The 117,400-nt window shown below is 41.1% G+C and overlaps 5 protein-coding genes across 8 annotated transcripts; 3 read left to right on the plus strand and 2 right to left on the minus strand.

Moving 5' to 3' along the window:
* Positions 1 to 5,562: 5,562 nt before the first annotated feature.
* LOC115365438 (leucine-rich repeat transmembrane neuronal protein 4) lies at positions 5,563 to 43,993 on the minus strand. Its single transcript, XM_030060459.1, has 3 exons — positions 43,963 to 43,993; positions 41,884 to 43,424; positions 5,563 to 5,781 (listed from the first exon to the last, which is right to left on the minus strand). The coding sequence occupies exons 1-3, from the start codon at positions 43,991 to 43,993 to the stop codon at positions 5,563 to 5,565; spliced, it is 1,791 nt and encodes a 596-aa protein (XP_029916319.1).
* A 7,854-nt stretch (positions 43,994 to 51,847) lies between these two features.
* lrrtm4l2 (leucine rich repeat transmembrane neuronal 4 like 2) lies at positions 51,848 to 54,301 on the plus strand. The gene is made up of 2 exons (XM_030060462.1): positions 51,848 to 52,048; positions 52,522 to 54,301. The coding sequence occupies exons 1-2, from the start codon at positions 51,994 to 51,996 to the stop codon at positions 54,141 to 54,143; spliced, it is 1,677 nt and encodes a 558-aa protein (XP_029916322.1). The 5' UTR covers positions 51,848 to 51,993; the 3' UTR covers positions 54,144 to 54,301.
* Positions 54,302 to 67,903: 13,602 nt separating this feature from the next.
* vsig8b (V-set and immunoglobulin domain containing 8b) lies at positions 67,904 to 72,870 on the plus strand. Of its 2 annotated transcripts, XM_030060472.1 has the most exons (9): positions 67,904 to 68,081; positions 68,681 to 68,851; positions 69,218 to 69,297; positions 70,434 to 70,594; positions 70,770 to 70,968; positions 71,261 to 71,413; positions 71,535 to 71,657; positions 71,906 to 72,044; positions 72,130 to 72,870. In XM_030060472.1, the coding sequence occupies exons 3-9, from the start codon at positions 69,225 to 69,227 to the stop codon at positions 72,371 to 72,373; spliced, it is 1,092 nt and encodes a 363-aa protein (XP_029916332.1). In that variant the 5' UTR covers positions 67,904 to 68,081; positions 68,681 to 68,851; positions 69,218 to 69,224; the 3' UTR covers positions 72,374 to 72,870. The 2 variants fall into 2 exon arrangements, with proteins under 2 accessions (XP_029916332.1, XP_029916330.1); XM_030060470.1 differs by lacking the exon at positions 68,681 to 68,851.
* Positions 72,871 to 75,862: 2,992 nt separating this feature from the next.
* tas2r202 (taste receptor, type 2, member 202) lies at positions 75,863 to 77,672 on the plus strand. Its single transcript, XM_030059235.1, has 2 exons — positions 75,863 to 75,867; positions 76,676 to 77,672. The coding sequence occupies exons 1-2, from the start codon at positions 75,863 to 75,865 to the stop codon at positions 77,670 to 77,672; spliced, it is 1,002 nt and encodes a 333-aa protein (XP_029915095.1).
* A 3,512-nt stretch (positions 77,673 to 81,184) lies between these two features.
* dock5 (dedicator of cytokinesis 5) lies at positions 81,185 to 110,577 on the minus strand. Of its 3 annotated transcripts, none has more exons than XM_030060441.1 (51): positions 110,419 to 110,577; positions 103,203 to 103,286; positions 102,927 to 102,967; positions 102,781 to 102,836; positions 102,432 to 102,528; positions 102,118 to 102,266; positions 101,840 to 101,975; positions 101,575 to 101,732; positions 100,523 to 100,604; positions 99,674 to 99,803; positions 98,870 to 98,942; positions 97,465 to 97,607; positions 97,187 to 97,312; positions 96,947 to 97,071; positions 96,570 to 96,668; positions 96,256 to 96,328; positions 96,036 to 96,139; positions 95,609 to 95,789; positions 95,179 to 95,276; positions 94,971 to 95,060; positions 94,702 to 94,802; positions 94,406 to 94,540; positions 94,201 to 94,312; positions 92,527 to 92,597; positions 92,199 to 92,305; positions 91,869 to 92,005; positions 91,650 to 91,745; positions 91,310 to 91,408; positions 90,024 to 90,194; positions 89,811 to 89,911; positions 89,652 to 89,710; positions 89,242 to 89,396; positions 89,043 to 89,128; positions 88,486 to 88,642; positions 88,297 to 88,337; positions 88,124 to 88,214; positions 87,856 to 87,975; positions 87,395 to 87,484; positions 86,682 to 86,786; positions 86,246 to 86,387; positions 86,011 to 86,092; positions 85,813 to 85,897; positions 85,548 to 85,634; positions 85,235 to 85,411; positions 84,312 to 84,395; positions 84,086 to 84,223; positions 83,683 to 83,855; positions 83,299 to 83,413; positions 81,981 to 82,131; positions 81,641 to 81,759; positions 81,185 to 81,512 (listed from the first exon to the last, which is right to left on the minus strand). In XM_030060441.1, exons 1-51 carry the CDS (start codon positions 110,459 to 110,461, stop codon positions 81,399 to 81,401), a joined length of 5,589 nt encoding a protein of 1,862 aa, XP_029916301.1. In that variant the 5' UTR covers positions 110,462 to 110,577; the 3' UTR covers positions 81,185 to 81,398. The 3 variants fall into 3 exon arrangements, with proteins under 3 accessions (XP_029916301.1, XP_029916299.1, XP_029916300.1); XM_030060439.1 differs by having other exon boundaries at positions 83,299 to 83,446; XM_030060440.1 differs by having other exon boundaries at positions 83,299 to 83,443; positions 110,419 to 110,461.
* Between the last annotated feature and the right edge of the window lie 6,823 nt (positions 110,578 to 117,400).

The raw sequence follows: 117,400 nt of genomic DNA on the forward strand, positions 1-117,400 counted from the left end.
AGACAGAACAGATTACCGGATTATATAAAGCATTTAGGAAAATCTATGTGTACCCTCCCATCAAATTGCTACAGTATATAATAGCCCGCTGGCAGATAGTTTGCAATTAGAAAAATGGTTGTTTATGCCAGTTGGCAAACATAGGATTTACCCACTTCACAAAAACCCTTGTTTGAATCAACTTTGTGCCACACAAACAGGGTCACTGGGAACATTAAAAAGTGAGCATGCCTGTGAGCTTGAAAGCTATCATCAAAGTAGCAGATTGCCTTGTGATTAGAGAGACAGTTTAGAAATATACTAGCAGGACCAGTGTCATACTGGGCCTGCAAAATGGTAAAGGTAATCCGAAAGTGTGGGCACAGCAGCAGCATAACTCCCCAGGGAAATCAAGAACTTTCACAGCTGCCCGGCCTGCCAGTAGAAGCCACACAACTCCAAAATGACAGAACAAAGTGCAAGGAGACAAAGACAGAGAGAAACCTGAGGTCCACCTTGTATCGAAATACTTCAAATACAGCACTGTGAGGGTGGTGAGACAAAGCCGCATGGTTCCCGAATAAATACAATCGCCTGAAGTGCAGCTGAATATGAAAGCGTGTTTCACTTTCCCACTGCAGGTTTGAGTTGAATCGTACTTCTGTTTGAGTTTTAAAGTGTAAATATCCCCACTCGTTTTGTGTTATGCCAACTGCTCTGCACCCGGGCAGAGAGGAATATAGGTTAGACTACGCCGAGAGCGAAAACATCTGGCCCTATTTTATTGCATTTCAGCTGGTTTGAGTAAACAAGTGTGCCGAGTTATTTGAATCACATTCAGGGTGTAAGCAAAGGAGGAGAGATGGAACATAACAAAGTGCAGTTACTCAAGTACCTTTCTTGAATATTTCCATTCAGACTTTATGCTTTTTCTACATTTCAGAGGGAAGTATTGTGCCTCTTAGTGCACAACATGTATCTGATGGTAGTAGTTACTAGTTAAATGCAAGATTAAATGCAAAACATGCATCAAGAGCTCCAACAGCAAAATACTTCTTGCATGCATCAATAATTTAACACCGTGAATGGAACCATTTTTCACAATATTTCACAGTACTTTTAGTTTTCATACTTTTCATATACTCCTGATACCTCTGTACACTTCAGTACGATTTTCAATACAGAACTTGTGCTTTTCATGGAGTATTTTTTTGCTTTATGGCAATGCTGTTTTTACTTAAATACAGGATTTTAGCACTTTGTTTACCACTGCAAACAGTGCCTAAACTTAAGGAGCCACTGGCAGAGAGCCAGGGCATGCTGAGGGGGCCCTATATCAATACTCTGAAAAGTCAAAGTTGACGTTGTTTAATGGTGCATTCCATTAAAGGCAGAGGTTAGAAACTCCAACTCCCTACTCAGAAAAATACAGTGAAACAAACCTTCATGCTGAAAACTCTGGAGAGAAGCTCGGGTAGGCTTTCTCAAGATACACTGGTGAAATGTAAAGTTCATTTTTAGGATGTTAATAATCCTCAAAATATACTATAGTACAATTTTCAGCATTGCATAGTCTTAAACATAAAACAACAGCTGTGTGCTCAACAGTTTATCCTCTAAAGCTGATGGGCCTGACCATGAGCCTAGACGCCATGCCTTTTTGAGTGCTTTGTTTGTTGTTGTTTTTTTGGTGGTTAAAATCAGGGACAGTGTATGTTAATTAACCGTTTGATTGTAAAGGAGCCTAAATGGCTCGCTGTCATCATATGTCCCTGGCCAGATGTTTAAAGGCATGATACCATATCATTCAAAGCTGAGATTTCCAGCAGTAATTAAATGTTAGTATTATGGGCTTGGACCGTCACTGATGTTTTGCTGGTGTTCATCCCAGTGATTCAGTAGTGGCTCACTGGTCATTTAGCTTGTTTGTACTGTGAATAATATGCTCATGCTTAATGCTTTCGCGGAACCTAATCTAATCTCACAAGTCAGTTTCTCTCTGAGCTAAGAGACCGCGCTGAACGTTGTCCAAGGTACTGGATTGTGCACTGATGTTGTAGGTCACACATTTACTATGTAATCACATTTGTTTTTCATTGCTACTTGTACTGATTTTCCCACTATGGGCTATAACCAAAGGCCTGAGCTACAGAGAGAGAGGGTGTCCAGGGGGTTGTGTGAAATGTGTGTGCATGTGTATGTGTGTCAGCCCTACTATGCAATGCATTTTAGAGGATGGGTGCCAAAGCTCTGCCTTTGTCATAATCGTTACCCATTTGCAAGACATGGACAAGTCTGTACAAAGAGAAAATAGTCTGATTCTTACAATTATTGTCAGTGATGGCAAAAATGTGCTGGCACTGGGGCCCATTGGTAATTGTTGCACTTCATTCCAAAGCAACTTAGTGCTGCTAGTGCAAGCATGCAATCTTGACTTTTAAAATTCGTCTGCTCCTTAGTTTACTGTGCTTTTATGAGTCTTGTGAATGAAGAGAGCTCTTTTGATGAAGTCCCGAATCTTGGTGAAGTGAGACCACTGAATGAAATCAATGGAAGAAAATGAAGAATGAGCAGGTTTTAAGCCCACATGATATAAAGTGGTATATTGGCTCCCTTTGACAGCCCTGAGGAGCAAGTAAATAACTTCCCTCTGCTTTCCAAGAAAGTGCCAGCAGAGTGTCAGTAGGACCTTGTATCTTGTCCAAACTGATAACATGTCAACTGAATAACAAACCAAAAAACATCTCTTGCCATTACCTTGACACTTTCCATTCCTCAAAATTAGGTCTAAGGTAGAATCTGAGATAAATAAAAGTCAGTCAACCCAAACCTGAAAAGGAGCATAAAGCTTGTTATTCTTGGCTGTGCGGGATTAACCAGTGTCTTGGCAAGACTGGAGAAGATCCTTCTGCGCTGTAAATCAAAGTTATTGTCACTTGTGATTCCTGACTTGGATGTGTATGCATAAAATCATGAACCGTGACCCCAAAATTGTTTACTTCCTGCTATTGAGACTATTTTACTTGATTATGTATTACAGGGGGCCCAGGGGATGAATAAATTCATTATTTTACATGAAGTGAGCATTTTTCACAAAGATTAGAAGCTTTAAAATGTATTTCTCTATTAGAAATGTATTTCCGAAATGATCTTGTGACCTCTTAAAATCTTCTACAACAACAACAACTCCTTTGCTTTGGATAAACTCCAGAATGAAAAACTCTTGTACTTATGTCTCGTTTACATGAGTCACAAAGTTGATCTGAGATGTGCTATGAATCATCATTATTTTTCTAGTCTGTGTGTAAAGTTATAGAGAGAGAGAACTGTGCCAGAACTGGTGTTTAATGGAGGCATCATGACTGCTCAGCCTGCTGGTGCCAGTGCATACAGCTTAAGTCTGAATCCCACCAATCCTTCGCTGATACATCTGTCACTGCTCCCAGTCCTACTTCTCTCAACGAACACTGTTCATAATAAAACACTTTGAATGCACTACACAATCTATCAGTGGCATTAAACTGTGCATGTGTGCACTTATAAATCCCCCCAGCAGCATATATCTGTCACTGAGTTCATTGTCATAACCAGATATGACTTTGACACACATTCTAATCTTACAGATGAACACAAGGCGAAGCATTTACAAAATGCGTGTTATTCATGAATCACTGGAAATCTGATCGATTAAAACTGTGCAGTTGTACACAATGCTTATTTCACTGGAAAAGAAGATTTCAAATGACTGATTCCAAAGACTTGAAAATATTCCGTTTATAACTCAGGCAGGACTGGATATGGACACAATTTTGACAATGATGTTGAAAACTATTGTAGTCAACCCTGAACCAGACGAGATTCAAAATGGGGAGAAAAAAGTGATTACAAGGGAAAGAATACTTCTACAAAAGTAAAAACATAAAAGATCAAATATATAATAAATATGATACCACTCTCCAATGACAACTGAAGTTGTCATTTCACATATTCAAAAGCATCTCGTTCAAACACCAAATCAATATTGCAAAAGGCCAGTCAGCAATGTACAAATTCCCAACTCACAAGCGTCCCAATTATGCCACAGTTAGTTCAGTGAGACTGCACCGTTTTCATTGCACATTATTTGTTTGTGAAGTACAGGTAGCAGGTAGTTGTCTATTAATATCCAGTGCCTTAACAGGATATTGTTTTGTACGCTAATATGCAGTGTCATTTTTTTTTTTCCTTTTCAGGAGGCAACATAAAAGGTACAAGCCTACGAGCCACATTCAGAGAGGCTGGTGTACTGTACTGGGCTGGGTAACGGTCACACACAGTCACACAAGAAGAAAACAGCAAGTGGAAGTTGACAGGTCTTGATTACTTGAGAGAATATCGGACACACTTCGTTATTACAAAGTCTGTTGTCTTCAGCACTGTGCTCTTCAGTCTCAACCACCCGTGCGGTCGCTTAACAACAGCAGACAGTTGTTTGGGCTGACATCTCCGATTCTTGATGAATGACATTGTGAGTATAGGTCATTTACCATAGTTTATTTATCATGTACTATAATGTAACATCGTCTAAAAAGTACACACAGGTAAATATATGAGTGCGACTGAAGTGCACAATCAGATTATTGGTTGTCGAACACATTTGAACAAAAAGTATCATTACAAGAGAGATTAATATTCATGATGAAAAGTAAACATGTGAACAGAACAAACCAATCAGATGCACCAAGCTCTGTGATTGTGTTGTTGTTGTTTTTTTTTTTTTTTTTAACAAAAATCTATGTTCACTTCTCAGCTCAGTTAAATGAATTCTGATGCGACAAACATCACAAATCATTAAGTAAACCAAAGAAATCCCCCTTGTAAATTATATGTACTGCTGGCAAAACATGTGGGCTGTACATTTTACATGACAATAACTCTGTCTGTTGTACTCTGACTCGCTTCTCTCATCTTGGGTAATTTAATTTGAGTGGCTCATTTCTTGAGATGAAAACGTTACAGGGACGTGAGGAAGAGAAAGACCTCTGACTGACAGCATGATCAGACAAAGCAGCAGAAAACCTTTAAGCTTGGTTGATCTTTAATTTGTTCTGCTATTCCATTGCTCATCATGCTGTTTCCCTGCTCTGTTTATAGCATTCTGCTTGTAATTACGGTTGCCTGATGCAGCAGAGGTGCCCGAACGACAAGAAGTCGAGGTAATGCATTCAAAAAGATTAACAAATCATCACATTAGTATCCTTATTACTCCTCTAGAGGCGTCGCGGAACATGGAAAGTCATACTATCGTTCGACCTCTTCTGCTAAATGAGGACGTCGGGGGTCAGGTAGGCCACGGGCTCGCCAATCAGTTCCGCCACACCCCTTCATTTCCACCGAGAAATATTTCCATCAGCGTGACCCCTGGCTCAGGATACTATGCAGTGGATCAATTGTCTCCTTTTAATCCTTTACTTGGTTATCCAGGCTTAGTCCCCGTTCACCACAGACTTGTGTTTCATTAGAAGGGTTCCCTTTGTCTCTGCGGCAGGCATAGGTTCAGTGAAGGAGACAGAGGTGCTTCTCAATCCTCACAGTGTGCACAGCTCACTGGTGGAGGGAGTGGGTCTGGGAGCAAGGCAGTACAGGCTCGGAGGGGAGGGCAGCCATAAGGCTCGTGTTGTGCCCGGCTGGCCTCAGACCTCCCAGGGCCTGAGTGGGGGGCTCCATGCCCACATTCAGGTGCAGTGACAGGTGGGCATGGCAGTAGTCCAACACCGACTGCTCATACCTGTACAACGTCAGAGCACTCAGCTGCTGTGGTATCTGGAGGATAAAGAGACAGAAATAGAGAAGCAGAGGTAAGTCTGTAAGTCAGTCCAAAAGGTCCAGCTTGCCCATTCAAACATTCCATCCACTTTTCATAAAATGAGAAACGGCTTTCATTTACTGCATGCAGTGGTGGCACAGCACTGTCTAATGCGGCTTTGGCCGATGATACAGTGCAAGCCCCAAGACCTGAAAACTGTGGTGCTCAAACACCACTTCCAGCTGGAGTGATTTATATGCCAGATGAAAGCCTTAAGCAAGAGTGCATACATATTTTCTGCCCTCTTTTAAATGGAGTCAAGGCTCCATTTAGTAGAGAGTGCTTATTACATTACAAGCACTTTGCTGATTCAAAGACCCCTCTCAGTTTTACGTGCTACTGTGGTCTGAATAATGTCAATTAAATGGGATGAAACCACATTTTGCCCTGTGCAATAGTGATACTAATATTGCAATGTTTGTTAATGCTTGATCACAAAACATGAATATGCTCATGCAACTTAAAATGCATAAAACAGCACTCATAAAGCAACAGTTGTACATATCAGATTTTAGTGCAGGACACATGCAGGTGGAAAACTCTTAGTTTTCTTATTGACCTTCAGATAGAGAGTGAATATTCTTGGAATCATTTTCATTGACTTTATGAATCTAATTATAGTAAACAAATTCAATTCATGTTCAGTGATACTCTGTTCAACTTGATTGCAGCATGCTAAATGAAAAACTACTAGAACTAATTAGAATTGTAATTCCATCTAAAACTGCTCTCTGCTTTCAGTGCATGTGATTCAAAGCGCTTCTGTATAAAGCCACACATGTCTATAATGTGGCGTGCAGGTACAATATCTATTATTAAATATGCTGTCTTGGATTATTTTATTGGATTGCAATAGGATTTACTCTGAGCTGATGCAGCAAAGGGCTTTAGATAGGTTTTCCCTGAATTTGCTCAGGTCAAATTTCACAGCGCTGCTGCCATTCAGACTTTTGAATTTAAGATCACGGCTTACAAAAGGTCATGTTTTACAGTCTAGTTGAGTTTGTTCACCGCTTTAATAGAAAGCTTAGTTGCAGACGCTCTTTTGTGTAATTCAGCTGAGGAACTTCACACACTATTTTAGAGGACTTAATACAATATGCATGAAGCAACAATGCCCTGAATGCAAAATGATTTAAGTGGGAGGTCTGTATCTGGGAGTTCTCAGCAGAAATTGTCAAGGGAAAGGCTTTGTTCAGTTTTCTCTTTTTGCTGGAATGGAAAGAGTCAAACATACAGGAGGAAATGTAAATAAACATATGGCACTGAGTCAGTGTTCGACAGAGCCCTCCCTGTATGCGTGACAGCAGCTGGCAGAGTGGTACTACATGGCTTAAAAAGCACTAAAAATGTTTTGTCAATTCTTTCAACTTCTTGTGTTTAACCTCTATTTTCCCTGAAACCTTTCTGAAATCAAAATAATAAAACACAAAACAGCCTGGATTCTACGATAAGGAAATCCAGAAAGTAAAAAAAGGAGGCAATATTAACTCATAATAAGTTTCTCTAATGAGGTTCAGCAATGCAAAGCTTTAAAGCTTTCTAATTTGTTGTCTCAGGTTATTTCTACTCTGTTTCAAACCTCCAGCCTACTCAGCAGCACTGTGCAGACTGCTCAAGACTCAAACCTCCTCAAACCTCTCAAAGAACCTGACTCATTTTCTTAGAGTAGGTGCTCCATCTGTGAATGTCATCTGATACCTGGACCTCACGAACCAAAATGTCCTCATTTTATTATCATGCCCTGCCTGTAGCCTATGCATGTACATGACTGCTTTTTCTACTTTCTTTTTCCTTTTTTTTTTGCTTTTAATTTGTATGCAGTGTAGACGTTTGTGCAGAGATTTTCCGGACTCAACATAGTGAAAACACTTTATCCAAGTGACGCACATATCCTTAACATATTCCGTGGAGATGAGAGAGGTCCCAGATTATGGCAATGTCAAATCATTTTTTCTGCTCCCTCAGTAAAATGTACTGTCAAGTGTTGATACCTCAGCTTGGGCATGGGGCTGTAACATTTGACATCTCTAAGCCACACTGTGCTACAGCCTTGTTTCCAGACTAGCATGGATGCATATATATTTTCTAGTGTGCTGTACCAATCAAAGAATGCGTGCGCACACACACACACACACACACACACACACACACACACACATAATCCCTCCAGCAACTATGGCCAAACCACAATCACATGTTGACCTTTTTCGATTTGCAGTGCCACCTTCTCAAACCCTTCAGTCAGTTGCTGGCTTTTTCAATGCTTTTCTTGAACTATCACCTATCTTACATAAAGCGCAGCCTCAGCTTTCAGTTTGCAAAGTCACACTCATATTTTCTTTTCATCAGAGCCACTTACCATGAAATAAACTATAATTTCTCTTTCATGGCGTCTTTAATTTTAAGGAAGGCCCTCCCCAGGTTTTGAAATGACGGCCATGGGAGGCAGCAGCAGCCTATTCTCTCTCTGATATTGTAAAGTCAGAATGAAACAGGAGCACTTGAGCCCCTCTGACTTGCTCCACATCAGGCCTCAAAGATCATGCTTCAAGAAGATTCGCACAACTCATTAAAATGGATGCTCTGCAGATACTGAGAACTTAGAGGTGAACACTCACACGACTATGCCATTAACGCTTTGGGCACTACTCAGTTAAAATGGGCTTTAGTGAGCAAGTGCATAGGAGCTGCTTGTGAAACAGCAAGTAGTGGAGATCAGGATCCTCTCAACAGGCTAATGTGCTTGCTACATACTTGGGATGCATTGAGATTGATCTTTATTGAATTCTATCCTCTTTCTCTCCTGATTTTTTGTCTATCTCCATCACATGCCATCCAAAAAAAGAAGAAATGGCTGACCAGAATAGCCAGAATAATGCTAAAATTATACCTTGATATCAACCAAGGCGGGTTTTCCACCGCATGGTAACACTCAACTCTACCCTGCTCTACCTGCTTTTGGTGGCAGATACTTTGTTGCATTTAGTTCATCACTGTAAATAGTGCCCCCTCAGTGTAGCTAGTCATCATGGCGATGCTACGTGAATCTGCCGCAATGTCGTCTTCAATGCAACACACAGGACTGGAAGTGAATAAAAAAATTTGGTGCAGCTATAGTGATTTGGCTCTTTAAAAATGGCGGGTCGTACATCGATGACGAGGTGACGCAGTGATGATTTTGTGATGATTCTCTCTGACCGATCAGTGGTCTGCAGTGTTTTCACAGCATGTTTCAGTATCGGCTCAGCTCTCTTGCAACCTCAACAAAGGTGACACCAAAAAAAGTATGAAGTACTCTCTATGAGTTTTGCCTGATGGAGTAGAGTCAAGCCGAGAATCAAGCTGTACCATGTGATGGAAAAGCGGTTCAAGTTGTATTTTGGGTGACCATAACATCAAAGCTTCAATCCTTACAACAACCATGTGTCCTGACTAAATGTTTTTGGGCGGGACGCTGAACACCTTTCTGTGAGCTGATTATAAGTCACTCAAGCTCAATGACTAAAATATAAAATGCAAACATAAGTATCTAATCTTTACAGTCACTAACTCCATGCCAACTCTCTTTGGGATCTCCATGCAGCGAAGGGTGAATAATTTGAGATAGACGGGATTTATGTTGTCTCAACTCACAGGGTAACAAAACATATTACTGCACTTTAAATGCACTCTGGTCACACCGAGCAGATAGCGGCCTTTTCCTCTGGTCCCTCGTGAGCAGGACTGAGTTCAGACTTCCCCGTTTCTGCGTCAGTTTTGAAAGTAGAATCAGTTTCATGCCTTAGCAGAGAGGAAAAGAATAAAAGCCTTTTTGGCTAACCGAACGGAGCGAGCATCCAGGTCTAATCAGGAATATTGGGGAAATGCTGGCTGTTATGGTTGGAGCTCGTACAGAGGTGAGTCACTGGCTAGCATGAGCTGGACAGCGGCCAGCAGAGCTGCTTTAGGGCTAGATGCTGCAACCGGTAGGATTTGCTTCAGGCATAATCAACATCTCCCATCCCCTTCCATGACTGAGGACGTCTTCTCCGATCTAGATCTGAGTTACACAGAAGGATAAATTTAAAATTAATTCAAAGCTCTTGATTACAATAGCTGACTATGAATAGACTTGTTTCCTCTTGACAATTGTAAGTCATTATTCAGTGACTCATTGGCTCCGGGCCAGGGTAATAAAATGGGCATCTGGCTTCAACTCTTGTCTTCACTTTATGTTAATTGCTTAAACTATGGCTGAGCCTGTTTACCCTCAAGGAAATTCAAAGGGAAGGAAAACTCTAGTTGAATACATGTCCTGCACATGGAAGGTTTTTTTTTTTTATCTGTTTATACTAAATCTTTATTGAAGATGCTGTGTATTCATATGATATATTTAAACCTGAGGTGTCAATGTTGTGGCAGTGCGATTACATCACCTTTCAGATTTGATATGCATTTAGACCTTTACTATCTGCATCCCCTTCTTAGCTAGGATGAATCATCTTCTATGATAAACCCCTTGAGTGTAAAGCGTTAAGAAATACATCTCTTTCCAGATCTAGCCTCTTCAGAATATTTTAAATGGATCTTGAGATTATTATTTTCTGTCTTCTAGCGCCTATCTACAGATATAGGAATCGTAAATAAATAAAAAGTCCTTCAGCCCTTTAGTTTAGTTTAGTTTACTTTGGCTTAGTTGTTTCTACTGAGGTAAATCACCCCAGATAAAATACAGAAAGAGGAGACACAAAACCCTGTGATGCACAAAAACAATTCAACTTTAAAAAACAACAACAAAAGAATGAGAAATAACAAAGCAAGATGATGAGCAAATTTACAGTTGAAGCGGATAACAAAGAAAAAACTAGAGAGATACTGTACATCAAGGGGGAAATTATAATAACAGCAAATTGCATGACTGACAGGCTGAGGAAATGCATTGTATATTTTATATTTCTGATGCAGAATGAAAATCATAAGAGAAGTGCGAGTACGGTACCTTGAGACACACACTTCCCAGTTTGCCTCCAGCAAAACAAGCCTGTCAGCTTAGTCTGCCTTCAGCAAAACATAACCGGTGGAATCCTGACCCCAGGTGATATGGCGCATTAGCCACTGCTGCTTCCTTTTAATGGCCAGCTCTGCCCCAAAATGCAGTGCATTGAATAAAACTATGCTGTGAAACACACCCACCACTGAGTCTTTTCAGAATGGCAGCACTTTATGCAGCAAAAAGCCTGAAAAGTTCTCACATTACCGGTGGAATCAATGCAATATGGTGGCTATTTTAAAAAGAAGAGATCTGAATTTAGGTGTTGACCTAATATCAGAATTGTTTTGGTATTACATAAAACTACTTCAATACCATATTGAGGGTTTTATAACTAAATGCAAAGTTCGTCCACATGAGCTCTCTGCGAACACACTCCGGTGCACTTCACAGCAGATGCCGAGGAGGACAGTGATAGAAACCCTCACGACACAGCACACCGCCATTAATTCTATTTCCCAAGCTATTAGCTTTTGATTGCTTATGAAAGCATTCGCTTAAGTTGCTCCCCTTTGCTCTGCTTTGAATGTGGGTCAAGCTGCAACTAAATGATTCCCAATTAGGTGACAGACAGCTGCACCATGCCAGCATGCTTCAGACTGGCACGGGAGGCATGAGCTCTCATTGGCATATTAACAACATCCTCCGCCCGAGCTGTGCTGCTGCTCTCTGTCAGCTGGATAATTCACTCAGTGGTCAACACTGCAGCGAGAGAGCACAGACAAGCCTCTATTATCATTGCTGTCTATTAGGCTACACACCCATGGATGCTGAATGGCATGCTAATGGCCACAAGGCCCTTTTCCTGATCACTGCTTTGCACGGATAAATTGAAAAAGGCCTCGAGGCAACGCACCACAGGTGAAACTGGCAATTTTGTCTGAACTGGCCAGTTTTGTTTTATCATCGTGTTTTGTTTCTGTAACAACCATAGTTTTCAATAACTGCAGAAAAGAATAATAAGGGTCCCCGATGCACCTGAATAGAGTTTTCCACAGAGGTGCTTCTGCGTTTCCAGAGAAGATTAATAAAGCAACTATAGTAAACACATTAATTTCACACCAGATTCATGCACAAATTTAGTGTCTTTCTGCAACTCATAGTGACGGTGTTATGAGCCATAAATCATAAAATGGCCACCTTTTATATTGTCTAGCTTTAATAAAATAGATGCAAATTTACAGAAACATTTGATTTTGTGTTATATTGCCCATGCATGAAAATATTGGTAAAAATAGTAAATTTTTATGACACAGTTTTTTGTAGCAACTTCATCATTGCCATTCCAACTGACAAAAAACGGCTTTGACTAATTTACTAATTTGTGCATTTCAAGAAAATATTATACAATTTCTATATGAAATAGCAATATAAATGTAATACAAAGTGTTTGTATTTGTGAGTATATATATTTGTGAATATATATCAATATGTATCTATATATTTATATCTATAACTCAATATTTTTGGAAAACAATGAACATGTGGTCTGACAAACTTAATGGCATAACTCTTACACATATTTGACATGTTTTCTGTGGGAATTCAATTTTAGCCATTTTGTATTGTAAATGGTGATCATTATGGATGTTGGAAATGCGTGTGACAAAGTTAGGATGCACCAGGACACACAATGTGCCGTTCCAAAAACAAAACATACAGTAATATTCAATAAATCATATTAGAGACACTGAAGATGAGACAGCAGACTATCTAACACCCTCCCGTTGGGGTTTTGGAGCAATTAGGGGGAAAAAACAGCGACATCCATTGCAGCGGAAAGTTGTACATCGTAATATTGCGTGTGCTAGAAATCCAGAAAGATGATCTTTTGCCGACTTAAATATTCCCCATGTAATTACATTTCTATTTGAAAAGCGTTTCACATTTGTCAAAATAACCATAATCCTTCAGATGTGGGGATTTATCTCCCCCTAATGCTGCTCATCCCATTTTCTGCTCATCAGTGTTGGCAATGCATGCCGAGATTTACTGTTATTTACTGGATGGACGCTTTGAGTCACTACAGACTCTTTTCTGATGTATCTAGATATAAGTAACCTGAATCTGGATGCCAAGATAGATAGATGCTCCATGAATTAATCTATGTGCGGTGGACACCATGGAGTAGGACAAGACGTGTGCTACTGTATGTTTCACTCTGTGTTTCTCTGCTTCACAACACCCACACACACCCCTGAGCACGCGTGTGCGCACACGCACACACCTACACACACACATACACGTACATGCCGCTTGTCAAAACACCCATTAAATGCCTCAATCCAGGAAAAAAATGATGATTATGCCACTCCTGAGGTCACAGTTGTTTACTTGGAACAGCGATGGTATCATAGTGCAACATTTTTGAAATGCATTTATTTTAAATTTCACAGTTAAAATAAATATATATGGAACAATCACGCTGCGCATCTTTTGAAGAATCCAGTTTCTGAATGATGGTCTAACTCTTTAACACACACACTGTGCCCAGGTCTAAACAAACTGCAGGCTTTGATGCAACTCCAACAATCTTTATGACAAGACAAATAAATCTACAGCATAGGCAAATTTTTCATTTGGACAGAGACCTACAGTAATCCAATTTGATAGTGCGCCAGATGCTGTGCCGCGCTGCCCACAGAGTATGCAACATGTTAAAACTCAGGACTCTTGTATGTACAAATGCCACAAAGCATTTTGTGTGCGATTTCATTTGGATTCTGGCTACATGGCTCGACCTACAGATAGATCCAAGGGAAAATACTCAAAGAATTCACATTTTACTCTTATGGTTATTAGGACTACGCAGCAACTCTCTTCCAAAACAGAATCCAGAGGAACTAACGCTTGACCAACTAGCTTACCCGCTGACAATCATTCATTGTCATCACTCATCATTATTTTGCAGCCAAATCACCAGGATATGTGGTCCATCTCAAAATCCTCAGAAAATCAGCAGGAATTCCCCAATTTGCCCTCTCCATCCTTTTCAAAATTTTGTCTCTCTTGTTTGTGGCTAGTAATGAAACGCCAGAAGGCAGATAAAATAAACATGATGTAAATATACTCCATTGAAAAAGTAAACATATTTACGTATTTAGAGGGGAATTGAAATAATTTGCCTTGTAGAAAAAGCAGATGAAGAAAAAAAAGAAACAGAATTGCGTCACTAAATGTTTCTTGGAGCTTTTATTTTCCCCCCTCTCACCAGAAATAAAAGACATTCCAAAACAGAGAGACGATGTCAGATACGCTGATAGGAAGACGAAAAACGAGTTCAATTCAAGAGGGACAGACTGTTTCATTCTCTAATGTATTTATTGAGTTTTATCAGCCTTGCTTTGTCTAGATGAGATATTAGGCTAATGTCGCAAATCACAGATAATTTCGTAAGCGCAAAGAGATATGAAAAGAGCAGACTGACAGACTCGTGTTTAATGGGTATGGTAATCACACAATCACTTCAGTTTGGATTGCATGCTTATCGATCGTGCAGCTGACTGTATTGTTGCCGCCTCAGAAGTCAGGCGATATTTTTGCTTGATAGGAAGAGTTTGTGCACGTGGTGTCTGGAGTTGGTGTGTGCTTTTTCCTTTCATGTAAAGAAATCTCAAGTCTGTGCACACACACACACACACACACACACACACTAAAATCCACGTGCTCCAGGACAACAGAGAAATGGTAATTTTTAAGGGGGAGACAGGGAAAGCTGACGATCTGACGCTTGAAAAAACTTTAGGTTATTCCTCTAATCCACCCAAAAACAGGCTGTCAGGAGCCCAAAATGTGGGGCAACAAGAGCACCAGTGTGGTAATTGATGTATAACTGAGCAGCGCTGTGGAGATGTTTTTTTGTACTACCAGTCATCACTTTAATATCTTTGTGATACATTATTGACCACATCTAACTCAAATTTAATTGCTTTAATTCAGCGTGGTGCTATTAAAACACCGCAGTGAGCGCTCCCCGACAGACTTCGGAGCGAAGGCAGAACCCAAAAGCCGAAAACCCTCTCGCATGCATAAGCCCAACTTTCAGAGTTTTCAATGCAAGACTAGAAAAATAATTAAACCATCTCATACAAATGTCACAGTCGAAGGTGCAGGATGTTGTCATGCCAATCCACCATAGTACAGGCCTTTCCCTCCTGTCCAGTTTCCATGGTGATGAGTCTAAAGAATGGGCTGTATGTCTAACTCTTAATGCTGAGGAAGATTCTGTGTGTGTGTGTGTGTGTGTGTGTGTGTGTGCCATATGATGGTTTGTGTACTCTGACATTATGTGAATATCCCCGTTGCTTTCTTGCGCTGACAGGAACTCTTAAGGATACTGCCCTGAAAGCAAACAGGAACACACAAACTGGATTTTTCTCTCTCTCCCCCCTCATCACTGGTTAAAGAGCCAACATATCTACAAGAAAACAATTGGTTGCATGACATATCCAAGACAATGAACCGCAGGGGGGGAAGGAAAAAAAAAAACAACAACAACAAATCAGATTTGGTTTATCCCTGTTTCATTCGTCTGTTTCCTTCAAAAGAGGCCAGAGGATGGCCATCTGTTTAAGCGCTACAGTCTGAAACAGCCTCTGAACTTGAGCAGACTTGTCCAATATTGATGTGGCTGAAAATGTGAGGCGACAAGAGATGAACTGCAGCCAGCTGTTGGCCTCCTGTGATATTACCGCAGAGGAATGGTGTGTTCAAGGAGGATCTGGGTGATATACGGGGGCCGGGGCCTGCTGGAGATTCATCTGCAGTGATGAGATGTGAATATTGCAGCCAGATAATGTACAGCACGAGTGTAGCGCTATGAGGCAAGCGCTGTCATACAATAGCCACGACACAGAGCTGTACATTACCCTGTCGCACTTCCCCTTCCTGTCAAAAAAAAAAAGGGACTGATGTTGCCTTAACAGCTGCTGAAACTCAATGTAGCCTCTTCAAGAAATTCAAGAATTATATTGTATTATATTTATTTATCTATTTATTCATTTTAGAGGTTATTTTCGGGGCATTATTGATTTATTAGACAGTCACAGCGAGGGAGAGACAGGAAGGACGGGGCAGGGAGAGGGGACATGCAGCAAGGAGTCTGAGATTTGAACGCCGGTTGCTGCAGCATAACCTCAGTATTACATGGTACACACTCTACACAGCGAGCCACCAGGGTGACCACATATTTAATTATTTTAAAAAAATATTATTATTCTATTATTTTGGTACTAAGTGCTCATTCGAGTGAGGTTTCTGCACTGCACTTCCTAGAGATCACCTGTCAATCAAACACAATGTCCAGTACTTCGATTTTCTGCTGATCAAGTTTGAGTTTCTCTTTTCTAGGTCTGTCACCGCTCATGCTTAACTACGCACTATTTCCTCTATTGATTCCAAACTAACTGGAAAACTAAAACACATTTAAAGGATTTTTCCAAGAAAAGAGCTACGAGACACCCAGGCATAAAATCTTGACGTCATGAAATGGCTACTAACCCTGTCCATTTTTCCCATTGTTTGTATTTCCAGTGGCAGGACTTCATGTTAACCAAATAAACAATGAATATATGAACAAAACGGAGTGCCTAGGTCATTGTGCTTGTGATAAAAAAGTAAAGAGGAGAAAAAAAATGAGAGCCTTGTGTTTTTTCTTTCAGAACTGACAGACTTGGAAGGCTTATAGATCCCTCACTAGACACAGACAAAAGCATCGAGACGGCACCATATGTGTTGCCTAGAAACATACTGTGGACAGGTTTAATCACTACTGCGTTAGAGAGCAGCAAGAAAACAGCAAAATGTACATTCATTTATGAACAACTGCAAAATGTTCCTGTGAAGAACAAGTGCAGTGCCAAGCATTTTGGAGCGGAATAAAAAATGTAGGGTTGTGCAGAGGATTTGTGCCAAGGTGTGGCCAACAGGTAGGCCGGTACTCTTCTGTTCCCAGCACTGGATCTGAGAAAAGAACATTATGTTTACTGCTGAGAAATCTTTCCCATGGCCCTGCATGCATAACTCCTCTCTCTGGCTCTCCTTCTCTCCGCATTCCTTCCTTGGTCTAACTAGCACTTTCTGCAGCCACATCAGTTTGATGGTCCACTTTATTAAGACGAATGAATCTCATCCGTGTGACGCCTCCCCTCGTTCTGACTGCAGAATATTCCTCGTGTGTGCGGCGGAGGTGCCCAGCTGTCACCGCGGTTAGCTTGACAGGATCTCCCCGGAGGTCACCTTGGGGATCTAAGTTCACAGTCACAGTGCAAACGTTTTGTTGCCCTGACAAAACTGCCGCAGCATGACTCAGTTACAATGTCTTTCTGTTCGACGGGGCGAGGTGTACCCGCTAGGATGTACAGTAATAAATCACGTAAGATAAACAAGTGCAGAGGAAGGAGAGGAACGGGAGGGGGTCAGCAACCTCGATGTCTTCTCAACAGCAAACCCGTCTGAACTCGCTGATATGATGAGAGATGTGGAAAAAAGAGGGCGAGGGATATCAGCGGGGCTTGTGGATGTCCTGAGTTGATATATGAAGGGCATCTGCCTTTTGGGTGAAAGCACAACCTTACATCTGTTCTTTGAGCCCTGTACCGGGCAGTAAATGTAATTGATTACAAGATCCAGCGGTTCAGTTTGACCTCTGTTTGATTATTTAGCAGCTCTCACAACGGGGAATAAACAACACAAGCAGATTAAGGGAGGACCATTAATCTCCTATGTTCAGCAATCACATTAACGCAGAAACTTTCACTGACTATGCTCCTCTGCTCTGATATCCTTACCCTTATTTTTAACACGGAAAAAATGTATTATTCTCACGTAATGACAAAACAATGTTTAACTCGGCAGTTTCTACCCTGTATTCATGTTTCATCAACTACACGATTACTTGTTCTAGTCTCTGAAACTGAAATAAACAGAACCGATGGGTTCAAAATAAACGAATGCTACCTAACTCCAGGTAACTATTCATGTATCAAATAACAAGAAGGTCTTCTTTAGTACTAACAGAGCGATATATGTCCTCTCAAACAACAAAGGAACCGGCGTAATGATCCTGAGCTGAGATAAAGGAGACGAGCGAATACCCTTTTGAAACAAAACCAAAAAGTGGGCTGTTTTTCTTTTGCTGAACTTGGAGCTTTTTTCCCCCTGTTTCTCTCTGTCCCCGCTGTCAGACACAGCTGACATTAGTATTCTGATACTGCCTCCTTCAAGCAGTGTTCGGTGCCAGCCACTTAATTTGTCATTTATTGCTCCATGACAACTGAAGTAATTGAACCTCTTGCCCATGGAAGATCTCTGCCAGCCTTGTGGCCGTTTTCCCTCATTGTGGGAGAGATACAGCTACAGGACCTTGGTGCAAATAAGGGCGCAGATCTCATTTTATGGGGCAATGAGATGGTTAGTATGTACCCTGGCCACGAGGGCCTGTGAGATGTTTATTGCACGCCTCAGAACCCCAGTGAAGGCTAACTGGACTTCAGATAAAGAGAGGAAATTGGAGAGTATAAATAGCTGCGAAAAATGAAGGAGCAATGACAGAAGAGGGGAGGGGGAAAAAGAGAGAATAACAGCTCTTGCGACTCTTGCTCATGAAATCATCGGTTGAGAGGAATTATTCCGAGAAGTCGTGTCACAGACAATTACGATGGAAAGTAATCACCTCACCACAAACTTTGGATAATATGTGTGTTTATCTCAATCATCATGCAACAGGAAATTAAAGTGATTGCGCATCAGACCAAGATAGGATTAATTAATGGTCAGTCTTTTATCTTATTGATTGGTGTTTTTTCTCACAGGGTATTGAGAAGTCAGTTTTGGGATTACTCGCTGAAATCTCAACGAATCTTTCATTTTGAATGTTAAAGGTGCACTGTCTAAAATAAATGGACTCAAGACAAAAAAAAAAAATTAAAAAAATAACAGAATAAGGAAATGTAATGGTTATGGCTACTGTCATCATCACAGAGCACCCTTTTAGACTCAATGGACAAAAAAAAAAAAAAAAAAAAAAAAAAAAAAAGCACCAAATTCGATACTTGAGTCAAGGCTGCATGATTACCACAACAACCCAAATTGCAGATAAATTCCCTTGATATTGTAATTATCATTATGATTTCCATGAGCTCATGTGAATGCCTGTGATTGGCCGGCGCTTGGTTCACTTACAACATTCATTTGCGTCTGAGAGCACAACAACCTGATTTTGACACAGTGGGCGTCTTGAATGGAACGTATGAATCATTGTTTATCATATGTGTCGCTGTGGCTGTAATTGTACTCTTGATTAATTCCCAATTAATTGTGCAGCCCCCAGAGTTGACATTGTCAGCAGCTCCCACTAATACAGTAAATTACTTTTTTCATGACCCTAAATCCCTAAAATTGAGCATAATGCACCTTTCTAACCTTTTCACACTCCTTTCTTCTACCGTTATTGCACATACATTAAATATACAGTATATCCATGCTTTCAAGACAATAAATGTTTTTTGTAAATTGTGTAGTGTTGCTTATAAAATTTCCAAAAATCTGTGGATCTGTTTGGGTCTGAAAAGTAGTATCAAATCATTATCTGTTTCAGCAGGAACCTAATTTTACTCAAGATTCTCAGTGTTTTTGACCGAGACATTCTCACTGTTTCACACCAATCTTTGAATTTTCTTTCCATCAAGGAGAGTGTTTAAACAAGATCTTTACATTCTTTTAATTGAATTAGTCCCCATTTAGCTTAGGAGTCACTGTTTGACCATGTTCTCATAGCCTGAGTCTGCAGTGCAGCCACTAAATCCATTTTATTTTAAATTGTACACAGTCTGGTCTGCACAAGGCTAATTAGGTTCTTCTTACTTCAACATCATTCTGACCGTTGCCCTAATTAATGTTTCTGCACTCATTAGTTCTAGCAAGGAAGAGTTTGAGGGAATACAAAATGAAAGAAATGTCAGAAAAATGTGCAGGAGCTCTTTTACATGGGGAGAATTCATTTCAAAAACACAGAGTAATGATCAAAAACCCATCGAGTCCAAAAACATGTCTGTGCTGTACATTACTTCCACCGGATGAACTTAATTCCTTTTTGTGTATTATGTGGCTTCTTAGAACATCATCAAGTAATATTTCCTGAAATATTCCCAGACAGGAAACTATGTGATTTAATAAATAAAAATGGCCTCTAAAGCTCAACTACTGTGATATTACACTGATGACACACATGTACTACTGGGGGGAAAACGAGTGTATTGATTTGATCAAGCCTGTAATCGGCTCAATTTGGAACCAGTTCTGGAAAATAAGGGCGCCTCTGAAACAGCCACACTTGAGGGAGGTAGGCGTGATTGCAGAGGACACCCAATGCAAAGAATACTGCTCTCACCACCCCATCATTTGGTCAAAGTCTTTAAATGACCCAGGCGATACTCACACCTAGAGCGCTCAATTTTAGATGAGGATCTCTGGTGGCAACATTTACGCCACACCATTTTGCATTAAAACAGATAATAGATAATAAGAGGTCTGCGTTTCTGAACATCTCCCGGTGGTAGAATCAAGAGCTGGTAGAGTATTCCTCATTTACACACCAGACACGTTCATTTTTTTGACTGTGTGACTGCTAACTTGAATTTTTTTCCTCACATTTATATTTCAGGCAATTAGCTTATCTCAAGTGATAATTAATGAGTAGAGCAGAGCAAACTTCGATTCTTAGATCATCAACATCACAAGGAACTGGTGCAGCGGTCAAGTCCCACGAGGCTGGCGATAAACGGTCCAAATATTTCTGGTCGGTGTTGTTTGAAAACAACTTTTTGATTCGTCCTGCCAAGAGCCAGGGAGCTAAAAAACATGCCTGCCAAGAATATTTACTGGCCAAAACAGTAAACATACTTTTTTCCCTGGAAATGTTTCACTTTACCTGTCACAATGTCAGGCTTACTAGCCAGCATTAGCAGTGTCTGGCAAAATGCATGCAATATTTGCAATATTACATAAAATAGTAGTAAAAATTGAATTTATTTGTTTATTGGGGGAGTGTGAGGTGTCCTTAGTTGCAATGTGAATATTTGTAGTTTTGCATTGGGTTAGGTTTCTTGAGAAAAATTGACCCGTCACTGTCATGTTAGTGGTCAAAAAGGGCCTGCACAACTGTTTACATTCCCTGAATATCATGCATTTGGATATCACAGATAGTTTGGCAAATGAAGACGATGTGATAATGTTGAGATGTTTCCAGCCTCCTTGTGGCGGCATTCAACAACCTCACAAGGGCAAACCAATTAAAGGGGCAGAGATACCAGTTTATTCACCCACAGCAGCCCCGGCAAACATAGTGCAATACAGCCACAAGGCATTTGAGTAAGGAGCACAACTCACTTTTTCTTGACAAAGCCTTACAGTCTCCACGCTTTGCAGCTTGCCGTCTCACCAATGCTGTACTTGAGGTTTAATATTTTCAGCGCCCTCTGACGAGCAGAGAGACCGACACTGCATGGAAATTACCAACACCTGTCATTATAGAGTTGTTAGCCTGGAAATTGTTCAAAGCGACAACATCATTTCAGTGTCAGTGTCTATAAAACTATAAATGTCCAAGCCTCTATATGTCCACAGTATTATGGTGGCTAATCAGCACTCAGTGTTGACAAGGACTCAAGGATGAAACTGCATGACTGATTTATGGCACTTGCTGCCAACAACCTTGTCATCCTCTTGCCACTTCGCCCACAGTCACTTCATCTACCTAGTTATGGTTAACTAAAAAAAAAAAGATGAAATAAACTGTGGCTCTCAGTGCCTTTTATACTTCTGTTGCCACTAGATATCAGGTCATTATGACTAATGTTTTCTTTTTCTGCTGTTAATGTACAGAGCGATGTTTAACCACTCCAGCACACTCCACGGTACTGCATTAACTGGCTAACACGGAAGTATATGAGGCTAAATGGCAGCACTAGCAAGGACATCTTTGTGAAAAACGTGGATGGTTGGATATTGAACATCTTGCTTACATAAGTCCAACGTAGGCTTTACATCAAAATTTTGCTACAGAGGCACAACTTTATGATGATGATGTTGGGCGGGGTGTCGGACAAACAAATTCCTGGTGGAGTTTTTGGTTGGAATGAAAACCTGCAGCCTCTTGGCCCTCGATGGCTCATGGTTCAACAGCCCTGATGTAGGGGTAAGTAAAGTAATGTGTTCATCATGTTTAACATCAGGTAGACGCAGGGCTGATAAGGGGTGTGCTGTCTGGGAGGTGTTCCTCTTTGTTTTTCGACCAGCAGCTGCAGCAGTCATGTGTCAGCTGACAGCGCTGACACCGGCTGCGCTCTTAAAGGTCAGCACAACCGCAGGTTTAAACTTAAATAAATCTGAACTTTAGCATGCTGTATACGTCTAGTGCAAGGGCCAGAAAGACAGGAGTGGGACTTTGATGCTGTCCTACACACCAGCTGGTGCAGTGGGGATGGATGAGTAAGAGAGTGAGTGAGTGATACATCTAGTGCAGGACTCGAGCCAATCTGTCTCCATTCAAAACGGCGGCCAAGATGTGCAAAAAAAAAAAAAAAAAAAAAAAAAAAAGCATTTCTGTGCAACAACGTGAATGTCCTACATCTAAATCTCCACGGGGCCCGAGTCTATCTATGAGAGAGAATGTTACCACTTGTTTTTAAGATTTTTTTTGGCCTATCAGCTTTATTGGACAGTGACAGAAGAGAGAGAGAGAGAGAGATAGAGAGAGAGAGAGAGAGAGAGAGAGAGAGAGAGCAACCAGGACGCCCCAGAATAATACCACATTTGACCACTAGGGAGTAAAGGGGCATTTTTAAGTTCACATGTCTGTATGGTCCAAAAATGGATAAACTAGCTCAATGTTGGTGTTAACATTGCCCTACACCAAGGGTTTTCAATCAGTGGACCGCAGCCACCTTTTGGTCGGTGAAGACCTTGCAGGTGGTCCCGAATGAAGGTTAATTACTGAAAGCAATTTAAAAAAAAAAAAGAAAGAAAGAAAGAAAGAAAAACAGATTTTCATTTATTACTTCTTCTTTGTGAATGATCAAATCCATCCAAATATATGCACTTTTGAAAAGTCAAGCATGGTGATGATTACAAATAGCACCCATATGGTCCTTGGTAGCCTGCACTCTGCAAATGTTGGCATGTGTCATTAACGTACTGTGTTTCCCTGGCCGCCAGAAACATAAACACCATCCAAAAGTATGACTGCAGCTCGCCGACCAGCATCTACAAACAGTTAATTGATTATGCCGACGAAAAGGCCTTTTTGCAAGTGTCAGTGAAAAGCAAGCAGTCCCCAGGGCGCTTCTTAGTCAGGATGGTGGTCCCTGGGTCACAATCAGTTGAAAATCCCTGGCCTGAGCCGATGTTAATTGCTGAGAAAATAATCCCAATAGTTTTGAAGCAATCGGTATTTAAAACACAGGGCAGAGTGCGAGAGTTTGTGAAGGCTAATGTAGTTAGTTTAAGGCTTAGGTTTTTGTTGTTTGTTAACGGCTGGTTCTCAGTTGGGAGTGATTAGACTGCCTGTGCATTACAGGATTTTAACACATAGCCTCCAGCCAGTCAGAAACCAGCATTCACCCAGAACACTGTATATTTGTGATTAATAGACAAGGAAGAACAATGCTTTCAAGCTTCCTCATGTATGAACACTTATGCAGATCAGATTTGATTCCCTTTCGGAGCATTTTTTTTTTTTTTTTTTTTTTTTTTTATATTGATGATACACAGCTCTGCACACATGATTGTTCTCAGTATGTGAGTGATAAAGTCAAGCCTGCCTGTCAACAAGGACTTTACGGCATTAAAAATCAGACATTTCTCTGTCAATCAATGCCAGGGTATCTGACATCTTTTTGAATGGCTGTCTGTACTCCAAAAGCAATTCTATAAGCTTCAAGGCTTACTCCTGTCTCATGAGTCATTAGCGATCCTCCTCTCATCTCAGGCTTTACTAATTTGGCATGTCTGTACAACCTTGATATCAATCATGTAAGAAAGACTAATTAGCCCCGTAGTCTTGGCTCTCGCTGAGCTATAATCGGCAAAGGTGAGCGGAGTACACCCGCTTGTGTACGGAGACGTGGGACCATCTCATCCTTACCCAGGTCACATTTCACAGGATTCAAGTTTAAGAAATGTCTCAAGTGTGTTCTGATGAAGGTGGAGTGTGGTTTAAACGGAAAAGACACAAATCCCTCAGATTCTTGGCTGTTTTTCCCCCCCTTGTCATCAATATGCCGGTGCTAGTGACGACATCTATAAACATCACACTTGTGGCTGTGCAATGATCTCTCTGTAATAATGAAAGCAGATAATTTGCTATTTATTGCTATACTGAACATCTTTATCTCAACGTGAACATCTTTATCCCTGCTCAGTTAACTCAGGCTCTTACCTGTGCCTTGCCTCTTTTAAAAACACCCGGATTAGATCCTCCTGTTTTGAGTCATTTTTGTTGGCTTGCTATGCTCTCCTTGTCACTTAAGTTGTTCATGAATGTGGTTTCCTCTCAGCTGTTTTTTTAATGAATAATAATAACTGTGAGAAATTTCCAAAACTGCTTCTGTTAATTAATGACGGAGCACTCAGGTAACACCCGAAAGCTGTGCAGAAACAAGAGCAACACAAAATGAAGGCAAATTCAAGATAAGGTTAAACCAGGAAAACAAAAGACGGAAAACACAGTAGAGAGAAAACAGAAGGATGCTGAGAGATAAAGACGCTAAAAGTGATAAAAGAAAAGCAGGCGGAACAAAACAAAACAAAAAAAAAGGAAATGTTAGTTAATAATCACAGCTACAAGAATAAAAGCCATAAAAAATAAATAGATAAATAAAATAAAAAGACGACATTATGTAAAGGCAAGTCAGTAAGAGAAGTGATTTGAATCACTCTGCTGTTATTGATGCTTTTTATGTTATACAGGCGATGCTGAGGTTTCCTTGACTGCCTCATGCTGGCTGGTGCCACAGGCGCCGTTCTCCAGTGGGTGGTTTTGTTTTTTTCTCAGGCGAAGACACAGGGGACATGTCTTCTGCACATCTTGCGTCTGGCGTTTTCCAACATGCGATTTAAGGTCTTTTATTGTTCTGTAGCTATTTGCTCCTCTTGGGTCACATTATTCACAAACACAATATCCTTCTATATCTGTAGGCGGATGACACACAGTTATACAACCCCATCACAAGTAAAAACTAGTTTAGCGCCGGTTTCAGGCTCGCCACCTGTTTTGTCTGTGAAGCTGACCGGTGCAAGAGCTTGAAATATCAAACCAAAGTGTATAAACGGCATGGTAAAAATTCCCAAGCGGTCAAGCTAAGCTGATGACAACATCACAGAAATGACGGAAATTAAGAGCACCGCGGGCAGCCTGCCTATAAATTAGTTATTTTAAAAAAGTCATTGAAATAGTCCAAAGCAAAAAAAAAAAAAAAAAAAAAAAAAAAAAAGTAAATCACAAACCAAATAAAAGATGAAACACTGACAATTTCTCTCTGCTTCTCTGTTTTTCTTAAGCACACACACACACACACACACACACACACACACACACACACACTGGAGGAGGGCATGCACCATGACAGTTGGTGCAAGTATCAAAAGATAATTCCCTTCAGAAAGACAGACGGACAGAAAGAAAGAAAGAAAGAAAGAGAGAGAGAGAGAGAGAGAGAGAGAGAGAGAGAGAGAGAGAGAGAGAGAGAGAGAGAGAGAAAAGTCAGAGTCACATTATCACAGATTATATGAAAGACAAAGAGGCTTCTTTCATTCAAGCGCATTTTCATATTGAACTTTCCACGACTCAACTCACATAACTTTTACATTTTTTAGAGGGTGCAGGTGCTCAGGTTTATGTGCTGAGAGGCAGGTGCTTAGATGGTCATAAAGCCACAGACAAGCCATGCTGGCTTTGACTTGGCCTACTAAGTGATGTTATTTTACTCTACTTTAAGTGTTTTACTCCGGGGCTTGTTGTCGTTTTAGCTATATATTATTCTATATTGTTTCATCCAGCAGAGTTTTACTTTATGACTAGGCTGCGGTCAGAGCAAGGTGCTGCAGACTGATGGGGAGGCAATCGTGAGATTCTGTCATTCTTTCTCTACTTTATTAAATGCAGTTGCAGGTTTTGTGTCCTTAATTTCCCTTGTTTTCAATTTAATTTCATTCAGTATATAAATAAATAAATAAATAAATGAAATCAATAAATAAATGAAATCTTTAAAAAATAATAATAATAATAAGTCTGTGGAGAATGTGACCGTCACTCTCTACCATCAACATAGCAGCCACCATTAAAGTCTGCAGATAAGCTCCTCAGTCACCTCTCTGGGGAAATCATTGGCAAACGATGGAATTTCTGCCCTCCTTTCCACCACAAATATGACCATAAATGGTACAACATGACGGATGTGATTGCTAAGCAACTGACAAAAGCAAATCTGAGTCTCAAGCGCTTATCAAACAGCAGTCAGTCAATTTTGGAGACTGGGAAAGTGACTGAAAGTGAATGAATATCTGAAGGGAATGTCAGTACTGGAAAATCAGCCGTATCACCAGAGAAAACTGCCTCACTGTAAATGTCCAGACTTTTCTATGGCTTAGTTACAACAAATGTGAGATTGCTGTATCTGGCCCCCCCATTTCCATTAATCAGCTGCAGTCCTTGGTAGCCTATCAGCTAATGTTAGCTGCTATAGAAACCTGGCACTGCTTTCCGATCCAGATCTCCACCTTGACGATGAAGTTGAAAACACTCCACGGTCCAATTTCCTCCAGCTGAGTCAGAACTCTTTGTCCTGTGCACAGCAGAGCGCAGGACGCCATGGCAAGCCGTCTAACTGAAGAGAAGAGACACATTAGCCCTATTTTAGCCTCACTACACTGGCAGTAAATCTCACAACTGATTTCAAGATTTTATTTGATCACTTTCAAGGCTTGTATTGGAGCAGCAACCAGCTACATCTGTGACCTTTAATTCCCCATGAGCCAAATTGCAGCCTGACATTCTCAGCCAGTCACTTTTACTCATTCCAAAATTCAGGCTGCAAACAAAGGATGATCAGCTCTTTTTAATGAGGTCTTGGACAACAGCGGCTGTGGACAGCTGCTTGCATTTCCAAGTACAACTTGGATCACCTTCACAATAAACTAATGCTAACTGCTGGTATCTGTATTTAGTGACAGCAAAGGGCTCCATAAAGGCCAATGCCGGTTGGTCAGGCTGTTCCTCATTTAGATCATGTGACCTGAGGCCAGGTAGGTTTCACTCTCTTTTGTGAGACTGTTAGGTTTCTTTCTTTTTAATAAGGAGAAGTCTTCACAATAGCATCATGTTTCCCTACTGTGGCTGTCCATCATGGGAAAGATAAATTTTCTCAGTTTTATCAAATTAAGCGTAGCCTGCTTGCATCAAGGTGCCCCTTTCATGATCAAAGTGACAAACAGCAGTCGCAGAGAGAGCGAAAGCCAGACAGACACTTTGCTGCCTGTAGACCTTCTATTTCTGTTTCATATTTTATTTTGTATTCATTCAGTAGCGTCGCTGCTGAAAATACACTCCTGAGCTCATGCTCTCATTGTGCAGAAAAAGCTTCAGTGGAAACACTGTTTGCTCAATAGTATAACAGAGAATAACTAACTATGGCTTTTCTCTCAGTAAAAATACAGTACAGATGTTGCTGTAATATAATAGATAAATATTGGTTTAAATATAATATATCAATGGTGGCATAAATAATCTGCAGTTTGCCGACTCACTCCTTTGCTGTGACAGTCCATACAGCCGCTTCGGCCTCTTACAGACAGCTAGCTGAGCTGTACGTCTTGTTGACTGAGAAATAATCAGTTCACTACTGATACATTTGATCGATTTTATGTTAATCTCAGCCTGCTAGTAATCATAGTGTCTGGTCAGCTGAGCATCACTGTCTTGTTAACACAGTCTTCTCATTTGTACACTATAGTAAATGTATCTACTAGATCAAGTTCAAGTTTATTCAAAGCCCTGACTCAGCGTTTACAGTCTCCAAGGGCTTTACAAGGCTGCAGTTGGTAGAAAACACAAAGCTAACACTAGTCATGGCCAGTCGCCTAATGTTTGTATTGACACTGGATGCTTTGTTAAATTAGTTTGCCCTTGCAGCCATTCTCTCTGCACCTTTACCTGCACTTTATGCTGTGCATTAATGTACAAAGACGGCGAGACCCAACATAATTTTCAAGGCGATTGATAAGGATGTTGTGGTTTATGGTATCAAAGGCTGCACTAAAATCAAGCAATATAAGCACAGAAACATTGTTGTCATCAGCATAAACCCTCAAATCATTTATAATTTCCTTAAGAGCAGTTCCAGTGCTATGTTTTTGTCATAAATATTGTAGAAACTGATTGATGTGTAAAGACTGCTTTAATTTATTTAATTTTTTTTTTTTTAAGAATTTTTGCTTAAAAAGTCAGATTTGTCGGGTCAGGAAAGGTGCCTGTACACAGTGAAAGGCTCTGTAATTGGAGAGGCTGTCTATGATTTCCTTGCAGAAGACAGTAGGGATAGGTTTTAAAGAGCATGTGGCTGTTTTATGAGCAACAAGTCTCTTCAGTTCTGCATCATCCAACATGCTGAAAATTTCTGTAGTATCCCTTTGCATCATGTGCAGGATTTGACATCCCAGTGTGTGATATATCCCCTCTGATTTTTCATTTTTATTTTATTTTATTTATTTATTTTTTTGATCAAAGACCCGGGCAAAATCCTCCCACTTAGATGGCAATGCTCAGAGGAGTAGATCTGGTGGGGCTGGGGGATTAAGCAGTCTGTCAATAACACAAGAGTATCCTGGGATTGTTTACATTGTCACTGATTATTCGTGAGAAGTAGGATTGTCTTGCTTCCTGGAAGGCCTTATTGTAGGAGAAAATATATCCCCTCATAATAACACATTGAATATTTTGCCTGCTTCTCCGCCACTTGTGTTTGGCTACACAACACTCTCTCTTTCGACGGGTGTATTCATCTTTCCAGGGTGTCAATTTAGCATTGGATCTTTCCTTGATTTTTTTCTGGGGCCGATCTCAGATTAAAGTTGAACGTATCAACCTTTTCGTGGATGCTAAAAGGTTCATTGAGCAGACAATTACATTGATCACCCAGGAAAGTGTTGGGAAAGGCTGCTGTTGAAGAGTTATTGAAAGATTATTTAACAGTGGTGTTAAAAAAATAAGCGGCTATGATCAGAGAATTCAGATAGCAATTTCAGCATCTTGATTTATGGCTATGTTAAGGCCATAAAAGATCACCGGTTCAAGAGTATGCCTTTTAATGTGTGTGGGTACAGTAGCATGCTGTGATAAGTCAAAGGAAAACAGCAATTGCACTGAATTCCTGTTTGGTGTCTGCTGTTGTGTCGACATGAAAGTCCAAAGCTATAAGAATATGGTCATAAGTTTGCAAAAGAGATTGAAGGCAATTCAGTTCAGAGCTGAAGGTTGTATTATCTGGTGGGTGATAAATGTCCAGCAGCAGAATTGCCATCTTGCAAGTGGTTTCAAGATATTAAAATGCAGTAAATTTTCCAAGGCCCCATATTTTTGCAACTTCTCTTTTTAGCACAGACAAAACTTAGCCCACCTCCTTTCTTTCCTTCCCTGATTGAATAAAAATGACGGTACTTCAAAGGACATGTTCCTACCCATGGTTCGGTTATGAAAACACAAAATCAAGATTGTTCTCAGAGATAATAACATTGACAAAAAAATGACTTATTAGCAAGTGCTCTGACGTTTAGAAGTGCCTTGTTAAAACTGTCTTTGTCTGACCGTTCTGACTGCCAGCCTGCAGGGACGGCAATTAAATTTTCTTTGTGGCATTTGGCCAGCGCAGATTTGCATGCAGTCGACAAAAATGTGGCTCCGCATTTATTGGTGTTAATTTGTTGAGGAGGCCTGCAAGAAGTTGCAAGCACCTGGCCTCAAGGGGGCGCTTGTGTCCCTGACTAGAGGTGATTGGTGTTTGGTCCAGACATGTAACTGAAGGTCATCAGTGTGTGGGAGTGTTAAAAACAGTATAAAGTATATTTTCAGTTAAAACGCATGCCACTAGGCTGATGGTTTGAATGCCATCTTTCTGGAAGAAGGATGGGCGATTGCAGAAAAGATTAAAATTGTCAATTATATATATAGAAAGAGAGTGACAGGTTTTTTGTAAGTGGTTATTGTTGCTCTTAATGAAATCCTAGATGAGCCATCAAAACCGGCTGTTAGAAGCTTTTCCGTAAATATAACCAGCAGTAGCATACAGTAAACAAGGGGCGAAATTTATGAGGCTTTTAAATCTCTCCATTCAGCATCTCTGCAAAACATTAATGGGACATGTTGAGTGGGAGTCAGCTAGTCATTTTGCCAACATACAAGCGAGGTGCTGCTGGCTGTTGTCTTGGGCTTCGAGTGTCTGTGTGCAGTAATTGTCGTTGCCTTCAAAAAAGTCAGCCAGTTTGAGCTGCCTTAGTCGGAAATTGCTGAGAAATGGTACAAATGATGGGGGATTGATTCATCATTTTCAACTCAAGGAAACTGTTGCACAATAAAAGAAAATGCCTTTTTTTCCTCACTTTCTAAATTGAAGTACCTGGCACAGTATCCATACACCACTCTATGTGTGTGTGTGTGTATTTGCGTGCACTTTCTCAGTTCTAAAACAAGCTGTAAACAGAACTCAAAGTATGCACAACTACAGCAGAATGTGTGAGTCTCTCTCTCTGACTTGTGGGATGTTGTGATGCATATTCAACTAAACGCTGCAGCACATAACGATTCTTATCAGTAGCCTTGTTTTCTGTTCGCTTGAGACATCTCAATGCATGGGGCCTCTTCCTTGACAACTTCAAGTGTGGTATGGCACTGAGATGTCAGCCCAAGTTAGAGCAAAAAGAGATGCGTTACACAGTACAGTGCTATAATCCTGCTATAGTGCTTTCACAGACTAACGGTGGTTGGCAAAACATACCACTAAAAATGCAGAGTCTGTGGGCAATAAAATGTTCTGCAGGTATAACAGCTTCCATCATACCCATTGATTCCATTTTTTTTTCTTCCCAAGCCTGCAATGTGAAGAGGGCTGTATAAAATACTGTGCACTTGGTTTATGGTCTACAAGTGGTCAGTTGTGATTGATGAGCACAGCACAAAGCCAGCTTTGGGTCAAAAGAAAAGCTCTTTTGCAAATATACATTCCCACAAAAAACATTTGAAAAATCTATTGCTGTGGAAGATGTTGTCTGTACAGCACAGTTGATTTACTGCAGAAAGACAAATACATATATTTTGACAGGTTGGTAAGTAAACTACCTCTGGAGCCATATAATCACATGACCTGTGCTCAGTGCCAGCACAGAGAGCCCGTTCCCTTCCGCTCCATGGAAATGGCAGTCAACTGGGTTTCCAAGATTTGCCAAAACCAGGCAGGTTTTCATAATGTCAAACATGCATGCATGGGCTGGGCGATCAATACAAAGTCCTGATCTCCAATTGACGAAATGCCTCTCTTCTTGGCTCCGAGGATAATCTCACCACTGATTTATCTGTGGCAAGAGCGATTTGCAGAACGTGCAATATCGACCTCTCCCCACTTTGTTCCAATTTTCCTCCACTTCTCGTGTGTTTGCATCTCCAGATGTTTGAGCAAGAGAAAAATCACACAGGAAACACATGAACTTTACATTAATGAGGTGTGGTAAAGCAATGGCATTTGCAGTAGTTGACAAAACACCTTAAAATGTGTGCAGCAACTGCAGCACATGGAGATTACTAACTGAGGAATTTCAGAATTGATAAGATCTCTCAGCTCTTCTCAGCTCTTCTGTCGGACGTTTATCTCACCTTATTTCATTCGTTATATTATAAACAGCAACACTGAACATCTTGATGACAAAAATAAAAATAGTTGAAGAGAGATATTTGTTTATCTTGCTCATTCTTTTCATGTTATATAGAGCTGAGGAAACAGGGCATCTGTCAGTGGGATCAAAAACCGCAGAAAAACACAAAGTGGAGGGGAAAAAAAAGGTTGAAGACAGTTGCTGAATTCTGTCTGAATCTTCATCGTATATTATCTGAACCACAAAGTGTATTGTGCAAATCCTGTGCACTGTAAATTTCAGAAAAGCCACATTAATCACATTTTAGTGAAGCCCGAACTCTGTTGTGTCTCCGGTGTCATGCTGTTATTGTTTTCTGTCAGTGGTCAAATTCACTATCATGTTGCCAAGCACTGTGGGTGAAATTTGATTTACAGTTAATATTTTCCTGATGCCTCCTCAATCAAATTCGGAAAGCATTTTAAATTCTAAGTACTGGAACACCCCACTGATCAGAACGTATTACACGCCTTTCAGATAGGGCAAGTAAAAATATTCTGCAGAAACAAAGGGCTGACCCATTTGTTCGATATGAAAGGGATGCCTTGGCACTGGGAGCAGAAATGCAGGGGTGATTTCCTCCTCTGCCTCCACCTGTGCACAATACATGTCACAACAGATTATACACCAAGGAATATCCAAACATCTCTACAGCACACACTGCCATATTCCCACAGACATGATGTGTGACTGTGACAACATTTCATTCCTTGAGTCAATTTGCTCAGATTGCCAGGGAAGCCATGTGGAATGACAAAGATTTTTTTTTTTTTTCTTTTTTAACTATTTCGATTTAAATTAAAAGTTTGTCACTTTGGAGAAGTGAGGCTGTTTCCTGTCAAATCTATCCCCTTTTCTTTTTAAGGGATTTAAGAGCTTGGTACAAAGTACACAATGGATTTTTTTAGTGAAACTTTAGCTGAGCTGAACGAGTATGAATCCAAATCTACACACATCTTATAACATGGGTGCATGTTGAACATGTTTAACCCTGCAGTTTAACACCATTTAAGTGCAAACAAAAATTAACCAAATATAAATCATTCTAGTGCCACTGAAGCAGTAAGTTGTAAATTTTGTAAGATATGTTAGGTTGTTATATTTTATTAGTAGCACACAGAATGGCACAGAGATTTGGGTTATAATGATATGCCATGCCCATGCTTTTGGCTAATCACAGCCAGACTTCATTTAGATAACAGAGCTTGCCCCTTGAACACACGCACCAAATTCAGAAATATTTGGTTGACCAGATTGTGACGGGGGGCTGCACCTTTTGGGATTTGTGGTTCTCCCTATCAGCTGATTTAAAATTGAATAGTCCAGTATACACTTATAGTACACTTTTGTAAATCTGTTCCACATTTGATGAGACAAAATGAGGTTTAGAGATGGGCCACAAATGCTAACAATTTCATTGGTTAAGAAATGGCAAATGGAAAAATATATGCCGTAAATCTACAATTTTTGCATCTTCATCTTCTGACATTGTGTACGCATCCCAGTGGCAACAGGTCTTTGAGAAGCCTCCTGTAAGAACTGTTTTTTCACAGATTTAAAAACTGCAGAAAAGTAAAGTCAGAACTTTTTTTAATAAGTTTAGAAAGACCATACCACGAACACACCCCATTTCTGCACAAAAAAGTATTTAGGCACAACTTAATCCATTTTTCTCGCCTCTGTCTCAGTTTTCACATCCCTCTCCACCAAACCCCCTTTTTTTCCTCTTCTCTCCATTGTTGAAAACAGGAGTTCAGTCTTATGAAATCACCAGAAGTGACGGCTCTCCCACTCATAGTCTCTACTCCCTCGGTTCCTCCTGTTTTCCAGCCTCCGGTCTACATCAGTCAGTCATCACACTCATCCACCCATCTGCTCTCGACCCTTTTCCTTCCCTCATGGCGTTAGCTTTCCTGCTCCATGCTTTCATCCCCTAACTCTCAACCTCTCACCCCTCGACCCTCATCCCCTCATCCCCTGCACCCTCAATACATCATCTCAGTTCTCCATCATAGAATAAACCATTTCAAATTTGTATCCTATTGTTAGTCGATCTAGTATTGTGGACCTTGATGGTCCAAGAGGCAAATTTGTCAAAGCATAACTGAATGTGTGTGCAAAGTCTCATGTCTCTATAGGCACAAGGCTCAAATGTGTTTTCACTCTTTTGACTGTCTTGAACTTAAATGTATGTTGCTTAAAAGTTATTAGTGAGTTGATCAAATGTTACTTTGTCATTGCCGATTGTTCTGGTCCTCCTTAAGTAAAAATCAGATGAGTAATAACTTTAAGGAACCCTGCTCTAGGATAAATGGTTGCAGAGTTTGACCTTTTGAAATTTTTACTGCTTGACCAAATGGTTACAGCACCACCGTCTAATGCTGTCACAATTTCTTTGTCATTCATTTTTACAAGTATAGTTGTACAATTTAAAGTTTGCATGGAGTTGATATCTTCAAGTACATAAGTCTAAAGTTTTGGGTGGAAGGGTAAATAAAGAAAAAGAGGAACAACACAGGTATGCTAGCTTTCAGCAATTTCACCATTTTTATAAATGTGGAAGTATAGATCAGAGAGGCTCAGCTGCAGTGATGCCTACAGGTACCACTGGTCCAAAAGGAACTTCTGTCACAGGAACAGCTCAGGTTACACTTATTTTGAGGGCAATCTCACCCCACGCATTGAGTTGCCTCAGAGGTGTTTCATACTAACCTATCCTCCCAGCAGGTAAAACAAAGAGGAGAAGTTTGAAAAAGATGCCGCATCTTTCTCCTTTTGTACTGACTGACTCACCAGTCCTTACCATCACACAGCAGCAAAAACACAGACTGAGAACTTATACAGCGATGAAGAGGTTTCAGTTTCTTGGGATATCACAATATGATTCTTGGGGCAAAATTTAATATTATATTAAAATTCTTCACACAAGAGAAACAGAAACGAAGCAGCCGCCTTAGTCACAGGTAACTGTGCCTAGTTCCGCTGCAGAGGCGGTGTACATTTCAGTGAAATTAACAGGCCATCAACTTGATACAGCATGTAGTAACATGCCAAATCAACATTTCATTGTTTTTAGCATTGCTCTCAATGGCTTTTGCGGTGAATGAATGTGACACAGTAGACAGAGCTACAGTATCTCAGTCAAATTAACTTAATAACCATAATTAAATGAATCATAATAAAATGAACAACTAAGTAGGCACTAATTGCTTCGAGCTGAGTTGAAAAATTAATATGGCTGCTGTGACCATAAAACAGCACAAAATGTTATGCCTGTTTTTTTTTTTTTTTTTTTTTTTTTCACAAGTTTCATTATTTGTTCTGTCTGTACTGCCTGAGTTTCCGTGAAGTGGGGGATAAGCATCTGTCAAACCCTATTAAGGCAGAATTATCACTGATTATGCATGTGAGCTTTAACTGAAAGTACTAGAAACTACTATAAACTGAGGGTGATCTATCTCTGAAAGGCTCCAGTTCAGACTGAAGACGTAATGACAAAATCCACCATCAGATACACTGAAACTGTTGTTTGCCATCAATCATTTTTGATATCTTTTCTTGGCATATCCACTTCCCCCACTCCTTTAGTCTATTTCTACTTCAGTGCAGGGAGGTAAATTATGGAAAAGCCTACCACTTGTTGGATATGCCCTACATATGCTCAACTAAAACCAAACAGTGATCACGTTTAGCCACACATATGCATAATGTACTGTGTACTTATATATTTGTATTTGCATATTGTTTCTTATATTGCATGTTTTTGTGTTACCTGCCTAGGGACTATGGATGTAAATTAGCATTCTTGCTAACATCAACATGTTTACAGCTTGCATTCTATACTGATGTTAATTAATGTGCTCTGTCCCTATCAAATAAATAATCAAATTAAAAAATACTTCAGTTAGTGATTTCCTACGGTTCTCAGAGTGCTTTTCAATAACCCCTGCAGGATGGCCATGCATTTGTTGAGTGAGTTCTGCATGTAGGTGGAGAGAGTGATAAGAACTGGGATAGCAAAAGAACAGTAAGAGAAGAGAGACTGAACATTTTTAGGTGAGGAAAAAAATAAATCATTGCAACACATCCATGTGAAGATGTCATTATCATCATTATTATTCATTCATTCATTCATTATTATTGTGAATTCTCTCTATTTGGATTCTGCCTCTAGGACTTTGTTGCAGTGGCACCTGCAATCCACAGGTGTGCAGCTTCTCCCATTATACAGAGGCGAAAAAAAAAAGCAAGCAAGAGTCACTGTCACTGTCTTGTGGTTGCATTGCACTCTGATTTACTGAGGTTACTGGCGGTGAAAACAGAGGGATCGCTCTGCCTCTGCAATGATGGATTTCTGCCTGTATGCTTGTTGAACTTCGATGCAAAATGGAGAGTCCAGATAGTCGTTCTTGGTCTTTGGTTCTTCAGAAGTGACACCAAAACCTGACATTTTACTATTGATGTTTTAGATAGCTGAGAATGTTTCTGCTTATAAACTCCATTGAAGCCGCACAGGAAATTTCTAAGCGTGACGTCAGGTTGTCTGCATTTGGCCGGTTATCCAAGGGAATAAGTTAAATACACCAGCAAACAACAAAATGGGCCCAGAAATAGAGGGCACATCTCCAATATCTTTCTTCAGCAGAGTTGAGTGTCTTTCCTCGAAGCTGTGTGCATAAATTGCTTAGATAACACTGGAAATAGACAGTTTAAGGTCTTTGTGTTACACTTGGGTGCTGTAAGGGTTCCTTAACTGTTATTTTGGGATGCTGCCTCCAAAATATTGAAATCAACCAATTGTGTTGCCTTCCTGACTGGAGAGCAGGGTTTTTTTCCCCCCCAGCAGATAGCTCTTGGAGAATGAGCCGTTGATTGCATGTGCCCCTTTAAAAAGCACCTGGCTGTAAACAATAATGATAATAAAAGATTTTCTTTTACGCTTTTGTTACCACCGGATTTTATCTTCAATGACCTGCCACTATTATTTGTTTGAACTGCATTAGCTAGTGTATCTAATCACAGTTTGTAGAAATTGGTTCATTTTATACGCACTGTAAATATCTAGTGTACATCTAACCCAGAGTGAAACTCAGTGTTTTCTGTGCTGAAGCCTGGAGGGTGAACATAATATTGGATGGCTTACTACGGCTGAGACATGCATCATTTGGAAGCACACTAAGAATAATACAATTAAAAAGTATCAATTGAACTGAAGAAAACCATACTGAGATTAATTATCATGAAGCAACCACTGCCATATTCATACGCAGGAGACATCTCAGGCTACGGGCCTAGAACTGCACAGAACTTTTGTGTGCTTCTAATCATAATGTTGCTAAGTTCGTTAGATTTATTCCACCTCCTCTCGAGAGCAGATGTTGCACCTCTAAAAAGAACTTCTGTCAGAAGTCTGAATCATAAACATCTCAGGACACATTTATTTTGGGAGGAAATCACATGCACACACACACACACACACACACACACACACACACACACACACACACACACACACACACACACACACACACAGCAGCCTGAGAGGTGTTAAATACCAAAGATACACAGGTCTGAGTTGTGAACATAGCTTTGTGCGTGGTAACGACAACTCAACTGCATGTGTTTAACTCAAATCACAGCCTCCAGGGGAAACGCTGGGAACTATATGAGTTCAGCAATGTCCTGTATTTTTCACAGGAACATTGAATTTGTTTGGCCAAATTATATGAGTGACCCTGAAAGTGCAACTTTCAAGCCTCGACTGATTCAGAAATGACAACTCTAGGTAAGTTCATCTCTCGGGAGCAAAAACAGAACTGTTCGCCGAATAACACTGGACCTGTTCTTTTGATGAGCAATGTATTTGGCTCCAAAGCGGTACACAAATTAAGTAAGGACGTGCGTGGCAAAAGGATCTCACAATCAAAGAGAGAAATTTCTAAAACTGTTTAGATAAGTTACCTTGGAACAGGTCCCCGGTGTAGCATAGCACCTTGAGCTAGTGTGGTGTGGCTGATTGTGCACACAAGTCTATTGAAGAGGGTTTTAAATTACCACTTAAAAATGGCAAGTCATACCTATCAACATCAGAAAAATGATGCAAAGCTTAACACTAGAAACAGAACAGGCAGATGTAACATTTCCTCACTTCTGCAATTCCTTTAAAATGTTACAGCAGCAGCCAATTTACTTTACAGACAGTGGCTTCCTGCTTTAATGCTGCATGAGTTTTACTCAAGTGGACCTGTTTTTACAATATAACCTGTTATAATAAAAATAAACTACTGCTGCTTTCTAATTGCCTTCTTCTCCAAGGATCGTGGGTCCCCTCGCTTTTGCTCGCGCTGAATAACTTGTGTTAATTTTTCTCATTAAGTGGTGGCTGCGGACAAAATTGGTGTGTGATTGTGTTACATAAGAAAAATGGAAGGTGCGAAGAGCAAGGCCACCAAAGGAAAGAAAAAGAAAACAAGTACAAATACCAATATATATGTATTTATATGTATTTATTTATTTTATTTTTTGCGTCTAAAATCGTTAATGTCTCCAGTGAGTCTCGATAAGCTGCAGCAAGCCAAATCCATCAACAAACATGAAAGCTCCCTAACTGGAAAACTCACTTGGCAAAGGTCTTTCAGTCTTCTCCTCAAGCTTGTGACTCGGTTACATAGCTAACACAACTCAACTCAACACAACACAAAGAAAAAAAAAAAAAAGAAAACAGCAAAACATAAATGCCAGTTATGTCGCTTGCTAATCATTATTTCCCAAGGAAGCAATAAACACAGAAACAGATGATATTCACTTTAAATGATCGGCCATGCGTTCTGCCCATTTATTTATGTGCTTGCAGAGATGAAGCGAGTGCCGTCTACTTGGCTAGTGAGGCGGCATTTTTTGCTTGTTGATCTTTACATTTTGGTTTTTGACATTTTTAAGGCCGGGCTTGTACTATAGTGGCCAGGAGTTATACAAATGTTTGCTGAATAAAATGAGCCCACAGCTGCAATATTGGTCCAAGGCAAATACTTATAAGGGCCATTAGTTTTTAATATAGCCAGGGTGGTAGCTTGGATTCCCACATGTGTGAAATGTATGAAAAGATGAAAACAGCTTGATTCAGGCCAAAGTGCTCCTTAATCTTTCAGCTTAGTGACAAATGAGTCGACCCTCTGCTCTATAGTCTATATTGCACGAGGCTTTTGCATGTCAGCCGGCGATGCCAGTGGTTGCAGATCTCTCTCGTTTCCTCTGGCCCTCTCACAGCACAACTTTAATTTTCTATGTGCAGGATCGCCTCACCTTGTTAATGCCGGCAAATTGTAGCCAAGTACAAGAACCGCCTTTGGCTGCGATGGTGGGATTTTTCATTTTGATATTTTCTCAAGTAACTTTTGCAGGGCTGTTCCGTGGGTGGACAGCAGCTACTGCAGCTGTTGTACAAGTAGAGAAATGGATGGCACACAATTTTTTTGGCATAATGTGCCACAGAGCAAAGCCCAAGGAAGACCATGGAGCTGCACAGTTCAAAGTGTTCATCAGAAATTTGCATTCGATGGGTTTAGCTCGCAGTTTCCAGCCCAAGTAGCCGAGCTGTGCCTGGAGGAGATCAATAGAAACAATGTGACTCCAAGTCCGCCGGGCTGCGCATGTGCAAAAGATAACAGGCCTCACTTGCAAGGCTCATTCTCCTGATTGAAAATGAAGCTAATAGCTTAAGTGCTTGCTATCTTGTACAGCTAAAATAGTGTCCTGGAGGCTCGCTGGGTTAGGACGTACACTCTGCAACGTGCCTCTGACATTGTGAGTTTGAACCTCTGGAGCAGCCCTTTTCAGATATGCCATCTTGCTCACTTTCATCTTCCTTGACACCCTGCACTGTGTGCTATCCAATAAAACTGAAATGCCTTCACATATATCAGAGAGGAATGTGCTAAACTGCCGGTATTGTGATGAAAATAGCCCTAGACAACATCATCGCACATCATGGGCTTTTTGTACTGCAACATACTGAATTTTGATGCATTTAGTTCCATGCCTGATATAAATGTGGTTGAATAATGCAGCAGTTTGTAACAGTTTGAAAGGGTAAATGCACCAATTTTTTTTAACCTAAATATATTTTAAACTGGTAGTAGTTTACAAACTCTTAAAATTGTTTATTCTATAAAGATGTGCCTCCCGATGTACTTTGCATTTGTAGTTTGCATTGCAGGGTTTGGCACCAAATGTAACACACACACACACACACACACACACGCACGCACACACACATGAAAAAAAAAAAAAATTCCTATTACATTTTTAACAGCTCAGGCTGCTCCCTGAGCTGTAGAGGGCAAGGAATAACAAAGCTGAGGGAAGTCTCGGCTCCTTACCTCTGATGGGCTATTAGTTATTCTAGCTAGCAGAAGCCCCATTAGGTCTGCCATTTAATGCTCCCACGCCACATTCTCACACGAAAGCTACAAGATTGATAAGGCAACTGTCTCACCTCAAGCTTCCCTTGTATTTGAGAAATGCTCTGCCACAGATATTGTGACAAAGAGCTGATTTAGCAACCTGTGTACTTCATATTATCTGACATTACTGAAAACAATGAAACGTATTTGCGCTCGCCCCCTCCAGTGGCTTCAGCAGAGAGCAAAACAAGAGGGGAAGTGGTGCTACACTGCATTCCAGCACAGTGGCTGCCACTGTCTTAAAATATATTTTACAAAATGATTTATAAGGTCTGTGTGGAATATAGGAAATGAGCTGAGTGTCAGTGGGAGATAAAACTTCTTCTCTGAGCCGTGCTGACAGGTACAATGGAGGAGAAAGATGTCTCCTGCACTCCTCGGCATGTCTGGTTAGTCCGACAAAAGGAGCCCAGAGACAATAAAGGTGCAGCAGAGACTCAGTGACACTACGTCTCTCCCATCACAGCATGTACTGTTAATCACACTTTACCATACTGCCAAATGAAAAAAGCTGCTGGACAGGGGAAGACAGATGTATAGCATTAGGGAAAAAGGAGTACACAGGCAAAAAGTGCCTAATTAAGCATGAGCAAATTGATTAGTCTTTCTGTCAGGACTTTCTGTCTCAATCCCTTTGTGCCGTACAGTAGCTGAGAGGCAGTCATGTAAAGGAGTTTAGCCTCAGGATGAGAATATAAATTTGCAGACTTGAGACTGGGAATTTCAGTTTGCATAAGATTTGCTCTATATTTCTGAAATTAGGCAAAATAACATACTGCAGTTTGAACACACTGTTGCATATTGCAATAGTAGTATACAAAGGCATAACAGAAATCAAGGCCAAATGCATAATTTAGCTTTTATTCGGCTCCGGGCCTTTATGACGTTATTCAGCCTGCGCTGACTGTTTGTACCTTGTAAATTAAACTAATGAATAAAACCTTAAGTAATCTATGGCTAGAGGCAGAAAGAGAGAGGGAGACATATATGATAAGCTGGAAAGATTGCAAATAATTACATATTTAATATAGCAGCAAAACAAATATCAAGTCTCATATGACTCACATATTTGCCACAAATAAAGCACTGCTGTTGTAGCAAACACACAGGATAGGAGAGGACCACCTGCACAGTGACTTGATCCAATACATTTTTATCATTCCACTCTGGACAGCAAGCCATTTGTGAATAAGTAACTGCCTGACTGAAAATATATGGATCCATCAATGAGATCGCTTATGTCAGGAATGAAGGATGGGCATACTTTGCCTTACTTTATATATGATGTTATATCTGATGTAAGTTTTGCACTTTATCTTTGTGACTGCAACCCAGAAAGATGAGATACTGCTGCAGTTTCAGCTAATGGAAATCGTATCAATACCTATATAACTTCAGAGCCACGTGATTTAGGACAGCCGGTGGGTAATCAAACGGAATTGAACAAACGCAGCACATTGCAATACAAGTCACCATGCACTGACCTTTACCTCCTAATCCCAAGACAGACAAGACCACAGGAGAAAAGAACATGTTTCTCTGCATATTTTTTTAGAAAATTTACCTCTCGTGCCTCGCAGTGGAAATGGATTTTTGGAGGGCAACGGTCATACCTCGCATTCTCTGGAGCCTGAGATGGTGTATGTGTAGGGTCCTGTCCCATTAACCAGCACATCCATAGTCTCTGAGTGTGTAGGCTTGTAGTCCACATAGTACTCTTGCAGTGGTGAATTGAGGGAGCGCTCAGTCTCCCGCGCCTTTTTCTGGCGCTTTTTCACCATGGAGCGCTGCTGTAGCTGTTTGATGCTGCTGGGATATCGCTTCCATGAGACGTAGATAACCAGCAGAATTATAGCCACAGATAAAAGGAGGGCCACGCTGCCGGCTATGATCTTGTGGAAGGACACATACTCAGTGTCTGGCAAAGGGATTGTGGGGGAGACCTCAGAGGGAGAGGGGGAGGCCGTCCTGTTCCAGATCAGCTTCTTATCCACGACAGACTGTGTGGGAAGAGGCTGCAGCTTTGGCTGAGATGGGGAAGTGAGGGCGGATGTGGTTGAGGAAACAGGGGTAGGTGTTGCCGTACAGATATTAAGACTCTCCACCACATCATTTACTTTCTCACCTTGTGCCTCCTTAGGGCCCGCACAAATCATAGTGGACTCCTTGTTACCTTTAAATGCCCTCAGCCAGGCCACCAGAGGACATATGCTGGGGTTACAGTACCACACATTTCCAGCCAGACTGATGGTGGTGAGTGAGATCCAAGCTTCCAGTGTCTGCTGGGAAATATTGCTGAGTTTGTTGGAGTCCAGGTTGAGAGTCTGCAGATTGGGCAGGCATTGGAATGTACTCACATCCAGCACTTGGAGTTCATTACCTGAGATATCCAGCTTTTGCAAGGATGTCCACATCCACGGTAGGCCCTGGGTTATAGATTTGATACGGTTCCACTGCAAATAGAGTGCTCTCAGGTTAGTCAGCCGGGGAAAGTGAGCAAAATTTATCTTGGAAAACTGGTTGTGCTCCAAATGAAGCTCAATGAGCTTAAGGAGTCCGGCGAAGGCATTACGTGTGAGGCTCCGTAGCCTGTTATAGCCAATATCAAGAAATTCCAGATTGCGACAGTCCAGAAAAACTCGCATCGGGACAGTTTTTAAGGAATTTGACCTCAAGTGTAGACTGAGCAGTTTCCGTAGACCCTGGAATTGGCTTGGCTGCAGAACCTGCAGTTTATTGTAGGACAGGTCAAGATTGCGCAAATTTGGGACATCGTGGAATGTGTTGTTTTTTAGCTGTGTGATCTTGTTGGAGCTGAGAATCAGTTCTTTGAGCCTCCGTATCCCATGGAAAGCTTGTCCATCCACCGCATTGATGTAGTTGTGGTCAAGATACAGCCACACCAGTTGACTCAAGCCTGAAAACTGACGGGCTCTGAGGTTCACCAGGCTGTTGTAACGCAGGGAGAGGCCCTGCGTTCCTACAGACACATTGCCTGGCACGTCACGGAAGGCATTGGATTCACAGTATATTATTTTCCCATCACATCTACAGCTCTGGGGGCAGGGACGTTCACGGATGGCGCTTGGAGCAGCAACCAGCCAGGCAGGCACCAATACTGTGAATACAAGCCATTTGAAAAGCACAGGAAGTCCTGCAGATACACAGAAAAGTGATAGAGTAATGAAAGAGGAAAGAGGACAGACCAAACATATCCAGCATCTACAGAATAGAATAGAATAGAAAAGAATAGAATAGAATAGGATAGATAATTAAATCAGAGATCCACATGTAATAATCCTTACTATAAGGTTATTGCATTTGTTAATAAGGGGAGGGGGGTTATTTGCGGACTAGGCAGCCTACTTAATTTGCATTCCTGTGTTCATTGCAACTCTGTTCAGGCTGAACACACATTTACATCCATTATCACTGTCAAACGCCTTTTCTTGGGACATGGGAGCAGTGATTGATCACCAAATGCATCACGCATGATCTGTCAAATAGTTGGTGAGAGCAAAATCCTTGCCAGATCCTACAGCCTGCAGTCATCATTCATAAGCGATGGAAAAAAAAAAAAAAAAAAAATCAGCAGCACTGGCTTTGAATGAATTGTAATTAGACAAATGACAAGGACTTTGTGCAAAAAAAATAACACAGGCTAAGAGTCCTATAGAACAGTGTGTACATACCCATATTTGCGCGGTGTCGGCTCCTCCTCATGTTTAGGGCTCTCTGTTGCATCCGTCCCAGGTCCACATGTTAGACGCACCAGGCGTTTAGTCCAAATAGTTGGACACGTCCCCAGGACGCCGAGCTACGCACTTTGCGCCGTAGCCAGAGCCGCTTTGCGCACAGCCGCACACCTGTCGGAGATGTTAGCAGCTCCAGAAGGTGTGAACCAACCTCTGTCTGTAGTTTCCTACGTTACCGAACAACATGAGCGTGATTATGCATAATTCTGGCTGCGATCCAAGAATAGCCCTTGGGTAGACGCACTCAAGCTTTAAGCTTGATGGGAATCATTTACCCCTTGTTTAGCTGTCTGTAAGATAGATTTAAAAGACGCATCGGGAGTCCCCAATTGTTGAATTTCACTGGTATAAAATCTATTAGAAATCGATGAAGTAAAATAAATTTGAGATGTGTAATTGTCGTCCGAAATGCGTCAAGTTTAATGGATCCCGAGTCAAATGTGGACAGGAGAGGGACTGGGCGCAGTCTGCTATGGATTAGACCCGCTGACCGTGGCATCTAGAATAGGATCGGGTTGTCTTATAGCAACAGGAATGATGTTGGTGTAGGATTATACTGAGCTCGCTGCTGCTCGTTTAAAGACTTGAGATGCCCTCTCCTGGTCAATGAACGACTCCCTCCAAATCTCACCATTACTGACTTCTTTGTTGCAGAGCATTATGAGCTGGCATAATAATTAACGCTATTTCTATAATGGATGCACACTGAGTCAGGCTGGTCAATAATATAAAGACAGGTTCCAAACAGCAGGGAACAAATGGGCTGCATGCCATAGTTGTCTGTAAGTTACCACTTTCCCCCCATATGGTCCTACTTGTCATTATGAAACAAAGTTGAAAAGCTCAGTGGAGGAAATTATTTTTTGTCCTCATCTCTTTGCTGCACACTGACACAAAAATGCGTAGTGTACACAAAAGGATGTTCTCAAGGCCTCATAATGGGACTTTGAGTCACGGTCAAACTCATCACTTCTAATGGGTCCCTCAGCCCTTGCACTTAATGAGCGGAGTAATTACTGTTAATGGACATTAATGAACATTTGAGACAATATTGCAGTTGGTTTGTACAGGAAAATGGGTGGAAACAAAAAGTATAAAGTGAAGCATCTTGCACATCAGTTATAGTGAGTGCTTAAATTCCCTTTGTGAGCATCAGTCTGGTAACTGGAGGCCACCACCCCCACACCATCTTTGCTAGAGTTTTATCATGTGGCAATGGGGAACTGTCAAATACAATGCTTTCTACACTGTTCACAGTGTGTACCCTGTAAAGTTGGTGCTCCACACTGAAAGCTACAGGTGACCCTAACCTGAAAAAAGCAGCTGGATGAACTGTAGGTTTATGTGGGGGGCTCTATCATGCATGTCAACATTGGAACAGTTGGATGAGTGAAGGTGCATAACTACAATATATTCAATATATCACAATCACTGCAACTATGACACAGAGAATCAGTGCAAATAGACAGCCGTGACTGTGCAAACATGACTGGCATGTGTCCTGTGCTGTGTTTGTGTTTCCTTCTGTCTTTGTTTCTCCACTTTGCTCTGACTCACTGGTGACTAGTTACATGTGAGCTGTTTTTTTTTTTTTTTTTTTTTTTTTTTTTGTCAAGTCTTCTGACGTAGTGCCTCAATTTCATCTGTCTGAGGTTGGTGAGGAAAGCTGTATTTCACACTAATGACCCAGCTGAACAGTTTGTCCCCTTCACCCCATTTCTCCTCTCACTTCATCCACAGGTCAAGGAACTGGTCAATTTGATGTGTGAACTGTCAAAAAACGAATGATCTGCGGATACAAATTCTAAGAGTTTCATGAGGAGAAATATGATACCTATTAGGAATTCATAGTACACTGCTGTAGTGCCATCATCCCGTGTTAAGTTTCATTTAATTCCCTGTGGTCTGTGCATCAATTCTGACTTATGTTGTTGAACAAATCTGACATGACCCACTTTTGCATTTCATCCAGCTTTGGGTATTTGCTATAACCGGCATATGCAGGGAATGCAGAAATACAGTGGATCAATAATTCAGTTTCACAGGTTAGTATATTTATAGTCAGAAAATGTTATATATTCAACACTGGAAGCAATATCACCACCTTACTCCTCGCAACAGTCCCAACTTGCAAGTTTTCCTGCTTTATGTGTGTTACTTTGACGTGTGTTACGTCTGAATTTGACTGATTGTCAAAACAATAAGCTTCAAATAAAATAAGGACTTGTGTTTCTTCTGCCCTAAATCAGATTTTGTGACCCCAGGGATCCAATTAATGGGGCTCCAGTGGGTCTTCAAGTGAAATAAAGAACAGTTAAATTTTATTAGCAGCACATTTACAACACAAAAGTCCAATGAGACAACAGAAAAATATGGAGGAATTATATTCTTAGCAGAAGTTTCACACCTCCACTGTTATCTCCCTACCTAAAGTATAAATTCATAACTAAATCATACCCAACAAAATGTTACCAAATTGACATCAGTGCATTTTCACATCTATGTTGGAGCTGTTGACACAAAAATATGGGAACCGATGCTTTACACAACACCAAAGGTACAGTATACTGTCACCATATGCACTCACCTCACTTTGCAAACAACTCAGCCCCCAAATTGTGTCCTATGAAAGTTTAATGACTGTCTGTGAGTGACTGAGCCCTGAATAATACAGCAAGGGAGGGACCTGCTTTTTTGCAGCATAATAAATCCTACTGTAACAGAGTGCAAAAATGTAGGTGGCATATAATTAAGAAAAGAAAAGAAGAGAAAAAACTAAAGCAGTTTCTGCTTACTTGACAGTTTATCTGACCCCAACTTTCAACTTAAATTATTCAGTGAATTCTACAACCATAATATCCAAACATTGGGTAAATATTTGTAGGAGGAAGGTCCTGTCCAAATGCGCGGGGTACTTTATCCCTTGATGCTGCAGTTTTGTCCATATATTTGAACATTATATACATTTAGTTGATTTCTTACCTTTTAAAATCTGTTTTTCTCTAAAATTTCCCCTTAAGTAGCTTCAAAGTTAGAAAAAAAGACCTGTTTTTTCCATATTGTACAAGAATGTTACATACATATTTTGTATCTGCTGCCTGAAACGCTTCACTGAAACTACATTATATTGACTGAAATATTCAAACCCAAGGCGTCTTGTGCATCATTTTATGCACATTTCCAGGTAGGCCAGCAGGACATATTTGGTATTTTTGGACACCTTGGGATCTCCACTATAATTTAAAATAAAGTTCTTTGGGTTTGAACAAAGTTCAGCTGCACAGCAATGACAAAGCCCCCAGTGGGAGGACTGAAAGGGTTAAAGTTGATCCCCATCATACTCCAGCTTAATTATTATGTCTTCCTCATATTATGATACTTATTCTGATAAGGGTTTTTTTTTTTTTTTTTTAAAGATGTTCCTCTGCTTAATAATGTTTTTCAGATGAATCACCCTGACAGCACTGAGGAAATTCTTGCAAGTTTCTGTTGATTAGAAGCTGACGACTTGCTCCTTTGACCCACATTCATATAATGTTTGATTTTATTTAGTTTGTGTTTTTCACATGCGTGATTAAGTATCTACTTGGAATATTTTACATGATGAAACATCAGGTGCAGAGGCGCCACCCACAACATTCATGTGGTTAATGAGAAAAGGTAATAATAAACACTCTCTCCATTAAAACCCTATCACTGTAAAGGCAAAACCCCATAACTATTCATTCACAGAGAGCATTCAGCAGCAAATGATCTTCATAATAGAATTAACAAGCTCTCATGATAGTCTACTCTTTTAAATATCGCTCTAATGCATAAAAGTACATTTCTATGAGCAGTCCCATGTGGTAACGTGTTACACAGATGATGGTAATGAGCGCCTGCGTTTAGAGCCAAAGAGCCAAACAACCGTAATACTTAAGAGTTTCCTGCAAAATGAATCATTTTCAGGATCATAATTTGTTGTGATCATGCTCTTTCATCCCACCACTGATAGCACACACTCTAGTAAATAACCGAGTGCTAAGAAAAATCTGAAAAATAGAACATTTTAGATCAGAATGCACATCTATTGGGGTGTTTCCATGGAAAAAAAGGTGGACAAAAATTCATTTGAAGCTCCTTGACCAGTGTGTTGAGCCCCTCGCTTTAAAATAGGCAAGGTCATCGATGTTAACATTTTGCTGGATTAATGCTATCCACCTGTCTTCTTGAACCAAAGGGCACGGGCTCTAACCAAGGGATTACTTGGCAGCTTCTGTCTTTCAGAGGTCAGGAAAGGCCATTTTGAAAATATAAGCATGGATGACCTCTTTCTGCACACAAAATGATGGTTCAAAACAGTGTCTGGCTGGGTGGGATGCTTGGGCTTGGTGTGCTTTGTCATGTCTGAAGATCTTTTTTTTTAAGAAAAAAAAAAAAGCAAGGCTCAAGAGAGATTGTAAAAGGTCGAAGATTCATGAAGATACTTCAGTTTCTACACAAAAATATGAAATAAATTTGTATCTATCTTTCTATCTATCTATTATCAGTCTATCTATGCAACAGGATAGAAGTGAGTCTAGACATACATTCAAAATGTAACTTTCTGGAGGGAAATGATAAACTCATGCTTTATGCATGACCAATAACTTTTCCAAGATTAACTTTAAAATCATTCAGTAAACGTGGACTGACAGCCTGATCTGTCTCAATGGACTTGAAACAGATTAATTGTGCACAATACATGAAAGAGTGTGAGGTATTATCAACTGTCATTTCTCTATGCAAACGGTCACTGGCATTTAGAAGATAGAAGCTGCCACTTATCTGGAAATTATTATATTGTAGAATTACAAAATCTGGGTGGCATGCACACATATTCTCCTCATTTTCTATATTTTTTTGCATATGCAAGATAAGAGCCGCTTGATAAGGCGCCTGGTGCTGTCACAAGATTACTGAGAGACAGTGGGTGCAGTCTGTAATCTCTTCTATCAGTTTCCTCCTTACTGACTGCAGGTTTCTTTTTTGTGGAGAAATCTATGCAGCACAATACATTTTTTTTTAAATCTGCAAAAATTGTCAAAAAAAAAAAAAGAAAAAAAAAACACCTCTCCATGAATTTTGTAAGGGAATCTCTCATTACAGCATCACTGTCAAATAGCACATTTTTCCACACATCATTAGCATGTGATCTCTGAGGTGTGAAGCAGCACACTCTTTGAAGCTCTGATTTTGTTTGACATTGCATTGCGAAATGTGATAGCCTACCATAACACTGGGGGAATTAATGTAACAGATACACTCATTTTCACACATCTTTGATTCACCTGAGCTGTGATTTTTTTATGAAATTCATAAATGAATTCCTGCTACAGTCAATGGACGTCCGAGGAAGCCTTGTTTGACTGAGAGTATTAATGCAGTCTCAGTCAAGTATTCATTTGAATGCATTACTTCATATCAGCTAACCACAGGTAATATGAATGCTGATTTCTCTCCTTTATTGTCCCTGAAGGCGTGGACTTTGAGACCAATGTCAAGTGCTCAAAAAAACAGGACAGGACATTTCTCTTTTTGTACACAAGGGGTTGCTGTTACCACACATTACAGTTCAACTGGTCTAACACAATACAGTCAAAATCATATTTTCCAGACCATTGTGTCCACTGTGATGAATGTATGTTCACAGTAGAGTCAGCAAAGTATGAAAAATGAGCATTAAATGACCATAGACTGAAAGGTTTCCCTATCTGCTTTGCTTCAAGCATTTTTTCCCCCTCTCTTCGCTCTGCCTGCTGGCGACTGCCTGTTTCATAGGAACAATTAATTAGAATACCAACAATCTTACCGTTACCATCCCTTCAACACTATCTCCAGACGTCCAGAGGTGTTAACTGGTTATTTACATAAACCTCCCCCGCTGTCTCAGGGAGTGGAGGCATGTGCATGTCAACATCACACTATCATTGTCATAATTAACATTTTAACCAGCCAGTGAGGCGAGAAACAAAACCCAGATTACTCCCCTCCCTCATGCTTTGGAATGAATGAACATGTGGTTATGGAGTATCTTAGAGACTATTTTGACCAATAATGTCCACGTAGTTACCATCATAATCATCATTATAATCATCATCGTTATCATCATCATCATCATCATCAGTTTAACCACTACACTGCACCATCATCAGCAGTATCACTGGTGCTGTAAGGTGTGTGAGCTCTAATATGGCTGCTGTCCTTGAACATCACATGAGTGACATATGAATTATTAAACCAAGCATGGTATGGTATTCCTCCATGCCACCTCAAGCCATTCTCACCTTCTTTCCCCGTCCAGACCCCAAATTTCAGCTAACATGGAGTTACAATTGAATACACTAAGTTGTAGCACAATGACATCAAAATGTTATGGTAACTGTATCTTAGAGCATCTTTAACAAGTTTGTCAGTTTTGTGAACCAGATCAGTATATTTTGGCATTTGCAGGTCCCCCCCATATCAGCCAATTTTAAAATAGCTCAACCTACAGCTCCAAAGCAGTGACACTGATAAGTTCTCTGGCATAATCTGCATCAAATTGCTCAAAAACTGCATGTTTATCTGTGGTGTCAACAGGTTGAAATACAAACAAAAGAAACAGCATTTGGGAAATATCACATAATCTAAAACCTCCAGGGCAGACTTGACCTGCTAAACATTTATAGATTAAGCACAGTGGGAAATGTGGAAGCTTAAATCTGTTGCCAGCAGGTGCAACGTGCCCTGAGGCCCCGGACCACCAAGCCCCCAAAAGCCCTGATATTTGCACAGCCTCACTATTTTATAATGGGAATGCATGTCTCTGTTAACGCCTGTTTATATAATCTCACCTAATTTGCAAGCCATGTGCCATTTAGGTCAATATAACATTTTGTTATTCAAATATTATAATTGGCTCTTTGTGGACATTTCCCTATGCAAATACAGGTAAACTTACCTACTGAGCTATATATGACGACCTGCCACTCAATATCAGCCATAATGCAAAGTTTACTGTATTTGTGTGACATTTTTAAAAAATCAGTTGCCAACAGAGGGAACAACAATAATATACATATATATATATATATATATATATATATATATATATATATATATATATATATATATATATATATATATATAATATATATAAAGATTTGAAATTAAGTAGCGAAAGTGAACAGTGATTAAGGAATTTAAGAACAACAATATGGTCTCAAATAATGTGGAATTCAAATGGTCAAATACCTCAAGATTTTCTAAGCAGTAGGTTCGATACAAGCCTATTTCATAAACCACTGAACTGTCACTGAGTTGTTCAAATGCTTGTGGATCTGGATGAAACACACAAAATTACGGTTATAAAAATAACAGCATCAACCGGATTAAAATATCCCCCCGACATAGGATATTGTGCCAAAGGAGGAAAACGAACCAGATGCTGCCACTGTTAAGAATAAAGTCAGGACCTTTCAGCATAATTGTGCACTAATATTTACGTTGTCTGTCAGGAGCAGTTGATCATCACTCATTACAGATGTCAAAGGCGCAAGAGTGTTTGCTCGCCTACGCGTCTTTACGCATTTCAAAAACAGAGAGAGAGAGAGAGAGAGAGAGAGAGAGAGAGAGAGAGAGAGAGAGAGAGAGAGAGAGAGAGAGAGAGAGAGAGAGAGAGACTGCAAGGCATGGAGGATTGTGGATCAGTCTATTGGCGCTCAAACGGGTATTGCGCACACAGCGGGCTGAACTAGCAGCGGCTCCAACTAAGAACCAAGTGTGAAGGTGTCCTATTTCTGAGGGCTTCAGACAGAAATCAGGGGGTTTTGAACGCTGCGCAAACTTGCATATAAATGATCCCCTCCTCTAATTGAAGGCACAAGTGATGCTTGCCATGCGGATCGACTCTAACTCCGACAAAAGGTTGCATGAACTGCGATTTTCCCAGCTGAGAGCAGTTTAATGTGCTCTCCATCCTTTTATTTGAGAGGATTACACCTTCCTTCAGTAACGATGGGTAAGCCATTATGTTTTACATAATTTATTGACACATTTTTCTCCCTCTTGAGGCCCATTGTAGCCGAGACGACAGCTCTGGGGTTATTAGATCAATTTATATTGCCACGGTTATTAGTTCCTAAAATTGAAGAGTTGTGTTCTTATTTTGTACTATTTTGTTTCTGCATGCAAATGAATAAGCAGGATATTGTTTATTTAAGTATTTGTTGAAACCATAATCTATTTCTTATGCCTTCCAAGTGATTCAACACTGTGTCTGAATATTTTCACAAATCCATAAAAGTATACGCCAGACTCCATTATCAATTCTTCATGCACTGAGACATAAGACTTTAAGCTGGTCTTCGTTACAGAATTCCTCCTGTTTGAAGAGTGAAATTTCCAGCTTTACTTATTCATAAGTCTTTGAGCACACATTTTCTAAAACTAGTCAGCCTTTTGATTGCCTCTCTCCTACTCTACCCCCAACAGTTTCTGTGATCTGGGACTGGAGGTTATCATGTCTTCTTCTTCAGGCAGCTGTTTTGCTGCTGCTCAGCAAGGGGGAGAGGATGTGCCCCACAAGTTGTCGCTGTGAAGGAAAGATTGTGTATTGCGAATCTGGCATCTTCCAAGACATCCCAGAAAACATCACCACTGGATGCCAAGGTCTGTCTCTGCGCTATAACAACCTGCTGGTCCTGCTGCCATACCAGTTTGCTCATCTCAATCAGCTTATATGGCTTTACTTGGACCACAACTCCATCAGTGTTATAGATGCTTTAGCCTTCCATGGTGTGCGTCGGCTCAAAGAATTGATCCTCAGTTCCAACAAGATCACACATCTGCACAATAACACGTTCAGCGCCATACCCAACCTGCGCAATCTTGACTTGTCCTACAATCAGCTACAGTCCCTGCAGCCAGGCCATTTCTATGGCCTGCGCAAGCTACAAAACCTCCACCTTCGATCGAACGGTGTGAAACAGATCTTCGTTCGCACGTTTCTGGAATGTCGCAGCCTGGAGTTCCTAGACCTGGGTTATAATCGCTTGCGGAGCCTCACCCGCACAACTTTCTTAGGGTTGTTCAAGTTGAAAGAGCTGCATTTAGAGCACAATCAATTTTCCAGAATCAATTTCTTTCTTTTCCCGCGCCTTACCAACCTCGAGGCTCTTTATTTGCAGTGGAACCGCATACGATCCATCAGTCAGGGCTCGCCTTGGACCTGGCAGAGACTACAGAAATTAGACCTTTCAGGGAATGAAATCCATGTCCTGGACCCAGCTGTTTTTCAGTGTATGCCAAACTTGCAAATACTCAATCTTGAATCTAACAAGCTCAGTGGCGTGCCTATGGAAGCCGTAGCAGCATGGACCTCCCTGAACACAATCAGCCTGGCTGGTAATGCCTGGGACTGCAGCCCCAGCATCTGCCCTCTCATGGGATGGCTCAAAACCTTCAGAGATCCTAAGGACATCAGCATGATATGTAGCAGCCCCAAGCCCATGCAAGGAGAAAGGGTTGTGGATGTTGTGAGGAACTACTCAATATGTGTGGACATACCCAGTGTGCTCTCAACCACTGCTCTGATCATACTGACATCAACCCCAGTTGTGAACATTACAGCCCACCCGGCTCCCCCTAGCGTTACGAAGCAGCGACCTCCTGAGACACCTGTGCAGAGGTTAACGCCTCCACCTGTCCCTCCCACTGTGACCGGCAGAAAGGCAATGGAGTCCACAGCCGTGATCTCCACAGGGCCCATCTCCCCAGAAACATCCCCATCAATTATCCCTGAGCTACAGTTCGAACATATGGCTTTCCATAAAATCATTGCAGGCAGCGTAGCCCTGTTTCTGTCACTGTCATTGATCCTTCTGGTTATTTATGTCTCGTGGAGGCGCTACCCCAACACCGTGAGGCAGCTGCAGCAGCACTCAGTCAACCACAAGCGCAGGAAAAAGGGCCGGAAGCAGGAGCTAGACCTGAACTCTCAGTTGCAAGAGTACTATCTGAGTTACCATTCAAACTCGGAGACCATGGACTCTCTGGTGAATGAGACAAGGCCATGCACCTGCACAATATCAGGATCCATAGAATGTGAGGTCTGAGTGGCCCACCCCACCTCTAAAGACAAAATTGCACTTGCAAAGCAGAGGTGAATGGTTTTCCACAAAACAAAATGCTTTTACCTCTAAATGGGGTGATTGATTTTTATGGTATTTAAGAAATACCTGTGTACACCAATGGAGTGCATCATAATTATGTGCACAGAAAAGACAAATGGCGAATGGAGGGATATACTCGGAGAGAAACTAATTACTGTACAACTCTGACTGACATGGCATTGGCAGCAATCAGCTACATATGATTATGAACAAAAGAGCTGGAGTGCTGCCACAGTAAAGGCCAACATTGTAGAGACTGTGACCTTATTATTGCCATAGAAGATGTGAACCAACAAATGAGCTTTTTACTTGTTAGTTTTGAGTAATATGATGTAAATTGTAAGCATTTAGGATGTATGTGTGCAGGCATGCCTGTGTGTGTGTGTGTGTGTGTGTGTGTGTGTGTGCGTGCGTGCGTGCGTGTGTGTGTGCAGGAATTACCTGATGAACTGATGATTTACTAAGTTTCAGTTGAAGGAATCATGGCACCTTACTCTCACTGATAATGTATGTCCATAAATACTATTCACATTTTTTTCTCATACTAGTGCAACGGGAAAGGGAAGCAGAGAAAAGGGAAGCAGAGAGAGAGCATCTTGTCCTGAGATATTTTGCATGATTTCATCGTCCTTAAATAAGATAAAACAGATTTTCCTAATTAACAATGAAGTTGCATCACAGTTGTATTTGGCATAGTCTACATGGGACTAACAATATTTAAAACCCACTGTTCAAATCTCAGGATTGATATTTTCCAGGCTGTCAAAATATGTTATCAGGTCAAAGGAAGACCTTGATGTGTCCAAGTTGTTCATTTTCATAACAGGTTTTCTATGGACTGTTCTTATCATGATGATTATGCATTGTTTGTGTAAAGACATAACAGTATGGATACTAGGCATTATATGTGATAATGACTGTATAATTAAAACCATCTGCAATCTAAGAGCAATTATGTGTTGATGAAAATGTTGATGCTTTTTTTGATGTAGAGGGAGAAAAAAATCTCATCTCTATCCATCAAATCCAGCTGCCTTGATATAATTAATATAAATTTCACTGGATCTTCTGCAGCTGCAACAGAGTGAGGCCAACATGATTTCCATCATCAGTCTTGTCTTCTGACTGTCGTCTCCTGGCACCGACTGTATTCCCTGTATTTGTGCTACATATATCTCAAACTCAGGGTAGGGGCCTAGCGTCAGCCCCTGGGATATAGCTGAACAGCTCTCTGGACGGTTGTAGAGATGAGAGGTTTTTTTGTAGTTGCAGTTTCAATGTAAATGGTTTGACTTTAATGTGAATGGGGCTCAAGCAGGCAAGGCCACTCTTTGTTGCTCCATGAGACAAACAACCGCATGCCCCCACCCCCCAAAAAAGAACCTTGGCTTTATGTAATTTGTGTACACTCTGTTAGTTTGGGAACATTGTTTTTCTTTTACTGTGAAGCGAGGAAGATCAGAGGCAGACTACTGAGGGACAGTGGGTGTAACAGGTCAAGGCAGTTTTGCTGTAAGGAAAATATCGCCCATCTTTGGTTTGTCATCATCCCTGCCCCCTTCCCTCTTTCCACCCCCCTCCCCCCAAGCCCCCTTCTTTCAGCGTGCTTATTGAGAGGAGAGAAAATTAAAGTGCACAAGGGGACATATGTGCATGTGTTAAGCCAGGTGGGATTAGGCAGTTCTGGTGCCAGCATGCACAGCTATTCTACCTGTTTGTTATCCCCCTAATCAAAAAAAAAAAAAAAAAAAAAGTGCTTTTTCTGTCCGAGACTCAGTTGAAAACAGTAATCCACTGCTTACTGCAATCCCTCCTCGTTTCAGAAGCCTCCTCTGCTAAGCATTTATACCGCAGCTGTCAGTGATTTCTCAGGCTGCTGTTGTGAAGTTATGCCAACGCGAAGGTGCTGTCTGTATTGTAGGCCGGTAAATAGACACTTGGTGCTGTCTCCTCGCTATCAGTCATTCGCATGTTCACACATCTTGTGCAAAGTATGTTTAAAGTGGTCAGAGGTTGTTCTGATAAGGATTTATGGTCCCATAATTCAATTTCTAAACATGATTTAGGATTTCTTTAGCCTCCAGGCAGGCATGGAGGCACGCTGCCAAGAGGATTTATTTCCATATATTCAGTTTCCAGCACTTGCCCATATGATGAATTTCTTTGGCCAATAGAAGCTTCCGTGAGCCCATTCAGCAATGTAATATGAATAGGACAAATGATTTGTTGATCTTATTTTGGCAGATATTGTAATTAGTGTTTGATTTGTCATATGGTGACTGATGAAATGCAATCGGGCGTGTTTTGAAAACTTTGGGTGTTCTGCAGCTAAGAAAAGAATACTGATTAGAGAACTGTGGACTGCATCTTGCGGATCATTATTGAGGATATTCGGATGAAAAATTGTTGGAGTGCACAGTATTGACTCGGTACAACAATAACACATATACAAGCACATTCCACTGGCAGGATTTTAAAATGCATACGCTTAAGGAGCCCATGAAATGAAAAATGTCTTTTCGAGTTAATCAAAGTACCTGACCATAAGGTACTCCAAGGAGACGACGGAGGCTGACAAACTCACTAAAATCATGCCTATGAGAGATTTGCACTCAAAACATCCAGATGCATTTTTCTCCATTTTTCCTGTAAAAGCTCTGTGAAAGGTAGCTTCCTTAACCCTCACTGACTGGCATGGCATAACAATTTTGATTTATGTCTCTCGCTGGGGGCTCCTCCTCTTCTTCCTCTTCTTCTTTTTTTTTCACAGTAACATGTATACAACTTCCTGCTCTTTTTTGCCATAGGTTAGTATGCAACTGATTTAAAAAAGGCGCAGTGATCCCACTTAATCCAGATAACATCTGTTTGACTGTAATTATAATTCATTGCTGCTGCTTTGTTGTTTTATTACCACTAGATCAAACACAGTGCAAAACCCTGAGCCCCAAACTCCTGCTCATATTTCCTATTCCATCACAGCCACATTAGATGAACTGAGCTTCACTTTCAATTTTATGTCTTTAGGTGTAAGTAATGTAGGATTTTTTCCTCTAAACAATCATTGGCAAATCAATAGTGCTAATGACTACAGCGTTATATACCTTTTAACTTCTTTCTTTAAGCTTACTTCATTAGCCCACTCTCTATTGCTTTGAAATGTAACTTGCCAGCCTACCAGCCACTGGAAGGGATTTTTCATGGGTAATTGAACCAGAGAACTCACAAATTGGATAGAATGAACTTGCAAGACAAACAAGAGCACTTTCTACCTTTTTATTTCTTCCATTCATTCATTAATTCATTCAGTCTTCCTTTCTGTCTGTCTGTCTTTCTTTCTTTCTTTCTTTCTTGAGCTAGTGCGTCATGCCATCTACTTTTATAACACTGTATAGAGGATTCAACACGTGGCCCATTTAAAGCTATTACCTATAAAATAATGTGTTCCAAACTGTTAAACCCCAGTGATTAACGTCAGGTGAAAATAGAATCAGTGGACTATGAAGAATGAGTAAGACAGTTGTCACAATTTGAAAAGTTTCCTGGTCTCTTCCGCTGCAAAACAGGGGTTCCTTTTTACTCCACCTTTTGTGCACTGTATGTCACCTGTAAAATTAATTTGAATACTAATGCTTTAAATCCATTGTTGCCAGGACTTCAAAAGTCCCCATAGCCCCTCAGAGGATTTTGCTGCTTTTTGCTTCGCTTTTATTCATGTGAAAGTGGTGAGGGTCAGGAAGACCTTTTAGTCCGGCATGGCTATTGAATCCCCAGAATTTACCACTTGGTGACCGTTTTGATTTACGAACCTCTTTTGGGGAAGTCTTTGTCCCATAAAATGACATTAGACATCCTCTGAGAAGTGTTAGTGTCCAGTTGACTCAACTTGCACATGAATCCCATGCTCAAATTTTTGTTCCATACCACACTCTCCGACTCCCAGCTTTCATATTACTCGTCACTGCGCACAATCTAATGCAGCGTAAATCTGCAAAATTGACTATATGGTATTTTGTAAGGCAGTAGTGAGAGGTAAGACATTTTCATCAGTCAACAAATATATTTTTGTGCAGTTCCTTCTGGCCATCCTGTGTATCTTTCTTACAGTATTCACAGATGGTGGTAATTAGTATTCACAAAGCATGTCACAATAAAGCACCCTTCTGATTAAATTCTCTGTAAGTTGCAGCAATGTTGTATCGTGACACTGTAAGCAGCATCCAGGTTGCTTCAGAGTAGTATTTTTTTTTCTTACTTTTTTCTTTTTCTTTCTTTCTTTCTTTTTTAACATTTAAGCTACCTTTCATTCAAATCAAGAAGTCATATTCCAAAATATCAGAAGGTGCACAGAGGGATGGCAGAATGATCTCAAAGCTGCGATCTGCCGTCAGTTTGTGCTTAACAACATCAAGAAACTGTCTCCAACACCAGTTTCAGTGAGAGATTTGCATATATGAGCCCTACGAAACAGAACAAATACGATTCTGAAAGTTATTTTGCTATATTTAACAAGGCAGCCATATTATTAGTACCCAATTTCAAAATGTCTGCTTTCTACAGCTTAAAATAACATTTTCATATGACTCAGTGGTACATTGAGTCATCTCCATCACTTGCAGCGCAGAGGCAACTCATCCAGCGGCCAGCTACTAATTTAGTTAATCTTAAGGGTAATTACCTTAAAGTTTAGCTTTCCCAGATAGTGCACATGCTGACTCTATGAATCAACAGTGATCCAGGGCTTTAGTTTCAGGTGTTACCTCATTATTTTATTATTTCCTTATGTCTTTGATTTATTTCCCCCGATTCTTGAGCTGCTCAGCTTCCCACACCAGGGAAATCAACTCGGGGCCAACAAGAATTAAATGTATAAGATTTATACGAGGCACATCTAGTCATATTGCTGTTTGCTGACCAATAAAACATCACTGTGAAACATATAATAAAGGCATTGTGGCAATTTCCATAGAGGATCCTCTTTGGAGATAAAACAAAAACAAAAACAAAAAAAACAGAAAACTCATTTAGTTTGACAAAAGAAATTTCCTCTCTTCGACAACCTCAGCCCTGCTGCCCTCCCCATCCAGCCCAAAAGGCAGTCTGGTGAGCTGACAGTATGTGACTGACAGATGAGCTGACTTGACACAAGCAAAAAAAAAAAAGAAAAAAAAAAGAAAAAAAAAAAAAAGACTTCGACGATGACTTTGTCAAAAGCAACACTGACACAACCTACTCAGAGCCTTGCTCACTCTCAGCACATTTGTTCCAAAATCCAGCAGTGGGGTGATCATCACCTAACTATTGCATAACAAATCGGTGTTATACAACAAGTTTGTGTTCTTATAACCATTAATATTAAGTGCAAATGCATGATTCATAATTTGGAAGTAGATTGGGAGTCATATTTGACTAGGTGTACCATATTCAGACTGTGGCAACACAGTTTGAATATGGTCTGTCTTAATCAGCAATAGAATTGCAAAGCACTGCTATTTTAATGCCTGCAAAATATTTTTTCTTGTTATTTTCTCTACAGAGAGACTCTTCCCCACAGAGGTACCTCAGGCTCATTGCTGAGGGCTACTTCACCACTCCATGAATGATGCCAGCCTCAGTGCAGCGGGGGCTACAGCGCCACCGTACTCTGAAAACATCCTAATAAAGATAAAGAGTACCAAACTTGTCTTTATTACCATAGGGACTCGACAGTGAAGGTTGTTACAGGGCAGGAAAGCAGTGGAAACAAGCAGTAGAGGAACAGCTGGATGGTGGATTGCTATTGGATCCCTAGGATTAGATGGGCTTCGAGAAGTATAACCTCATGACAGAGGGATTTTCTCTCTTCTGATATCTGAGCAGCTGAATCTTCTTCAGTGGTTTATTACCGGGGCATTAAGTAATCGATAACTTTCATTGACCTGTACTGGCAACCGGTGACTCTTAACATCATTGACAGGCCTCTGACACAGCTTATAGTGGCCAGTAATAGGCAGCGTATAATAAATCCACATTTTCAGAAATGTCCGGTGAAAGGGAGATACATCATCATGCAACATAGTGCCATAATAACACTGCTGTCATTTGTCTCATTTTTTTTTTCTTCTTTTTTTTTTTCTTGGCTTGAGAATGAAATGAAATGCTGCTCGGTCAGTCGTGCCGTAGCGCCGTCCTCCATCGCTGAACAGATGAAAAAGTGAGTAGGTGGGTGGGTGTGTGGGTGGGGAGGGCAGTGTTCAAAATCAGAGTAAGGGCTGGAAAGTGAGTTTTGAAAGCCAGAAATCTTAGCACCTGGGAAAGCAGTCGTTGGTTGAGTCACAGGTATTGATCAGCAACGCCATCAGCTCCCTGCAGATATATTATGGTCATTCTGTGCTGTGGGACAGTACAAATCTTACGTATTGCACCTTGAAGGTGAGCTGACATATCTTGTAATTATACATCCAGGGTGCTAGGTGTGGCCTCCAGTGACTCCTAATGCTCCTAATCTGAACTTCATTTGTTGCTGTTGTTCATGTTAGACCCCCCCCACCCCCACCCCCTCCATACACACACACACACACACACACACACCCCACCCCACCGCACACCTCACACACACACACACACACACACACACACTCACACGCCTGCATACACGCATGCACACATGCATGCACACACCAGCTGATAAATCGCCATTTCTTGTTGGTTTAATGCTCCATCTTTTGAAAGAGAAATTGCTTGAAAAACATTGATCTCTTTAAAAGCTACATAATCACCGAAGATTCGCTTTGACTGAAAGTGCCTCTTCTGCTTTGATAGCAATGATTATTGCCCTGCTAGATTTTTTTTGTAAGTTTGCTTCTCACTGAAGGCTTCAATTCCCAAACATTAAACCAATTCCACATTGGAAAATAAGTTGCTGTTCATGTGCCACCCGTAGAGTGTAATTATTTCTTCTGAATTCAATGCTATATTTACATCCAGTGGAATAAAATACTAATCAGTCTAAGTAATGATTTCAGTGTAAGTCTGTGGTGTAATCTACAACTTATGACATATTTCTGAATAAAGGACACTGCTGAAAAAGACTGTGTGGTACAGTGAAATACAGTAATAAAAAACTGCACATCATCATGTGTTTAGTGGCTGTTAGGACTAGAATTAGTTAATTAATTAGCTAACTGGCTGATTAGACTTGTTTGTCTTTGTTGATTTGTTTGCTCTTATTGCACCTAAAATAATGTCATTCATCACTGTATTGATATCTATTGAATGACATTGTTTTGGTATAATTAGCATGAATTCAATTTTAATACCTTATGCAATATGCAATATGAAAATATACAGTATTAATGCATTCTATCCTTCATACATTCATGTCAGTATTGCTATGGTTATTTGTGTGCTGGGAGTGTTGTCAAAGAAGGTTTTAAACTGATTTTTGCATTTTGAATGAGCTGCTCATGTTTGAAATGTCTGTAGTTATAACCACTACAGGCTAACAATGGGCTGCAAACTGGTATGTAAAGCATATATTTTGTCATAATGAAATATTTAACCAGGATGCACAATATGCTTTTTTTGTGCGTGCAATATCTTGAAGGTGTATACACATAGCACAGGTTTCACAAATATGCAGCATGCATATGTAATGAATTCATATATGTAACTGCACCAACCCCCTCACTGATATGGAGTGTTGGAGAGTGCTGAGTGATACAAATCATTTATCAAATCTATAAAATCCTCTGGTCTGCATATTTATGACAGTGGGGGCCCAGCAGCTCTCAATATTCTTGTCAGTTGTTTCTTATAAGCAACACCACCCTGCATTATCAGTGTTTTAAGTTATGGCACTTGATTAAAAAAATCGATCATGCTAAAGCCTTAATGAATAGGTGTAGCCTTCAGTGAATTCATAATTAAACTAAATAAATCAATGCAATCAAGCAGAATCAATTTGAATATGGCAAGTGCCACAGGTCCATTTGTCCACACAAATTACAAAATCATACTTGATGTGCTACCATCACAATTGCAATCAGTGCACACAATGACAAGCTTCACACCTGGGCAAATGTGTGATATTAAATCTTTACAATCAAAGCTTTAAAGAAAGAGGCACAGAATACCAACCAACCAACTGGAAAATATCTGTAGTTAGAGCCTCACCAAATCCTCACCCAGTACGCACATCAGTAATTAAAAAACTTACTGGCAAAGTGACCCATGCCACTACTAAAGCATGCTTTATCATCACCCATCCACACACTTTTCATTAAGCCTCTATACAATAACAATTACGCTTAAACTGCAGCATACTAAATGAGATCATCAATACATGTCGTCTCTTCGCCCAGCCTATTAACATTGTCACTCAGTAGTCATGATGTAATCCAAGACTGTAAACATCTTTAACATCTCTCCGCTCCAAAGTCGCTTTTGTATTTAATAAGTAGCGTCGCCACAAGTGGTGCTGTAGTTATTATAGCACAGCAAAGACTGCATGTTCCTGCCCATCTAGTACTTATTAAATTGTGTGATATTTGCCATCAGTTGATGTGAAGCGGAGTATAGCATGTGCCTGTCTGGTTGCAGTTCACAGTTGAGTGAAATCACAAATGAATAGCATCTAGTCGTTCTCTCAGACTTCATATCACATCAGACTTGTGTCAGATCTCATTTGTTTTTGGTACAAATTGACAGCTCACTTCAAAACGTGCAGTCCACCCACACTGCACATTGTACTGGATTATACACACTGCAGAAAGGTACCGGAAACATTAGCGAGCGTGTGCCTGCATATGCCTGAACACACAAAGCACGGCTGTTAGTGACAGTCGATGACACTCAGCCAGCTAATGAGGAGTTTGATTAATAACTGCACACATGTTGAATAATGACATTTCTCCATAGCAGAAATGGCATCAGGAATATGAATAGTTTGACTCTGTGTGTGTGTGTGTGTGCGCACGCTGTCTTTGGTGAAACAGATCTCTATGCTTTTGTTACTGCCCGTGTTGGCCATAATTCTCTGTACAGAATAAATTTAAGTTCACTTAATCGTAACACTGAACAAAGAACAAGGATAAACAACATCAAAAGAATGCAAATTTTACTCCACCAACTATTATTACGGTGTTGTTGAAAACCGCTGCCACTATTATGAATTATTATGTTGCTTTCAAGCATGGCCAAGCATGTATGCGAATCCATTGAACTTGGCTTCAGTTCTGCAGAAATAATTTCCTTTCCAAAATGAATTAGTGTTTGTTGTTGTGGTTGCTGTCGTTGTTTTATTCCTCTTTTCTGTCGTTGATCGAGGTATAGCACACGATAAAACATTACCTCACCCTCTTTCTCAACACCGCACTTTTTTCAGCATCTCACTTCACAGCCTGGGCTGTTATTGCAGGAACATTTTACTGAACTTTTACTGAAGGAAAAAAAAGTAGCATTACAGAAAAGTGTAATTTATTGAACTGACTGTCCATCTGCTGCTATTATTACCTCTTGGGAATTATCCTCTCTAATTCCCCGTTACGTGTGAGAAGAAGCAGCTATCGGAGAGGTGGAGAGAGAGAGGAAAAGAGCGAGAGAGACATCTGAAGTTCTTTATCACAGAATACAGTCCACTCCTCCTAGCAAGGCTTAGGGGACAACACTCTCCATGGACTCCGTGTGTGTGCCAGACTTCACTGGGTTTACCACAAGAAGCACAACTTATTGGATTACGGGGTCCACCATCTATGCTCCGATTGCCAGAGGCCCTGTGTGTGTGTGTGTGTGTGTGTGTGCACGTGCCTGTGTGTAGTGCCTCTGACTATATGGTGTGTCTGTGTTGGGGGAGGCATACGTGGGTGGGTTAGCTTTTGCACAGGGAGGGATGGGGGAGTGAATACATGCTTAATTCCCATTTAGGTTTCTATTTTACACGGAGAATTTCTCGCACGGTGACAAGCAGAGGTTAGAAGTTTAAGCAGGCCTGAGGAGCATCTGTGCAGCGGGGTGCTGCAAACGTGGCATGGCGTTAAAGGTGTGTGAACAAGATATTTTCCTTGTTTCAAATGTCTTTAACTTCACCTGTCTAATTTTAGTCCCCACTAAGTGTTTTGTCTGCATGGAGAGGATAAGGCTTTGGCACACTTTCTTGGTTAGATGGGCTCCACTGATGAAAAAACACTCCATCATTGTCCATGCCCTGAGGGAGATTCACAGAGGAAGTCATTTACTGGCACAGAAAACTCTCTCTATTTGTGTCCTTGGTACTTATTCAATTCAACAGCCCTGCTCACCCTTCAAAGATTTTAGTTCAGGCATGTTACTGTCAGGAATGTTAATATTCTCTGTAGGCTTGCAATGCAAACTTGGAGATGATCTTTTCTTGTTGTTCTTCTTGTTCTTGTTCTCCTTCTCCTGTTTCTTCTTCGTCTTTTTCTTCTTCCTCTTCTTCCCCAGGATTTGTAAATACCATATTTAAACTGACTAACATCAAATCCAGTGGCCCTAACCATACTAGTTTTAATGAGTAACATTAGAGAATAAAAGCGTTATGGGCAACTAATGGGATTCTGTCGCTGCTGTGTTCAGCTCCATTCAGGTGTGTCTACATTGTGCTCAGCACCACTTTCACTGGGCTGACTGCTAGATGTGCCCTTTCCTCAGTGAGGTACTCGCTGAGATGAAGAATCATGGAGACTGAGAGGGATCTTTGCGTTTGCTTCTTTATTATTTATCCTGCAGCACAGCACATGGATATCATGCAGCGTAGGCAGAGCCAACAATGAGTTACGCCCGGGAAGACAAAGCAGCCTAGCCATACTGGTTTCACTGCACCATAAGAGAACAATTAGCACGAAACAATGACACAATGATGCTATTTCTGTACTCATGACGGATGGAGGGTCCAGCTTTAAATTAACACAGGCTAGAAACTATATGTTTATGACGGGTGAAACATTTGTGAATAATGATCAATTGTTGTAAAGCAGATGAAAAATCAATTTCGCCATGAGAGTGGCCATTTAATTGAGAAGAATCAGAAGGGCGTGAATATACAGTGTGGCCGAGAGTCAGCGTGCCGTATTCCACTCACGTAGTTCTTTGAGGAGGTGAGTGACTGCCTCCCTCTGCCAGGAGCTCCATCCTCGTCCCACTGGCGTTCCTTACCTTAAAAAGACGAATATATGTGCCTAACTGGCTCCCTGACATTGACACACGGTGACTCACGCTGCCATGCTATTTCAGTATGACTGTTGGCAAGCCCAAGCTTTCTGTAGCCTCTCCCTTCCCTGCGTTGGTCATTTGTTTGCCTCCCCTGCTAGGCTGTTTACTTGTAATTTGGACATCTGTCAAGGTGGTTTGTTTGCTACCCTGTGGTGTGATTATAGCCACCTTTGCCAAATCTAGAAAGATAGATAGGGTTATCACACGTCTTGGCTGTAAGACAGAGCCTGAGTTTGGCTTCTTCTCATCTGCTGAACTTACTAGGACAATTAACAAATTGTTGGGTGTCCAAAAGGGGTGTTGTGAAAGAGGCACTATAAATTCAATGGATCCAGGTCAATGGTCGCGTATTTATTCATCATACTTAGCACCGTCCTTCCAACGGTCTTTATTGCAGTCTTCTGGTGCGTCCCAGTACAGCCTGGGTGCGTTCTGTGCTCCCGCCTTGCCCTGTCACATTCTGTTCAGCACAGCACTTTGTTGCCAGAACCTCATCCTTACACCAGGGGGAGAGAGTGGGACAATTAACCACCTGCTGGTAAAGCGGCAATACCATACAGCCGCACACACACTCACAATTGCAGACTCTAGTGCATGCAGTGAGTCACAGGCCTATTCAAATAGATCACTCACGCAGGCTCCATATTCATGAAGCTTAGGTGTAAAAGCTTAAGTACACAAAGCATGAGAGGGAAGGAGGTGGCGGTGATTTCAATCCTGCATTCTGGTCAGGCTTCATCTGGGATGTATCTAATTTGTTCATCTCCTTAATGAAAGTTATTGGCAGGATCGCATTAACCCGGTACTTAAGCCTCCTAATGGCCAAAGTCATACTCCAAGAGTGTCATGTGACTGAGCACATACACTCCCAGGCGATCGATGCTGAATAATTTCACACAGGATGTAGCCCTATCCTCTCTGTCTCCCTGTTTCTTGTAATTTTTGGATCATCAGACACTATAAAGTTGTGTAGTTCAATTTATGAGTGGCACAAATCATAACAACTGCTTATCTGGAAATGGAAAATGGAGAAAATCTAATCTCTACATCCTGGCAAATCATTCCGCGCTGATGAGGAGTCATGCATTGATAGAAATCTACCTTAATAAAGTTAATCATCAAATAAGGAGTTTTATAATTGGAAAATCATAGAAAGTGATCCAGTACTTAGAGATGTGTTTCCATCTGTTCCAGCTGTCACTTTCAGAGGAGCATGCGCTGCAGCAGAGGAGTTGGGCCACAGCTACTTACAGGGAGACAAAAAGGGCACTTGGTTCAACTGCAGACCACAAGGCTTTTTTCAAGTGTCGCAGATGTAATCACTGTGACACCATGCAACAAAATGAACAACCTCAAGGACGTACACTCAAATAAAACTTATACTGTCTGAGGATTCATTAACTGCAATACAACTCATGTAGTATGCCGCCTACAATGCCCATGTGGCTTGTTTATGTGAGAGGAACAAAAAGAAAGCTGGAAAAGAGAATCGCTGAACACAAATATGCCATTCACACAGGAAATGAGGACTACCCCGTGGCCAGGCACTATAAACAGTGGATGTAACATGGATTCATTGAAATGTCTAAGAGGGCAGGAGACAAATTTAAGAAACTGTTCCACACAGAAATATTTTGGATCAAGTTCAAGTGAAAGGCCATTACGGGTCCTGGCCTGAATGAAGAGCTGCACTATGTTCCATATCTGTAACCATAAATATTGTGATGCTGATGATGGTGGAGGCAATGATGATGACAATCATCATCATCATGTCCCCCCACCCTTTCACCATTTAAATCCTTTTTACCTTCCCCAGTTATCCCTCTTTTCCTTTATTTCCTTTTATTTAATTTATATCTGTGTAAGTGATAATAGCAGTAAGCAGTTAATTTCTTTTTCTAGTGGGCTTACAAGACACTTCAAAACATAACAGACAAGAACAACAACATGTATGTATATAAACATATACATACTGTGTAAATGTATATGTTTATGTATATATTTCATTCTATTTTATGTGTGATTGTCATTTTGTGTGACTGTTTGTGGGTATGTGATGGTGATGATCTGTCTGTTTTGCTAACCTCAAAGATAGGATGCCTTGTTGGAATCAACCTAATTATGTACACACCCACTTTCTTGACTGCACCTGTGTCAATTATCCAGCGCCAACCTGAATGCCAGGCAGATGACACCAGCCTTGATATATCTGTGAGCTGTCACTTGTTTTTACATGCCCCGAAGATGATTGTGAAGTTGTAACGCGTGGGCACTAAGCCTGTCTAATTAAAGTTGTTTTTTTAATTTTTGCGAAGCAGAGTGCTTTGGTATTTTTTAGTTATAAGGTATTGATCTCAAAACAAAGTGCAGATCTAACCTCTCTTTCTCTCTTGTTTGATCTTATTGTATTTCCTCGGATCCAAACAGCACCTGTCTTTAATATCTGAATTAATGAAGCAGCACTCCTCACTTCATTAATTGGCATTTGCTCTCTCTATCAAACAAGGGTTTATGTAGGGCTTGAACACTGTAGCAGTTGCCATAGTTGCAGTGGCATTTGCAGCGCTGTCATATGTAATATGTGTGGCAGGGAAACGTTGGAGGAAATGTAACATCACACCGCAATGACATCAAAACCACAGATAACACCGCAGATTACACTTGAACTGCTGTGTAAGTATCCTAAAAATGTATCATACATGTAACTCTACACAAACACTAATTTTAATAGGTAAAGTACGTCCTCATATCCATACAGTGCACAGAAAACCTGCTGACAAAAACACAGTTCCTTACATAAGCTTGTGGTATCGTTACAAAGCATGTGTAGCCTATGAATGGGAAATTATGTGGTGCAATCAATGCAAAAAAAAAAAAAAAAGAGAGAGAGAGAGAGAGAGATAGCATGTAGATGACGTGACTTGTCTCCCTGAAGTTGAAGCTGTGCATGAATAAAAAATGCTGCTGAAGAATTGGTTTGTTGAAAAGCACAATTTAAGAGTTATCTCAGTAGCAGAACTGGCAGAACACTTGCAGGTAATCATTAATCTCATGCATCTTCCTGTGTACTTAGATCTGTGATAAGAAAACAGGCTCAGGCATAAAGACAGACAAGAGTCATCTGTCAGTTCTGCTCCTCATTTGTTTATTTATTTATTTTTTGTATGAAATATGCTAAATGACCTAAATTATGTCACACATGAAACCTCTTTCCCAAATCACGTATTTTGGTTTGGGAATGAGGTTTCATGTGGGCTGGGTTGATACTTCAGTTCGAGGTGCTTCCAGCTTCAGGAGTGGCCAACACAGCCACACTATGGACAGACAGGGTGTGGCCGTAGTTACCTGCTCTGTTACACCTGAGAGCAAAATAAGCCAGCGTTAGTTATTTGCCCAGGCCTGAGAGGAGCTCTGCTGTCACTGGATTATTTCTCCACCAAAAGGTACGTTGGAATGAGTACACACAGCGCCCGGATTTCTTGATTTCTGCGCCAATCTTACTTGAGATTTAAACATTTTCTCTTACCCCTGCTGATTTCACATGTATATTCACTTTCATTTTAACTCTAACTTGCCAGTGAGCTGGAAGGAGAAACCACATAACGTTAACAGCAGAAAAAAATGCCTTTTGATTACTAGAACTGAAACCATACAGGTTTAGCGTTATCATTACAGAATCAAGAAGCCTAAGGAATTTGACACAGCAGAGATATTTTCATTTGCAGAATGAAAGAGTAAAAACATTAAATTTAGTTTTTAAAATTATATTCTAAGAATAATTTCTTGTCTTTGTCTTTATTTGCTGTCAGAGCTGCAATGAAGCTCGTATCCGCCAGCATGAGGCTAAAGGTGGCTGTGTTGTTTCTTGCAACATTTAATTTGAAAACAGGTGAGTCTGGTTTCATTCCTGAGGGGTATGTTTTCTTTCTTTTTTTTTTTTTTTTTTTATTACTAAGTTAGGCAAATGCAAATTCCAAAGTGTTCATGTCCTTGAATGTATCCTTGTCTCCACTCAGTCTTGAGGTAGACCTTGATATTCTCAACATGAAAGTTGCAGCATATCTGTTCACTAATTCAGTGGCTGTTTAACAGTAAACAGCACAGGGTTGTTGATGGGTCTTTGTTGCGGGTTGAATCAAGTCCGATCTGTGATCTACACACTAAATTGGCCTGTCTGACATGCTCCAAGTTATTGATGTGACAGTAATGCATCTGCCCTTGTGTGAACTGCATGACAGATGTCCAGTGGACCATGCACATATAATGTGTCTGACAGCAAGCCCTTGTAATGTTCTTTCTTTTTTCATATGCCTTGCTTGGTTGAAAATGGTGAAAATGCCGTTTCTTGCTTGAAAATGGTCGAAATGTGTGCATTCGTAAATTGCTACTGTGCGTGGGCACAAAATGATTTCAACCTTGAGCTCTCTCTATAGAAAGTGGGGCCTCTTTGTAACAGCCTTTCAGGAGCGACAATCTGAGATAGCTGGTTAAAATACATAACCATATCAAAAACAATAAACGGCAGCTTTTAAGTCAAAACAGTATGAGTATAATTGAAGCAAATTCACAAGGAGAGCCCATGTATTGTCACTTGTCACTGAAGTGCCGTTTACATTCCTTAATGTATTCAGGTTTTGTTGTTATTTTAGCTGTGCATCTTTGATAATTCATGAATCACTAGAGTTTCAATTTTATATGTAGCCCATTTTCACACAAAACACCACTTATTACCACTTTCATTCTGGCTCCAAATGTTCAAAAAAAATCTGTCTTCACTTTGACTTAAGAGTCCAATTAGTCTCAGATCAGCACTCCTACTCTACTCAAAGACTGTTTGTGAATACAGACCCAGAGCTTGAATGCCATTGAGAAGAGAAAAATATTACCATGTTTTAAGGAATAACTTTTTTCTTTTCTCACAGTCGGAGTAGATGGTTATATAAACTGCTGTCATCAGGAGGGAGGAAGTGTATTACGAGACAGACAATTTTATTATACTTTTCTCTTAACCGTGCGATGTCACAGAGGCGATGCTGGTGACATCCTCAGGACCACAGACCATCCAAAGGGCCCGGGGGGAGAAAGTCACAATAGGGTGCACCTACACCCCGGACCCCGCGGACACCGGAGAACTGGACATCGAATGGTCCAACGTCAGCCCTGACATGACTCAGAAAGACAAACTGGTGAGTATACAGATTTTAGCGAGGAGGAATGTTGTGAGAAACCTGTCTGGGAGGTTGCAGAATTTACTTAAGCATTTTAAACATTCTGAACCAAACTTATCTTTTAGCTTTGGGCTATGTACCAGCATTATAGCGAAAAGGACTGTCGTCTCTGAACGGGATCTTTGCATCTCAGATCTTGTCGTATTCAGGGGGCCAGACGGTGCACTATGACCCCAGCCTCTCCAAAAGGCTGAGCTTCACAGGAGACCCCAAGCAGGGAGACGCCTCCATCGCAATCTCAGATGTGAAGATCTCAGACACAGCCACGTACCAGTGTAAAGTCAAGAAAACACCCGGCGTTGACATGCGAAAAGTCACACTTGTAGTGATGGGTGAGGAAGAATTTCTCAGTCTGTCACTCCTGCCTAACTGGTTTCTGTTTTACCTGTTCTTTTTCTCATGCGCCCTGTTGTTCGTTTTTACACATCGTTCTCACTCCAATGGAATGTCAGCACCTCCTTTCAGTTTCCTTCCCCCATCCCAGTGATCACACCCGTCTCCAGCCACACCTAGAATTATTTTTTCCCACGCCCAAACCTCTCATGACAAGAAAAGCCATATACAAGAATTCATCTGAAAATACCATTTGACAAGTGTTTATTTTTATTTTTTCCCCCTCACCAGTTCGCCCATCAGTGCCAAAGTGCTGGGTGGAAGGAGGTGAGGAGAAAGGCGGTACAGTCTCCCTCCGCTGCAAATCCTCTGAGGGATCCACTCCTTTGAGTTATGTGTGGAGGCGAGAGAGTGGAGGTGCCATTCCACCCACTGCAACACAAGGTACAGAGGCAACCTTCTAGAAAAAAACAGCCTCTCCATAAGCAGGTGTACACATCAATAAGGCAGTATTTACTGCAGCATGTGCTGTGCCTTGTACTGAATGTTCTGCTCTGTCATTAAGACCCACAGACTGGAGAGCTGTTGATAAGGAATCATTCAGAGAGCAATGTGGGAAATTATGTGTGCGAAGCGAAAAATGCTGTTGGCAGAGAGCAGTGCAAATACACACTCTACGCGTACAACCGTAAGTGTAATCCAACATTAACGATATCATAATTTCTAATTTTACTCTAAAATTCCTGAAACATTTTCATACCTTGGGGATATCTCATTAGTTTCTACTGTATGGTTTGAATGTTGCCTTCTGCTGCAATCTTAAATTCAACAAATAAGATATCACTTAAAAGCCTCTTTTTAAAAATACAGTGCTGTGAGCAAGGACAACTGCAATTGCTTGAAAACTGTCTCTAAGCATTATGTCTGCTCTCTTAGCGCCAAACAAAGTGGGTGTCATAGTCGGGGCAGTAATCGGTGCTCTGTTGCTGCTGCTGCTCCTCCTGCTCCTCATCTGGCTCCTGATTTGCTGCTGCCACAAGCGTCGCTATGAGAAGGAGGTTGCAAACGAAATCAGGTACTACAGGACTGCAGGCACGTGTCTCAAACATGTTTGAAATAACACACAGCAGTTTTTTTGAGATGTGTTTTGGTTTCCTCAGGGAGGATGCCCCGGCCCCGGAGAGCAGGCCCTCCAGCAGAAACTCAAGCTTCCGCTCAGTGCTGGGCTATCGCGCCCACCCCGGGGTGATCTACAGCACCGTGAACAAAGCCCAGCCCACTAGGACCGAGTCTACCCGAAGTGCCATCTACACAGCCAGGAGCAACGGCTCGTCACAGTCAGCGTCTCCCGGAGCAAAACCGCCTCGCCTACAATACGACAGCAGATATGGATACCCTGTGTAACAGCAGACGGTCAAACACAAGCCCATTTTGGCCTGATAGAATTTGCCTTCAGTACAAAACCACAGCTTGTAAAGAATACTGCAGCTATGACAAATGGTGCAATACAATACAGAGGAACATAATGGTACAGGCCCACTAGAGACATATTTGAAGGCACAATTGCTAATTAGCTCGTTAAGAGTGCTGCTATATGACTACTGGAAACCCATAAAAATTTACCTCTGCCCTATGGACAAACATAATACTCAACTGGCTGACTTTCATGATGCACTGTAAGACGCATCACTGCCTCTATTAACAAGAGAAGGTCTGAAAAACGACTCTCCATAACCAAAGTCATTACTGCGCTCATTTTGCAAATCCTGTATGTGTATGTAGCAAATAACATGTACTTTTGTTTTGATGCCTATATTTTTTCCATTAAGCATATAAGCCTTTGTCTATTGTATTTTTTTTAAAATATTTGTACAATAAAATAACCTTTTTTTTAAACTGAATTGCAAAGCAAGTGAGTCAGGATGACACCATCTGACATGTTTTGCAAAGCAGCTGCTGAGCACTAAGGTTCACAGCTACATTTTTTCAAGTGTTTGAGGATATCGGGGTAGATGAAACATAATGCAATGGCAGTGTACAAATTACATCACCTAGTATGTGGAGTATGACTGTCACCTCTCTGGAGATGATGCATTTCAAACAAACAAATATTTATCTTTGCCACATCACCAAGAAAACAGATATTTTGTTTGGGAATGCAGAGAGAATTTCTAGTGTTGTGATATTCTCCTCAGACATTTTATATTATAAAATGCAATGATTTTCTACAAATAATGGTTTACATCAACAGCAGAGCAATTATATTTAAGGATACGTGATCAAAGACAGTGCTGAAACTTCATATTCTACTGCAGCATCACCCTCATTTAAAATTCTGATAAAAGTGCTTAAAAGCTCTGACCAACAATCATGTCTAACAGCTTCTACAGCCCTACAGTCAGGGGACTGTTTTCAGAAGTGTTTTTGTATCAATATGATGATGATTCGCTGATTGCCGTGTACAAGCAAATTGTTAGAAGGGGTCGGTAATGTCAAGTGCACCTCTCATTTGGCTCTTTGCATGGTTTGCATTTCTAAAACAAAGCCTTGAAAAATTACCTCACATTTTACAGTCTGGCAAATAAATGAGGCACTAGCCTCTGAAGCGGGACCGGCCCCAGGTTGTTGGGGGCCCAAAACAAAAAGTCCACATGGGGCCTTTTATTTTCATTCAAGCAGGTAATTAAAGACCTGTTTTATTTTGCTGGGCTTAACCCGTTATACGCTAAAATTACAATACATGGGCTTTTTCCTGCCATCTAGTGACCAATTGGTAGTGCTACAGATACAGAGAGAACTGCTAAAGTACGTTATTTTAAAAATGTCCAAACCTCACTCACTAAAACCTACAGCAATTAGTGAGGTTGTCTCTGTTGAGTGTAAACTACTTTATTTAAAAAAAATTCTGCTTTCCTCCAGGCTTTCAGTAATGATTCCTTGATTCATTAATTTTAATGCATTCTGTGCTTATGCTCTGTATATCTGTGTCATTTAAGGTTTTGTATTCTGAGTTTATCTTTACTATTTAAAGAGTGCTCCTGAAGAGAAAAGGTAAATTATATTTTACATATTAAAAATTAATTGAATGGAGCATTACAATTAAAAATATTATTAAAATGTGGTAAATTACATTTTCTGCACCTCCACATTATAATATACTTTAAGCATGTAGGCCAATACACCATTTTTCGAGTAGGTGAAAATAATAGATTAACTTACTATGTAAAAACTGGCAGGGTTTTGACCCAAAGCTGAATGTTGGCTAGTATATCTCCGTCATGGATGTAAAGGGGAGATGAAGGCCTACTGATATTCTGTTCATTTATGTTGTCGTCATGGCAGAAAAGAAGTGATATTAGTTAGTTAGTTAAAGTAACAAACCATTGGCGGTAATGGTATCTGAAACAGGTGAATTTCTTGCTTGTGAATAGCAGCTCCTATTTTTTTCAATTTCTTTTTCCCTTTTCAATTTTCTTGCAACTTCTTTCCCACCTAGATGGGTATTTGTGTTTATGTGACTGGGACATCACTTCCAGCTGGAGCTGACAAGACTCAACCAACTGTGGTGCCTGAAGTCATCAACATCAATCTAGCACAATGTGTGACTACAGCACACAAATTTATTACCAACCACAAACTTAGGCTAAAATTAGATAAAATGGGAAGGAAACATATAAAATGTCATAGTTATTACGGCTGCACATACTTGAATTATACATTAGATTATTTGATTTGAATAATATTGTATCAGTATTAAAAGCTGGTCGGACTGGAGCCCTGTTCGGCACTGCTGTAAAGCTTGGGTCAAAGTTTGCAAACAGCAGACAACATCACTTTAAGAAACATCAGAACTAAAATTTCATTTCTGGAGATGCTTCCCTTTCTTTAAGGTGAAGTTTTTTTCTCAAGTTCAGCAGGCAGCATTGTAGATTACACAACCCTGCAGCACACACACGTTGCACAAAGACACACTCACGCTTCCTGTCTGCCTTCATCTCTTACTTAATTGCTATCTTACCTCATATGAGGGCCCACTGAAAACTGTCAACATTTATGTGTGTGTGTGGGTGTGTGCGTGTAAATCTGTGTCTTCTGGTTTGCCCAGCTCCATTAAGGGAGTGTTTACAAAGAAGTGAGGAACTGCTATGCAAAGCCTTATCGTGATTAGCACGACATTAGCCCATCATTGTACCCACACATGAACCGTGAAAATATACAATAATTAATTACAATAACATGTCCGGCACTCTGAAATGGCAATGCTAAATAAATAAATAAGTCAGCATATTATCTGCTTTAATAGTACACTTTTGGGAAGCACATGTTTTAACAGGGTTGGCAGCACAATTACAGAAAGCAGCAAAGGCACTGTCCCCTGTGCAAAATGTGCATTCATATCTAGATTCAAAGAGAGCTATAGCTGTAGAGGGATTTTATCCACTGTGTAAAATGGCACAATCTGGCCGTGAATAGCTATGGATTGTTTTGGTTCTGTGGCATGAAATCAATTGGCTGTCATAACATGGCAATTTTAAGCCATTTAAGATCCCTTTTAGAACAAATGTCATTTATGACACCGGAAAGCCGTATTTTTGCTTATGAAATTAGCATCATGTGTGTTTTTACTGTGTAGTGCTGTCTGCAAAACAAGAAAAACAACAAACTGGTAAAAATCTGTCCACCAGTGTGGTATCTTCATTGCAGAACTACAGTGATAATAGTATTGCATTGGCAAGGCTCCTGTAGGTGACTCAAAGGTCATTTGGTCTCCTTATCAGGTCAGTGGCTGTATGATATGGTGCAAATATTTGCAAATATGTGGCCAAGCTTCAGGAACAGACATTTGCATTGGGACCATTTAAGAGTGTGGTCTGTGAATTGGCAGAAGCCGTCATGGCGTACTGATTGCAGTACAGTAAATTCACTGGACGTACACAATGTGCACACATCCTGCTCCCTCCATGTCCATGCAAATGCATAGCCACAGCTACCTGTTGGCATTACTGATGCAAATCATGTCTCCTCATGTATAAATTCCCCGGCAGGGAACACTCAAATTGGAGCATTTTGCCTTGCCGTGCCATTTTTAGTCAACATCTTTAGGCAATCGGTTGAAGCAAACATAAAAAAAGTTTTCATCATCAACTACAGTCAAAAATATTGAGTCAGACAACCTATCATTAGGTCTAGCGAGGAAAAAGAATGAAAAGAGAAAACCTGAGTGCGGTTTAGAGTGATGAAATGCCTCATCCAACCCAAGGGATCCTCCTCTGAGGTAAAGCTGGAACATTTTCTTACTCTAATTGCTTCAGCCCTCTTAACCCAGCTATGCTTGACTTCATTTTGCATATGATCACCCAAAATGCAGCTTGTACATTTCTGTGGGTTTTTAACATAATGGGCGAATTTTAAATGAGCTTATTCGGAACAGATTTGTTTATTTCAGAAGCTAAATGTGTGAATTTTTTCCCCAGGCCAAATGACAAACTGTGACTGATTCCATTCTGTGGTAGAAATGAAGAATCGGGTGGCTTGGATTGTCTCTAAAATTCTTGCATTCTTGCCATCAGTCTTTGAACTCTGCAAACAAGACTTCAAAACCCCACACTGAGCTGCTCAGTGGTGAATAGAAAGGTATGAAAATTAAGTTATTCTGGAAAAAAAAGTAAAGATTTACATTCCAGACATTTCCATAGCATTGCTTAGGGAGACGAATAACAGCATTATGTTGGCGAAAAATAAGTTTGCCATCTGGGCGCTGACAGGCCCGGTTGCTGTCACAACTGTGTTTTTCAATCTCTACATCCTCCTGATGAGTCTTGGGAACTACAAGAAAAACATGAGGTGGACCCCCAGTGAGACCATCATCACAGCCCTGTCGGTGGCCTGTGGGGCTCACCAGCTCATCTGTTACTTGTGGATGACCATGGATGAGGTCGACAGAGAGTGCCACATTGACAGGCTGCCCTATTCCATCATGCTACTGGTAATATTCAGTCTCAAGTTCACCATCATGTGGACCACGGGCTTTCTCACCTTCTACTACAGCACCAAAATTGTGACCACACCCAATCAGTGCTACACCAGGATCCAGGAGACCATCTTAAAACATGTGACCCTTGCAGTTTTTCTCATTCCTTTGTGTGGTCTGGGGACGTGCATGCCCATGCTGGTGGTGCTCCACCCTGACAACTACACCATGGACAACCAGGACTGCGGGGTCATTATCCCGGAAACGACTCCTGGTAAAGTCTACGAAGGCATGTATCTGATCCTCGCCGATGTCCTCCCGGGTGTGCTGATGATTAAATGCTGCATCTCCATCTCCGTCCACCTCACCATCCATCTCCGCAACATGAAAGCCAGCACCAACGGCGCTCACGGCCCAAAGCTCGGCACTCAGATGAGGGTGATCCGTATGGCTCTCTCCCTGGTGGCCGTCTTCCTCTGCTTCGTAGTGGTCGATCTGTATGTAAACTATCAGATATCAGTCCACCATGAGAACGCTATCGTGCTCACTTTCTTCTTTGCGTCTATCTATACATCCGGCTGCGCCATGGTGCTGGTCTATGGGAAAAAGACCCTCTGGAAAGCGCTCATCCGGGCCTATAATGAATTCCTGGACGAGTATCCCTGTTTGTCTTGTCTGAAAGTGCCGGAAAAAAAGGCCAAACCAAGTTCCCCTCCGAAAATTAACAACTGAGGTCTGTAAAAAGCCAACAGTTTGCTCGGCACCGTCAATCTGTTGTGTTGAAACCAATTAACATTTTGTCTGCAGTTGGAACTCTTATTAAGAACACTTTGAAATGACTTAATCTTTTGCGGCCGTAGAAATTACAGCAATGAATATTGTACTGCTGTATCAACATTATTAAGATTAGTGAGCAGCTCTGCATTTCAAACTGAGACATATTATCCAATTATTTTTTCCTTATCAGTATTTGTCTGACCTTGCTAGCTGATGCTCCTTAGGACCCTTTTTTTTTTTAGCCAATTAAGACTGGGGAGGGCAGAGATTTGTCTTGTGCTCGTTTTCAAATTTGATCCTCAATAGCCATGTAACCAACATACCATCCAAATGACAAGTTCATCAGTCTGTACCTAGGAATATCAATATTTTATGACAACAAATAATACCTGCGCCTGTAAAATAGATCCATAATAGTATGGTTGCATGAACATGATGTAGCATAGTACACATCTGAAATGCTGAAAAATTCATGACTGTGGTGAGATTTCAGAGCATATCAATAAAACAAGAAAGTGCTCACCACCTTCGTTTTTTTTTCTTTTTCATCAAAGACGTTTTTCAGAATTTCTTTCTCAGTCATGTTGCAGATGGTTTAAGCTGCAAATGGAGGCTACAGCAACCTGGAGATTTGAAAGGCCAACTTGTAATTGGAAGGTTGCCAGTTCACATTCTTGCGTCGGCTTGGAAAATCTCAATGGGGGAGGCACTTAACCCCCAACTGCTCCTGTGGAGCAGCTCAGTGGCCTGCAGTGCAAGAGTGTGTTTACACAGGGCAGCTCCCACGTGTGAGTGTGTGTAACTAGGAGTGTGCGTGTGTATGTGTGTGTGGGCGCGTCTGAAAAGTGCATTCATTCCCAGAAAACTTACCCTGAGTAAATAAAGGTTACAAAAATGCACCAGACCTCTTTGCAATGCTCCATTAGTTCATACCCTCTGGCACCACCTAGTGAGGTTCAAAGTGGAGATACAATAGTGCAGCTAATCCTACTCCACACAGAGGCTTCGGATCCCTCCAGCAGCTAAATGGACAAAGAAGGAAAGGGCATCTCTTCCTTTGATGCAGGGGGAATTAAGTCATACCATAGCCTCTGGTTTTATCCCCGCTCTCTTTCTCTCTGTTTTTCTCAGCTGGAGGAAGTTGTGTTTAGCTTGACAGAGGCAAAAACAACTGTGCTATTTTATCACTGACTGACATAAAGGCAATACTTCCTACTGAGTATCACAGAGGTTGTGTCTCGAGTCCTTCATTTAAAAAAATACTAATATTTTGGAGTTGGCAATCATCTGCATTTTTTTAAAATACTCAAGAATGAACATGGACATTTGGTTTCAAAGGGCAAAATTTTCCACAGATGCCTGTTTACCACCACAAAGTGATAGAAACCGAGTTAAACTGAGAAAATGAACTTGGCATCTGTACACCAACACCAAGTTGCATTGAGATGCTCTCATGGCTGCAGTGAGTTTGCAGGAGGCTGGGAAGACCTCTGCTTTGCTAATTAAAGGAATTGCTTTCTCATGATAGAAAATATTCTTTGGAGACTGTACAAAGAATAGAGCTGTAAACTATTATTAGTGCTATCAAGCAACAGTTACGCGTGGAGATTGTTTCCATGGAGACCCCCAAAAAATAAATAAATAATGCCAGGGATTCCAACTAAGCCTGGCAGTCGCAAAACTGCTTTCCATGCTTGGGTGAACATCACAGCGCAGATCCTCTGACTGGGACTCGAGCTAGTTTGTGCTCCTGAGACTGTGCAGGGAGAGTGATATCCTGTTCCTCAGTATCTGACAGGAAGGAACAGGCCATTAGCAGCTCAGATTAGCTCAACCAGCACCCATCGCACAAAGGCTATAAACATCTCATAAACTCTTCCCTGTAGACGCCCTCCACAGATAACTGACTACATGAAGATGAGCTAAAGGGGCATTATTTTTTACACCTCCTCTAATTGTATTTGAAATATATCTGTTGTCAGTTTCAGCCGGTTTGTTAAAAGTTTTGAGCATGAATGGGTTATTTTTTTTTTTTTTACACTATTCCCCACGAGAGCACTGAGACTAACCTGCGTACAGTATTTCTCCTGGATCACATCTACAAAGCAGGACTGCCAAAATTTCTACAATAACTGTCGCCACAAAAACTGACAAGGTACATGAATGAAAAAACGTATACAACAAGTTAGTTGGTCTTTCTTGGTCAACAAGTCTTTATTTTTGTTTGGTCGATAGTCTCAGCTTGTTCGTAAAAAGAAAATATTAGCTCTCATCATGTTAACATACATGACACAATATTTTTGTATAAAATTTCTCTGATCCTCGTTAGCAAATGCATACTGTAGAAAAAGTTAATCCCTTGTATAAAACAAGTCGCAATATCTAGAAATATAAAAACCGTCAAAAAAATTTCAATGATTCAAATCGATCATTTTCAAAAGAGCTTGCATGCATAGGTTTAGCATTCCAAAGGCACAAAGAGTATTGCTTATTGTGGAAAAAAATAAAAAATAAAACAGCAAATAGTAAAACAGGATATTGAGATTAGAATTAAAATTAATCTGCTTGAAAATAAACCATCTCTGTACACCTTGGGTGTGCAAAACAATGAAAATCTCAAAAGTCATTCAATAACAATAATTTAACGTATTCAAAATTTGAATCATTAAAAAAAAAAAGGATATGTACCAAGACCTGAAACATAAAACTGATAAAGTGAACTCCGAAGGCATTTCTGCTTGTACCATACAGTGTTTAAGGTTATTTAGAGAGCAAATTTGCTCCCACCGAACACATCAACGTGATGCAGATGAGAGGCAAAACTCGTTAGTTAAAGTATTTTGTCCATCTGAAACATCAAATAAATGCATGATCTGTATCACATTCACGTGTGCCATCCAGTGTCTCTGAAACGTTTGTGGTTTATAAAAACAGGTTGCACCTTAGTATTTACCAAAAACACTGCTAAAAATCAGTCGGTCTCTACCACAAAATAGCTAGATTTTAAAATAACAAATACATTCTATACATTGTATTCCCTGCCTTTGATCAATGTAAGTAAAGGTGTGATAATGCCTGGCGTCTTGTGTCTTTGCTCTATCGCTGCAGAATGCCAGTGAACAGGTACGGGGAAAAATGAGTCATCCAGTGTCAAGTCAACACGTAACAACAAAACATAACATTGAAGCATTGGTCATTCCATTTCCCAACAACTGATATAAAAATACACTGCTTCACTGTACATCATTTCAACTTCTCTTTGGGGGGGAGAAAAGAAAGAAAAAAAAAAAAGGATGGAATATCTGTTTCATTACCTTTTCAAAAAACATACAGAGGGTCTGAATCCAAGGCTCTGGTGACCTTATGTACCACCGATGGTATTTCCTTTCTTGTACTGTAATACCATCCTATGACAATAACCCCATACACATCCTTTCCTTGAGGCTTGCAAACAAAACAACAGCCGGACGCCTGGAACAAAGGACTATGTGGAATTATTAGCAGCTTGCGTCAGATTTTTTTTTTTTTTTTTTTTTAACCACCGTAAATCTAGCATCCATCCCCAAGTCCTGTATCTGTACTATGAGGCGGTGTTAAACAGTGCCGCAAATTAAAGTGTGCTTTTATCACAGCCAGATGAGAGCATCAGTGAGACTTTGGGGCCTGTGTGTAGGTGTATCCTTACTGGGGCTGGGGGCTGTGCTCCATGCTGTACGACGGGAACATAGACTTCCGCATTTTAGGAGGTGCAGGAGGAGGCTTGCTCTCACTCTTCATAGGTAGTGGAGGAGTGAACTGAGGGGGAAAAGAGAGGAGAGTTCACGTTAGGACTTTAAAAAAATATGAAAACAGAATATTTTAACGTTTACATGCCATTAAATATGCATTAGTGAGGGGGTGCTCTTTTTCCCAAGCAGATGTACCTCTGAGGAGAAATGCGGGTTGTCAATCTCGTGCGGGTGCTTCTTTGGAGGCATGGGTGGGGGGGTCCCTGGGGTGTCAACGGCATTGCCGTCATTGTCACTGGGAAGCGACGAGTAACCTGCGAGAGCGGGAGAAGAAATAAAGGAATTTCAGACCGCAGTGCTGTGTGTGTGTGTGTTTGTGTGTGTGTATGTGCGTGTGACCTGGTTAGGACTGTAGACCAGGGTGTGCTTGTGCAGGGTTGGTAGAGACATTATTTCACCATTCCCATGTGGAGGGCGGATTTTTAAATGAAAACAAAGTAATGACTTGCAGTGCAGTGGTGCTTGTGCTACATACTGGAGCTGCGTGGTGTGTGTGGAGACGCAGGAAGCGGGCTGAGAGGGTTAGACAGGCTGAGCTGCGATGAAACACCTTGGAACAGGGAGAGGGTAAGCCGACGGTCTCCTAATTGTAAACTCTTGGGTCTCTGCTGTTTCTCTGGAGGAGTCTGAAATAAAACCGGAGAACAAAAAATATATATATATATACACCTGCTTGTGAAGACGTCAAGCAGAACAGAGTTATTCCCAATTCACAACTGAATTACATGAGAAACTTAATATCAGGATATGATCTCCAAGTCTTGTAAACAACTTACGTATTCACAATGCCAGTTCTATGTAAGCCTGGGCGATATCCAAAATGTAATATTGGGTTGTGGGCCAGCCGAAAAGTTATGATTTTCAATATTAATGTGGAGGAAATCAAACTTTAAAAAAAAAATCCATTCATTTTATTCTTAAATTGTCTTCTACAATCTCTTAAATTAAACGTTTTATTCGCATGAGTTGCAACTTAATCAAAACTGTCGTGTGTAAGCAAAATGACCTGCGGACACTGTTAGTGTTACTCTGTGCATCTGTTCAACTGGGATATAATTCACTTGCAAATGGCTGCACTGCCAACAATTTAACTAACTTTTTTTAATTAAATAGAAGTTGAATGAAAGGAGCATCTGCCCACTTAAATCTGTGCAAGAATCTTTTTTTGGGAGCAAAAGACTTTCTTCAAGGCTTCATTCAGTCCGATATTTTTTAGCTGATAACAGGTGAGCGATGTACTTTTTCAAATATAAGTTAAAACAATAATTCTGAAACAAAAATCTATCTTAATTAATGAGAACTATATTTTAGAAAAAAAAAAAAAACACATCTGGCCACAGAGTTTACCAATATATTGGGCTAATATCTTTATTTTAAATATCAGGTATCAGCCCGTCCATGTCTTCCCACTCAGACATGAACAAGGTTATTCTCTAGATTCTTCTCTTCTGTTTTGTAAATATTTACAATTCTGACTTTGCTCATTTTGTCAATTCAAATATTTCATTAAAAATACATTTTCTCTATTGACAGCTTTCTTCTTTTTTTAGCTAGTAATTTTCAGTTTTAAAGATACAGGATATCAGCACACAATACTGGCCACCAGCAGCTTAAGTTAAAAAAAAAATGAGTCAGTATCAGTGTTTAAAGACCCATAATGGTTGAAACCTGCTGCAAATATAGAGATATTCAATATTACTGTCTATCGGTGCGAGCACACTTCTTTGGGTGAAGTGTGTTGCACACCAAGATAAAAAAATCAATATGACAAGCATCTGAGTCTCAGGTCTTACATCGTCTGCATCCGACTGCCTCTCCAGCAGGACCTGGGATTTGCTCACACTCCACTCCTTCCGGTTCTTCCTACTGATCCTGTTATCATCCTCTGAGCGGGATAAAACTGAAGCCCTGCGATCGTTGGGACGGGACAACAAGGAACTGCTAGTGAATATCAGGGCGGAGAAAGAGATAAACAAAGGAAATACAATGAGGGAGACAAATAGTTCTACTGGTGTGTACAAGATTGAGGACAAAAGGAAAAATTAATCGCACTGTTTGAAGAAAGCGGTCCCTGTAGTGATAGCAACAGAGCAACACAAGCTCAGACAACAAATATTAAAAAGCACAAAAGGCCTGAAATGACAGGGGAGCGTGCAGAGAGGAGGCGGGGGACTGACTCTTGGGAAGAGATGCGGGAGGGTCCGTCTGAGGATGCGGAGCCGCTGGAGAGGCCCGAGGAGGCGTTGGAGAGCGTGGACACTGTGGACATGCGACGCAGGGTAGAGGACAGGATGTAGGGCATCACCACGGAGCCCACGCGACTCTTCTTCCTCTCAGTGAGCGAGCGGGGCTGGGACACACAAATGGGATTAAGCATCATCAGAGAACTTGGCAGGGGAGGAGCACAATGACAGGCAAAACACTGGTCGCAAAGGACTGGCTAAAGGAAGATTTATGGTCCTGCACCAATATAATGTACACTCTGCTTTGAATGAGACGAGTTTGATGGGGAGGCAAGAGAGCCAATAGCTTAAGTTGGCATCCTCTTACATTAAATTGAGTTTGCGGTTGGCAACTCACCAAGGTTATGACGCCATAATGCTTCTCCACTTTCTCCCGAAGGTCCTGGAAGCAAGTAACCAGGCGGTTGTGTAAAGGCTTCAGCTGCTCTGTTGACTTCTCCCCATGGATGCGAATCCCGTCTGCCAAAAGAGGGATCTAGAGGGGAGGAGGGGCATTTAAATATTACACAATGAATGCTGCACTTGGAGCCTGTGTCAACGCCGATGACAGTCAGAAGATTTACCTGCAGGGCAATGAGATGTTTAAGAACCTCAATGCGCTCATGGTCCTCTGGGTGCTCGTGCATGTAGGTGTCAGTAAAGAACGCCTGCAGAGACACAGAAATAGGATGAAAATTGGGTAACTTTTTAACACTCATCAAAGTAAATGCTTAAACTATAGCTGCAAGCGACGATGAACAGGTTTCCACAGCAGGCTGAAGAAACCACAGTTGCTCCCTTTTGGATGAAATAAAATAGCTCTTTTAACAGGCCGGAGTCCTGACACACCTTAGGTGCATCTAGTGATTTTCAGTTTTTTTCATATTGTCAGCAATTGCATTACTTGTATTACTGTGGTAGTATGGCATTTTATTAACGGCAGGAGCTTCTCTTCAAAATTATAAGTCCAGTGGAACCAACTCTGCACACAATCTGAGCCATGCTTTGGTAAGATGCATTAATTCATTCAATTTCCAAATTTCACATAGGAAATAGCTGAAATGGGTTATTTTCTTCACACATTGGCATGCGATCATGTGGCTTAACAGGGGAAGAGATTCACCCCAGTAATGAGTTTCAAACTGATTGAAATTTATATGGTAACTTGAAAAAATGCTCAATAAGTCTTGCGATTATTTGACCAACCACACGGCAAAGTATTATATTTTTATTATATTGCATATGTTTTGCCAAGATTTTATCTCTATTTGGGAAATAATTCCACACACCAGCGTTGACGTTTTATGGCTGTTCATTTTGTCCAGGTCGCATTTCACCTAAACTTGGCCCTGTCCTGAATCTATTTGCCAAATTAGAAACGAATTACAAATATATACAATTCTGCTACTTTTACCTCTAATTCTAACAATAACTTGAGTTTGTAGTAACCAAATAAATGCACCCGGCTGAAAAATGATCACTTAAGTATCCTAGAAAAGTTCCAAACCTTTTCATAGTTAGAGAAGCCGCCCATGACAGCGGGGTCAACAATGCCGCTGAGCATCATGGACAATGGGTGGACGGGCTGCGAGCGATCACAAGCTTGCTGCTGAACAAGGTTACTCAGCTTTTCATTGGCCATCTCCATGGTTTCTATGGCGTTCTCCAAAGGACTGATCTCCTCCTGCCAAATGCGACAAAGAACCCATGAACTTGAATAAATGAGACATTTAACAGGAACAAAAAGCCACAGAAAACGAAACAAAAGAAACTAGATTATCGCTCAAGTGACAACCAAGGTTACTGGGGCTGTCTCTTACCATGGAGACAGATTTGACTTCAAACCACTTCAGGATTCCTGGGAAGCGATAGGCGGTAATGTAGGTTGTTCTCTCAATCCACATGGTCTGTAGAGCAGCATAAGATAAGAAAATATATTAAGACATGGCATTTTAATATCTTTATTAGTCTTCACTGAGGGAAGTGTGCACATGAGTTTGTTTACTCTTGAAGAATTTATGGGTACTTGACCATGCATATGAGCCAGTTACTTAAAAACAGAAGTAAAATTAAATAAGTGCTCACAGCAAATTCATTGTCTGGGTCCTTTTCACCTTTCCTGAAGGGCCTGGAATACTGGAACTGGTCCACTTCATTGGTCCTGTAATAGCTGAGAGAACAGGGAAGGACAGGAGTGAGTTAGCGATTCGACCAGGCACAGCACAATAAATCCCAGGATCTTCATGAGAAAATAAATCAGCCATTAAGTGTTCTGTTCCGCACTTTAATATCTGCTCTGGAACCCCCTTGTCTTTAAACTGGTGCGGCACAGTGAGAACTGGCTTGACAGTAAAGCACTGGATATCTGTGAGGTTCAGCTAAGGATAAAGTCCAGAGGCATTGTGGAATAGCAGTCAAAGACACACTGTAATCTGGAATCATATTATATGAATCCCCTATTTGTCAAAAAATTGTCTTTGCACACGGTGACATTGTGCAACATATCATTTAAGGATACGTTGTCCTGGAGAGTTGCTGATGTTGTCCCCAGGGGGCGCTGTGCTGGTCATCCGCACTGCGTTGGGGAACTGTGACAGCAGCTTTAAGCTGAAGTCCTCGAGCCACTCGTACTCCTTGCCTCGGTAGATGAAGACCTTGTTCTGGGTATTTCAAAGCGTAAGACACAAAGTGAAACAAATGTATGTGGAGATGCATTTACTTATAGTCCATGATATAAAAGAGGTATGCCTCTTCAGTCATATTCATTCTGACATTCTCTTGTGTCATCAAAAGCTTCAATGTCTAACTGTTTGAGGGCAATAACCTTTATCAATTTTATTGCACCTTGCTGCGAGAAACACTTTAAAAAGCCAGCTCATTGCACAAGCAGAGGTGCACAAGGGTTAGTCTTACTCCAGGTCTGTATTTATTGAAATAGGTAATCATTTTCTTACCCTGAGGAAAGAGGGGAATCCAAGGCCGTAATATCCTACAGCAAAATACTCTGGCTGAGGTCGCATGGCTTGCATTATATTTTCATAGAACTGGGCTTGCTGTTTCTGTGACGGGGGAGAGATGATGGTATGCATGTAGGATGGCCTGCTTAACAGGCATACACGTTCTAATAAATCAGTTAGAGGTTAGAAAATCACAACAATATTCATAATAAATTGATTCCAGTAGCATTTCAAAAGGGGAAAACATGGATCACCAAATGTGTCTTCTGTTATAATGAAAAAAAGATTTAATGCGGCATAATCAGAATAAACAATTTACAGTAGGAGACTTACAAATAGACTGTGCATAATGCATTCAGTGTGAGCACAGATCAAACACCAGTGCATCAGCAGGCACTCTCTGGGTGGAACTGAGTTCGTTTGAAAGGGCTGACACTGTTATCTCCTCTCCATTTCCTCGAGTTATTTTTTCAACCAACTGCAACTGTCTTAGGCAAGTTGGCATGCCACTCTTGTCTAAACTACAGTCATCAGACAAATTGTTATATTTTCATTAATGAGCCGCCGACAATAACTTCATGCATATGCAGGCATTTCCCTGTCAGTTTAGAGAGCTTAGAGGTATTTAACAATGATATGTTGTCGTTGTGGCAATATTCTGTTCATATGACAAAGCAGCAGGGCTAATTACTCTGAATACATCGCCTTACCAGCAGTTGGCTGAGCTCCACAAAGTCAAACATGTAGCTCTCGTGCATCTTGGCCAGCTGTTTCCCCAGCTCGATGGCCTTTTCCCACATCTGAGAAGACAACACTCAGTTAAAGAGGCACATGAAACCAGAAGATGAAATGACAGCAGCACAGGTTAGACTTCACCATCTGCCTCAAAGGGCTGTTTCAAGGAACAATGGTCTATACTTTTGTAGCAGCCAGCGAGGGGTCTGAATACACTGATGGCTCCTATTGTGTGGCTGAAGTGTGTGTTTAAATGACTGCCTCACAGGTTTCACAATGCTCACACCAAGGGGGGAGATTTCAATTGCACATTCCTTTGTGTAATTTATGCATTCTCCTTGGGCCATGAAACGCCATTCTGACTGTTAGTTCTGACAGCAGCTCATAAGCACTGAGCAAAAAGTGATTAACAGGCAGCAGAGAGGTTAACACTCACTTTGCCCTTGTCCAGGTAACATATGATCTCTTGGAAGAGCCTCTCTTTCAGCTCCTGTTGCGTCCACACATGCTGCCCATCTCGGGGTATCAGATGGGGCGCGCAGGTTTTGTCAGACCACTGGGAAAGCACATTAACATGCATCAACATCCGGACATACATTCAGTATTAAGGTGAATTTAGCAAAGGTTAAACAGCTTAAATATAAAATCCTCTGATCTCTAAAAATCTAAAAAAAAAAATTGATTTTTCAACATGTGCTTCAGACCTCCAGTAACTCAGCATGCAGCAGCAGAGTGTAGGCTGCCTCTGTGTAATTCTCACAGTCCAGGTGCAAATCCCGAAGCTTGTACAAGTACCTGGTTTAAAAAAAAAAAAAATCATCATCACCCTAATTAGAAACAGCACAGCAGACATGCAGTGTGTCTTCAACTGACTCACCGAATGTAAATGTCCTCCCTCTTCTTTTCTTTGTAGAAATTCTGCACAAGAAAATGTATGCTTTCTTCATAACATATTCTTGGGGAGAGAGAAATGTCTGAAGCAATTTGTAGCAACAGCACAAGTAATGAAAGCCCCCACAGTGTTAACTCTTTGGTCAGCTAATGTGGGTGCAGGCGCGGGGCGTACCAGCACGTTGACGGTGCAGCTCATGCGGTGCTCAGGACTTTCATCATGTGTGATGGTGCGGTACGCCAGGAGATTCTCCAGCAGGCTGCTGAGCAACAAAGCCAGCTCCTCTCCCGACGACGACAGGTATCTGTGGCGCCTGCAGTGCTCCAGTAACCTGCACATACAAACAATATGACTCACAGACTACTCTCCAACTGTAAAGGGCTAATTGTGAGCTTTCAATTTCCCAAAGGCTGCTTTCCTTCTGATGGGCTCAGTAGATTCTGACAAAGGCCCTGCAGGGTTTTATAATAATTTGGTATTGCACAGCTCGTCCCTGCGGGTTTCTATTGATGAAAGGTTGATTGTATTTCAGGCAGACTGTCTTGTCCAACTAGATCCTGGAGGACTGATTCAAAAATACAACACAATCTGAAAGGACTCTATTGTATTTTAGCATCAATCCTTTGTGAGTTTCTTGAGTCTGAGTCACACAGGATCGGAGGGTTTTTTGATCAATGCAAAAAAGTTTTAGAATAAAGAAACAGTGTGTTTGATGTGCCGTGGCATCTCACGTTTTCTCTAGCAGGACTTTGTACTGCTCATCCCCTCGGCCTCCTTCTACCGCTTGATCCAATTTTGTTATCAGCTCATTCTCAAACTGCAAAGAGAAGCGTTAAAAGCACATCACAAATGTCATATTTAGCCAGGAGCGACTTCATCAAAATTTAAACAATAGAGCCACACCGCTGAACTTTCGTGATAGCTCTTTACCATTTCAAATGTGTGTCCGGAGCTGAAGTTGTGCTCACACTGCATCATATCAAAGAAGATGGGGATGGTTGCTTTCCTCAGCTCGGGCTCAGGCACCAGCGTGGCCTCTAGAATGGGCCCCACCATGTTGGGGATGAAGCTCATTTTGTGGGGGCCTGAGGGATAGGCACAAGATAATCATCCAGAAATATCATAGTGTGATTTGAGAAGGCAATAAGCTGCATCTTCTTTTCACAACAAACACAAGACAAAACTAATAAAGTGGTAAACAAAAAAACAAGGCTCTGTGAAACTGGACAATAAAAAAATATTGTCTTGTTATTCTCCCTGCATTACTGCTGGCCACTGAATAAATAATTCCACAAATTCTCTGCTTATAGCAGATTTACTGGATGGTGCAAAATACTTACCAAGATTATACCACATATCTCTCATCTTAAAGCCAAGAGCCTTTCTCATGTCTCCGTATCTGCAGAAAATTAAAACAAATTCATTAGTAACACGCATCAAAAGCAAATAAATGTTGATTCATATAAAACAACTCATTTAACAAATGTGAATGACCATACTTGTTCAGTATCTTGTTTCGCTTCTCCTGAGAAAAGGATTCCAACTGCAGTGACTTGTGGGTGAGGAACGCCACGGTCAAATAAAAGTAGTTATTCCACAGCTGCAAGGAGAACATGGTTTTCAAATATTAATAGTATAATTAACTCCCCTTTTGATTTTCTGCTTAATAAAAAATGTAACCCTCTAACAAGGTGGAGGAGAATGAGGCGCACCTGTAGCTCAAAATGCATCTGGTCCAGGAAATACATGTTGAGGACGTCAGAGTACTGGTTGATGGCTCTGAGAAAGACCTGCATCTGCAGCAGGTTCATGATCATCCAGTCAGACGGGAACACATTTCCCATTAGGTCCTTAAACATGATGAATGTCTCCATCAGGAAATCCTGAGGGAAGGGGGAGAGCAGTGGCCTTACTGCATGTGTATGCTCATTTGATTTAAAGACGCCATGAAATGGACTGTTATTTTCTTGATTTTATGTATTTCCTGGTGAAACAGGACATTTGGTCGGGACAGTGCAGAGGAGGATCACTCACCAGAGCAAACCAATAGGATGTCACTCTGGGAGAGAAACAGTTTTATTTGAAAGGACAGTTGGATGAGAGAGGATGTTTAAAGATTTGTGAAGGTTTCATTGGTTGAAATTTTAATTTACACCCGCTGGTGCAGGATGATGTCACCATTTAAGAGACTCTGTTTTACAGGAAGTAGAAGTCATGTGAGTTCATTTGATGGGAACTTTTAAAAAAATACAACATGCAATGTCCAAAAGAACCACCAGCAGATTTGACCAGGCTAAACCAAGCCAGGCAAGCCTAAAGCAGATACTTTGCTGCTTCTTCTTTTTGTCATTTCCAAATTTCACAATAAAAGTTGCACAATGAAAAACTGCAGATAGTTGATGGAAGCAAGAACCGTTGAGAGTTGACCTGACGGTGGGAACCATATAGACTCAGCCATCTTATCATGCTTATCTCACATGTTGTCAGTTGAGTCTATAGGGTCGTCACTTCAGTCAACCCTCTGCAATATTGCGCAATGCCCCATTTAAAAGAATATAGTTTGAACCTTGTACTCTGATCTTGTTCTAACTGCATGGAAAATATCAAACCTAGATACTGTTTTGAAAAAGTAACTAAGTAACTTTTACTCTGAGTACATTTTAAATCAGCTACTTTTTACTTTTACTTCAGTAGATTTTTACAGCAGTGCTTCTACTTCTCTACTTTAGCGAAATACCAGCGAAGTAACAGTAACTTCCACTTAAGTAGCAATTTCTAGTACTCTTTCGGCCACTGCACGGCAGGCCCACATCATGTTACTATGGCTTAATGGAAGCCCAGTGATATCCTCATCATGCCAGTCCAACCCACCGCATGAAATGTCCATAATCAATATTCTCTTAAGGAGCAGTAAGTGGCCTCGCTGGTTTAATGCCTGTTATTGATGAGATGTTTCAGGACAAGATGTAGCCAAGAGGGGAGGAACCAGGACACTTACAATGATATCCTGTCTCGTCTTGAAGGTGCTGATGTAGTGGCCGTAATGCATGTCATCCATTTGCTTCAGGATGGCCGTCATGCAGGCTAGATAGTGGCCCTGCCACAGACGAGTCACACCATTACTCATATGATTTCTCAAGGAAACGTCCCTCCGGAAAACAGTATTTTATTCTCTGGTGTACATTCATAGCACAGATTCCTTGTATGTCAAAACTAGGTGTTATTGCTATTCTTTTGTAGCGCTTCTGAGATTTGCATATTACTATTAATATTGCTATTATTATGATTAACACTAACACTAAAATCAATAAAAAAGCATTTCATCTGTATTGCCTTACAATGAGTGGTGAGGATTTGTCCATGCTGATGACAGTGCGGTTAACCCGACGAAGAAGCCGCTCCATTATCAGCTGAACATGCCCCCTGGTTGGACCCTGCTCAGACAAAACAACAGGCTCATGTAAACTGCAGATTTTACCGACTTGTCACAAAATGCAACAGAGTCACACTAATAATCCCTGTCTGTGCATGCTGTGCATTTAAGACTTGATTCTCACCACGTCCTTGCGATCCAGGTTGTCCAACACGGTGCTAAGCAGCTGGACGCAGGCCTCGTAGTCTGGCTTAGTTGAGTGATCATCCAGCTGCCCACTCAGCTGGTCGGTGAGAAGCGGTAAAAGGACATCTCGGCAATCTATGGCAACAGAGGGGAGGCAAAAATAGAAGTCTTCATCTAGATCACTGGGATCACACACTGCACATCCCATTGATGGTGCAGGCCTGAAAAAAAGCTGGATGTGGGCGTATTTTGAAGCTGGAGTTCCATTTTTCCAGGTGCATTTGTGTGAAATGTCATTATGAAGTTGTCTGAGCTACCAAACTCCTACCTGGCTGCTTGAAAAGGTCACTCTCTACCATTTTACACATGCAGCCCAACTTCTGACGCACAAGCTGGGAGTCTGGGATGCTCTCAATAAACTTGGTGAGGAGAACACTGGAAAATGAAATAAGAGTTATGAAAGAGCAATGACCACTTTATTTTTCCATTTGACAACTGGTAGTTATTTTCATTTAGGGCTAATAAGCGCCACACGAGCCTTGTTGATTTTACAACAGCGAGTATTGAGTAACACCTCTTTTGCTGTTTATGTAAACAGGATCATTTGTACTGAGACTTGACAGGCAATTATCATTTCTTATTTGTGAAATAGTTACCTGAGCTCCACAGGATCAAAGATAGTCTGGATGTCATTAATGATGCTGGGGAGGTACTTCAATATTGCCCCCTGAAAAAGCCGAGCAGCTCAGATCAAGGCACTGTGTAAAATATCACTCAATTCTCTTCTTTTGTTTCATTTACACACATACACATGCACACACACTCACATGAAACAGCTCATTCTCTGGTAAAGTACAGAAAAGATTCTGCAGATGTAAAGTGAGCTGAGATGTTTCATCAACTTGTTCATAATGCTAAGTGCCACAGTCTTGGGGTTAGACTGATTTATCAATTTACCGACATATTTGCCTGATATCTGTGTTTTTTTAATATTGGTTATCAGCATGTTCAAAAAAAAAGTTATAGTCATTTTCAAATGAAAGCTACTGGATACTGGCACAAAATATAGGCAGCTACAAAGAATACACTGGATGGACAAAAGTACTGGGCCGCCTACACATGACACCTACAGGAGCTTTTCTGACCTCCCATTCTAAATCCATAGGCATTAATATGGAGTTGATCCCCCCTTTGCAGCTAGAACAGCCTCCACTCTTCTGGGAAGGCTTTCTACAAGATTCTGCAGTGTGTCTGTGGGAATTTTTGCCCGTTCATCCAGAAGAACATTTGTGAGGTCAGACACTGATGTTGGACGTGAGGGCCTGGCTCACAATCTCTGTTTTAATTCATCCCAAAGGTGCTGGATAGGGTTGAGGTCAGGGCTCTGCACAGGCCAGTCAGGTTCTTCCACACCAAACTCAGCCAGCCATGCCTTTATGGAGCTTGCTTTGTGCACTGGGGCACAGTCATGCTGGGACAGAGAACTGTTTCCACAACGTTGGAAGCAGAGAATTGTCCAAAATGTCTTGGGGAGCTGAGGCATTAAGATTTCCCTTCACTGGAACTAAGAGGCCAAGAACCCCAGAAAAGCAAGCTCATAGCATTATCCCTCCTCAACCAAACTTTACACTTGGTACAGTGCAGTCAGGCAGGGAACATTCTCCTGGCATTCACCAAACCCAGACTCATCCATCAGACTGTCAAACAGAGAAGCGTGAAGAAGCGGCTGCTCAGCCATGGAAACCCCTGCCATGAAGCTCCTGGCTCACAGCTTTTGTGCTGATGTTGATGCCAGAGGAGGTCTGGAGCTCTGTAGTTACTGAGTCAGCAGAGCGTTGGCTTCTTTTATGCACTATTATGCCTCAGGACTCGGCGACCCCGCTCTGTAACTTTACGTGGTGCTGCCACTTGGTGGCTGAGTTGCTGTGGTTCCTAAACGCTTCCACTTTGCAATAAAACCACTTACAGCTGATGGTGGAATATCTAGGAGGGAAGAAATTTCACAAACTGACTTGTTGCAGCGGTGTCATCCTGTTACATTACTATTACAGCACCACACTGGAATTCAGTGAGCTCTTTAGAACGACCCATTCTTTCACAAATGTTTGTAAAGGCAGACTGCATGGCTAGATGCTTGATTTTATACACCTGTGGCAATGGGACTGAATGAAACTCCTGAATTCAATGAATAAGAGGTGAAGCCCAATACTTTTGTCCATATAGTATATACATGCAATCAGTAATGGTTTCAGAAAAAAACATATTGGTCAAACCCTACATTCAATAAAAGGTCAGTGAGCAAACAATTCACTCAAACCTGTACAGCTTACCTTTATCTTCACTCCCTCATCAAGGGGTCTGTCCATGAGAGTGTTGAAGGAGAGGAAGAGGGTGCGGATCGAGTTGAAGAAAGCATCCCCATCCTCGCTGTTCCCATAGAATCTGACAATCAACAAGATCAGGCATCTCGTTACAACAAATTACCCTTCTGAGTCAGAGTGAGAGGGGATGCTTGTGTGGCAGCACTTCTGATACCTTAGGTAGAGGACCCGGGACTGTACGATGAACCTGAACAGGTACTTGAGGGCTTTGAGTGCTGAGTAGAGCCTCTCTGTCAGGACAGGCTCCTCGGCGTGGCTCACATAGTAGTTCAGGACCCGAGTGAGCTTCCTGAAAAAGTGAACGAGTCAGTCATCAAGTTCAGGCTGGTAATTGTGAGCGTTTGGTTGGAGGAGAACAGCCCAAGAAAAAGAAGTGATAAAAATACACAGAGTGAAGGAGTATTTGGTAAAGGGGGAAGGTGAGAAAGTGAGTGGAGAAGTGAGACTCACATGTACGCCAAAGTTGCACTGAAGTGCTTGTTGATGTAGGTTTCCAGGACTGGGTTGAAGTGCTGGAACTTGATGTCACCAATCAGTGTGATTATAAATACCTGGTTACACAGAAAAAGAGGAAGCTGTGTTAGAGCCTTATCTAAGTTTGTGTTCTGGGAAAAATATGTGTGTCTGTAGAGTCATCGTGGCATGACACCTCTCGCTTGTCTGGGAAAATGTTCTATCCCCTTACAGTGTTGTGACTACACAGCCAGTGGAAAACTAACCAAGGCATTGAACACCAGGGTATCATAAGTGTCCTTTTCTGAGGTCTCCATCATGATGTTGAAAAGGGCATCTAGAGTGTCCTGGAGAAACTGCACATAAAACAGACATCTATTATAAAGCTGCCATTTGAAGGGCATTAAAATACATCTATAAAATATAGAAGAATATTACATATTTAGTGTGCAATCTGTGGAGTGGAGGACTCACTTTGACAATCTCTCCTCCCTCAACCTCCATTAGTCTCTGCAGGATCTGGTCCAGAGCCTCAGGGTTTGACCTCCAGTTTAACAGGCCAAGCAGATCCACTGGATCAACATTAACAAACCACAACAGAGAGGTGTAAAACTTGCTCCATTAAAGCATCATTTATGGCAATTAGACAAAAAGACCGAAATCTCAATACTAAAAACCTACTAAAATCTGCTTCCGTCAACATCAACACATCAGCAACATTGATCAGCTGAATGAATTTCAAGGCTATGTGAGAGAGGATTATGAATATGCATGGTGGCAGAGGACCACTATCCATCGTCGAGCCTGCTTCATTTCTTAAAGATGACTTATGACAAGACATCTCTTTAATTATCACAGGGTCTGTGCTCTGACTGTGGAAAGTATAAATGGTGCCCTGTGGTACCGTTCTGCGTGAGCTTAGTGGAGCAGGTGAGTGTGGCGATCTGGAAGCTGTCTTTAGTCATAGGAATCACTCCTGAGTGGTGGAACTGCTTCCCCGTTTGCTTCTCCTTCTCCTCCACTTCAGCCCAGGTTCCTGGCAAGGTGAGATAAACCTTTGCATCCTCTGCCTTTTTCACGTCAACCTAAGGAATTCATAAAACCCGGAATGAACCATGAAGCATATTGATCCATGAGGGGATCTAATTTCTTATTTATTGATTGAGGAGAGATTCATGCATAATCCATCCACTCACTGTCAGCTATTCAAAGACACAATTTTTTGTATGCCTACATAAAGGCAATAAACAATATACTTCACATTTTAAGGTTGAGCTCATTGGTTCACAATTTATGGAAAATACAAATAAGAGACGTAATTGCAAGCGCACCTTATAGACGATAAGGTCGTGCCTGCCGTCTTTCAGTGTGGTCCCGTCTCCTTTCATGAGGCGTACGAAGGCCATGCCAAAGGGCTTCTCCGATTTGTCCCTGGCTGAAGGCAAAACAGGAACATGACATGAGAGCACACCCAGCAACAGCCACCCAAGCCCTGTTTACCATGGTAGCAGGATTATATGTAGCTGGTTGTCAGACAAATAAGGCACTCACAGTCCTGGGATGATCTGTGTCGAAACATCACCCTCAGGTGACAGCGGCACACATCTTCAATGGGAATTGTCACCTTGCAGGGGGGCATTAAAAAAAGTCAGGGGGATTGGGGAGTGTGGATATGGGATTATAAACACAGAGGAAACACTATCTGCTGTGAGATTTGTATGACTGGCACGTACTGTGCAAATATGTTGCTCCGATTATTTCATTATATTGAGCCAAATCCATTTGAGGAAGTAATTGGAGCACTTGAGATACTATGTGCCGCTCCTGGCTTGGTACAGGCACATGTGACTGCTGTACATTCTTACCTTCACTGTTTCATTCCAACAAGGCTGCTTAACCTGGTAGTAAATTACAGACTTGTACTCTGTGATCCCATCATACCCGGCCCCAGGAAATATCGCTTTCTACAAGAAATGGAGGGAAGCAAATTTGTTTACATGATACGAACAAAATCAATTTACTCTAGGATGCCTCTGCAACTATGGCCTGCAAGAAATATAGTCAGTGAGCTTCTAATATAGCAGAAGATCACTGACATGCTGTACAGTCCATTACATAAACCTGATAGAATCAAAAATACTGAAAAAATAAACACCAACCTTTTTATGGCATGATATTATTATAATTATTGTCATTATGATTATTATCATGGTCCAATAATAGTGATTTAGTGCAGTCTTACCTCCATGGGATTGCCTTCATCATCATGCACACTCAGGATGACTTCCACATTTTTAGGCGTCTTCTTTTTACCACGGTCAAACTCTCCCTGCAGCAAGGTCACATATATATCGTTCCTCACGTTTCCTGAAGGAGAAGCAACAGATGATCAGATATGCATGCCGAGCATGGATGCACACTCATATTTTCTTTTTTTCTTTTTTAATTCAATCACAGTGTCCAGCAACACGCTTTCATGCACCTGGGAGGATGATTTCTGGAAAGCCCATCTTCCTAACGATTGCAGTGGTGCGGTCCACAAAGTGGGGGTAGTCCTTCCTGACCTGGGCAAGGTCCCCAGGTAGGAGTTTCAGGGTCACAAATAGCCCTGCCAGCACAACACATGAAGGAATTCAATGAGGCAGACGCAGAAAGGATATACTCTGTGAAACCTCACGCATCATTTATTTCCCTCAAAACAAAAAGAGCGATCCTCTGCAGTCACAGGGGACACAGTGTCTGTGAGCGCTTCATTTTTACCCTGGCCTTTGTGATTGACCTCCCGAGTGGCAATGACTTTATTGAAGACAGCAGTGAGGGGCTCGTTCTCTCCTATGACTCGCGATGGGATGAGTGGAGACATGATGAGCTGCCTCTGACGGATGTAAGTTTCCATGGCTATCCTGAGAGAGGCGGATTGGGATGCGAGAGAGAAAAATCAGCTGCCAACATGGCTGACAGGTGACAAACAAATGAATGGACAGGTTGTAGAGGTGAGGAGTGCTGAGTCCCCTGACAACATGCAACATCTCTCCATCCTGCATCTGGTTTCCTTTAAGTAAGTACCATAGCAGACAATGTACCACAGAGGACTAGGAACTGAGCCTTGTAAAGTACAAGCCAATATATGTGTGCCATTCAAACTACACTATACAGTGTGGTTCGCAGTTAAAATTAATCACGCTAGAGCCACACTACTAAAAAGAAAACTGTTCTCCATGGTTATTTCCACCATAAAAACCTTCACTTTTTACTCTTTATTTGCTGGTTCCATTTGAATGACCTTGTTAAAATTGGTGATTATCTTACCCATTCATTATAAAATAAACAAGTGCAACATTAGTAACCAAGTGTTGAGGCGTTATGCATGTGTTTGGCACCGTGAGATTCACAAGAATGAAAAATATGACAAGTGTTACAATGTGTGTGACACAAGGAACACTCATCAGAGAGGCAATGGGATCCTTAAACCCCTGCTTTTTTTTTATTATAGAGCAGCAAGAAAACTGCATGTCCAGGAAATTTTTACTCAAGCCTTTAGGGGACATAATTGAGAACTACTATGCGTAAGCAGTGACTGTGCCAAAGTCTAGACTAGAGGACAGCCCAGCAAATGCACAGTGACTTTTGCATTTCAGGTCACACAAATGTCCCAAAAATCATGATTCAGCATTTTAAATTTAATCATCACAACTTTTAATGAACCTTGGCTGATGTTCATCAAAACATTATATCCTAGAGAATTTTTTTTTTCAGGCTGCATTTTTCCTAAGGCAAGGGAGGGGTGAGAATAAGCAAATGCAGATTAGGTCAAGGTCACCTTCACTTTTTGGTGAATACCTTAACCACTGTGTACAGCTAACAGAGATGGATTTTGACTCTAAACAACATTAAGATAAACTTCCCACTGCTGGCAAACATGGATATTAGAGGTTCACATGGGCCCTGAAATCTTGCTGACAATCAGTCAAGATATTTTGGTGCCGCTTCCATCTTGGGACCTGTGAAAGTATATCACCCCCCAGCTGCGCAGCTGATGGGAAGACACTCCAGTTCTTTTCCAATGTTTGTGCTCAATTGTACGTCTTCACAATGCAAGGTTGAGCCTGTTTACAGCAGAGTAGTGTGTGACAATATCAAAAGGCAATATCACAATATCACTCACTGCTGAAAAGGGATGAAATGCTGTTTGTCCTCATCGTCTGTTTTCCCATGGGCGATATCTGTTATGTCCATCACTGCAATGACAATGGGAGCATCACGGCATGGCAGCAAGCTGCTGTCAAGGATAAGCTAATTTGGCAGTTGCAATACAATTGTCTGTTTATTGCCAAAACAACGACAAAAGAGGAAGATCATACTTTTAATATCACAATAACTCAATCTTCCCACTATAATTTTGCAGACTGTATTTTCTTCCATAATAGAACCAGTTGTTGGATTGCACTCACCTGTTGCCTAGCACCAGAATAGTAAGACAGATTGAGGGTCCTTGATCTCCTGCCTGCAGTGGGTGACGAAGCTGAATTGTGCATTCCACCCAGCTCTTTTCCTAAGTGTTTTTTTTTTTTTTTTCCTGGCTTCGAAAACTGTGACTTCTGAGTTAAGCATTCCTACTGACTCTGGTTTCACTCCATTTGCTGGGACACCAGAGGAAACCATTTCTCATCAAACCCACTAATCATCTAGCCAAAAACAAAAAGACAGTGGCTAAACCAGGTTCCACTGACTCATTTGCCAAGCCAGAGTTAAAGTACTCTCCAGGTCAGGAAGCAGGTGTTTTCATTTCATCGAGCACATGGAGAGATCCTTGGGATTTTTTTTTTTTTTTTTTTTTTGGGGGGGGGGGGTTTGGCCTCAATAAAACTATCCATGTGATGGCAATAATACAAAATGGTCTGTTTTTGTGTAGTTTTGCAGCACTGCTTCAACAGCTTTGCAAAAAAAGCACACTTAAGAAGCATCTCACCAGCCACACCAAATGGTCTCCTCAGTCCTCCAGTGTGTTTCTTCCCCTCTTTGAGCTCCATGCAGCCCACTCTGATGATCTGACACACCAGGAAGAGCCGCTGTCTGATCAAATCACTGCTGCTCAGGTCCTAAACACAAAGGACAACCACATAGATGAGGATTCATTGTGTGGACCTAAGGTACACTGAAGGATGAAGGGCAGCACATACACTAGACAGAGGACTACACGTATCAGTAAACAAATATATATTTAACATTCAATCATTATGTGCGTTCAGGCTGTATGGCTGCAGCTGCACAGGAGGTGCAGTGGGAGCCCAAAAGTATATTGGACCACTGTAGCATGAAGCAGTCAGAAGGCAAGTGTAACAGCAGGAAACGCATAAAAGAAAGCCCTCAAACTTATCATCCTCTCAGCTGTTTTATGTTTTTATTTTTCCAGAGGCTTGTTTAAAGCAAGAGTCTTGACCTATTTGCTTTGAGGAAGTAAACTGAACAATAAAGTTCATGTGGTTTTGGCTTTATGAATGTGGTTATATCGCATTCTTAGGTATAAAGTTCACACGTTTTCCTGGTAAATGTAATTACAATCACATTCGATTCACCATTTTCTGATTGTGAATGTGTTGAGCCAAAACCCTGACTAGTTTGTGAGACCCACCTGACTGAGTCATCCATGCAAACAGCAGTGATATACATTGGAGACAAATGCATAACAAATATCTAAAATGTTCCCTTGATGTGAGCAACTAAGTGAAATTCTCAGTAAATCTCACTAAAATGGATTTCCGCCTTATGCTAAATCCAAAGCAGAGGGACTAAAGGCAGTGGGACGGGATTCAGTTACCGTGAAAAGTGCAGGCAGATTGTTGAGTTTCTCGATTTCTTTAGGCATGCCCATACTGTCCCAGCGTACCAGGAAGTTCTCACTGCATGAATTTAAATAACATTAACAGTTAGAAATTTGGGTATCGAATGCATCTCTCTTACAAATCTCAAGCATCATGAAAAACACAAAAATATGACAAAACTGACTCAAAAATCCATACATTATGCTACCTGGCAGAGGAAATGCACACTGTCAAGAAAATTCTGAGATGCATGCATATTTTTAACAATGTGACAGTGTATTGATCCCTGTAGGGAGATGCACACAGCATACAGACACAAGCCCTGGAACCGATAGGGATTCTTGAACAAGGACACTTCATCAGGGTGTATGCTTGCTGACATGAAAAACGTTTTTAATATGTTTTAAAGCAAGCACGTAATCCTTGGTAAGCTGCAAGCAGACTGGTGCAGGTGACCTTTTTGAGTCCATTGTGACAAGTGGTGTTTAGATTGTGCAGTCATATATGGGGAAGTTTGTGAATAGGCCAAATCAGAGATCTGATATTTAAGTGTATTCCTGACTGTGCAGCTTCAATTGCTATTACCAGACTAAAAGATTAATAATGGTGAGGAGAGTAGCTTTTTTCTTGGATTCTTGGTGGAGAAATCTTTTAAATTGAACATGTCAATACATAATATGTGAATATTCTCTCTTCGCTGGGCTCAGTAGTCAAACTGCTTGAATCATCTGACATGCCTGGGATTAAAACCCAGGAGCCTTGCATGGCAGTTGTCTGCCTTCCCACGTGAGCTAAAGCACCAGCTTTTTGGCTGCCTGAGAAATTTATAGGCACTGCAACTCTGCATATACATATGCATGAGGTATTTTTTTTTGTAAATTATTATTTCTGGATCCAACTCTACTGACCGACAAGAAGTGTGACTTATACAAGCTGCTGGTTGCAACTAAGAGCATCCAAAACTTAAACTGTCTGAATGAAACTGAACTAAGAAAGGATATGCTACTGACAGCATGAGCATGGAAAGAAAAAAAAATAAGGTTTTAACCTGATGAATTCGGACTGGTCGGGGTCGTAGAGAGACATGAGCAGCTCAGCATCTTCCCCAATGTTGCACACAAAGTTTTTCAGGTTCATGAGGAGACTGTAGGTGTGCACGGTGCTGAACAGGGACTGACGCCTCATTTCAAGGTTTTGTAGCCGCGTCTGCAGATGACCAAGCAGATGACGCATTGGCACAGACGCACATTGAAATGGACAGCTAGCATTATGCAGTAAAAGTGATTTATGGTATTGATAAAACACAATCATGCCTTCTCCTCCTGTATCCTGTCATCAATACTGCGGGAGGCAGTTTCATGGGCCCGGAACAGACTGACCGTACTCGTGCAGTCTGGGTCCAGCGTGTTTCCTGCTTCATCTCGCACCACCAGGTCCAATCCCAGAATCCTGAACACACAGAATCAAATTTCCTCACATGAGTTTACAAGGGCATAATACTGGCGTTATGATTTAAGCACATAAAACTTCACAACGGTGTTTCTGCCAGAACGCAATTCATTGCAGCACAGAAAGGCAGCAGGACTCGTACCGGTTTCCATAATCAATCTTAGCTGTGACTTTCTTTTTGAGCTCGACAAGGTCATCCTTGGGCAGCGTTCCTGACACTATCTGAGATCGATATTCGATGAGGCTGTAGGCCATCTGCTGAACGGTCCTGAATAGGGTCGTCTTGTTGGTCTGTCAGATACACAGATATACACCATACAATATCAAAAACACATTCTTCAAAAGGTAAAAAAAAAATATGCTACCTTTGAATAAAAGTGAAAGTCAAAGTGGAGCAGAGTAGGGTACTGTGTGTAATGGAGGCAGACTGATAACAGAGAGGTAATCTACACATACCACATAGAGCTTGTGCCATATCTGTGCCCATTCCCTTAGAGTCGCCCCCAGCTCCTGCACCAGGGGTAAATCTGCTGGGATAATTATTTCCTGCTGGCTGCCAGCCACAAGAAGAGAAGAATATTGGAAAACGGCGCATCACTCACAAATCACGTCACATCATCTGGACAGACTCGAGTACATTTCTACACATGATAAACAGTTGGATCATTTCCCAACAAAAGCCGAGAAAAGCGTAATTACAAGAGCACTGTTATGTTATTGCAGAGTGACAAGGAGGGGCGGCAAACCAAAGGCAAAGAGAATTATCATCAAGATGATTATGTCATTTACTGATTTGTGGTCTCACCCTATTCCCTCGACTGTGGCCTCCTTTAAGTGGATGTAGGAAGCTGGGAAAATGCCCTGAAGAAAAAGTGAATTAATACCAGTATGTATTCTAACAACAGAGATCACATTTGTATTATGATAATGTAGCACTGCTGGTGCCCATACCTTTTGTGATTTATCCCGTAGTGTGTAGCCCCTATACCAGCCTGAGGAGAGACACACATATTACAATGAGGGTAAGGGAGCAAAAAAGACAGGGGTGATGACAGTGCAGGCTGTCACAAACACTATTTGCTACACTGCAGACTCATTTACATTATGCATAACATACTCATCACAATGCCGGTTAGTTCAACATCTCTTTCGAGCTCCTGCGCCAGCTCGCTAGCAGAAGCGAAGCAGGGATATGTTGGGGCTTGCTCGATGTTCAAGCTCACTCACCTTCAAATGTCTCAAGTATGTGCACAGTGTCCCCCACCTGCAGACACAGCTCCGGCTCACCTCTGGGATCATAATTGTAGATTGCTGAGGGACAGAGCGGGACTATCTCATTATGCGAGCCACACATAACACTCAGTGATTGTACTGTTCAAAGAAAAGGTTCTGGCCGACAGCTCTGACTGACATGTTTTATTCTTCCTCTCGGTCCGGCAGATTAACAAAATGCCAAAATCCCTTTCAATCACGCAACGCACAGACGAGCGGATCTGTTTTTCAAAAAAAGTCTTGGATCAGAGGTTTGCGGTTTCAGTAGAAAAAGAAACCAATTCATCCTCCTTTTCCCAGAACCTGGACTTGCAAGCGTAAAGGATCTTGATCTTTGATTTATTCCTCATCTTATTCTTCTTAACTACCGGCAGGGCGAGTGTTCGTGCAGCGAGACCGTGTGACTCAAACTTCTTAAGCATTTTAATGATTCTACATTGAAACTGATCCCCCAAGGCTGTGTTCAGCATTAGAGGAAATGGACTGTGCTGGAGCAAGTGGTTTGCAGGTCTGTTACAATACAGACCGTGAGGATTTTAAGGTGCCTGACATCACATCCTCGTTCCTTTTGATATTACCAAGCCCCTGAGCGTCCTGGTCAATAGTTACACTCCACTCTCTTTCTGCTGCCAACTGGGTCATCAGTGTACCCGGCCCTTCCCTACATTCATACTCGGTTTGTTAATCTAAGAACTTTCCTGGAGGCGGCTCTGCCTCTGCTTTTTAACTTTCCAACAGAAACATATGGGAGGGATCACACAAGTCTGTTTGCAGGAGCACCCACACACACACACACACACACACACACACGCGCACAGACAGGAAAAAAACACCTGAAAGACATTGCAAAAGAGAAACACACAATACTGTAGCAGAGGTCTCTGTCATGACTTGAGGGAGCTGCAATACCGCGCAGACACCTATTCTCATAGCAAGAGAGAGGAAGTATGAGCAGAGCTCTGCCCTGACTTGCATGGTGATAATGCTTGTTGCTGGAGGCTAGATTTCACAGCACGCTTCAACTGGCTGAGCTTATCACACCTCAGTCTGAATACCAAAACTTGACATAAAGCTGAACGTAACTACCTCTCTCTCTCTCTCTCCACGAGTTCCTCCACAGTGATAGATTTTTCCAGCTTTCCTAAACACACATTTTCACAGACATGGATATCCACTGGGAGACAGTTTTTTAGCCTAAGACTGACAAGGCTGGCTCCATGTTTGTGTAACAAGCCCACGGTTTAGTGGTCGACAAATATGTTTTGTTCACTGGCTGATGCCGATATTTAGTGAGCAGCACAGCTAGTGGCTGATGTATTATGCCGGATATCATGTTGTTGTTGTTGTTGTTTTGTTTTGGGGTTTTTGCATCTGGTAAAAGAAAACTGAAAATGCTGAACTTAGCAGAACATTTATTTAACACTTTAACGCTTCAGTACTCTGTCTGCAGTGTACTCATTAAAAAAAAAATGTTTCAACTACATGAATGTCCATGGATAATCACAAAAGTCAAAAAACAACACTTAGCCTAACAACAGCATCGGCCTTGTGAGCATGGCCATCAGCCAATGCCAATCATTGAAAAAATGTCAGATTATCAGCCCAATATCGGTTGAGTGCAATATCCAAATCACAGGACCTGCAATTTTTTTTATGAAGGTAAAATGTGTGACAGAAAAGCATAAATGATGTATTGCAGTGCAAAAGAGACGCCCTGGCCTACAAATCATATTCTCCAAATGTCAGAGAACAAGTCTGTTTGCTACAGACCCCAGCAAAAATCACATCATCATTATTTTGACAGGGTTTTTTTCAATTAAAATGAAAAATATGATGCAAAAATGATCATTCTACTAAAATTGTGAGTAATATTGCAGTCGCAATATCTGTCAAATTAATACCAATATGATTTTCTTTGTACCAAATCAATCAGCCCTAGCCCATGCCTACAATGTGCTGAAGTACTTCTCTGCACAAGTCCATCTGAAAAACTGCAAGATCCTCATCCTCACATCAACAAGTTTTATGTAAACAAAGATCAGACGCCCAGATGATCACACACAGATAAACAAACAATTTTCAGAAACACCATGATACCAATGTGCCTTTTTTTTTTCTTGTATTTTCTGGGTCAAAATTAAGAATGTGCTGCCACTACATAACTGTTAGTGGCAGCACATTCAGTCGGCAGTAATGTGAGCAGAATGTTCAGGCCTTTAATACAAGCATAATAACACAACATGCAAGATTTATTTCATAGAGTTATTGACATGCTGCGGAACCCTGCGAGAAAGAGTCTTCATTCTCCTTTGGAAATGATTTCACTGCAGACAGAAATAATGCCTGAATGAAACGCGGACGAAAGAAATGACATCTGCCTCTGGTCATGCCGAGAGTGACAATGGCCTATTCACCAACTTGACACAGTGTCCAGGCCTGGCAACAACATGGCAAAATGCCAATGGCTAGAGCCCAGTCGAGCATGTTGTGATGCCACACTGTCTAAACTAAAGGCAACAGTCCGGACCTTGGCAGCACAGCTCACTGGTGCAATTCTGTGACACGCTATTTTCCACTTTAACTTGTAAACATCCAAGATATACTGACCCTGGAGCTCCTCTTGCAAGATTACAAAAAACCCCTCTATCTGGGCAGGTTCAAGTCAGTGTGAATACTAATGTTAAATCAAAGTCAGCCTCATTCTCTGTGAATGGGTTATCATAGAGCTGGATTAGCCAATAATTAAAAGAACACCACGGGTGAGTGGTCTTAGCAGCCACTGGCAGCCACTCAAAATAAGGACAATTTAATGAGAATCTATATGAAGACTGCCAGGGGGAGGAGAAACCAAAGGAACTGTTGCAAGATTTGGAAAAGACAAAACAAATGATAAAACTGTGAGTCTAGCAACCAACAAAGGCTCGACGACAAGCTTCCACAGAGATGTGCATCCAAAGCTGATTCTCAGTCTGAGAAAATCTGAAACTTTGGCAACATCATGAATGAGAAGTGGGTCAGAGGGGTGTCACGCTGCACATATTGGGCTTTCATAAAAATAATAAACTTCAAGTCTTTCCTGTCAGGTAATCCAATATAAAACAGGTAGCTCATCACTTGAAACCCACTGAATGAATAAATATTACCTTAGAACTAATATAAATTATGAAACAGTATTCAAGGATGAATCATGTATCTGTTAGGAAGCCTTTGTGCAGGCATATTGAATTTTAAAGGTTTCAAGCGCAACCAAAAAACAGGTGGAAGTAGCTCCACAAAAATCATCAGGTGGAGTATTAATGGTGTTTTTGAGCCAACTCTCCTCAGGCAAACTGTTTGAAAACATAAAGGCCCTGATGTAAAAGTCTTTTGCCTCCCATCTACCGTCTAGACAGCCCAAAACGATCTGTGCAAAAGATCTTAAACTCTGCTCCAGCTCATAAGCCCTTATAGGTTATCAGCAAATCATTAACTCAGTTCTAAAACTCAAAGCTAATAGTATAAAGAGGCTAAACTTAGAATGATGTGGTCTCAGCTTTTTTTTTTTTTTTTTTTTTTTTTTTTATTCTCGTTAGAAAACCCTGAGGTAACTTTTTAACAGGGAGAGCGGAAATTGCAATAGCCTTATCTAAATGAGAAAAAAAAAAAACAAATGCATTTATGTCTTTCTCCAGGTTGTTAAATGATGAAAAGATTGTATTTTTGAAATTACACTCTCAGCTCTCAAAAAATGAGGCTGACCAGCTGTTTGGCCAGTTCATCACAACGGAGAACAAGGTCAGCACTTATCTCTAAATTACGGGCAGTAATCAGGTTTGACATTGGAAGATGAACAAGCTGCAATGTAGTGATTGTGATCTACGGAGGCTGGGCAGCTGAACAATTTCACATTTGTTTTCATTGGGTTGGGGAAAAAAAAAAATGAGACACCCACTTCGCATGTAACACCTGCGGGGCAAACACTAAGAACTTTAAGCTGCAGGAATGTGTGGTTTTATGGACATTTATACGGTATTTAGTGAAAACTGACTATGTGTTTTTGCAAAAAACAACTGTACAATTCTATATACTAGTGTGTGGCTCTTAGCAAAATTTCCCCCCAGCTCCGTTCTCTTTGCAATGGTGGCAAAAAAAAAATCTGGGTGTCGTGTTTAACTCCAATCTGAGTTTTGACTCGCGTGTTAACCTGTTCAGTCTTGTTTTTATCAATTTAGGAGTACAGCTAAGATAAGGCTTTATCCATGCTTTAATTTCTTCTCATCTTGATTAGTGTAAAGTCATTTTTACTGGTCTTAACGAATTTACTTTACTTGGCCCAAAACTCTTAAATTACCCCAATTTTAACTTGTCTTCACTGGCAATTGATCATGAATTTTTACATTTTACACGGCTTGGCTCCCAGCTTCATTTCAGCCTGAGATCTTCAGGTTGGGACGTCCCGGCTGTTCCATAGTCTCAACTGAAGACTAAGGGTGATTGGGCATTGCTGCACAGGCTCTGAGGCTTTTGCATAACTTTCTCGCTGGTATTAGGCTCACTGAATCCCTCCTCTGTCCCTCCAAAATGTACTTTTATCATAAAACTTTAAAGTCTTTGCTGGTATTTATTCCTACTGTTTCCTGTTTTTAACGGTGTTCTTTTTTTGCTCCGTATAACTAATTGTTGGTTGCTCTCTCTGTATCGGCCCTTTTTGATGTAGTCTGCTGTACTGTTCTTCTTGAGCGCTTTAGAGGCTACATTTCGTATGATAAGAGCTACAGTATAAAGCATACACTATAAATAAAGATTATCAGATTATAAGATAAAGATGGTTGTAAGATTTTCTCTGGTACATTGATGAGTAAACTGATGAAACAGACGAAAAAAACTATTTCCACAAGAAAACTGAAAGAAATGAAAAGAAGTCTCGTTCCACTTAAGTGATTATAAAGCACTGCATTTCTACTGATGTGCCATGATACAATATGTATTAATACATACAATATACAAACCCTAGGAGTTTACAACTATCAACTAAATGTGTCAATAAAAATGCCATTCCCTAGCTTTATTGCCTCTCTCTCTCAGTAACTTTGATAACTGGCAGGAAGTTCCTGGAAAAGCATTGTGATTGATGTTCTCAACAGTGGCGGGATCAAAATACAACGCAGCAAACTACTGATCCCTGACCGTGTTGTTATGCTAATGTAACTGTTGTTTACATTAGCTGTACATTTATTTGACTCAGCGATTTAACCAAAAACAATTTAAACTCCCCAGCTCTGCCTTGGCTTGTATATATCCATGTGACTGAGCATTACATGACTGCTCATTAAGGAGTTCTTGCCCTGCAATCTAATAAAGCAATAGCACGTCATTACAGATATGAATAATTTGAAAACAGAGCTCCAATGAAAAAAAAAAAAACAACCACTTGAGAGGATGCATGCTCCATCTGGGCTTCTAGGACTTCATTTGTCTCCAGGAAGTGAAACCTGAGACACTATCCTATTATGGCGGTGTCACAACATCACCATTAAAAATTGTGCTATCTTAAGCCGCACATTATCCACATTTCCCTGTTAGGTAGCATGATATAATTGATATTATCAGAAACCTTGCGATCTCTTTTTTCATCCAAAATTTAGTTGCCTGCATGTGAGCCGAGCCTGGCTTTCTTAATCGGATTAAGAGCATAAGACCTGGTACAGGGTCCAATGGCATTTAAAGGATTAAGTACAGTGTTAGTGACACCAACCCTGTTTCTGAGGCAAGAGAATGGCACAGTGTACAGAATCAAACCGAGCAACAGTTTTGAACACCGTTCTGGGATCTGAAAGGATTAAGATAGAAAACTCCCCAGCATCAGCTGCTAAAAGAAGGTCATATATAACCAAGGGTGGGAGAAGGGGGGTTGCACTGTGGAGTGCATTATACCCACCTGGAATTTCTGAGGGAAAAAAAGGAATGTTTTTACCCATAACAGCACGAGAAAAGACACTTTCACTAACACCTGAGATAAAGTTGGTATGAGGATCCAGGTTTGATTATAGCCATGCCAAAACATTTTGAGACCAGGACTCTGGCTCACACCAATTCCAGCAATCAGGGGATTAGCTGAATGTTAGGCGTAGCCCCTTATATCCTTAGATACACGCTTTACCTCGTGTGCTCAGCTGCACACATCTGCTGCACACCAGGAAGCAAGTTTGTCTGAGAGCAATAAAAGTGAATTCAGCTTTCTGGACTGCACTCACAGCGTTGAGTCAGTGCGGTAACTTCATACCATACCTGCACAGATTACTGAGTCACTGCAGTACAGGAGAAAAATGCTCCTATACTGCTGGAGCCTACTCTTCTATCCTGAGGGCGTGGAGCTGTATTGGATAGCATGCAATACTCACACACACACACACACACACACACACACACACACACACACACACACACACAGGTGACAAGGCCACACCTCATTACAAGCCTTTGCAGAACTAATAGCCCATATGTAAAACTGTTAAGTAGCAGGAAACAAAAATCATTTAATAAATACAATTTCCAACACACAAGTAAAAAACATGTAATTCCTTCAAACCAGCCACTGACACACTGGTGTCCAAACAAGTCAGATTCCATTAGTAACAAATACACATAGCGTGCTGATCACAGCCATGGCTCCCATGCTGGGACCCCCAGGGGTCCTTGAATGGGCCTCCAGGGACCCCCCAGCGAAATGGGGATTCATTTAATTACAGTTACTTCACTTAATAAAACTTAATGAGAGAATACTTCCAAAACCACCGCGGCGCACATGGACTCTTGCTCTCAGTGTCCCACTTTTACCTCCCCCAGCTACAATACAGTTATACAATATTTTCCCAAGTTACATCTACCAGTAAATATCCCCTCACAGGGTAGGTGGGTCCTTGCTAGGACAAAATCACATCAAAACAGAGTCTAATTCACATCTATTTCGAAGACCTTGACACAGAACAAATTGGGAAGCCCTGCATTAAACTGTTTACTCCCTATTTATCAACAAGGTCGCAAAACAAGTTGCCTCCCAACTTCACGCCACCAGAGTCCCTTTTCCTTGAAGTTGCTTGCACATAGCAGAGCAGAGTAGACTAGAGGTAACAGTTTGGTTTCAAATAGCAAAACATGCGTCGCGGCTCGGGGGAAAAAAAAAAAAACTTACCGACGCCGTATTTCTCCTTTTTAGTTGGGATCCAGCGGGTCATTGCGGGTAGGGGGGAGGAAAAAGTTTGGTGAATGAATAAATAAATAACTATATACAATTCCGAAATGAGGACGGGCGGTGCACTCTTGCTCGTCCCGACGTCTACAGTTCCGCCATCATGACTTAGAAACCAGGGGGAGGGGAGAGGAGGGCAAACAAGGCCGGGACAGCAGGGAGAGGCGTCGACCGACCCGCCGGGCTCCCAAACTTTCTTCCCAAAACAGAGCCACAACCTCGGATACTCATTTGAAAACGTTTTGGTCCCAGGGAACTTTATCCGGGAAGATTTATTGTTGTTGTTGTTGTTGTTGTTGTTGTTGTTGTTGTTGTTGTTGTTGTATCAGTTAGGTGGTGAAATGAAGTATACCTGTGGGGAGGTCAGGGGAATTGAAGCTCCATATAAATAAAACCATGTCAGATAGCCAAAGTCAATGGAGGGAAATTATAGTGCAATTAAAATAGTCCCTAGTGTAAGTCCAGGGTGGTCCCCTGATGGTCCCCGGACCTCTCTTTGGGCACCACTGTGGCCTCTCAATCCAGAGGCCAGTGTTTAATTCAGCCCTGAACTGTAAATGAATAGCCTATTGCATCTATGAATTATTCCAATCTGAAGTCAATTGGTGTGGAAATTCAAAATCAAGCTGCTGCTCTATGGGATATTTTTTATACATTCAGAGCAGTGTATAATGGATTATTGATTATATTGGCCCATGCTTGAAAGTGGCTGCAGGCTATCCCACAAGTTAATTGTTCAAAATATCAGAAGTGTAGGCTATGCATAACTATGGTGCTCTACTTGAGCTTGTGAATCGCTGAGGCTGTTTGCTAGAGTTTTTAATGTCATTTAAACCGGGGATTAATTGTCTAAAACTATCATTAACTTTATGTGCTATTGTCCTGGAGGTCTGCTCAGTATATCACAAATGATGCTCACCAGCCTCCTTCCCCGCCCAATGAAGCAATTTACAGCTGCTGGCTGAGACCTGGTATCCCACTTACCCTTTTGTCTGCCTATCATGTGTTTTTTTTTCTGGTGCCACTGGTCAGCCAAATGGTGCTGTCAATAATGTTCAGCCAGCCAGTGCTTTTGTTGTTCCCTGTGACAGCTTGATCTCTTGTCTTTTTTTTTTTTTTTCTCTGTGTTGCATCAGTTTTGATCAAGCTGCTTGGAATCACAGCTTGTAGACGAAGAGTACTAACACAAGTGCATGGCTGTTATTCAAATTATTTTGCAAAGGATAAGGCTACCCTATGAACATAATGGTAGCTAAAAAAATAAACAAAATAAAATAACAGAGCCTCCATGGTGGCCACAGACAAAATCGAGATTGCAGATATTTTTTTAAAACTGTGCCTTTAAATGGTGCCTTCTTTGAATTGTTCTCTTCTCTGCCACAAAGTGATATAATCAAAACACTGAAATTCTTGACAGCCTCATGGCAAATTTTCAAGGTAGTGATTTGAGCTGTTAGACATGATTATTGTGACCTATTTTTGGCAGAGCTACAGGTGCTTATTGAGGCTTTGAATTCATTGTAAGAGGCTTCAAATCTGCAGATGTCCTTTTCACCTCAGATTGTCCTGATTCCATATACAATATCTCTCACACTTCACATCAGATGAAAAGAGTTAAGCCATCAAAAGGGGAAGAAGAAAAAAAAAAACCAGTCAAATCTACAAAAAGGAATACAATATTGCCATCATCTGACTGCTTTGTGCCATTACATTACACATTGTATATGGTTACAAAGCATGGAGATTTTATTAAATATCTGCATATGTGCAGCAGCTTACATCTACTACCTCAGTTCAGCCTCTAAATTTTTAATGATAACTTACTCGAGTTCAGTTGGTGATGGGAGCATGAGATAATTTGGCCACCAATGTGTCGGCGTGTGTGTGGGTGTGTGTGTGTGTGAGCTCAACTCTGCAGTTCATTTAGAGTTGAATGTTCAAAAGCAACAGTCAGGCTGAGTCTTAGCAGAAACTCCCAATTTCCCTCACGCTCTAATTTAGATCAGATTGTTTTGTCTCTTGCCTTGTTCCATTAAAACCTCTTGACTGCATGCAGCATTTTAATGATAAGCCTACTTAGAAAGAAAGAGGAGCTTTGAATTCAGCAGCCATTTGTTGCTAGTCTGTGGTTCATCTATGGCCATCTATGTGCAGATGTACAAGGTGAACAGAAACAAGTGTCTAAGTGCAACAGTGGACTGAATTTATAGGCCAGTTATTCTCATTTTCTAGTCACAAATGAAGACATGTCGTGATAGTGTACTGCCACTGTTATTGTAGATAAAAAGAGAAATAAAGTTATGGTCCTTTCCTTGGAACAGGGAACAAAATGGATTGTAGTGTGATATACTTAGTGAAGAATCTGTTTCCTATCCACCATTATTCAGTGACATCACTTGCAATTAAACTGAGACATTCAGGATGTGGAAAAAGTCCAGTGCATCAGAATCCTGTGAATGGTGGGGCTCTAAATACTGGGCTCGGCCCTGTCTGAGATGTTCGATTCCTGAGACAAAAGCAGACAAAAGGCCCTAATGGATTTAAAGGTCCGCTGCCAGGACTGCATGATGCCAAAAGCAAATTCAAATGCCTTTGGCTAAATGAGAGCCGCAGCAACCACCTGCTTGTCGAACAGCAGAAACAGGTAATGGCTTTGGCTGTTCCTGTCATGCTGGGTAGACGGGCCACTGCACTCTCCATACATGATGACTCCTCAGCCACTTGAAAGGAGATGCTGATTCATGGTCGACGTTTGGCACATGTATATCCAGATGCTTCCATTTTGCTGATATACAGAATATGGTATGTTTAAGATGAGGCTGTCCTACACTGTCCTCTGGCACTGCATGCATGCGAGGTCCTCTTGTCCTTCTGTGAGTCAGCATGTTTCTGCACTAATGCCACCCAGACACGTTTCTATACATATACGGTATATCACACTTAAAATGATTCCAGGGCAGCACAGCAAGAAGGACTCTGGATCTTTCTGACTTTGGGTTTGTGTGATGCCATGTAGGCTTATGTTCACACTGCAAAAAGACTCAATCTTAACAAGTCTTTTAGTCTCATATTCAGTGTTAAAAATGCTGTTTTACTTAAAACAAGTGAAAAAATCTGGCATCAGGATGAGATAATCCCACTTGTTTCCACTGCCAATCAGCTTATTTCCAGAATTGTCCTGAATCAAGTGTCATTTTCTTGTTACTAAAGGACTGACATGCATTATTATGCCTTGTTTCAACATTTTTGTACTTCCAGAAAAATTCCTGAAACAAGTAGGACTATCTCATCCCACTGGCTGATTGCTGTTCACTTGTTTTAAGAAAGAACAAGGCTGATTTTCAGACCAAATGACTACTTAAGATGCAGATTGTTGAAGTGCAGGCACTCCGGTTCCCTCCCACAGTCCAAGGTCATGGAAGTCAGCTGGAATGTGTACTGCCAGAAATGAGTGCGATTGTTCATCTATCTATACTGGCCCTGTGTTTGACAGTAAACCTGTGACCTGGAATAAATATTTGTGAGTTACAACAGTGAATGAAAATTATTCTGATTTTAATGTTTATGTTAAACGATACTTGGGTATTTTGTTGGGTCTCTGCCGTGCCTCAGGATATGACTGTCCCTTGGTTGATGGGAGTAAAGGTTTCACATAAAACCTATCCTAAAGACATAATGCAGAGTTTTTATGCATGTGACTATGGGACCAATCTCCTGCAGGTACAGCACACGCACACATTTTTTTTTTGTTTTTTTTACTATAAGAGCATTTATATTCATATTCACAAATGCAACATCTCATTTCCAGATTTTAATGCATGAGAAAGGACGTGCCCTCGGGCTCCCTCATTTGTTTCTGACTCAGTGATGCGTCCTTTGTATCCTGTCGGTGGCCAGCCCAGTAGAGTGAGCTTGGTTGGGAGCATGAAAGGCCATCCGGAAACTACATGCTCCATGTGCACTAGAAACAGGCGTCTATTTTTAGAGCGCAAAAAATTTAAGTCAAATTGGTACTGCTCTTACTTCCAGGTCAGTGAAAAGACTCTTTTTGCAGTTTTTAATTGGGTGAGGGTGATTCCCAGAGATCAGCAGAGGGAGCCACAACTCTTACCTAACACCTCCTTTCTTTATAGAAACAAGTGCTGGCAATGTGACAAGCACAAAGGCAGACCAGAGCGTGACCACCCTTGCTGTCTGGGATGGGGCTGGAAAGGAGTGGACGCCCCCTCGCAAGTCTGCACCCATAATCAGATGACGGCTATTTGTCCCAAGGTCACAGTGTCATCTTTCCAGAGATATGGAAATCATTAACTTTTGTCTTTTTGTTCTACTTTCCTATTATCTGTGCAGTCCCTGAATACCAATATGCATGTATCCTATGCAGACACTGTTCTGGAGTTACAGTGGGCTGCTAATCTGGAGCCACAGGAAGCCTAGACACAGCATCAGCATCAGCTTGACTGTTTGTTCAAGCTTTTCAGGTTCGACAAACTACGAGACTGGCTACCAATCACTGTGTCAGGTCCTTTGGTTGAAAGCTGAGTTGTCTGTTTTTCAGGCCAGAACAGTGATGATACACCATGTATCACTCTGTGTGCCTCAGAAATATTATACCTCTTTTGTTGTAAGAGAAAGCCGATATAGTCAGCCTTGTGTGGATGGTGTTTCATGGCTTTGGGAATACAAAGTCAGTCCGTTGATGTTATATTGTAAAATGATAGGAATGCATGAATGCCAGTGTGTAAATCTGTAAGGTCTTCTTAATCCATGAATACTTACTTTTTTGGAAAGACAAAGACATGTGGTGTATAACTTACAACAGCTGCAAAACCATTGTCACTTTTTGGTGCGGGGATTTAATTTATCATGCAATCAGTCACAATATGCTCATCCTAAATGCTTTGCTGATATTTTCCCTAATTTTGGAGACTGTCATCCCAAATGCGTCAGCCATCTGCTATAAATGCTACACTGAACACAATCTTAGTAATCATATTTTATGTGGTGAGATGTTCAACAAATGTATAACATGCACTGAAACTTGTTTCCTTAACATCTTCACCGGGAACTATTCTGATTATTTCTCCTGCTGCAATGCTCAATACCCTGTTTTTCATCAAAAGATTGTACTTTTTGGCGGTTTCAGTGGGAGTTAATTATGGACCTGCTTCTGACATATATATGTCCAGACAAGGAAGAGAGATTTATATACCGGTCTTCACAGGCAGTATTTGACAGATGAAACTTGGATGAAACTCAATATATGAGGGATGAAATGTGATAAAAAAAAAAGAAAAAAGAAGAAAAAAAAATATATATATATGATCTTTCTTCTATATGCTATATGGTTACAGTGGGTCTGTGTCACACCCTGCCCTGAAACTCCCCCTCCAGCATATACACACATACATTCACAATCCCACAAGCTTCTCCTACTTCTGCACATTACATGTAACACAAATGATACACGTGAATACCTGCAGCATTCTCTATACATCCTTCTGGCTATTTTGTGATTCCTATCGACTTTCTATCACGACTGCTAGTTTGTGTCTGTCCAAATCGGTGAACAACATATCATTTCTCCAGGATTATAATGCACGAGAAAACATTTACACAACTTCTTTCTCTTACAGATGATACAGGGGTGTAGGTACAAGTGAGCGCGTATGTAAGTGGAGCCTAAATCATTTGAAACAGGACATTATAATTATTAAACTAAGTGCTCTGTTGGACTCGTTCACCCCTTTTTGCAGCAATGGGAGGGATAGAGGGAGGAGGAAAATTGTCTAGCTCAGGGTGGGGTGACCCAAGGACAGGGTGGGTATAGAGAAGAAGAGAGGAAGGAAATGTCAGCATTGCATATAGTTTGGGGTGTTGCCTGTCTCTGACACACGCAAGATCGCCTATAGGTAGCAAAGGTCCAAGGAGGATATATGGGTACACATTGCAAAGATGAGACAACGTTTCAAATACATCTAGTCCTGTGCGTGTTTGTTTGTGTGCATGTATGTGTGTGTGTGCATTGGGAGATTGGGCGGTTCATTTGCGTGCCATAGGGATTGTATCTGTGCAGATGCCTAAAGGAAGCCCCCGGTCTCTCCACCTCTTTGCAGGGTAAAAAAACAGCCTGTCTACTGTCAAGGTTTAGTGCAGTGAGATATTTTGCTGTCTCTCTCTCTCTCTCTCTCTCTCTCTCTCTCTCTCTCTCTCTCTCTCTCTCTGTCCCTTCTGCTTTTTCTTCCCCTCCCTCTCTCTCTCTCTCTCTCTCTCTCTCTCTCCTCTCTCTCTAATGAAATAATGAAATTGCTCTCTCTCCTGCTGTCCTCCATCAGTTGACACTTGGCCAGGTTCTTTGGTGCAGCAGACTAGCTGAGTCATAAAGGTTTCAGTGGGCCCTGATTTATGAACGGTGATGTGGACGAGGGTGAGGCAGCAGGAAAAACTCTGGCGTCAGCTCACTGATCACACATAGGCATAACAGGACAGAGACAACCTGCTGACTTATGAGATAAAGACAAACTCGCCACAGTAATTCTGCCTGCTACCTTGTGGGTTTAGAATCAGTCAATTCAAGAAGCACCCAATAAAGCCGCTTTAGCAGTTAATGTAGTAAATGTGAGGGGTTATATTCTCAGATTTACTGTGCGCCAGTTGTTGCTTTTTCAGAGTAATCACCCACAGTGCGGTGCAGAGTAATGTCTTTCTTCAATTCAAAGATTGGGCTGGAAATTGTATCTTTTGCTGGAAGAGCCCAAAATGACTCATACTTGCTGATTTTCTTGGTTTGCTGCAGCCCTCCCTCCCAGAAAACTCCGGACTGCTTGGCTTGTCAAGATGGATAGAACCAAAGGCTATTTGGCTGCCATCTACATACTTACTCCATTAACCCCCATTAAAATTCTGGCTACACAGGAGCATTTTG

Source organism: Myripristis murdjan, chromosome 9 (genome assembly GCF_902150065.1).
Source record: "Myripristis murdjan chromosome 9, fMyrMur1.1, whole genome shotgun sequence".
Classification (NCBI taxonomy): domain Eukaryota; kingdom Metazoa; phylum Chordata; class Actinopteri; order Holocentriformes; family Holocentridae; genus Myripristis; species Myripristis murdjan.

What these genes read in the sequence shown, in the direction of transcription:
- LOC115365438 (XM_030060459.1), bottom strand. Translation starts at nt 43,993, where the DNA reads ATGAGGAGGAGCCGACACCGCGCAAATATGG. An exon ending in CCGACACCGCGCAAATATGG is followed by an intron (nt 43,425 to 43,962) that starts GTATGTACACAC and finishes GTGTATCTGCAG; the next exon opens with GACTTCCTGTGCTTTTCAAA. An exon ending in CAGGCTCCAGAGAATGCGAG is followed by an intron (nt 5,782 to 41,883) that starts GTATGACCGTTG and finishes TTTATCCTCCAG; the next exon opens with ATACCACAGCAGCTGAGTGC.
- lrrtm4l2 (XM_030060462.1), top strand. Translation starts at nt 51,994, where the DNA reads ATGTGCTCTCCATCCTTTTATTTGAGAGGATTACACCTTCCTTCAGTA. An exon ending in CCTTCCTTCAGTAACGATGG is followed by an intron (nt 52,049 to 52,521) that starts GTAAGCCATTAT and finishes TACCCCCAACAG; the next exon opens with TTTCTGTGATCTGGGACTGG.
- vsig8b (XM_030060472.1), top strand. Translation starts at nt 69,225, where the DNA reads ATGAAGCTCGTATCCGCCAGCATGAGGCTAAAGGTGGCTGTGTTGTTT. An exon ending in AGTCACACTTGTAGTGATGG is followed by an intron (nt 70,969 to 71,260) that starts GTGAGGAAGAAT and finishes CCCCCTCACCAG; the next exon opens with TTCGCCCATCAGTGCCAAAG. An exon ending in TCCACCCACTGCAACACAAG is followed by an intron (nt 71,414 to 71,534) that starts GTACAGAGGCAA and finishes TCTGTCATTAAG; the next exon opens with ACCCACAGACTGGAGAGCTG.
- dock5 (XM_030060439.1), bottom strand. Translation starts at nt 110,461, where the DNA reads ATGACCCGCTGGATCCCAACTAAAAAGGAGAAATACGGCGTCG. An exon ending in ATGAGGGAGTGAAGATAAAG is followed by an intron (nt 92,598 to 94,200) that starts GTAAGCTGTACA and finishes CGGCTTTTTCAG; the next exon opens with GGGGCAATATTGAAGTACCT. An exon ending in TGGAGCTCAGCCAACTGCTG is followed by an intron (nt 86,787 to 87,394) that starts GTAAGGCGATGT and finishes CCCCCGTCACAG; the next exon opens with AAACAGCAAGCCCAGTTCTA.